The sequence below is a fragment of the Callorhinchus milii genome, unplaced genomic scaffold (genome assembly GCF_018977255.1).
Source record: "Callorhinchus milii isolate IMCB2004 unplaced genomic scaffold, IMCB_Cmil_1.0 Scaffold2, whole genome shotgun sequence".
In the NCBI taxonomy this organism is placed as follows: domain Eukaryota; kingdom Metazoa; phylum Chordata; class Chondrichthyes; order Chimaeriformes; family Callorhinchidae; genus Callorhinchus; species Callorhinchus milii.
In genome coordinates this window covers 110,754,250-110,859,311 of record NW_024704743.1, presented here as the reverse complement: position 1 = coordinate 110,859,311, position 105,062 = coordinate 110,754,250, and the positions used below count along the sequence as shown (strand labels likewise).

At 42.3% G+C, this 105,062-nt stretch overlaps 1 protein-coding gene across 1 annotated transcript; it reads right to left on the bottom strand.

Annotated features, from left to right (window-relative positions):
• Window positions 1-29,774: 29,774 nt before the first annotated feature.
• znf704 (zinc finger protein 704) lies at window positions 29,775-96,986 on the bottom strand. The gene is made up of 10 exons (XM_042331686.1): window positions 96,749-96,986; window positions 96,664-96,718; window positions 83,002-83,249; window positions 51,583-51,692; window positions 50,129-50,364; window positions 48,965-49,065; window positions 46,090-46,351; window positions 42,459-42,560; window positions 32,841-32,941; window positions 29,775-30,920 (listed from the first exon to the last, which is right to left on the bottom strand). The coding sequence occupies exons 1-10, from the start codon at window positions 96,946-96,948 to the stop codon at window positions 30,809-30,811; spliced, it is 1,527 nt and encodes a 508-aa protein (XP_042187620.1). The 5' UTR covers window positions 96,949-96,986; the 3' UTR covers window positions 29,775-30,808.
• Window positions 96,987-105,062: the final 8,076 nt, after the last annotated feature.

Sequence of the window (105,062 nt, the reverse complement as noted above, 5' to 3'; positions counted from 1 at the left end):
TGACATCAGCAGACTGTATCCACCCTTAAGGACTATGATAGTCCTAGTCACAACACCATAATGGCAGGATCAAGCATATGAACGTTTGGTTGGAGAAATGGTCCAGAAAAGGGGGCTTCAGGTTTCTGGATCATTGGGACCAGTTCTGGGGCAGGTGGGACCTGTACCATATGGGTGGGTTACATCTAAACAGGGCTGGGGCAAATATCCTTGCAGTCAGGCTAAGTAATGCTGTAGGGGAGGGTTTAAACTAGTTTTGAGGGGGGAAGGGAATGCAAAAAACAATGGGCAAGAACATAGAGAAATAAAACGGGGGGTAAGTGCAGAACAGGTCAAGTCGGTCTTGGAGTGCATGTGCCTAAATGCACGGAGTTTAGCAAACAAGATTGGTGAGCTGCAGGCTCAAGTGGTCATAGGGGGATACAATGTAGTAGCAGTAACAGAGACTTGGCTCAAACAAGGACAGGAACGGGAGCTGAATATTCCTGGCTATAATGTATTCAGGAGGGATAGGGAAGGAAAAAAAGGAGGGGGTGTAGCAATATTAATCAAGGATATGGTTATAGCCGTGGAAAGGGTCGAGGTGCTGGAGGGCCCCAAAACAGAATCTATCTGGTTAGAATTAAGGAACAAAAAAGGAGCTGTTACACTGGTAGGGGTATACTATAGATTACCAAATAGTGGGAAGGAAATAGATGAGCAGATCTGCAAGCAGCTCTCAGACAGATGCAAGGACAATAGAGTCGTGATAATGGGGGACTTTAATTATCCCAACATAGATTGGCAAAACAACAGTGCAAAGGACAAGGAGGGGTAAAGATTCCTAAAATGCGTACAGGACAACTTTCTTCATCGGTACGTTTCCAGCCCAACGAGGAAAGAAGCAGTGCTGGATCTAGTTCTGGGGAATGAAGTAGGGCAAGTGGAGCAGGTTTCAGTGGGAGAGCATTTGGGCAATAGTGATCACAGCATCATTAGATTCAGAGTGCATATGGAAAGGGACAAGGAACAATCAAAGGTGAAGATACTCAACTAGAAGAGGGCTAATTTCAGTGAGTTAAAAAGGGACCTGGCCAATAATAATAATAATAATAATCCTTGCATTTGATATAGCGCTTTTCACGTCGGGAGGACGTCCCAAAGCGCTTCACAGAACACACTGTAAAGTGAATTGACTGTATATTTGTGGGCGAACGCGGCAGCCAATTGCGCCCAGCAATGTCCCACAAACAGTCGTAGATTGAAAATAACCAATTTATTTTTTTTTTGGTTTTGGAGGGATTATTATTAGGCTCTGTGTGGAGTAAGGAAACTTGCCCAAGGTTTCGCCCTCTGCCTGGAATTGAACTCAGGTTTCTCACTTGCAAAGCGAGTGCTCTAACCACTGAGCTACAGGACTCCACAAGGTGGACTGGAAAGAAAGATTGGCAGGTAAAACAACTAAAGAGCAGTGGGAAGTCTTCAAGGATGAAATAGCTCGGGGACAGAACAAATACATTCCCACAAAAGGGAAAAGTAGGGCATCCAAACCTCCCTGGATGACGAAGGTAATTGTGTCTAGAATGAAGCAAAAAAAGGAGGCATATGACAAATGTCAAACCCAAGATACAGAAGACAACCAAATAGAATATAGGAAGTACAGAAGAGAACTGAAAAAGGAAATAAGAGGGGCAAAAAGATTATACGAAAAAAGGTTAGCGGGTAACATTAAAGGGAATCCTAAAATATTTTACAAACATATCAAGAAAAAAAGCTTAGTCAAAGGTAGGGTGGGGCCAATTAAGGACCAAGGCGGAAATCTTATTGTGGAGGCAGAGGGCATGGTTGATGTACTGAATGAATACTTTGCATCTGTCTTCACAAAAGAAGTGAATGCACCAAATGCCGCAGTATTGGAGGAGAGGGTAGAGGAAATGGATAGGATAAGCATAAACAGAGAGGAAGTACTGAAAAGGTTGACTGGGCTAAAGGTAGATAAGTCGCCCAGTCTGGATGGGATGCATGGGTACAAATAGCGAAGGCTTTGGCTACAATTTTTCAATCTTCGTTGGACACAGGGGTGGTAATGTTACTCCCCTGTACAAAAAGGAGCAGAAGGACAAACCTGGGGACTACAGGCCAGTCAGTCTAACATCATAAGTGGGGAAACTCCTGGAGACTATAATCCGGGACAGAATCAATCTTCACTTAGAAGAATATGGGTTAATTAGGGACAGCCAATATGGATTTGTTAAAGGCAAATCTTGTCTAACAAATCTAATAGAATTTTTCGATGAGGTAACGGAGAGGGTGGATGAAGGTAGTGCAGTTGATGTAGTTTATATGGACTTTCAAAAGTCATTTGACAAAGTGCCACATAAAAGATTTGTAAGAAAAATAGAAGCCCATGGTATAAAAGGGACAGTGGCAGCACGGATCCAGAACTGGCTGGAAGATAGAAAGCAGAGAGTTGTGGTGAACAGCTGCTTTTCTGACTGGAGGGAAGTGTACAGTGGGGTCCCCCAGGGATCGGTATTAGGACCACTGCTCTTCTTAATATATATAAATGATCTGGACTTGGGTATAGTAAGTACCATTTCCAAGTTTGCGGATGACACAAAGTTAGGTGGGATGGTAAACAGTGAGAAGGATAGTAGCCAACTGCAGGAAGACATAGACAGAATGGTAAAATGGGCAGACACATGGCTGATGAATTTCAATGTGGAGAAAGGCAAGGTAATGCATTTTGGTAGAAAGAATGAGGGGAGGCAATATAGGCTGGTAATACAATCTTAAGGGGGACAAAAGAACAGAGAGACCTGGGGGTTCAGGTAAATGAATCCTTGGAGGTGGCAGGACAGGTAGATAAAGCTGTAAAAAAAAGCATATGGGATACTAGGCTTTATAAATAGGGGCATAGAGTTCAAGAGTCAGGAGGTTATGATTAATCTATATAAAACACTGGTTAGGCCTCAGTTAGAATACTGCGCCCAGTTCTGGGCACCACACTATAGGAAGGATGTTAAGGATTGGAAAGGGTGCAGAGGAGATTTACAAGGATGATACCAGGAATGAGGGACCTTGATTATGAGGAAAGCTAGAGAGGCTGGGATTATTCTCATTGGAGCAGAGAAGGTTACGAGGAGACCTAATAGAGGTTTTCAAAATCTTAAGGGGATTTGATAGGTTAGAAAGGGAAAAATTGTTTCCACTGGTGGGTGTGTCGGTGACTCGAGGTCACAGATTTAAAATAGTTTCTAAAAGAAGCAGAGGGGAGGCGAGAAGAAATTTTTTCACACAGTGAGTTGTTCGAATCTGGAATGTATTGCCTGAAAGGGTGGTGGAGGCCGATTCAATAACTACTTTTAAAAACGCGGTGGATGGGTATTTGAGGACGACGGGTTTGCAGGATTATGGGGAAAGGGCTGGGGAGTGGGATTGACATTACATTGCTCTTTTCAAAATTGACATTACATTGCTCTCTTGTTCGGTATGATTCTATGATTCTATGAAAATGAATCAAACCTGAATTTACATAGAAAGACATAGACTGATCATAGAGTTACATAGAGTGACCAGCAAAGAAACAGGCCTTTTGGTTCAACAAGTCTTGAATGAGGTTTATATTCCTCACCCCCCCACCCCCACCCCCCCATACCCTCATTTACACCCTCTATTCTCTTCTTTTCTCATGTATGCATCCTCTTAAATACATTAATGTTGGATGTGAATCTATGATCTACTTATCAGACTTGACTACAGAGATGCAGAATGCTGGGTTTGCAGCAGTTTCTGTTCTAATCACATGGTCAGTAATACCTGAAAATTAACAAATGCTGCTGAGGTTAATATTGCTGCAGGTCATAATTTCTTATTGTATCATTTAAAAAGTATATTTGTGAGGAAGGAGGAAAGCGAGAAGCCACTTACTGGTGCCCCATTGTTCTATCTCTATTTCCATCAGGATGCATTAAATGTTCCATTTATCATATCCACGTAATTTCAAGCACTTTGGTATGAAAGGTGCTATCTAACTGTAAATTGTATTGTACATGGCAGAATTTGTTATTAATAATAATAATCCTTTTATTTGATGTAGCACTTTTCATGTCGGAAAGAAGTTTCAAAGCGCTTCACAGGATACACTGTGAAATGTAGAGTGTTTTTTGTAGACGAACGCACATACAGAGAAAGTGTGCAGTGAAGAAACTCACCACGCACTGCAGAGAAGTCTCTACACCATTGTGGTGTCTCTGTCGTGCAACTACGGAAAAGAATTTCACAGGTTCGGTTCTGAACAATCAGCTAACAATTACTGGGCTCACACATGAAGAACAGTCAAGCTTCTGGAGGACTGCTGGCACATATAGAAACTCTTAACTCACTCTTAGCATCTTCAGGAGAAAAGAACATTGGTGTTGTGCTGGTTAGTGATCAGAACCAGGAACCTACTAATCCTCCCACCCCACGTCCAAAGACCTGGCTCCATTGGTAGGACTCTCACCTCTGAGAAGGTTGTGGGATCAAGCCTCATGTTGGGAATTTGAACTCGCATAATGTAGGCTGAGACTCCAGTGCAGTGCTGGGAGTGTGCCGCATTGTTGGAGGTGCCGACTTTTGGATGAGACATTAAACTAAAGTCCCGTCAGCCTGTTCAGGTGGATGTTAAAGATCTCATGACATGATTCAAAAAGTGAAGGAAATTTCTCTCATTGTGCTGACCAACAATCCCCCGGATAAAATTGGTCATTCACTTCTTAGCTGTTTGTGGGGCATTGCTGTGCACAAATTGTCAGCCATATTTGGCTACAAAATACACAGTCACTACGAATCTTATGATATATCCTCTGAAGCACGATTTGAGATTTCCTCCCAACATGAAAGGCACTATATAAAATGTAAGGATAATTGTAGAATTATAGGGCTCCCTCTGCCTTGCTTCGCTCCCCCATCTTTGTCTCATCCCCCATTTTGGGGATGCTTGTTAGCGCCTACATTGACTGCACTTCAGGTCCCCCCCCTTCCCCAACTTTGTTGGCCAGCCATCTATCTGTGTGAAGCCCTTTGAAACATCCTCTTGACGTGAAAGGCGCAATATAAATGTAAATTGTTGTTGATTGCAATACCAGCATCAGCCTTAAAGCCGTATGCCCTGAAGGGATTATACCTTTTAGTTAATCTCTAAAATACAATGACTGAAACACTAATGTGTCTTTCCTCTGTTCTGCTTTCTAGCTTCATCAAAAGAAATGTGTGCAGATACTCAGCTTGAAAAGGGAGTCTGAAGAGGTAGAAAAGCTTTTGATATTCTAAAGGGTTACAATGAATTAAAATTAATTTAGATCTCAATTTCAACCCAGGGCATGAGTTCTGTGTATAATACTGCACTCAAAACAGCATTAACAGCACTAACAGCACTATTTCAGCATTCATGCTTTGAAAGACAACAAGGTTGGGCAGTCTGCCAAAGTAGAAAGGTTACACCTAAAGCTTGCTTGTTCAATTTGCTTTGATTTTTAGGCACGTTGGTCATTTCGTGTATTGAGAGCTCCACATTTCTTGTAGGTCAATAACCTTTTTTTAGGTGATGCAGTCATAGAGTTCCCAATCCTTCTCCAATTGTTATAGAGTGAATAAGCATTGGGATCATGTTCCAAGTTACTGTTAAAGAATACCTTATTTGTTTTAAACAAAACAGGAGGCTTGCCTGATGGCTTATCTGGGATAGTTAATGTCCAGTGTGCATCCGATGCATGCAGACTACAGTAAACCTCACGTGAGTATCGTCAGTTGGGACGATACATTTAATATGACTTATGCAAATATGAATTATGTCAAACTTGCATAGAATGTCAACTCAACGTCAGCAAGACTGAGGCCGTCCTGATTGGCTCACGCCAGCGCCTCCGCACCTCTGGCGCTGGCAGCATCAGCCTCCATGGCTGCACACTCAACCTCGCTAACCCAGTCAAGAACCTGGGTATCTTGTTTGACCCTGAACTGTCTTTTCTCCCCTACATCCGCGCCATAACTGGTACTGCCTACCACCACCTCTGCAACATTGCGAGACTCAGCCACTGTTTCACCCCTCAGGCTACCAAAACCCTCTCCCACGCATTTGTCACATCAAGGCTCAATTACGGGAACTCCCTCCTCATCGACCTTCCCAACTCTTTCCTTCACAAGCTGCAGATCATCCAAAACTCTGCAGTTCGTGTACTCTCACGCACCAGGCTCCGCAACCCCATCACTCCCACTCTCGCCCGACTCCATTGGCTCCCCATCCCCCAGAGGATCGAGTTCAAGATCCTCGTCCTCACCTTTAAGGCTATCCATGGCCTTTCCCCCTCCTACGTCTCTGACCTGCTGACTCCCTACCAACCTGCCCGCTTACTCTGTTCAGCAGACTCCGGCCTGCTCCATGTCTCCCGCCCAACCCGCCCTACCATCGATGGCCGAGCTTTCAGCCACTCTACCCCCAAACTCTGGAACGCCATCCCACAGTCCCTTTGCATCGCTTCCTCTCTTGCCTCCTTCAAGGCCGGACTCAAGATCCTTCTCTTCAACCGTGCCTTTGGTCTCCCTCTCACCTCTCCACCTTCCCTCATCCCTACACCACCCCTCCCCCATGCTCGGGCCCCGACACCTGACTGTATGTAAATGTAATTTTGTTGTTGTTGTTGTTTAGAATATAAATTCTTGAACGGGACTTAGGCAGATATAGGACTTAGGTGATTATATGATTTATACAGATCAGTTTTGAGTGAGCTTTACTGTAGAAAGATTTTTTTTCTAAAAAAAAATGCATGCAGAAGCCCATCATGGTGCTGAAGTGTATCCAAACCAGACTGAGAGTTCCATACATGCCGCCTACACATGGAAAATCCCATGTTTGGAATGGAATGCGCACTGTCTCCCCAGAGGGATGCAGCATATTTAGCTAATTCTGGAGAGTTTTAAGAGCAGGTTAACAAGAGCCAAGGCTTGGGGACCCAGAGTGTGTGTTGTGGTACTGCTGGAGTTTAAACACTGCTTGTCCATCAAGGACCACCCTAGGTTTTAGGCTTGCAGGGTTATCAATTGCAGGGTTGCAATTGGCTGCCGCGTTCGCCCACAAATATACAGTCAATTCACTTTACAGTGTGTTCTGTGAAGCGCTTTGGGATGTCCTCCCGACGTGAAAAGCGCTATATCAAATGCAAGGATTATTATTATTATTATTATCAAGGGATGAGTAGGAAGAATCCCTACCCTCAGTTACCAGTCTGCTTCTCCAAGTCCTCTCGATGAGCCAGGGTGTCTGTGCTGTCATCAGCAGTTCCCTGAAATACTGTGGACCAGCCTGTTGCTAAGCACGCCATTCTTCTTTTAAAAAAAAGCCTGAGAATTAATGTGTATTAATTACAACATCATATGATATGAATGGAAAACGTAAATCAAAACACCACGCTAAATGGGGCAATTGTCCTGCTGACAGGAAATTTACCAGCCTTGATATGTGAGCATGTCTTCATCTCTGCTGGACGTTGACATTTCCATTACATGGTTAAACTTCGCGGGTGGTATAACTATTGTTGCACTAGATCCAAACATTTTCCCTTTCATCGAGTTGTGGGTGACAATGTAACCTATTGAATCCTCCTGGAGTCAGCCAAGTTCTTGTTCTGGGATCTCAAGATAAAGTAACACCAATAAACATGCCCAATGTTCAATAATAATAATAATAATAATCCCTACATTTGCTATAGCGCCTTATCACGTTGTTGAGACTTCTCAAAGCGCGTCACAGAACACACTGTAAAGTGAATTGACTATATTTTGTGGGCGAAACGCAGCAGCCAATTGTGCACAGCAGTGTCCCACAAACAGTTGTGCATTCAGTAACCCAATCTTGTTCTGAGGAATTATTATCCTCGAAAATGATCTGCCCGTCAACTAACAATCAGGTTCCTACTTACTGCCAGGTAAACAGAGGCGAGTGGAATCCGTGCTGGGGAATCAAACCCTAATGTCACTCTGTCCCACTTAATCACAGGTGATTATATGTCGATATTGAAGCCCACATCCTATGAGGATATCATGAATGTTTAATGCTATTGAAATGATCTGTATCAATTTATTATGCTGCTTTGTTGTCTTATGAAAATAAAATAAACACTTTCAAATGTACGTAAGGTATGCAGAGAAGGCTGAATGACTTATTTAACCATCATTTTGCCCCTCAACATTAAATTGTAAATCCTGGATGCTGGACTGAAGGCATCACAAAGCAGGAATGGTTTAACCTGCTGGGGTGAACTCTGATGAGACCGAGATAAACACTAAGCTGGTTGTGAGCACTGCAGGAATATAAGTGCCGCTAAAGCTTAGCATCCAAAGCCATTTTGCACTGATTGTCACTGTTACGAACATAACAAAGGCAGACTTGACTTTGTTTGTAATGGGCTGCTTTAGTTATTTTTTATTAAGTACACTTTAGCGATGCATTTAGATTATGAATTTTTCTAAAACATCAAAAAATACACTTAAAGTGAGAGACAATCAGACAAAAATCCCGGGCAATTAGCAGCTAATATTCATTAATTGTATATGAATAATTATACAGAAGGGTTTATCATATAAAACATCAATCACAATAATAACAGTAAAAATAATAATCCCTGAATTTGATATCGTGCCTCAGCACATCTTCGAGACGTCTCAAAGTTCTTCACAGAATATACTGCAGAATGAACTGACTGTACATTCTGTGGGTGAAACATGGCAGCCAACTACACAGCAGTGTCCCAAAACGGCAGTGGATTTTTTTTTAAGGGATTATTTCTCACGGAAAGCTATCCACCAATAGTCTAACATCCGGGTTCCTACTTATTGCTAGGTAAACAGGCGTGTGGAGTAAAGAAATTTGCTTAAGGTTTCACCCCAACCAGCCCGGGAATCAGAGTCCTCTCGCTTGCAAGGTGAGTGATTAACCACTGCGCTACTGGACCCTACGTATGACACACACAGAATATAACACACACAGATTGAATTTTTGAATGAAAATTAATTAAACTAATTTGAGAGATTGGTGGGAAGAAGCACGTTGTAGTAGCGGGGGTGGGAGGCTGGTGTGGGAAAAATTACCTTAATGTAATGATTGATAGAGTAGAAGGTAGAGAAGGTGAGCAGAATTTAAATACTCCAGGAAGAGATGCGAGTAAAAATCAAAAGCAGGAGCGATTAGTGAAAAATGGTAAGTGGACAGGGAAATAAAATTGTCTGATGCCTGTACTGCAATACACAGAGCACTGGCAACAGATGACAACAAACAAATGTATACAGCATTTGTATAGTGCTTTTCATGTCGGGAGGACATCCCAAGGTGCTGGACAGTCAAAGATTTGCACCCGAGTTGGGATCAGGAGGGGTGAAGGGCAGGGAGGGTGGGCGTGGGTGGGTGGGTGACTGAATGCGCAGTCAAAGAGGAGAGTGAACTGGAGGCAGTAATCTAAATTGAGGAATTGGATGTACTGTAATTGCATTAGCAGAAAAGTGGTTACAACCTGGATATGACTGGCCATATTGCAGGATATACTTAGAAAGGATGGAGAGGGAAAAGGGGAGGTGGGTAACAGTTTCGGTCAGAGGCCCATTATCATGCTGAAAAGGAAAGTTGTGAATAATGGGACAGAATCCATCTGGTTAGAGATATAGGATAATAAAGGACTAGCCAAAATATTGAGGTGTGCTACAGGCCACCTAGTGGAAAAGAAATAGAAGAAGAAATAGACAGGCAGTTAAGGAAGCTGAACAAACCAAATAAAGTAATAATTATGGGGGATTTCAATTATCACAAGACAGACTGGCAGAGAAAACGAGCGAGTAGGAGGTGAGAAGGGGATGCAGCTTTTGTAGTGGGTGCAGGACTCTTTCCTGTCTCAATACGTAGAAACTCCAACAAGAGGAGAAGAGCGGCTTGACCTATTTATGGGCAATGAGCCAGAGCAGGTCAGGGATTTAAATGTGGAGGAGGAACCTCGGGGGTAGTGACCATAATATAATAAGGTTCAAAATGATGACGGGAAGGAGACAGACAAGACAAGGACCAAGTAACTCGACTGTGAGAAAAGCTAATTACAATAGCATAAGGAGCAAACCAGCCGAGGTAGATGGAGGGAGAAATTGGCAAACAAAGATGTTGAGTAAAAATGGAAGATTTTTTATGCAGGAGAAACACATTCCATTAAGAAAATAGCGAAAGTACAATCAAAAAGAATGGTCTTAAGGCAGGCAGTAAAAGTGGTGAGGGAGGAGGTGAGGAGGAGTGACTTTGCCATGGAGTTCTGGAGAGTGGGAGCAGAGCAGCTGAAGGCTCGCCTAAAAATGGTTGCCTTTTTTTTAAAAAAAAGATTTTTTCCCGACAATCATTAACCATAATATATTTTCAAGCTGCCAAGAGGACTATGAACCCTGAAGCATTTCTGTTTGGTTACTCGCTCACTGTCCCTTCAAGGTTGATCCTTTTCAAGTCTTTTTCCATATTTTTTTTCACATTTCCTAGATTTCAGTTTCCAAATTAATAATCAATTAATCCTAATAACACCAGCACATTAACATTGTCACTTTTCAAATTGTTTTAACTGGTCACAGAGTTACATCAAGCCTAACCAGTCTGTGCAGTGTTTGTACTCCACATGAGCTCCCACCTATCTTGTAGCCCTACAGCCATCTGCTACAACAAGTGTAATAATAAAAATCCTTACATTTGATACAGCACTTTATCACATCCTCTAGAAGTCTCAAAACGCTTTCCAGAATATACTGTAAAGTGAATTGACTGTATGTTTTGTGGGAGAAACGCTGAAGTTTCCCACAAACTGTCTTGGATTAAATGACAAATTATTATTTTTTTGAGAAGGGATTATTACCCATGGAAAAGTGATCCCCCAATTGACTAACAATCGGGTTTCTACTTACTACTTACTAAAGTAAACGGAGGCCTATGGAGTTAGGAATTTTGCCCCATGTTTCAACCTGCCGGGAATCAAACCCAGGTCCTCTTGTTTGCGAGGCACGTGCTCTAACCAGTACAGGACTCCACTAAATGTAACAACAACGACGACTTGCACTTATATAGCGCCCTCCACGCCGGGCGGTGGCTCAGAGTGCTTAATAATGGTGGAGCCCAATGCCGAGCCAGGGGAGGGGGAAGGTGACCTCGCAGTCGAAGAGGAAGGTCTTCAGGCGCGACCTGAAGATGGGGAAGGAGGGGGAGAGGCAAAGGGATTGAGGGAGCGAGTTCTAAAGTTTCGGAGCGTAGTGGCTGAAGGCACGGCCACCTATTGTGGGGCGGATGATTTGAGGGACAAGGAGGAGGCTGGACACAGTAAAGCGAAGGTCGCGGGTACTGCTGTGGGGAGAGAGGAGGTTAAGAGATAGGGCGGTGCCAAGGAATGGAGGGATTTAAACACTAGAGTGAGGATCTGAAGTTGATCGCTCTGTGACAGGGAGCCAGCGGAGTTTGGCAAGGACTGGAGTAATCGGGGTACGCAGTTTGGTGCCGGTGAGAATGCAGATGGCGGAGTTTTGAATGAGCTGAATTTTGTGAATAGTGGAGGAGCGGAGACTGGCGAGGAGGGCGTTAGAGTAGTCCAGCCGAGAGGTGACAAAGGCATGGACGAGAGTTTCGGCAGCTTTTGGGGTGAGATATTGTCGGACACGGACAATGTGGCGGAGATGGAAGAAAGCGGTGTTGGTCAGGGACTGGATGTGGGGAAGGAAGGATAACTGGGGATCAAACCTGATGCCTAAGTTATGCATGGGTTCAGAGAGTTTTAAGGACAGGTCGGGTAGGGTGAGGAGATCGGAACCGTGGGACAGAAGATTTTGGCGGGAACCAAAGCGTATGGCTTCCGTCTTGTTGACGTTTCGCTGCAGGAAATTTGCACTCATCCAGCTCCTGATGTCTGACTGACAAGCTGACAGACCATCAGGAGATTGGGGGTCGCAGCTGGAGATGGAAAAGTAGAATTGAGCGTCATCCACATACGAGTGGAAGTTAACCCCGTATCTGTGGATGACATCCCGGAGAGGGAGCATATAGATGAGGAGAAGAGGGACAAAGATGGATCCTTGGGGTACCCCGCGGGTGGAAGTGAGAAGAAAAGCCATTTGCAGAAATGTAGTGCTGGCGGTTTGTAAGGTAGGACTCGAACCAAGCGAGTGTGGTCCCACTTAGATTGATGATAGAGGACAGGCAGTGGAGGAGGATGGCGTGATCGACTGTGTCGTACGCAGCGGAGAGGTCCAGGAGGACGAAGAGGCAGAGGGAGCCCTGGTCACAGATAGAGATGATATCGTTTGTGACCTTCACAGGTGCTGTCTAATGTAAGGATTATCATTATTATTATTTTCTCATGCCTATCTCCTACATAGCCTACGCATATGATATATAAATATTATTAATGCATTGTTTGACATAAAGTACAAATCTCAATGTTTACACAACAAATAAATTATTTGCACACGTGCGCACTTGAACTTTCCGATGATGAAGTCAAAGCACTATCCTCACACCAGTATTTCTGATTTCCATACTGCTGCTGCTTATCAGACTTTTTGCACTGATTTCCTCCTGTCATTGGGAGGTTAAAGAGTTCCTGAGGGTTTGCACAAGATGGATAGTCAGAGGCACTAAGAGCCACACTGGAGCTCAGCTGGTAGTTTCTATAGTAACAATTCCTTAGTCCTCACTGCCTCCAGATTGGATCTCACCCACAAAACGCCTCCACAGCAGTGTCACCTGGGAGAAGGGGTGAAAGTGCAAGAGCTCAGACTGGACTCAGAGCCAAGCCAGCCTGAGGTAACAGTTTCTATTCCATCTGCATGCGTTTATGTTTCACACTTGTTAAACGTTCATCCTTCCGAACCAATCCACTTTTCAATTTTTTATAAAATCTCTTCCCCGCAACAAAAATCTTAGTTTCAAGGGAATTCTTGTCTAATCCTATAAATTCTCACTCAATGGAAGGCATTTGCATTTGATTAGGGCGTAAAAATGTGATCTGTTTTGATATATGTAACTCTTAAACAGAACTCTATGCACTAAATAGGTTTGTAGGTTAACCTTTAACTCTGACTGGAAACTTTTCACTGATGTCATTGATGTCAATGGACCTGAGTGCAGCTGTGTGTGATGGAGCTAGAGCAGCAGTTGGGGTGCAACAATGTGTGAATACATTTATGAATGTGTGACTGAGCGTATGAGTTATTTCATGCATAAGTGAATTTGTGCACCCTTGAGTGAGTATATGAATGTATGCATTAGTGTGAGTAAATACATGAATGAGTGAATCTGTATGGGTGCATTTCTGCCTCAGTGAACGAGTGAGTGAGCTGTGTGCAGGAGTATTTGAGTGAGTGCCTGTGAGTGATGAAATGCCTGAATGTGCGTTTGTGTGAGTATGTGCGTGATTATCTGCATGAATGAGTGCATGTGACTGAGAGTGCATAAGAGTGTATACATTCATGAGTATGTGCATGAATATGCATGAATGATTGCATGCATGAGTGATTGTGTAAATGAGCTATTGTTTGTATCATTGAGTGTGATCATGAACGTGAGTTAGCGTTTGGATGAATGAGTGAGTTAATTAGTGTGTGAATGAATGAGTGAGTCAGTCAGTTTGGATTCTAAAAAGTTTGTCCTTAGAGAGGAGGATCCCACAGAGCAATGACACTGTTATTTTGGTCTAGCTTCTAATGGATTGCTGACATTTCCACTGTGCAATAAATCGCCTGTAATCCTTAGTTTACTACTATCCTTCACCAGCTTACAGACCAGGCAATAGCTGAAGCCTTAACACAATAGAGGATGTGAAGAACTCTGAAATCATACAATGTACTTTTAAAAATATCATGAAGCATTTGATATTTCTGCACTTCGCTGAATTCAGAGTCAATGTATTTTAGAACCATTGAAACTTACAGCATAAAAAAAGGCCATTTGTCCCATCGTGCCCTGCCTCAACCGTTGCACACAGGAGGACATTCCACATCCTAACATAAAATAGTCCTCCTATTTCATGATCTAAAATTAACCCTTCAAGTCATTGACTCACTGATCAGTGTACCTAATTTCTCCCTTTCCACGCTATGAACCCTCAGAATTTTAATGACCTTGATTAAGTCTCCCCTGTGTTACATTTAAAATAGGCCCAGTTTCTCTAATCTCTCATAGGTCAAACTAACTCCTGGAGTTTAACCTTACAAAATCACAGTTTGCCATTAAAAGCACTGTCTGGCAAGCTCTTCTGCTGCTTTTTAAGCTAGGACCACCCTATACTTTAGGGCTTTGTCTTGCAGGATTAGTCTGCCCCTCTAAGTCTTACTGATGAGCCATCCTAACTGGGTTGTCATCTGTGATGCCCTGGAGTACTGCGAACCTGCCTGGCTCAGGAACTGGACTATCGAAACCGCCACAGAGAGGTAACTTGATTGTGGCATTCTGTTGCCAAACCTGTCACCTTGGAAGCAGTTCAATTCCTGCTTACACCCCTCCACCAAGGAGGTTTGTATTTGACATATTGCTTTATCACTTTGAAACATTGACACATGTTAAATGCAGTGCATTTGAGGGCAAACGTGGCAGCCAATTTGCAAGGCAATGTTCTACAAAGAGCCAGGAGATGAATGATCCAATGTAACTGGAAAATTTTTGGCCAGGTTACCAGGAGAAGCTCCCTTCTCTTTTTCAAAAGAGTCATGGGCTCTTTAATGTCCATCTGAACAAGATGATGGGACCTCGGTTTAACGTTTCAGCTGAAAGACGGCACCTCCAATAAGGCAGCAGCCTCCACCGCAGCACTGCACAGGAGCGTTAGACGGGACTGGAAACTCGATAGCAGAATTGAACCCACAATCTGCTGAGAGCTTTACCAGCTGAACCAGGATGACATCCTCTCTAATATAGTGAACTGTACCTTGCTTACTGCAGTGGAGGATTTATTTTACTTATAGCCAGACAGATGGCAGAAAGTAAATTGGTCTCGACAGGTTCGGTATGTTCCTATGGAAATATGAAGGCCTTAGAGTCCTTTGATCTAATTCACGTGCTACATACATTTTTTTTGATTGGAATACTGCCATGTAATTCACTGAGGCACTTATTATCTTCCATGTAATCAGCAAAAGAAGGTATGGTTTTGAGAAACTAATGAAGGTTAGAATTAAGGCTGTGAGTCGGTGTAGATGGTGCCAGGACAGGCAGAGAGGACTCCTGGTTACAGAACATTGGAAATGTGCACAGACAGCCACTGTCAGCACAGAACAAATGGGAAAAACATTGGAGACAGCGGAAAAGGTGGAGGTCAAAGATAGAGCAAGAGATAAGGACCCGTGAGAGGTAATCAAAGAGAGAAAGAGACATAGAGGTTGGAGGCAGATTAGATTTAGAGAGAAGGGCCAAGGGCCGCGAGAAAAAACAAGCATGTTCATAAGGGAATTATGCAGTTTTAAAGTAGAATAATGATGAATTTTGATTCCAGGAGCTATCATAATTCCCTTATACCCACTTGTAAATTACATATCAGTACATTCTGCATTAATAATATAACAATCTTTCTTAGTGCTCAGCTTTACTTTTAACTGTCATTAACACAGTTTTCAATTTATTAAGATCAGAGTTCATTATTTTAAAAAATCTATATATGGAAGAAATAAGTGTATGTCTGTAATTTAATGCTGGAGTTAGGATCATGATGTCAATAAATCTCTTAGGCTTTACTGTGTGGTTTATGGCATATTTTAAAACTCCTGATTTAATTGCAGCCTTGGTGCACTCTTTACTATCCATAATTCTGTACATTAACACCTGCTAATAATCCCTCAAGAAAAAAAACAACAATAATAATTTGGTCACTCAATCCACGACTGTTTGAGGGACACTGCTGTGTGCAATTGGCTGCTGTTTCGCCCACAAAATAGACAGTCAATTCACTTTACAGTATATTCTGTGAAGTGCTTTGAGACATCTCGAAGACGTGAAAAGCACTATATCAAATACAAGGGTTATTATTATTATGATTACATAATCAGCCAGGTCTGCTAGGTACATGTATATGAATGCGTGTTCACCTCTAACCTGAGATGATTTCATGTCAAAGTTGATAAGATTAGATGTCTTTTTATATGTGCAACGGATTAAGTTACCAAATCATTTATTACCTTCTGAGACAAAGTGCAGCACAACATATTGTGTCCAATTTTGGTCTCCACACTAGGAAGGATGCAGCAGCAATGGAAAAAATACAGAGTAGATTTATAATAATAATAATAATAATCCTTGCATTTGATATAGCGCTTTTCACGTCGGGAGGACGTCCCAAAGCGCTTCACAGAACACACTGTAAAGTGAATTGACTGTATATTTGTGGGCGAACGCGGCAGCCAATTGCACACAGCAATGTCCCACAAACAGTCGTAGATTGAAAATGACCAATTTATTATTGTTTTAATATGTTTTATTAAGGTCCCATCTGCCTGTCCAGGTAGATGTTGATGATCCAACCATCTATTCAAAAAANGAAGGGAATTTTTCCCAGTGTCCCGCAAATAAATTTGGCCATTCACTTCATGGCTGTGTAAATTGGCTGCTGCGATTGTGATCAAAATACACATACACTACACATTAGAGTATATCCTGTAAAGTGCTTTGAGGGGTCCTCCTGACAGGGCAGGTGCTATACCAAAGTTACAGATTATTATTTATCTCTTTATACAAATCATTTCTTATTGAGATGCTGGATCATTCACTCTCATCACAGAGTGTGTTGGAAGATATTATCACCTTGTCTGATCAGGAGTGACTGGCATTGCTTTGTTTAAAACACAGATTAATCCCTATTGAGAACTGAACATATCAACACAGGTCTAGCCATTTCTTAAACAAAACTGGGTTACTCCTATCAGGTTTACACTGTCCTATGGAAGAAATTATCTTGTTTTGTTGGAACCAATGATGAATGTATATTGTAAATATGGTCTCTACTGCCACCCACAGTTGATGCTTAATACTTAAGTTGTAAGTTATTAGCAAGAAGTTAGATGACCAATTCACTTGCTGCCTAATTATTGGATATCAGAAGAGAAATGTTATTGTGTGCCTCAGCTGGACTTTAACGAAATGGATGGTTTTATTTATCTTGATGGGGGTCAGGTCATTGTAGAGTTACTGCTGAAAGCTGTATCTTACCATGTAGCATATTGATTAGCGCATTCGCCTCGCAAGCGAGAGGACCCGGGTTCGATTCCCAGTCGGGTCAGGGTGAAACGTTAGGCAAGTTTCCTAACTCCACAAATGCCTCTGTTTACCTAGCAGTAAGTAGGAACATGGTTGTTAGTTGATAATAATCCATTCAAAAAAAGGAATAAATAATAATAATAATTTGGTCACTCAATCCACAGCTGTTTGTAGGGCACTTGGCTAATGCATTTCGCCTACAAAATATACAGTCAATTCACTTTCCAGTATATTCTGTGAAATACCTTGAGATGTCTCAACGATGGGATAAGGAGCTGTATCAAATGCAAAGATTATTATTAAAGTGCACGTTTACTCTGCATTCTGCACCTTATCTTTATAAAATGCTATACTGGAACTTCGCATGTTGTCTGAATCAGAAGTCAAAGCAATTACTAAAGGTGACGCAAACCAAGGCAGATAATCAGCACTCAATCCCGATGTGCCGTTCAATACAAATCTAATAAAGTGAGTGAAATGCCAAATCATTGAAAGCTGTAACTACATTCACCTTTATGAAGTGATCCACTATCTTAAATTACAGTCCTGACTACCAGGTAATATAGAAATTATCTTTTCTAACACAATCCCGTTGCAATCTGTATTATGGATTCCTGTTTAGGATTGAGGAATTGAATCTGGATTGATGTCACAGTGCAGTTTCGGGGAGTGCAGTGAATACGCTTGACATCGTGGAGTCCTGTAGCTCAGTGGTTAGAACACTCGCCTTGCAAGTGAGAGACCTGGGTTTGATTCCCACCAGGGTGAAATGTTGGGCAAGTCTCCTTACTCTACATGCCTGTTTACCTAGCAGTAAGTAGAAACGCGGTTCTTAGTCAATTGGCGGATCGTTTTTCCGGGGATAATAATTCCTCAAAAACAAATAATAAATTGGTCATTTCAATCCATGACTGTTTGTGGGACACTGCTGTGCGCAATTGGCTGCCGCGTTTCGCCCACAAAATATATATTCAATTCACTTTACAGTATATTCTGTGAAGCGCTTTGAGATGTTTCAAAGACGTGATCAGGTGATATATCAAATGCAAGGATTATTATTATTAATTATTGGTGAAACCTTTTGACCTGACAGTGATTAGAATTATTATATTTATATTATTAAATTGGTAACTTTGCCTTTTGTGACAATTATACTGTGGATTGTGTTTGCAGTGATCATGGTGTTAGTGGGGGATTCTCAGGATGTGTAAACACAATGCTGGGAGGCAATGTTGGGGGAGCCCTGCATTGTTATAGGTTCTGTCCTTCGGATGAGACGTTAAAATGAGGTCCCGTCTATCTGTTCAGGTGGATGAGAAAGATCCCATAGCATGATTTGAAAAGTTTCCCCCAGTGTCCTGGCCAACAACTCCACAGATAAAATTGATCACTCACTTCATGGCTGCTTGTGGGATGTTGCAATGTACAAATTGGCTGCCATGTTCATCTACAAATACACAGTAACTACACTATGCAAATAAAATCCTGTAAAGTTCTTTCGGATGATTTGACAACCTGATAAGGTGCTATGTCAAATCCAGGGAGTTTTTTTTTAAACAGACACTGGAAACTAGCATAAGGACATATTAGCGGAGAATTAAAATTTTTGTATGAAACGTCTGTACAAAGCACCAAAATTCTTGTACGTATAGTATTAAATATATTTTGAAACTAATTTCATCTTGGACATTGCATTTTAAGCACTCCAAGACCCTGTCCCATGTGAAGGGCACTATATAAATGCAAGTTGTTGTTGTTTACATGCTATGAATTAGGTAACCAAGTTCGGTGAATTGTTCAGTTAAAAACAAACTCAAAGAGTCAATTAGCAGTTACAGTAAAGGTTTCTCCCATGCCATGGTTTTGAGTTCCCTCCACACGTCAAACAGAAAAGAACACAGTCTCTTCTGGCAACTGTCCCACTTTGAGGGTGAATAGTTCTTTCTGTGGCAGTGTGAGCTTACCCATTGCTTTCTTAGCTTTTTTTTACCTCATTCTGACATTTGTCTTAAGTTCTTTTTGACTCTATGTTAAACTACTGAGTAATTTTATTGCATGCATCTTCCAATGTGCATGGAGAGGATGGGCCCTGGGGAGAGCGTGTGAATGTGTGTGAGGGGAGGTGAGGGAATTGACACTGGTGCCAAATATGCTTGTCCTCTTCTGTGCACAGTAAGATCCACCTTGGCTACTCCAGCTTTCCTCTGTTTTTTCTTAGCAATGCCATGCATTTGTGGCCATGCTAAAGTATAAAAGTGAAGGGCTTGATTTTGTCATTGTTATCTTAATGTGGATGGTATTATAGTAACAGCTCATTGACAAACATTGGCTGGTCACCTATTTATCTCCTGAAGTTTCCTAATTCTCCCATACCGATACTTTTGTTTTCTGCTTCTAATTGTCTCCCTTTGTTCCTTTTCTTTGGACACATGTGGAAACTCATCAAATCAGAAGGAGTTTCAAGCATGTCAGCTACATATGGACATTTCTGTGTCTGCTCATTCTCGCCCTAGAAGGACGCACCCTGCTTGCCTAAATCTTGAGGGCATTAGGCACAGGTTGGACAAAGTCAAGGTTTGGGGACCCCGAGTGTGAGGTGAGGTACTGCTACTTATCTTCCCCATGACTTCTGAAGGATGTTACTGTCTGGGCTTACTGTACCAGTAATCACCAGACACCCTCTGTACCAGGCTCTGGAACTCCATCCCCCAGTGCCTTCGCCTTGCTTCCTCCCTTTCCTCCTTCAAGGCCGGTCTCAAAACCTTTCTCTTTGACCGTGCCTTCAGCTCCCCTCTCGACTCTCTTCCCCTCCTCGCTCCCTCCCTTCCCTCCCCTCACCCTGACCATTTCCCCCCTCCTTGCTCCCTCCCTTCCCTCACCCTGACCATTTCCCCCCTGCTCGGGTCATGACCCAACTGTGCAGCGCCTTGGGACGTCCTCCTGACGTGAAAGGCGCTTTATAAATGAAATCTTGTTGTTGTTGTTCTTGTTGTACATACCGGGGATTGAACCTGGGGGTGTATGGCTCTGGGTATGTAAGCTCAGTTGCACTCCAGTCATTCGACTTACCAACTAGAGTGAAGCACCAGCCTGATTCTTTAATAATGTTGGGAGTAAGTGTTAGAGCTGTAGTCTTTAAAGATATTGGACTAAATTTTCAATACAATTTCCTATGTGCATGTGATGCAGTTGTGATGCTAGTTTTCATGCCTGCTCATTTACAATTGTGGTGGTAGATACAGGGTCTGAGCTCAATAAAGCAGCCAGACATATACCTCATGCAAATGATGGATGTGATACGAACCGAGAAATCTGCCTGTGATTCATACCAAGCTCCAGCTCTGAATTAATTAATTTTAATTAATCCTTGCATTTGATATAGTACTTTTCACGTCTTCTAGATGTCTCAAAGCACATCACAGAATATATTGAAAAGTGAATTCACTGTATAGTTGTGGGCGAAATGTGGCAACCAATTGCACACAGCAGTGTCCCACAAACAGTCGTGGATTGAAGTGAACAATTTATTATTGTTTTTTTTCTTGAAGGATTATTATCAGGCGTGTGGAGTAAGGAAACTTTACCAAGGTTTCGTCCTGCTGGGAATCGAACTCAGGTCTCTCGCTTGCGAGGCAAGTGCTCTAACCACTGAGCTACAGGACTTCACAATTAGTGAATCAGTGAATCTCTGAATGAGATTGTTTTGGTTATCAGAAGCCAGGAATAACTGTGGAGACAGGCGTGAAGAATTAAAACGGCTCTAATTTGGCACCTCCACTTAAGAGACTTGGAGAGGATAAATTGTTGTATGTTAAACCTACGTTGCCAGGTACCAGAGGGGACTGCATTCTGCGTAATCAACTCCAGCAAAACAGGCAGACTTCATTTTATGCATATTTTCTTTTCCTCTTCAATAACAATTGCTGTAGCTATTTACAGTGATTGCTTTACTTCACTTCAGGATGATTTCTAAGCCTTGTTATAACTACCTATTGTGCCATCTTTACAGTGAGTTCCTGTGACAAAATCCCCCTCTCTATTCCTAAGAGGGCAGAGGAGAGCTGTTCACTGAGCAGCTGAAGACCACCTGGTAAGAATCTGCTTTCTAAACCCTGGTCCAGGATGAGGTAAGATGAATGTATTCCTCTGTGGAGAGTGCCCACTCCATACCAAGCAAATGGAAACCATACACATGTGGAACTCTGAGTAGTTGTGATTTGGAGACTCTCAAACAAGATGATAGGTTTCTGTGTGTGTCAGACCAAAATATAATGGACTAGAACCACAAAAATGCATGCTTGATGCCGTTTCTGTAACAGTATCCCTTATAAAAAAGTGTAGTGGCTGTGGCTGAAGGCTCAGCCACTGTTGATGGTCTGGAAGAGGCCAACCTTTAATACCTTTATTGTTAGTTTTTACTATAGGTATTATGTGGAAATGATGGGATGATACATTATTTTAAATATTAACAACACTATAATTATTATTTATGATATGCAGAAAAAGGTTGCCAATTGCAGTAGTTTATCAACTAATGAAGGCAGAAGACCCTTTAAGATTACCAGTGTATATCAAAGAGGTACAACGAATAATACACAAACTTTGTATATCAAAAACTTATTTAGACTCATGTGGAGTCTAAACATCAGCATGAACTGGTTGGGCTGATTGGCCTGTTTCTGAGCTGGACATTCTTTGTAAATAAGAGATACATGTGACCTTAGATGCATATGAAGAATTTTTTTTATTACTTGTACATATTTACAATCAGGTCATACTTTTGTTTAACCAAAGTGTTAAACTGTGTTCTTCCCTCAGCACTGTACTTGTTAGGCTCCTTGAAACTAATGAGCTGTACTGTTATAAATCCTGCCTAATGCATGTGCCAGAGAACATAGGTAAGTGGTGCTGAAGGGAACAATCAAAGGATAGCAAATGTAAAGAATCCACTAAACAAATTCCAGGAATCAGATTAAATGAATAACGTTATTTGGCAGAAATCACATTTTAAAAAAAAGGTTGAAATATTTAAATTAGTCAGAAAATCCAGAGCCTGACTTGTCATTAATTTTCCAGGTAACTTTCAGTTATCTGGGGCTTATTTCACCTGCACTGTATCTAGAGGTTTGTTACTTGCTGTGGTCTGCTTAGCTCGTAAGAGTGTTAAAATGCACAAAGCAGATGAAGAAATGCCCTGACAGCTTACACCTCCAGAAACAGTGCCTGAGATAGAAGGATGGCAGATCAAAAACAATTTGAAATCGAAATGATTTCATTTTCCACCTGCAAGAATGCCAGGTCAGTTTGTTTCCACTGCTGACTGTGGAAACTAACATTGGGTCTATATTGAAAGATTTGTTACTGGAATCATCGATGACGACTCCTTTTGGTAACTGTAAGTACACCACATGGACTGTTCGTGACTAGATTGTCAGCGTGACATAATCCAGTTATCGCAAAACGCTGCCGTCTGTGACCTCGGAGCTAATCATGGTTTAGACCATAGAAGAGTACGACATCAAACAATATCCTACAGTATATACAGTTCATAATAAGCAGTAGAAAAATTTCCCTCCATCGTTTAACAGTTAACAAGAATCGTTACGTAGAACATTGTTAATTTCAAAGTAAAATCTGTGAAAAACAGGAAGTGCTGTTTACTCTCAGAGTGCCATTGTTCAGGCGAAACTTCCACCAGTTGTGCTTTCTCTTTAACGGTACAGTTTTCCTGATAATGTCAATACATGGCACACTGCACACAAGTTATATTTTGGACTGTACTTTTAATTCTCATCATGGTGGGGTTTCTCAGTCACAGTGAATAGTTTTGTTTTGACAACGGTCTATTTTCTTCTCCCCTTCCAACCCTATCCAAAAAATTACTTACGAAAAAAAGGGAATCACTCCACTGATATCAAGGGTAAACAACAGTATTCAGTTCATTGTACAAGCAAGACGTGAGTGATTTAGGTTTGGCCCTAAGGCAGGAGGGAGATGAAATGTGTCCCAGTGGTTCATGGGTACCAGCAGTACAGAATAAACGATTCATTGGATTGAACGGCCTCTTCCATTATTAAAAGGCTTCTTAATCAATATGATACTGTATTTCATTCTTCTACAATTTATATTACAGGTTGACTTTGGCTTTACAATACCTCTTAGCAGCAATGCCCACAACAGTAAGGCTAAAATTACTTTGTGACAAAATGCTGCTGCTACTGTTGTGTGCAATTGGCTGCTGCGTTTCACCCACAAAATACAATTCACTTTACAGTATGTTCTGTGAAGCGCTTTGAGACGTCTCGAAGACGTGATAAAGCGCTATATCAAATGCAAGGTTTATTATTGATATATGATTATAAAATAAACCGTGGCATACTTTCATCTCTCATTAATGGGGATATAGGATTGCAATCCATGCTCCTAAGAAGTGGACAGGCCACCAATTAAGATGGTGTAGTAAGTAAAGTTCTAATGGGCTGTTAACATATTGTCCACAGCACCATGGCTTTCACTGTGGCAGAAAATCAATCATCTCTGAAGAGCTTTGTAGATTCTAAGTGTCCAGATTGTCTCCTTCAGCATTTGCTTATTTGGATGGTCTACGATAGGTAAAATACAGACAACAAGTCATATCAGATTTTTTTCCTCTGATTTTGGCACCACCCTTGTGTTTATACCTATTTTTGCAAAGTGGGAAACTCATGCTCTAGAGGCTGGAAGATTCACTCAGTACCACGCACATCTCAAATATCACTTCTAGAATTTTTCAAGGAGAAAAATTATAATAATCCTTGCATTTGATATAGCGCCTTATCACATCATTCAGACGTCTTAAAGCGCTTTGCAGAATATATTTTAAAGTAAATGGGTCCATTATACTACATTGTTTATTTAGTCTGCTCAGTTCATGGCTTTTGCTAAACACTGCATTTTAAAGTAGTCTGGAGGATATGTTACAATGATTAATCCAGTTCCCTGTGATTTCTTGTTTTTGTGCCAATCTATTCACAAATGGTGGCTCTACACAAAGGTGCCTAACCCTGTGCGACCATCAAATTTCTAAAATAAAACTTTTTTTGTTTTTGAAGCAATAAACAAATTTTGGCTGTTAAAGGTTATCTGGCATCATATTAGGTAACTACTGTAGAAGGGTGAGAGGGCAGTCTGTACTGCATTAACAGCAGATGAAAGAATTCAGAGATGCAAAATTAAGAAAGTATAGGATGCACATGTAAGCTACACGGGTATTGGGGGAAAGGCAAATAAATGGGACTGAAATAATTGCTATTTCAGAGATCCAGCACAGACACGATGGGCTGAATGGCCCTCTCCTGTGGTGTAAATTTCTATGGTTCTACGAGATGCTTTAGACTGCTGTATATATAACACTGCATATTGGTAGAATACAATAAAAAGGAAGATGAATGTTAATTCAGATAGAAAACAACCAACTAAAAAGAAAGATGAATGTCTGAGAACAGCTGAAATGAGCTGTAGTCAGTTTATCTCTGAAACTTTTATTATCACTGTAAATTAGCAGAGTTCTTACATCAGTAGCTTCTAACTCTAATATGTATCAAGGAAGATATCTGTTGTTTGGAAAGAACAAGTCTTGAGGACCCTTCAACAAGTGTTAGAAGTTTGTACCAATCGATTATTTTTCAGCATGGGGTCAGTGGTTGAAAACATTTGCAAATCATCTCACTGGTGCCTGATTTATAATAATAATAATCCTTGCGTTTGATATAGTGCCTTATCACATCCTAGAGACATCTCAAAGTGCTTCACAGAATGTACTGTAAAGTGAATTGGCTGCATATTTTGTGGGCGATTTATATAACAATAGACAGACAGACTCTGAATCCCATGGAACACGTTTCACCTTTTCTTCAGGATGTGTCTGTAAACTGCCAGCTCAGAATGCGCAGCCAAATACGTTGAGGCTATAAGTTCCGTTTATTGAAGTGAGTCCAGCCACACTGACTGACTGGTCATAAACAGCACATTGTTTTGCAATGACGCTCTTCTTTGCCATTCATTTCCTGAAATCGACAACATTGTAAAAAACTGATAAAAGTTTGCACCTTAAGCAGATATCATAGTTACAAATATGTTTGGCAAAGTGTAATCAGGCAGATTTGTACAGAGGAATGTTGCACTCACTGTTTGTATAATCAAGACTGCAGTGTCACAGACAAAATTACAAAATGCATAGCTTTTAGTTGTTTTTACATTCAGTCGACCTTCTCATCAAAAGGGGTCTCTGCACGTGCTACAAACACACTTTCCTAATTCCACCTTTGGCTTGTACCAGGTGCAAACTGAAACCACAAAGGTCAGTCACAAACCATCACTTTATAGATTTCAGTTTGTGAATGGGACTATTCACTGCAAAATATAGTGCACAGTTGCATGTGTTCAAATCTCCCCAAGTAACAGACAGCGATGCCGATTCTGTTCCCCTGAGATAAGTCTTATTATTCCAAACATAAGGACATTGAGTATGGCTTGAAAACATTTCTTTCCAACATTCTCTGCCATAATATCAAACCTGTGGAAATAGTAATCCTGAGGTTCTTGTTTAATGCTTCATCTTTCTGGCGAATAAAGTCGGTTAACATATTGGCAAAGAATTTTCAATGTCCTTTGGTACAAAATCAAACCCATTAGCTTTGAAAACACTTATACAAAAAATTATCAATAACATTTTTGCACAGTTCACTGTTTCTTCAAACACTTTTGAGGCTGTGGTGCCCACTGTACTGTACAGTGTAACAAAGATGTTTTTCTGCAGTGTGTGCCTGTCAGCACCAGGGAATCACCTAATAATATTTGCAGGTACCTTGTGTCTTCAAATTATATTTGTTGTTCTCACTTTTCAGCCAGATTGTTATAGCTCCAGTCTAACAGAAACAAAGCAATTTTACGGTCAAGTCAAATCTCCTCCCATGCCAACACCACCCAGATATGTAGTTTAATTGCTTTACTATTTATAAAGATTACAAATATTCCTTTAACTAAAAATCACAAGATTGGTTTGGATTGGTTCGGCTCATCTGATTTCACCCTCCAGAACACCCACCCTACCAGCTTCCCATTACAGGATCAAACTGTTTTTTCATTGAGTCCCAGCATCCTGATCTCTATGAACTTTTCCTGACAATCTGTTAAATCGTTAACTTCTGGGTAAAAAAATATTTCCTGGTGTCTTCCTGAAATTGTCCTTTGCAACTCTGAACCTAGTCTTCTTGTTTTACTGTCTCAGTGCATCTGGAAATATTGTTCTGGGTTTATTTTTGCAATCCCATTTAAAATCTTATACCCCTTCAGCAATTGTAAGGCTACGGGGAAAGAGTGGGGGAGTGTAAGTAATTGGTAGCTCTTTCAAAGAGCCAACACAGGCATGATGGGCCGAATGGCCTCCTTCTGTGCTGTAAGATTTTATGAGGTGACCTCTGAGGCATTTCCTTTCAAGACTGAAGACTAGGATGTCTAACTGCTGCTCATAAATCATTACTCTATCAGATATGGCCAAGAAGGGTAGGAAGGTTGCTGATTCTTATAATCCTAATAATTTATAATGAAACTGACCTAAGTTTATGGAAAATAGTATCAAACTCCACCAGCCAACACATGACGTTAGCTCATATTGGTCAACTTGGAGATGTACAGTTAACAAGCGTCATTGAGATTTACTGTTCCTCAATTACTTTTTTGAGCACTTTGGGAGTGTGAGCTGCTCTTGTTGAGTGATGATGAATTTTTAAGTGCAAATTCTTTAGTTAAAAGCATCCCAAATCTGGCTCAAAGGTAGACTTCTGCCTAGACAAGAGAAATAAAAGTCTGGCCTTGTTGACTTGGCACCTTGAGAACCCAGCACCTTGCATTCCAGACGGTCTCGTGCTAACAACACAACGAGAGTGAAAACAGTGAAATGTAAGTGGTACTACTGACTCAGTGGAGAAGATAAGCATTCCTGTAATTCAGAGAGAGAGAAAAATCCCTGGGGCAATCACAAGGGAATACAAGAAACATGTTCACAATACATTCACAAGAGGCATTTATGTACATATGTATAAGGAACAAGTAGGGATGTGCAAACATCCTGAAGCCTGGACTAAAAAAAGGTTCACCAAACCTCAGAAGATTTTCATGAACTTATGTACCACCTACTTCCTTATGTCCTTAACTGCATCATTCACTAATAATGTCACACTCACAAACACTGTCATAATCATATACACTGTTATATTCACAAACACTGTCACACTCATACAGCCAGTCACTCATACACAGCGTTACACTCATAGTCACACTCATATACACTGCCGCACTCATACACACTGTTCCACTCATAAACACAGTCAACTTATTAACACTGTCAAATTCATACATATGGTCACATTTGGTCCAGCAGTGCAAACTAGCCTGCAGGAACTGTACTGATGCTATCAATCAGGAACCCATGAGTCTTTCACATAAAGTACAAAGAGAATGTCACAATTATCGGCCGATAATTTAAGGGGCTCTAAACCCCAAGTCCAGATGTTGTTATATATAATATATATATTATATATTCCCCCTTTTTCTTTTTTACAAAATATACTTTTGAAGACAACTTTTAAAAATTATTCCAATTCCGCCCACCCCAACCCCACCCCTGACAAATAAAAACAATCACTGTGCTTGACAGAAACGTAGTGGTTTCAGGGCAAAACGAAAAGCTGAATAACAGTGCCTGGTGCAAAGCGACTTCACGTGTGTGTTTGTGTTCTGCTGGATAATGCTGCCAGAATGGGAAGCCTGCAGGTATCCACACCCTTTTAAACACACACAGGCCATAAGCATTGCCTCACTGACTTGACAAGTTTAGTCCATGAATACAGAAGGCAGGTGACAAAATGATTGCTGGCTTCTACAGGAAGTGCATGGGACAGGAGCTGGCTTACATCACCATCCCTCAAGGCAGAAGAATCAAGTGAAATTTAGTGGAACTCCCTGGCTGAAGCAGTGGTTGAAACAGATAGTATAGATGCATTTAAGAGGAAGACATGACAGAGAAGGGAATAGAAGGGTATGAGAGGGAGTAAGGAGGGGTGGAGACTCATGTGTAGTAATAAACACCGGCATAGACCACTTGGGGGTAAATGGACTGTTTGTGCTGTACGATCTCTGTAAATCTATGTAAAAATAATAAAAGGCCATGGAAACCATTTAACTTCCACAAGGTAGACCACTTGTGTATAAACATAAATATAAACAATATTTTAGTTAGTATAATAATAGTGCATTCCTGGTAATGTTCTTCATGGTTGCAGTTAAACACGTTCAATTATGTTTGCTTTAGGAATTGCTAGTTCCCACTATGCAGAGGGTAACCAGCTGCTATTTGCAAATACTTTTTGCGGCTTCATTTCAGAAAGTCTTTTCCTTTTCGAAGTACAGCAGTGCATTTCATATTTTTAGGACTAATGCACATTACATTAAGGTGATTAATATTGAATGGCACTTGAAAGTCATTTGGCTAAGTGCTAAATCTACCTCCCGTCTCCAAATCTCTGCTCCTGTGGTCTCCCACACAATTTAATGAGATCTTCAATCATCTTAACTCTGCTTGTTGTGGTGTTCCAGGTTAAGAAACAAGTTGAGATGTTTCCTGGACTAGCAGCATTACTCAGCTTAACACAGTGAAAAACAGATGGCAATAGTTAGTAATCTTTCAGCTTCCCCACAGTGAGAATTTGATAATACAATGGCTGTTCTTTGAGTGCCACATATCATATTCCATTTGTGTGAGGAGAGCACAGCTACCATATTAGTGATGGTACATTGGTTCTCTGGTCAGAGCCTCCTATGTCAGGATAATACTTGCATTTTAGGAGCCACTGTCTGCAATTTAAATGATTTTTTCCCAGGGAGCGCATTTCTATGCACTGCCTCTTAGTACAAGAACCGTCCATTAGTAACACACACCATTCCCATTATAAACTGCTAACACAGTTACTATGTTGACAGGTAAGAAGTTAATTACATCCTGCAGCTTGCACAGTGTGAAGAGTATCTCATGTCACTGAACAATAAAACACAATTAACACCAATAGATGAATAATGTGTTTGAATCAGGGTTTGAGTAGGAAGAACTGCAGTGTAAATGGCACGAGCACAGGAGAAGGTGCTGTGGGTTCACAAGAACTCCACTCCGACCTGAGATCACCTCTGACCAGAGTTTCCTGTGGGTCGTGAGTATCATGACATACACGAGAAGCACTTGACACCCTCAAGCACTCCTCTGGTGCTAGGGTTATTTAGCCTGCGAATTTCCTGTTCAACCATTCTCTCAACCCTACTAATGGTGAGGACTTGCACCAGGCTCTACATTTACTTAACTTGCATAGCATTTCAGAGCATCCAGAATGTGGCAAATTCATAAACACAGCATTAATTTTCAGGCCTTTTTTTTGTAAGTTCTTTTAAGAAACTATATGAAACAGACTTTGAGGTTAAGACAAAGTTGAACAATTTGCCAAATTCTGGAAGCACTGAATGAATACCTAGAGAGGATATCTGGAGCCAGGTGGGATTTCTCCCCATGAGCTTTCAGTTAATTGGTCGGTCATTTCACATGTTGGAGAAAGTTTACAAATGGTTAGGGAATTGGAGACAAAATGGAAAGAAATCTGCTTGTCTCAATGTACTGCAATGTTAAGCAAGGCTGGTATTAATTCACTTGCACTGTCCTTGTTTACTGTTCCAGTTCAATGCACATCCCTAAAGGGTCCACTAGCTTGTAATACAAAGCAATAAAGCTGATAATTTCTTTAATTCTTTTAAGCAGAAGTTCCTATTGATCTTGGCTGGTGTTCTGTGGTGTCTTCTTAAAGATGTAGCTCAACCGATTCAGTTTTAGAAGTGGACGTCATGGCCTAGCTCTCCCTCTCTTCAACTCCATCTTGTTCTTCCATATTTTCGTCGTCCAGAGAAGTTAAGACACATATTGTTGTAATGTTTCTATATCAGTGTTCCTCTTAGCACGTGTGCTGTAGTTGGGATTAGTAAAAAATAGCTTATATTGCCTACCAGAAAAGTAACGTCACATCAAAAGATAAATTGCGCAAGTGTTTCACTTGGGAGGTGCCTTTCACAGGCAACGGAAGAAGTTCTGACCTGATCAGAGCTTCCCCGGGTGTCTTGGTAAATCTTCAAATTAAGATATAAAACATAGCAAATTACTTAATTTCTTAGCCAGACAGATGTTCCAGTGCAGGAACAGACACTTCAGAAACTCCTAATCACATTAGTCCAGCTGCTCGCAGAAGATTTCCAATCAGAATACAATCTTTTGTGCCTGATATCTGAACAATCTGTGGTTGCTACCCACTCCCACACAGCTTTCCTTTAAGTGCACCTTGTTGGATACGAGTGTTGCTAAAGTTTACAAAATCAACCCCCCACCCTCCCCACAAAAAAAAGAGTTAAGTGCTTCAAAAACCTACACGTTACATAGCTGCACCAGGAATCTTCTGAAAGACCCTCCAGGGAAATCCTCTAATCAATAAACCTCTGGCAAGCTTTCTTCCAGCGACAGGCAGTACACCACATGTCTCGGTTTTCCATTCCATACACTTTGCGGCATTTCTTTCCTTCCCCGCGAATTTTTCTGGCAGCAGAAAACAAGAAAAGGTCAATTGATCCCAGGGCTGCCAGTGGTGGGATTGCTCAAAAAGAAATGTGAATAATTAGCAAATTTCTATAACATTGTGCACGCTGAAAAATACATTCGGATTAAGAAACCTGTTAAGACCCATTTATATTAGGCCAGTTTCAACTGCATTTACTCACAAAAATCTATTTATTTTAACAAAAACTGGATCTGCTATTAAAACCGCTGCAAACATTTAACATTTTAGAACATATCTTATTTCTTTTGCCAGTTTTATGTTCCATCTGTGCTGTTCCACTGATGTGGTCATACTTTTTGAATCTCAGCCAAAATTAAAGTGCAATTTTGAACCTTGAATGACTGGATTTGAAAGCGGTTAGTTAATGGTGCACTTTCAGCTAAGGGATTTACTTTTGACCATAAAGAGGGTCATGTGATAAGGACAGCTTTCTACTGAGAGTGATTCTACAGAAACTAATTTTTTTGCATTTTGGCCCAAATGCACTTTGCAACAACGCACCTCTTCAGAAACCTAAAATTTCACTTCATGCGGCAGGACTGTTTCCATCTTAAAATTTAAGATGCTGAGGAATGTGGAAAAATTTTAAATTCAGTCTTAATTTAGAAGCCAGACCTTTTCAAGAGCTGTGGAAAAACAGCTTAATACTGAACTTGAGAAATTTTGACAAATCTGTACAATCTTAAATCTAAGACAAAATGCTTGTAAAGTTCAGAATTTTGAGTTTCCATGTACTCATGAGTTGTGACATCGTGCAGCACCTTGGGATGTCCTTCCGACATGAAAAGCATTATATAAATGTAATTTTGTTGTTGTTATAAAGGAAGGACAAGATGAGCATATTAATGCAGCTCCAACAGTGTTGTATTGATTATAGGACAACATGGCAATAGTGATGCAGAAAAGTGATGGTGTATTGGTAGCATAACATGTACGTGATAATATTGGAAAGTTAACACCAATGGACGACATATTCAAAAATGTTGTGATGATTCATTTCCATTTCTTTCCTTTGCTAGTCAAGGTGGAAGTGATCGCAGGATTCGAGTAGTGGCTGTGTGGGGACAACAATTTGTCAAATTCTTCTTGCTCTAAAATGCTCCATACAAACAGAGTAAATCTAGATCCAGGTGGAAATTGTCTCCAATTGTGAAACCAAAACAAGGTCATATTTGTCTGTGTTATTCTGATCCATTACTGCATTTTAAAAGTTAAAGAATTAGTGTTGTTTTTAAGTAAACGCTATGAACTTTCAGATTCACAATTACACTTTCACTTTCAGCCATTAATAAATGCATATTTAACTTTTGCTAATTTCAGAGAATGGAGTTGAACAGTCCAGGGGATAATCGGTGAGTTTGGAACCTTTAGGGGAAGGAACACAATAACCATTAAATGATTTTAAAAAGGCTACATCTTAAAGATGACTAGAACAAGCCAACTTGCTGAGAAATGTGGGCTTGCTAGGTTCTACATAATGAGATAATAACTGAAGAGAAAAAACGTTGTTGAACCTTTGGATATGATACAGAAATGCTATCAGTGTTTCAAGGTTTCTGCCTGGGAAGCAGATGGAAGCTATTTTAGAAACGCCAGTAACATATCTTGTAACTGGATGTTTTCCCAGCTTTGTGGCCTGTTTCTTTTTCATTCTATCCTTTCACAGGAATCCTACACTGAGCATAAAAGGCCATTTGGACCTGACCCAACAAGTAATCTGCTCAGAGTTGAAACATGATTTTGTTGTTAGAATTACTTTGCTGAAGTGCAAATTCTGACTATGGTATGCTACAGATGTTGTTTAAAAAACAAGCACTTTTCTTTCCCTCTCCACTCCCCTCCCTCTGGCTGTACATGCACACACACACACACACTCTACAGAGAAACAGCTACCACACCTTGCTGCACTGAGTGCAGGTCTGGGTGGAGAGGAGAGTGCAGAGAGAGGCAGCTGGCGATGGTCCTTGATTCCCATGGCAAGGCTGTGGTTTGGGGAGATCTAACACATAGAAACAACAAGGTTAACAGCAGTTTTATACAGACTCTTTGTAAGATCTATGCTGCTTTATCTAATTCCACAGTTTTTCTCTCTCCTGCCCCCTCCATCAGTGCCTCGGGACGTCCTCCCAACGTGGAAGGCGTTATACAAATGTAATTTTGTTGTTGTTGTTGAATTTTGTTGTTGCTGTTCCCGACCATGGAGTTATCCGTAATTGTCCCACCATGGACCCAAGAGTCAACCTATACAATACCTTCCCTTATTTCCTCATGACAATCCTCTGCTTCCTTGCCCTCAACCAGTTGCTGATCCTCATCCATGGTTTACTGTTGATTAGCCATTGACATTAGTTTTTAAAGAAATTTCTCATGTGGTGCGTTGATGCATGCCTTTTAGATATGTAGGAAAACTATCGACTTCCTCATGTCAACACCTCAAAAACATCAAAGAAGATTGATCTGGCAAGATCTACCTTTTTGAAGTTGCGTTGGCTTCCATTTTCTTTGGTTAGTTTTAACCAGATAATATTCTATTTACTACTGGACATCAATCCCATTAATGGTTTTGAGGCTAATGGGTTTGTCATCGTAAGGCATGGTCTGTCACGCTTCTTGAACTTGGGACCGCATTTTCCTGTTTGATCCTCCCCTGTGCTAATTGACCCTAACAAATGGCCCATTTTAACTCTGTGAAGTGAAGAGATCTGGAAGGAACAACGTGCTGTTTCTGTGGAGCTTGCAGCTTCACATTTCATCTCACGAGCAAGTACGAAACTCTTTCTTCTCCGTGGCCTAGTGGGTAACAGTGCCAACTCGTGCAACAATAAAGCCACAAAGATCAGAGGTTTGAAGTGTGAATGTGAGGTGATCTCAAGCAAGTTAGTGGTTACCGGTATTACTATTGCCCTCAATGTTGTAGGAATGTGATCCAATTCACTGCACATTTTCTGCTCACTTCCCACCCACCTTTTGTGCTAAAATTGCCCAGTTTCCAGATCATTAGGTGATCGCAACATCACTTCCCATTTGCTGCGCACACAAAGCAAGAAGTGACATTGACAGTGAGCTGGAGTTGGGCCATTGTAACTTCCCACACTAAAATGTTGCTAACTTCTGGGTCACCAGGTTGGTACTGTAGCAATGTCACTGGCTGCCTGATAACCTGGAAGTTGTTTTTTTTTAAAAAAAAGCATGGGAACCGATCGGCTGGCTGTGGTGAAACCAGTTATTGGCCTCGTTATAATGGGGCCTGGGATTTTATGGATCTCAACCACTGCATTATTATAGGGCTCCACTGTGTTGCCTAGATTTACTGTAGCCTGGTGTAATTTGCGATATTCACAAACTGAAATTGTTGTGTTAATTACAACTGCAGGTTTCCACACATCAATTTGTGAGATTCCTTAAAGACATCAAAGGCCCTCCCAAAAAATCCCAGTGAACAAAGTGTCTGCACTCTGGTCTTTTCAGGAATTTTGTGACTGTGAGTTTTCGGCTATCCACTGGTTCAAACTCAAAGTTTTGAATAGTATGACCACATCACATGTGGCAATTTTCACCCTGATGTCTCAACCTTGGTCACTATTAAATACTATGACTTAATTTTCATGTTGTTTCAAATATTGGGAGAATGTGTCAGCCTGATTTAGTTTTTAGCGCTCTGTCCTCCGAGTCAGAAGGCTGTGGGTTCAAGCCCCACAGCCAGTGCACTGCAGTCCAATGTCAGAGATGCTATCATTTGGATGGGATGTTAAACTGCCTGTTCACGTGGATATCAAAGATCCCATGACACAAATGGAAAAGAGGAGTGAATTTCTCCTGGTGTCCTAGCCAACAGTCTCCCAGATAAAATTAGTTATTCACTTCATCTGCCGTTTTTGCATGCCCTCAAATAAACAGTTACTACACTTCATATTAACCTCAGTGAAATGTTTTGACATGATAAGGCATTGTATCAAACTCAAGAATTATTATACATTATATTGGATAGGCTGGTGAACAAATCTCTCAAATAAAGATATGATTAATAGAACACTTATTCCACATAAATATTACACAATACCTAAAGTTTAACCCTCTGTTCCACTTACTACTTTAATAATACTAATAATTCTTACATTTGACATAGCGCCTTTCACATTAGCAGGATGTCCCAAAGCGCTTCACAGGATATATTGTGAAGTGAAGAGACTGGGTGTTTGTGGGTGAATGCGGCAACCAATTTGCACATAGCAATGTCACACAAACAGTCATGAACTGAATGATCAATTTTATTTGGGGGATTGTTGGCCAGTACACCGGAAAAAAGAAACTCCTTTTTTTTTACAAATAGTGACAAGATCTTTAGTCAGCAATCTGTTGTGAGCTGGAAATAAAAAAAATGCCTCCAATATCAGTAGACTTCATTTTGCAGTGTTACTATGGAGCTGTTTATAGCTTTGAATGAACTGCAATGAAATACAAATTGCAGGTTACTCCACTAAGGGCACTTTACTGAGGAGTGGTTTCCTCTGAAATGCAATCCTCTGTGCACTTTTTGGATTGAAACAGAAGAGTAAAGGCCCATCAGAGTGGTGGGGCTTTTTAATCTATATATTCAGTGATACATATCATCTTGAAAAGAAAAGGGAGTTTCCCTGGCTAACCATCTCCCAAAATAAAATTGGTCATTCACTTCATGGCTGTTTGTAGGACATTGCTGTGTGTACATTGGCTACTGCGTTTGCCTTCAAATTACACAGACACTACACTTTACAGTATATCCTGTGAAGCACTTTTGAGACGTCCTCCCGGTATGAAAGGGGCTTTATCGAATGTGAGGATTATTATTATGGCTCATTGCATCTCCGCTCCTTCCACAAACCAGAAACACTATGTTCCATCATCAGAAGGCATTTGATAAGGTTCCACACAAAAGATTATTAGCGAAAATGGAAGCGCATGGAGTTGGAGGTAACCTTGTGACGTGGCTTGGTAATTGATTGGGAGGCACAAAACAGAGAGTAGGGATAAAGTGAACGTTCTCTGATTGGTGGGACGTGACAAGTGTTCGCCATACATATGAATGACTTGGATGAAGGAATAGAAAGTTTTATATCCAAGTTTGCAGACGACACTAAGGTAGGAGGCTCAGTAAACTGCATAGATGGGAATAGAAAGTTACAAAGGGATTAAGTGAGTGGGCAAAACTGTGGCAGATGGAGTTCAATATAGGGAAGTGCAGGGTCATCCACTATGGATGAAAAAAACCTTTATCTCAAGGGGCATGGAATACAAAGGGCAAGAAATAATGCTTCAGCTGTATGGAGTGTTAGTCAGACCCCATCTGGAGTACTGCATTCAGTTTTGGGCACAACACCTCAGTAAAGATATATTGGTCCTGGAGGAATGCAGCGTAAGTTCACCAGAATATTACCAGGCCTAAAAGGGTTAAGATACGAGCAAGGCTGAGTAAAATTGGATTGCATTCCTTTGAGTTTAGATGGTTGAGGGGTGATTTGTGGGTTATTTAAGATGATAAAGGGATTCAATAGGGTAGATACAGAGAAGCTATTTCCTCTGGTGGGGGAATCCAAAACATGGGGCATAGTCTCAAAATTAGAACCAGGCCATTTAATAATAATAATAATCCTTGCATTTGATATAGCACTTTTCATGTCTTCTAGACGTCTCAAAGCTCTTCACAGAATAGACTGTAAAGTGAATTGACTGTATATTTGTGGGCGAAAGGCTGCAGCCAATTGCACACAGCAGTGTCCCACAAACAGTCGCGGATTGAAGTGACCAATTTTCTTGTTTTTTTTCTTGAGGGATTAATATCAGGGGTGTGGAGTAAGGAAACTTGCCCAAGGTTTCACCCTGCTGGGAATCGAACCCAGGTCTCTCATTTAAGAGTGAAATCAGAAAGCTTTTTTTTCACTCAGAGGTAGTAGAAATATGGAATTCTCTCCCCCAAAAGGCCATGGATGCTGGATTACTTAATCCACACCTTCAAGAGTGAGGTTGATAGATTTTTTGATAGGTCAGGGTATTAAGGGATATTGGGAGCAAGCAGGAAATTGGAATTGAAAGGATTAGTTGAGGTACAGATCAGCCATGATCTAATTAAATGGTGGAACAGGCTCGAAGGACTGAATGGCCTACTCCTGTTCCTATAACTTTCTCCAATTATTTATAACAATAATAACTTGCACTGAAATACCACTGGAGTAGACCTGTAGCTCAGTGGTTAGAGCACTCGCCTCGCAAACGAGAGACTTGGGTTTGATTCCCAGTAGGGCGAAACGTTGGGGAAGTTTGCTTACTCCACATGCCTCTGTTTCCCTATCAGTAGGTAAAAACCCAGTCATTAGTCGATTGGCGAATCGCATTTCTGGGGGTAATAGTTCCTTCAAAATAAATAAATAATTGGTCACTCAATCCACAAGTGTTTGTGGGGCGCTGCTGTGCACAATTGGCTGCCACGTTTCGCCCACAAAATATTACAGTCAATTCATTTTACAGTATATTCTGTGAAGCGCTTTGAATCATCTCAAAGGCATGATAAGGCATTATATCAAATGCAAGGATTATTATCATTATTACTAATTATTAGGCTAGTGTCTGAAAGTACTTTACAGAGACAAAATAGATCACTGAACAAAGTGAGAGGAGGGAGCAGGTTGAGGAAATCAAACCAAGCCAAGGTGAAAGGATTTAGGAAGGTTTTGAGGGAGGGATTTTGGGAGAGTTGGAGAGAACAGGGGCTTGCTTATTGGGCAGCTCCAATTGTGGGGGGCGGGTGTGGAGGGGGTGGTGGGAGAGAGAACAAACTGAACTCCCATATTCTGTTACAAATGTTTTCCTTGATTCCCCAAAGATAATAGATCGAAACTCTGAATATCTGTCTACCCTGACATCCCTATTATTCAGCTCTGGCCAGTTGCTTTCCACAGATGGTCTCAGCAGCATGACCATGATCCACAGTGTATTTGATCATCTCTATTTATACCTATCCCTATAACCTTGAATGTCATCTCTAACCATGTAAATGCCGACTGTATCTATCTACTTTTTTTTAAAAAAGGAGTTAATGACACAGAAATAAAATAATCGCTATTATGAAAAAGACACTCTCTCAATTTTTAGCTTTTCTTTGAGGTTTATTAATTTCATAGAATCAAATAGAAAATTTATTGTACGCTGGAAATTTGAAATAAAAACAACAAATGTTGGAAACCTACAACAGATCAGTCTGGAAGAGAGCTGACAATAGTTTGGGTTTTGGTCATTGTCAACAGCTTTCCTCCCAATCAGTCACATGATGTTAACGTGAACTATAGTAAGCTTCAGTAATATATCTGCACAGATTTTCCTGACAATTGTAAACAGTTAGATAAAACCAGTCACTCACTTCATGGCTGTTTGTTGCTGTGCGCAAATTGGCTGTCGCATCTGCCAACAAAACACTACACTTCACAATGGAATCCTGTGAAGCGCTTTGGGACATCTTGAAGATGTGATAAGGCGCTACATCAAATGCAATAATTATTCTTTATTATTATTATTATATTTACTCTCCAGAACCCTGACCCTTATTTCAGAAACAGCTTGATGCTGTAATGGTAAGACAATAGGGTGGGAATTCTGTAAGAGATCAAGTGACCCAAAGAGCCTTCTTCATTTTGTAGTGTGACAGCTTCTTTTCTGAGTCAATTACAAGGTTAAGGGAGGGAGGTGCACACAGTATAAACAAAAACTACAACAAATTACACTTGTATAGCCCCCTTCACATTGGCTGGATTCCTACATTGGCCAGGTATGGCAATATGCTCATAAAACATGTCCTACTGGGACACCCTGAGCAGTTGGAAAGACTTTGCACCAGCTCCAAATACTCCTGAATTCTTGGAAATCCTGAAGGTACCTGAAATCAAATCATTCGTATGTATTTTTTTCTGAGCAAATATTAATTGTCGTAAGGGTGGCTGGAAGTCATCTGAATCAACCAAACTAATCCTTTGTAAAAAGGAAGCTAATGGTTACCATAAAACCATATTAACTAACAAGAAAGTCATCTGAGAGGCAGTAAAGCAAGCAGAGCTGAGCACTGTGTTCCACTATGTGATGTCACTCTCATTAGGCTCCAGCATCCGGAGAATAGGTAATGAGTTTTAGATCTGATTTCTTTTGCCAGGAGTGGTTGGGGAGCAGACAGATTGAAATACAATACAAACGAGTGAAGTGCAGAGCTGTCACACAGACATTAAATGTACACATATGAATTCTCAAGAGCTGACATACATTCCCATCAGTCTCCGCTAATGGGGAAAATATGGTAATTTACTAAGAGGCATCTAGCATAATTATTGTAAATCACAATGTCTGCGCTGAATAACTTAATATTATTATTGCTTTAGGCATTCTGCAGTAATCAGGGCGGACATCTGCACTATATCATAAGCATCAGTATAAAAGTACTGAATGTACTGAGCATCATTGTTTAAAACAACTGATCAGATCGACAGAGAAATTGCTACAAGGGCTGAATATGTTCATCTCTAGCACCTTGTGCACAATGATAGTAAATCATCATGAACAGCTTTTTGAGAGCAGTGATCCACAGGCATAGAGCATGTCCAGCAGATATTTTATGGAAGGGTTATGTCCTGAATTACTGTAGATCATTCACACTGCTGCTGATACTTTCTAGATAGCAAATTACATTGGAGGGGTCTGTGTTCTTCAGAAGCACACTGATTAATGTCTACAGCAGAGGCTACACCCATCATTACCAGCAGATATGCCTGAGCAGTACAGCATCGGATTTCTGGCACTGCTTCTGCCTGTGCCCGTGTCACTCTCTCCAGGAATCAAGCTAACTCATGTCACCCCCGATACAGAAGCTTCACAGCATGAAGGAGATACAAGCCTGGCCCATAATTACAAATGGCTCAAACTAATGTCCAGCATCCTTTTGAAATCTGCAAATCTGTTTTAGTTCAATTCTCCCCGCCCCTTTAAACTTTCAGTAACTGCTCTGTGGATACGGCTGTAAATAATCCTTGCATTTGATATAGCGCCTTATCACGTCAGCGAGACGTCTCAGAGCGATTCACAGGATATACTGTAAAGTGGTGTGACTGTGTGTATTTTGTGGGTCAAACCCCTCAAAGCTGTTGTAGACAGGTGGCCAGGAATGCTGTGTGTGCGTGGGCATTGCTGGTCCGCAAGTGTCTGGCAAGTAGCAGCTTGTAAAACGTTTACAGCACAGTGGGAGGCTATCATGTCTGTACTGGAGCCAGCTCCCCCACTGGTACCATCTACTCTTATCCATTCCCTTGCACTCTTCAATATTATTTCTTTCTCAAGTATTTACCCAATTAGATGCGGTTATGGATTTAGCTTCAACAGCCCTTTCTGGTAACGCATTCCATACTCCAAAAGCCTCTGTACAAAACAAATTGTTCTAATGTCCCTTTCGGCAGGTGATACTTCACATTTCTCCACTGATTTCATTTCCATTTATCTGCCGACTCTGCTAACCTAGCTAAGCCCTTCTGTTGTCTTCTGCACTTCTTCTGATAAGAAAACTTCTACACTCTTGCTACGGACTTTGTAGCATATTTTATTCAGAGCTTAGAGGAAAGAGGAGGAAAGTGAAAATGTAAATTATTAATAATATTCTTTACATTTGGTACAGCACCTTTCATGTCAGGATATCTCAAAGCATTTCACAGGATTTATTGTGAAGTGACTGTATTTGTAGGCAAACACAATTTGCACACAGTAATATCCCACAAACAGCTATGAAACAAATGACCAGTTTTATTTAGGGATATTGTTGACCAAGACACAGTGAGACATTTCATTCTCTTTTCGAATAGTGCAATGGGATCTTGAACATCCACCTGAACAGTCTAACATCTTGTCCGAAGGAAGGCACTTCCACCAATGCAACAATCCCCAAGGATTGTATCGAAGTGTCAGCATAGACTATACGAGTTCAAAGTCCTGACGTGGGGCTTGAACCTATAACCTTTTGACTGAGAGACAAGAGTGCTATCGACTGGGCCAAGCTGACATACCCAGTATGAGATACTCAACTGTTTACATCTGTTTTCTTGAAGAGTGCATTTGAATCTCCCACCTTCTATATCAGCCTGGGTTGTCATTGGTTAAAACAAAACTGCTGTAATAAAACAATGATTTTTTTTCAAACAAAAAAAACATACAATTAATTTTGCTGTAAAAAAAAAGTGATCAAGGCTTCTCCTAGTTCAGATATCTGCAGACGCTGTGATTTCCTGTGCACTCTGACCTACTCTCTTTAACACGCGAGGTGCAGTGTTTGCTGAGACAGGCTCCTGTGCAACTGATATTGGAGTTGACCCAAATAACCTTGGACGAGTGCAGGAGGGGCAGAGCTTAGGGCCCCCAGCGCAAATCACATCCATCCTTACAACTAAACCAGATTCAAGTCAATGGAAAACTGGAAATGTTGCCAGGAGTCCGTTTTGAACCCTAGTGTTCCCACTTTTAGCAGCATAACAAAACTAAAGCGAATCAAACCGTACCCTCCCCCAAACAAAAATATCACAGAATAAAACAAGGAGAGTCCTTCCCCCTACCCAATCAGTGCACAGCCCAATCTTATCCTCAGCCATGGAGTGAAATTCCACCGACTGTTAAAGATACCAGCCTTGGTGGTCCGTTGTTATAAATAAAATGCTGCCCCTTTTTTATAAGCCCCAAAAAGCAAACGCGATTGGTAAGTTGAAGATCAGCGAAATTTCACCCTGTGATGTCCATGTCCACCATACGGCAGCTGTCACTCAAAGCAATCCATAGCGAGTGACCTTGGCTGACCTTCCTCACCCCCAAGTCCAAGTGCATTAAGGAGAAATTGTACCAATGTTACAGGCAAAACAGCTGATATCAACTAATCTAACCTGGACCAGGACAGAACCTAAGATCAGTTATCACATTGGCCAGTAGCTTTACCCACATAGTCATTGGAGGGGCTGAATATTGGTGAAGTTTACACATACTGTATATTTATGTTACGTTCTCTGGAAAAAAATAGATCAGTACCTTTTGGCAATGCTATTAAAACTCTTTGAAAAATTGCAGTACTGTTTTCAAACATGATCATCGCAGAATTCACAAGAGGTTGGGAGGAAGAAAGCCCCTTCAGCCCATTTGATCTGATCTTTCTCTTTCCATCATACCCACCTTACTGTCCATGCACCCTGTGGTCATCATAAATGAGCTCCGTATCCTGCCCTCAACCACCCTTCCTGGCAACCTGTTCCAATCATTAATTACCCTCTGGGTAAATAAATATTTCCTGGTATTTGTCCTGAAAATTGCCTTTTGCAACTCGTGCCCTAAACTTGTGCTCTCTTATTCTACTGTCTTTGCGTGTCTGAAAGTATTGTTCTCAGTTCACTTAATTCCTCCCACAGCCCACCCATTAAAGCTCCAGCAACTGTAGAGAGCTGTGGCCCTTTGCAGATCTTTAAGCCCCTCGTACTTACTGGAATGCCCGTGAAGGTGACTGGTGGAGATTGCCAGGAAATGCTGAACCCATTGCTGCTGGGTGTGAACTTGGATGCTGGAATGTTGACTGGTGCTGTGGCCTGTGAGGGAGAAAACTGTTACAGTAAATGTTACATGCATGCTCTTAAGAGAATACCAACGACAACAATTTACATTTTTATGGCAATTTTCACATCGAGGGGATGCCTCAAACCGCTTCACATAGATATCTGGGTGCCTGAGAACATCAGGTCTCTCACCATCCTTCTTGACCAAAGAAAGGCCATGATCGATGGCTGGAATAAACTCTGTGAGGCATAAAAACTGAGGGAGGAGGGAAAAAGAGGGTACTTTGATCTCATTGAAGGATTATTTCTGTCAATTATCACAGAAAAGGAAACATTTGTTTGTATTTGGAAGCAAATAGACTTGTGGCAAATTCTGGTGCCTTCGCTCATTTCTCCTCACCATCCCCCACCCGTCCCAAATCTAACCCCTACCTCTGGTGCAAACCCTCGGTTGTCCAATGCCTTGGGAAATCCTCTGGACATGAAAGACAATTTACTGTTGTTGTAGTTAGAAGAAGGCCATTAGGCACATTGCTTCTGGACCGGCTCCTTTAAAAGCAATCCTTTCAGTCCCATTTACCTGCCCTTTCCCCATGCCCCCTCTGTGGTTGACAATGCAACTGGCTGCTGAGAAGCACAAGATACACGGTATCAATGCTGGGAAGTAAACACAGTATTTTTTTTGTTGCTGCAAAACTGCCCACAAAATATACACAGTTGCATCACTTTACAATAAATTCTGCAAGGTGCTTGAGACCTCACGACAACTTGATAAGGTGCTATAGCAAATGTAAGGTTTATTATTATTATTATTATCATCATCATCACCTTGTGTCAGGATTAGGCTCTGCCAGCTCAGGCACAGCACTGTGTCTGAGGCAGAGTGAAATTTCCTCTTCCAGATTCTCTTCTAATGTTCTGAAGAGGAATTCTTTCACTTCAGGCCAATATGAGATTTCCATTTCACATGCCTGCCATCCCCATGGTCTCTCCAAATAAAGCTGCCAATTTAGTACCCAAATAATGGAAAGCTTTGTTCTGTGGATTCACTCTCACCAGAAAGTGGAGTGAACTGTCCAAACTCAGTTAACTTTTCAATAGCCGAGAGAGAGAGAGATTCTAAATGCTCATGACGCCTGGCTGGATTCAATTCAGGGGTAAATGGGAACCGATGCAATCCGCTGTGTTGTCCAGACTCCATTGATTTATTTTAATTGAAGAGAAATCCAGATTCAGAAACCAACATTAAAGAATAAATGTAAAAAATGATGAGTTCAAACCTGGGAGTATGACAGCGCTTTGTTATACTGTCACAGGGAGGTGAAGTGGTAAATATATCAAGTGTGACGTGTTTAGTTAGACTCAATTCATGGATTCCTGTAGTGTATTGATTAGAGCATTCGCCTTGCAAGGGAGAGGACCTGGGTTTGATTCTCGGAGAGGGCGAAATGTTGAGCAAGTTTCCTTACTCCACACGTCTCTGTTTTTACCTAGCAGTAAACAGGAACCCATTTGTTAGTCGATTGACGGGTTGTTTTTCCACGGGTGATAATCCCTTCCAAAAAAATAATATAAAAAGAAGTTGTCACTCAATCCATGCCTGTTTGTGGGAAACTGCTGTGCGCAATTGGCTGCTGTGTTCAAATGCAAGGATTATATTATAATTTTGATGATCTCAACTAATGAGATTTCCCATCATGAGCAGCATTGTCATTGTGCACTAAACGTACTGTCACAGTGAGAGCATCTATCTCTTTGCACTCCACTTCCAAAATCCTAAGGGCAACCAGTTTGTAAGCCAACATGTCAAATGTTCACCAGCAACACATGCGGAATACTCATTACTCTGTGATTGTTAAACATAACACTCAAAGCTGTGAGGAGCATCAGCCCTCACCGTGATATCCAGACTGGAGGCCAGAACTATCTCAACCTGGGGCTCTCTCCAGGTTTCACTTCCCTTTGTTTTAATATTTTTTTCTTGGTAAACAGATCAAAGAGCATTTCTTAGTCAAGACTGATTTGAATTCCATTAGAGCTGGCAATGTAAAAGCACAGCCAGTGCCCAATGTGAACATAAGAACTTAAGAATTGCTAGATGAAACAAGACCAAGGTCCATCCAGTTTACCTTCCACATGCTGGCATCCGCATTCACATATCATGTCACAAACTATATACTGTAGCCCAAGGATATTATGTGCTATGAAGAAATTCGTAAATGCTGAAAATCCACCGCCCGTGATCACAGTTCATGATTTCATTTAGTTGGGACTTCGTAGTTTTGCTTATTTCAGGCAGTGGGTGAGTCCAATCAATTAATCTACCATCTGGGGTTTGAATGAAAGGTTAGAATTAAACGTGTTCGCCCACAAAATACACCAAGTCAGAACCACTTTACAATATATCGTGTGAAGTGCTTTGAGACAGCTCGATGACGTGATAAGGCGTTATATAAAATGCAAGGATTACTGTTATAATAATAATAAACAAGTGAAAATCTCTCCCCTTCCTCAGCTGGAGTAAAAACCACATCTTTTCTTTAATGACAGCTAAATCCTGGAATCAGCTCATCCTACTACTTCCATTACAGCAAAACTCTTTTCACCTAAAAACACCGGCCTCCAAAAGGTTCCATGATACACGCAAAACACTCTTCTGAACGATGACGTTAAATTTACACAGAGCTTCATGTGAGGGAAACATGGTCGCTGTTTAGGAAAACAGAGCCAACCCTTCACCACATTCAACAATTCCCTGTGTGACTATTCTAGTCTATTCAAAGGATCACTTGAACCATATTATTAGGGCTGTCATGAAAGTGATTGTAACCATGGCCAGTAATTGATTTCCCGGCCTGTTATTTATGCTTTCAAGCTGTGTGTGCTCTGTGAGCTTTAGTCAGGTTTCCCCTCCCTCTCTCCCTCCTTCCCTCCACCTCCCCAGTGAAGTAAACCAGTCTGATCATCAGCATGTTACATTATGAAAAGGTGGTCTTGTATTATGCAAACCCTCAGCGATGTCCTACTTTTCGAGCTGCGTCATTTGGATTTAAAACCTGAGGTGACATTGACATGGTGTGGTCAATTCTCAGCCATTGGAAAATTGTTGTTTTCATTTTATTGTACTATAAAGTGTAGTGACTGTTTATTTTGTGAGTGAAACGCAGTTCCGTTCCTGTAGCTCCGTTCACATTTTGCAAAGTGCTTCACAATGGTGATGTGAGTCGAGCAGGAAGGAGAGGAAGTTTGAAAGCACAGCCGAAGAGCTCAGAAAATTAACTTGTGGAAAAGGGGATGAAACCATTGTGGTTGGGCTGCAAGGGGGCAAAACAACCTCACTGAGGGGGAAAGGAAGGGCTCAGCAAACAAGACTGGGGGAATGAAAGCAGCAATGGCTAAAGAGGTAGCAATCCTGCCTCTGGACCTATCCATTTACAATCATTCCCTATCATTACAGAAGAAGCAATGTTGTTGGACGTTCTTCTCACACGTTAAACTATAGTACTGTATATACTGAAACCTCAACACTTCACAAAACCTGTCTCCACGCATGGCTCAGTACCTGGTAAGCATGGTCAGTGTGGACGAGGTAGAGGCAGGTTGGTGCTGAGCGACTGAGCGGAGTTGTAGACTTGGTCTCTGTGTTTACCGTGCTGATGTCCAATGCCCCTGAATCCAGGCTGGTGAGCGTAGGCGGAGAGGCCACAGATGGCGATACCGGAGAAAGGCTTCCCAGGCCCTCAGCTACAGAATCCGTGTTCAGTTTAATCTCCTGGTAGTAAAAATCTTCTTCCCCGTCACTGTAGTCGGATTCTCCATTGCGTCTGAGAGGGGGCGATGGAAAAAAGTACAATTTTCATTCAGCATCAGTGAAAAGCACAATTATAACAGGAGCTGTTAGCAAAACAGAGACCCCGTTATTGCACTTAACCTGAATAATAATAATCCTTAGAATCCTTGCATTTGATATGACACTTTATTACATCTCTGAGACGTCTCAAAGCTCTTCACGGGCTTTACTCTAAAGTGTAGTGACTGTATTTTGTAGGCAAACCTGGCAGCCAATTTACTCACAGATTGACCACACCACGTTAATGTCACCTCAAGTTTTAAGTGCATAATTCGCAGCCTGAAAAGCGGGACATGAAGTGAACAACCTATTTTATTTGGGGGAATCAATGACCAGGAGACATACCCACTGGTCTCGCCTAGCGTCGTACGGGGCCACAAATATGAGACGTGTAAAGAGTTAATAAGAGGCCTAGTTGTGTTGCTAATCTGCCTGCACATGTGTGCTCATCAAATAGATGGCAATGATCTGGCACCTGTGTGTGAACAGATGGCTAGAAGTCGGCAGTGATCCCAGGAGTTAATCACACAGATCCCGAGAAGTGGTTTAAAGAATCCAATATCCCTGCGACAAAGGGAAATCTACTTTGCTCAGAAGAAATCAGGTTTATAACTTACAGTTTAAAGGACTCAAATCCCATGCTTCTCAGGCTATTTGAAGCTTTTGGACAAAAAGCAAGTGGTCTGTGAATGTCAGTCAAAGCTGCACCACGCAACTACATCAGGCCCACAAGTGAATTCAGTCAGTCACCTTCAAGAAAGTCTACCTTTTAAAATGATTAAAGCTAAAATTATAATTATAAAATTCTTCCCTCCTGTCAATTAACTGATTGTGCTTTGACGGGATTGAGCTTGTGGCATCTTTTAATAACTTCGGTCTTCTGAAAGATACTGAGAGCGACCAGACGTCTACGCTGAATCCAAGTACTGTAGCAGATTAGCTATATTTTTAGGCCCTAAAAGAGGTGCTACTCAAAAGGCAAGGGGTTGGAAAGGCATTTTTCTAGATTATAGCAGATGAGCGTCAGCTGACCTGAATTGTGTACGTCTCATCATATGAGGGGTGTTCTTTAAAGAGTTTATATTGTTGGCTTGTGTTCATGGTGATTACTAAGCCAACACTAATTAATATTTATTGATTTTTGGGGGAGGGGGTCAGCCAACTACAAATTGCACTTATATAGTGCCCTCCACGCTGGGTAACATTTCAAAGCGCTTAAATTCCAGCCGGGTATCTGACACATGTGGATCCCAATCACCTTGCTTAAGAGTATCCAAACCAGATTGAGAGATCCACATGTATACGCCACTGGCACGTGCAAATTTCCCCATTGTCTGTAACCCTATACGGGTACTCTTTTCCCGGAGGGATGCCCCCTGCTTAATGGCAAAATGGCAGAGCAGGCTTACCTCACACTGGAAGGAACAGTGTGCATTGAGGTACTGCTGGAGTTTAATGGGTTAAAAACACATAGCTTGTCATATCAAACACTGAGTTAAAAGGCATGTTGAAAAGGGAAATACACTGTAGATAGATACTTATAATGGTGGGAAGTGGAGGAAAGGTGGGGTACTGGGAACAGTAAGATAATAAGCTACTGTGAACTAGCAAAATGGCAGAGAAATGGGGTTAATTTCTTATAAAGGGTTAGAAATGAAAAGCAGGGAAGTTATGCTAAACTTGTTTATGCACATTAACAAATTTGTTGAAAGGGCATTTAATTGGCAAATTAATTTCAACATCAAGTGTGAAGTGGTACATTTTGGTAGGAGGAATAAGGAGCTCACATGCTGCCTGAAAAATAAGAATCTAAATGTGGTAGAGGAGCAAAGGGATCCAGGGCTACAAATAAGCAAATCGCTAAAAGTAGCGACGCAGATTAATAAGGCTATAAAAAAAGCAAACCAAGTGTTGAGGTTAATTTCTAGAGGGATAGATATAAAAAGCAAGGAAGTTATGCTAAACTTATATCAATCCCTGATTAGACCACACTTGGGAGTATTGTGTACAGTTCTAGTCCACATATTACAGAAAGGATATAGAGGCAACTGGAGAAGGCGCAAAGCAGATTCATAAGGATGATACCGGAACTGCGAGGTTATACCTATCAGGAAAGGCTGAACAATCTTGGACTCATTACTCTTGAAAAGGGAAGGGTGAGGGGTAACCTAATAGAGGTCTTTAAAATTGTGAAAGGTTTTGATAGGATAGACATAGGGAAAATGTTTCCACTTGTGGGGGTGACCAAAACCAGGGGCCATAAATATAAAATCGTCACCAATAAATCAAATAGGGAAGTCTTTACCCAGAGAGCGGTGGGAATGTGGAACTTGCTACCACAAGGAGTACTTGAGGCGAATAGCATAGATGCATTTAAGGAGAAGCTAGATATATATATAGTACATGAGGGAGAAAGGAATAGAAGGTTATGCTGATAGGCTTAGTTGAGGAAGGCCAGGAGGAGGCTCATGTGGAGCATAAACTCCGGTATAGACCAGTTGGGCCGAATGGGCTGTTTCTGTGCTGTGTATTCTAGGTTAGCGCTTTAACCTTCAGTGAAGTAAACATCCTGTCAGAAGTGACTTACGCCAAGTGAATGGTGCGAATATGTTTCTGGATCCCTGTGGAAGTGCTGAGTACTTTCCCACAATTTTTCCACAAGCATTTGAACATAACCTTCATGGAATTCTGCAAGATAAAGGCAAAGAGCAAATTAACAGACTGATGTGCTCTCGGGAATCTGCTCTAGCCCTGGAGGAGAGTGCAGCTTCCATATCTTTGGGATTAATCCACTTTAGGGAATGCCAATCCAGCTGGAATCTAGCTAGGAACCAGTCCACATTAGCACGAAAACACTCAACAGTTACAATATAACATAATTTCTCTTTGTATATTTCCGTTACACTGTCCAATGCCCTGTCCTCCTGACATGAAACATGCTATATAAATATAAATTGGTATTATAATAATAAGCCTTGCATTTGATATAGCGCCTTACAACATCAAAGAGGTGTGTTAATGCGCTTCACAGTATATACTGTAAAGTGGATTGACCATGTGTATTTGTAGGGATATTATGTGGCAGCCACTTTTGCACACAACAATGTCCCACAAACAGCCGTGGAGTAAGTGACCAATTTTATTATGGTGGATTCCTGGCCAGGACACTGGGAGAAACTCCTTTCTCATTTCGAATGGCGCCATGGGATCTTTAACATCAACAACAACAATAACAACAAATTACGTCCGTATAGAGACTTTCAGATCGGAAGGACATTCAGCTGAACAGTTTAACGTTTTATCCGCAGGATGACACATCCAACATTGCAATAAACTGTATTGGAGTGTCAGCTTAGCCAATGTGATTACAAGCCCTGATATGGGGCTTGAACCACGAACCTCTGACTCAGAGAGTACCACTGAGCCAGGTAGACATTGTAATTGTCTACAGTAGTATTCCAAAGTACTTTAAATAGCTGGCTGGACCCTCGAGCTGGTGGTGATGGGAGGGAGGAGGGGGGGAGGGGTGGGGAAGAAGACGACAGAAAACACGGTCAAAGAGGTAAGCCTTGAGGCATGTTTTAAAAGTGGAGAGGAAGAGAGAAAGAGAGTGAGAGTCAGAGGGACTCCCCTGGCAGTGACAAAGACGTGAATGAGGAAACAGAGCTGGCCGCAGTGGACTGAGCGTTCCAGGACACTACCCCACCCGCAGGTTGCTATATAAATGCAAGTTGTTGTTGTTGACACCCACCTTTCTTTTCCTGGGTATGGGTTCATCAAACAGCAGGTGGCTGGAGTCGGCTTCATCGATGCTGTCGTCCGGCTGGAAGGAAGGACGGAATGGCTTGAAGCTGTCTGCAGAGAGGGGCGGTGATGGGGTGGACGGGTTTGACTGGTCGCTCGGGGCCCCCCAGCTCCAGTTCCCGCTGCTGCTGTAGCTCGATGACATATTGGGGACATCTTTCCAAGAGCTGCTCAGGCCACCATCTGTTACACAAGATGATGCTAGTAAAATTGCAAATCACAATCTAAACCCAGCTTGAATAATTATCGACAGGTTTGGGAATAATAATAATCCTTGCATTGGATATAGCGCCTTATCATTGAGACAACAACAACAAAGAGCTTCACAGAATATACTGTAAAGTGAATTGACTGTATATCTTGTGGGAGAAACGTCGCAGCAATGTCCAACAAACAGTCTGGGATCGAGTGCCCAATTTTTTTTAAAAGGGATTATGACCCTTATTTGGAATCACATAGTAGGAAAGAGATCCAGGAAGAATGAACGTCCCCAACTCAACAGTAAAAATACTAACAATCTCCCCACTTGATACAACTCCCCTCTTCTACTCTTACACTCCCAACGCTAACCCTTCCCCTCCAGCAGATTGAGTGAGGTGTCGGTATTGAATGGTATTCTGTTCCAAGTGGCTGTTCAGCAGTAAACCGCCAAACCTCACCACGAGTTCCAGCTGAATACAGAGCTGCCGACTACAACACTTCACCACAGGGTGGGTCCTACAAAAAACAGCTTTCCTGTGAAGCAAGTTGAGACGTCTTGACAACGTGATAAGGCGTTATATTGAATGGAGAGATTATTATTTATTTTGATTTATTTTTAAACGTATTTATTTTATTCTACCCCCACACACCCCACCACACCCATTCTTCACACCACTGAAATGGACTGGAGTCAAGGTCGGGACTCACTTAAGAGAAAACTGTTTTCAGACTTCACTCAGTGCTCTTTCACTTACAGTAATGTTATTACTGTGGAAATTTAATTGTAGAAATCAGCTTTCCTTGCATTTCCCTTCTTGATCAAATGCTTTCCCGTATTTTTCTTACACATACACACAAACACACATATTGTATACATACATATATATAAGAATGAGAAAATCACAAGGCTATGGGTAAAGGACAGGCAAATGGGACTGAAAAGGATATTTTTTAAAAGAGACAACACAGACACAATGGGAATAATGGACTTCTTCTGTGTAATAAATTGCTATGGTTCTACGCTAAGTGAAAGAGAAATAAATGAAGTCTGGGACAATCGATGGTGGATAAGGATTATCTGATCAGGAATGTCATGGTATCTCCTAAGTATTTGTAACCCCAGAGCTGAAAGAGGTAAGTAAAAACCAAGTGATTATGTGACTGTAGCATGAGACAATGTTATGGGACTGAATAACATACCTGTGACACGCACCGCGGAAGGAGGGCTGCGGACCAGTGGACTGGTGGACAGACTAGTCAGGACCATCGCTGCTGTGACTTTGTCCATCTCGCCTTCCTCAGACAACTTCCTGCATCAGAACAACAACAAAAAGACATGTCCATAGTTACTGCCATGGCACTGCATGGTACTGGAGCTATGAAGTGCTGAGAGATGCAGTCAGCACCAACAACAATGATAACTTGTATTTGTATAACAACAACTTGGATTTATATAGTGCCCTCCACGCCGGACAGCATCTCAGAGCACTTTACAGTAATGGATCCCGGGGCCGAGCTAGGGGCAGGGGGGCGGAAGGTGACCAAAAGCGCGGTCGAAAAGATCTTCATCAGAGACCTGAAAATGGGAAGGGAGGGAGCGAGACGAAGGGAGTGAGAAAAGCAGTTCCAGAGCCTCGGGGCATAGTGGCTGAAGGCACGGCCGCCGAGGGTGGAGCGGAGGACTCGGGGGACGAGGAGGAGATCAGACCCGGAGGAATGAAGCCAACGGGTACTTTTTTGAGGAGGAGTGCAGGGACTTGAATACAAGGGTGAGGATCTTGAAATCGATCCTCTCTGGGATAGGCAGCCAGTGCAGTCTGGCAAGGACTGGGGTGATCGGGGAGCGGAGTTTCGTGTGGGTGAGAATGCGGGCGGCAGAGTTTTGAATGATTTGGATTTTATGGATGGTAGTGGATGGGAAACCGGCGAGGAGAGCGTTAGAGTAGTCCAGTCGAGAGGAGCACCAAGAACACCATTCTTGCAGAGCACCAAGAGCACCGTTCTTGTGGAATAGCGTCTTGGAGTACTTGTTGTTTGGAAACGAGTTTAGAAGGTTTATAAGACTGGTGTGCACGATAGTGCTTCCAAACATGAAAAAACAGACAATACTGCCCTCAACTATGGTATGAAATGTATCAATCACACTGTGATATCTGGAGTATCACACAACGTGATATGAAGTGTGATATAATAATAATCCTTGCATTTGATATAGCGCTTTTCACGTCGGGAGGACGTCCCAAAGCGCTTCACAGAACACACTATAAAGTGAATTGACTGTATATTTGTGGGCGAACGCGGCAGCCAATTGCGCACAGCAATGTCCCACAAACAGTCGTAGATTGAAAATGACCAATTTATTATTGTTTTGGGTTTTGGAGGGATTATTATTAGGCGTGTGGAGTAAGGAAACTTGCCCAAGGTTTGGCCCTGTGCCTGGAATTGAACCCAGGTCTCTCGCTTGCAAAGCGAGTGCTCTAACCACTGAGCTACAGGACTCCACTGATATCACTGTGTTATATGTTGTGAAGGGAGGGCAGGAAAGATAGGAATGAAGCAAAAGGAAAAAGGAAAGAAAACAAAAAAATAGGGTGGAAGGAAGAATAGATGGAAAGAAGGATAGGAAGTAGAAGAAGATGATAAGAGAGTTGGAAAATAGAGAGTAAAGTGAAACCCACAGGTGACCTTAGCCCAGGACAGGTTTTCAGTTACAGTTACAGGAATGTGGCGCTACAATATTAATACGCCAGGAAACAGTATCTCCTTCTTGAGAATAACCTCGTCTCTGAGTGATTGTTTCACACCAGGTCAGTTTGCCCTGGAATCTACATTGGAGAGTCAGGAAAACCAGTAGTCTTGTGGATTCTGATCACTGCATGGGTTGCACCCTCTAGATAGATACATAACGGAGGGTATGTCATACAGTTGCATGTGGAACTTTTAATAAGCTGTGTTTGAGATACAGTCATCTAAAGGAGTGAAGTGATAAATCATCACAATGGGGAGATAGTAAAAAAAAAACAATTTCTATATGTGTAGGTGCCTCAACTAGAAATAAATGGAAGGAGTAATGAACAGAACATTTCTTCTTCCAACGGCCTATTGTGCACAACACTCGTGGTGAAAACAGAATGAATAATAAACCCCTGGATTTGGGAATTTATCTCACTCGTACACACAGCCCACAGAGCTCAGAGAATCCTGTAAGATTCCTATATTACACACTGCCCTTCACACAACACTCAGTGACATCCAGTACAATACAAATTTACATTTATGTAGTGCCTTTCCCAAGGAGCTGGAGTTTTCACCTGAATTGGGAGGGGGGGGGGGGGGGGGGTGCGACAGGGTGGAGGGAGCGAAGGGGTGTTAAAAGATTCCTCCAATAGCCACCCCTCTCCCCCAACATACTATAAAAATGGATTCAACTGGACAACTAGCTGAATATTTGTTTAAGAATGGGATTGAATGTTTCTAAGCACAAGCACAATCAGGTGCAATCGTACACTTTATGGAGCAAAATGAGTCCTGCGTTACAAAGAGCTGGACACGTATGCGGAATGCAGATGGGTAAAGCCAAACAATAAGGATTGTAGTATCAAGCTGATGTCCAGAGTTTACCTGGATTACCTTTAGAGAGAAGAGAAGCCAGAACACTTATGAGAGATTTATCCACTCGGGAGTTGGTCAGTTCCTCCAGGAGGTGAAACAAGTTGAGTAATGTCTACAAATTACACACAAGTCACTAGAAAGAATGGACCAAATGCTCTTTTTTGGTCTCATACATTATGCTTTGACCTTCACTTGGTAAAAAATACTGCTGAAAGTATTTGAGGTTGTTGCAATGGTTAAAAATGACAGCAGTCACTCACTGAACCTTGCTGTCTGTGTGGTTATTTAACTTTGGCTATGAATATTTTTCACCCATGACTAAATTTGCTAAAGCCTGACTGGCAACCTACAAATTGTAAATTGTACCTTGGTACTTAGGTAGCTTTACAACAATCTAGTGAAGCTGTAGTTGAATCAAATAGCATCAGTGTACTTTAAGAGAAAACTTGATTCCTGCATGAGGAAGAAGGGAATAGTGGAGTATAGGTTTGGGGAGTAGGAGGAGTGGGGAGCTTGTGTGAAGTATACACACTGGCATGAACTAGCTAGTCTGAATGGCCTTTTTCGATGCCGTATCACACAATGTAACTTGTCATTATTTTAGGACCAGCCTCGTGGACCCTAATGGTATTTTCAGCTCTGTACAATCCTATTCTACAATCAATCCAGACTACAATCTTTCTGATCCGAGTACATCCTTCATGCCTATTCTCTAGCGATCGGCATAAGATAACCCCTAAAGTATACTTACTGGACAAGCAGCGGGAAAGCTTGCCAGACAGTGATATCAATGGCAAGCTATGTGGTTTTAGGTAGTTAGACTCCAGCAGGACACCAACTCACATTCTGGGATCTCCAAGCCTTGGCTCTTGATAACCTGTGCCTAATACTTTCCGGAATTAGGTAAACAGAATATAACCCTCCAGGGAGAGAATGCACATTCCATTCCAACAAATATCTCTGGGATTTCCATATGTAGGTGGGATTCATGGGAATATGTAGGTGGCAATTCTCAGTTTGATTTGGATACTCTTTAAGCATGGTGATGGGTTTCCGCATATGTCAGACACTCAGCTGATCAAAAAACACAAGGCTGCACAGTTTCCACTGTCGTCAAACAGCAGCTCAGCTCAGCTCAAACCATTCACCGCACGCTGTGTGTAGCCACTTCACTTCTATCCTTTAAAACACAAACTGGAAATCAGCACAACTTGTACACAGGGTGCCTTTTATGTAGGATGAACATCTCAAGGTGCTTCAATACAATCATCCAGCAGGGAAGAAAGCAGGGTGAGTTTGAGGGTGTTGACCAAAGTACAAGATATATAATAATAGATGGTGCCTCTATTGAAGCCAGATCTGTAAGAAACCAAAACAAAATGTTAAATTTAAGTCCTTTCCTCAAATCCAGTAACAAAATGAAATGGCTTCTCAGCTCCAAACTTTTGTTTTTGCTGTTGGAATTTTTGGCTTTGTTGTTGGAATTTTTTTTGTAAAGGAATCCCGGAGTGAAAATTGTAATGTGTGATGTGTTAATTAACACCTAGAGTCCTGCCAATCGACTAACAACCGGGTTCTTACTTACTGCTAGGTAAACAGAGGCGTGTGGAGTAAGGAAAACGGCCCAACATTTGCCTTGCCAGGAATCAAACCCAGGTCTCTCGCTTGCGAGGCGAGTGCTCTAACCACTGAGCTACAGAACGCCACAAAGCGCTTCACAGAATTTTACTGTGAAGTGGAGTGACTGTATTTATAATAATCCTTGCATTTTATATGTAAAAGTGAATTGACTGTATATCAGTGAGCACAGCATGGGGTGGGGGTTAGTGTCGCACCTCTAGCAGATCTTCAATTATCGACTGGTTCCACTAGAACTTTGGAGGACTTGATAATTTCACACCACACAGCGTAATATTCTCTCCTTCCAAGAAGAAATTCCAGAGACCCACCAGAACTCTGCTCTGTGGACTTAGCTTCTACCGCAAGTCGCTGTGACTTACGTCTGGTTACTGGAAGGAACTCAGACTTACGAAAGCAATCCCAACAGAAATCCTGCATTTTAGCCCTTAGTATTTCCACATTCTCCCCCCTCAATTGTGTGACCATTGGAGGCATGAGGCACATGCAATTGCATGGGGAGCATGTGCTAACTCCGTCAGTGATCACACAATTGTGTACAGGGAGAAACTATTTCAGAGGGAGAGGCTACTGAGAGCTGTTCTGCATTTCCTCGTGACCAGATGAAATGTAGACAAGCCTGAGAGCAGATCTGGCTGACTTCCCACCCAGCAAGAGGCCATAGCATAAAACACCTTCGAAAACAGAGAAAGACAGTGCGTCTATTTATTGCTGATCTGTTTACCACGAGCAGCACCTCATCAAAAAGACATTACAACATAGAGTTCTGGTGTTCGTTCTCAGACTCTGTCAAAGCCCAGAGGGGAAGTGGCTACCCACACCAGCCCCCCTCCCATCCCCCCACCCCACTGACTGTCAATCAGTACAAACTGGTTCTGACCATTAGGGCTGTGGTTAAGACCTTTCCAACCACATTACTACAGATGCCGACTGTTCAGTCAGTGTGCAGTTAAACTCATCGGCACTGAATTAGTGAACCTATTGCTACGATTCTTCCATCTCCTTTGTCTCCTTAGGAACGCACACACACAGAGGAATAAAAGAGGCTGTAAGTACGAAGCCCATTGATATGATATGAAAAAGCACCCAAAGCACCTTCATCTGAAAGAAGAGAAAATTGGAAAAGAAGGATTGGATGAAAAGATGACTTGGACTGACATGTCCCTCCTTTCTCCCCCCCCCCCACGCTCTCTCCCTTTCCCTCCTTGCTATAACTCACTTTGACTCAGCCCCTTGATGTAAAATTGAGAGGAAAACTCTTTTGAATGGTTGGCTGCATCAGCAACATATATCCACCCTCCTTCCCCCACAACACACACACACACACACAGACACACACTCACTTCAACAAATAAACACAGACTGATCCATCTGGCAAGCATCCAGAGAAAATCCAGGCTCAGACAGGCCTTTGCTTAATGTGACACTAACTCCCAAGATTGGTGGATAAAGCTGAAATCTGTCTGCTGCTGGTGAAAAAAGAGGCAACATTGAATAATGTCAAAGAGAGCAATAAAAATGTGTCCTCTGCACCAGTGCAGGGAATTATTAGATTATTAAGACTTATTAAGAGATGGCAAGACTATCTCCTGTTCTTTTTGTGCATCACACAAGGGCAGCCTCATTAATATGTACGTAGTTTAGTGTTCTCTTATAGCTCAGTGGTGCTGTGGACCCACGCTGTACCAGAATCGTAGCACACCCAGTAACCAACAATGATTCGTCCACTTTCCGTGGAAAAAAAAGCATATCCATCTGCCTGGGATTCTTTACTCGGTGAATTATAATCCTCAGTCATGTCACTGGCCTGTCTCGACTCCAACGGTTCCATGACCCGATTCGAAAAGAGGAAGGGGTTTCTTTCAGTATTGTGACTGGCGAGGCCAGGACACTGAGAGAAATCTCCTCCTCTTCTTGAATCAGGACCTGCTGCATGGTGCAAATTGGCTGTCATGTTTGTCTACAAATACACAGTTACTACACTTTACAAATTTGTTTACAGCAATTTCCTCTGAAGCACTGAGAGACATTTTGTCATTATAAGTTTCATTGTATTGAATGCACAGTTTATTATCAGATCATTAAGACTTGTCTTCTGAGGAGTGTATGGCAAAGAGAAAGAGAGACAGCGAGAGAGAGGGAACCCACGTGCATCATTATAAAAGAGGCATCTGAGTCCCTATTTTACTCTCACGTGCCCCCTAATGGCTGTTTTTATAGTAATGTTGTGAAGATACAGTATTATGAATAGAGAATCGGAATCTTTACACTGGTGAGTGACCCAGTTATAATATACCTTACCATTTTAATTCCTTCTCTCTCCCAGGGAAGTGACATTAGCAATGCTATATTGGGGCTGTCCTGTAAAGACATATTCAAAACTTCTCAAAGACACTAAAAATTGCAGGCTCTTTCTGCTTTACATGTGTGTTTCTTTGCACAATTCAATTTCCCACACATCACACTATACAACAGCATAAACAGAGGCTTTGCTGCTAGGCTACTGTCAGCACCTTCTCACCTCAATGTTGACCACAATCTGCACAGATATTCACTCCATCTTACAAGGTGTGGAACCTCGGTGTCCAGTTTAACCTGCAATTGTCTAACAAACCCTAGATTTGGGCTCTCTCTTACTTGGATTACCCACGTTTCCAACACTGCCAGCCCCACCAAAACCACCTCTCTCCTCACCTGCCGAGATGCTTCCTCAGACCCAGTCTCAACCATACAAGTGCTTTGTCATTGGACTCCCCAGCTCCTCCCTACGCAGCTACAGACATCTAGAACTCTGCAATCCGTGTCTTTTCTCCGTCTTTCAAACACTACATCTGGGCTCTCACTCACTCAAATTTCCCTCACCTCAGTAACATCGCCTGTCTCCATAATCATCTTTCTCGCTGGCTGCCAAGACCTTCATTAATACCACTAATCTATCTTACCCATCCTCGCTCACTTCACTGGCTCTCACTGACATGAAAGGTGCTGTATCAAAAGTAAATTGCTGTTGTTCTATATGTAGCAGTGATGTATTTCCTGTTCTATATTAGCAGTGATGCATTTTCTGATCTATATGCAGCTGTTATTTTCAGACAAACTTTCTTGAATTATAAAGTGAAATTGTGGGTGTTACAGTAGCATAAAATAGGCACATTTCTCTCATCTACTGTACAATATTTGATAGCTGCTGTGTGGATTGTTAATCTTAAATGCCCTAATTTTCAAAGGCAAAGTTTGAAAGGTAGCATTTTTGCTGAAGTTCTTTCTGATTATGATTGTGAAAGGCTTATACTATTGATCAGCAATCCAATAGCACAGTTGATACACTAGAGGTCAGTTGCATAACACAGATGCGGGTTTCTTTGTTACTGGACTCTCTATCCCCCAGCAGATAGAATTCAAGATCCTCATCCTCGCATTCCCTCCCTCCTTCTGGAACTTGCTGCCTCAATTTCTCTGCCTCACCCCTTCTTTATCTGCTTTCAAATGCCTCCTGGAAACCTACCCCTTCAACTGTCCCAATCCCTTCCTCCCTTTCCACCACCACCACTTGCTCCCTGGCATATATATGGGGGTGGGAAGGGGGCAGAGAAAGAGAAGAAATTATGGATATAATTACACCGAGCAGTGTTGCTGTGAGCCACTTGTCAGACAAATGTAAACTTGTGGCTTGTATGGATACATACACAACTTGTATGTGACCTCTTAGTGTTGGGAAAGGGAGAGCAAATATAGACCAGATGTTGTCAATCACCACACTGACTCCATTTATTCCGTCACACCTCATAAAAACACTCAGACTCATTAGAATCCCTGCTCCTCGCTTCACCCCAAATGGAAGCCTTTGTTTAGAATTTTAAAAAAATCTTTACATCTTTTAAATTATAAATAAAATACAAATTATCTGGATTGAATTTAATTAAACTGCTGTAACTGTTCCATCCCTACTGGCTGAGTAAAATATAAACCAGGTTATTAGCCTGGCTCATTGGTAGCACTCTCACCTCTGAGTCAGAAGGTTGTGGGTTGGTTCCTCACTTTGGGAGTTGAACTCATGTTGTCTAGGTTGACAATCTATCGCAGTGCTACTGTTGTGCAATAATGTTGGAGGTACTAGCTTTTGGATGAGACATTAAACCAAGGTCCCATCTCCCTGTTCAGGTGGACATGAAAAGACTCCATGGCACCATTCGAAAAGAGAAGGGAAAGTTCCCCCAGATAAAATTGGTCAATTCATGGCTATTGCTGTGTGAAAATTGTCTGCCACATTCGCCTAGAAAATACACACTTCATAGCTTCGATGTGGTTAAGATACTCAAAAAAAATGCAGGTTCTTTCTGCTTTCTATGTGTGTTTATTTGCACAATTCAATTTGCCTCGCATCACGCAATACAACAGCATAAACAGCCCCTGCCAGAGTTTGACACTGATGCTGTGTCGCAGATGTACAGCTCAGTAATCCCGATGAGCTCATCTTCCTTGCTGTCCAAAGGATGATGACACAATAATATTCACTCCTGGCTATTTTAATCCCTTCCCACAGACCACAGCAATGGATGAATCTGATGCAAATATTCTCAAACAGCTTTATGTTGTGAAGCTGTCTGAAACAGAAATGAGAGTGTGGTGCTAACTCCCCCAGCCTCCGTGCCTGTAGTGATATTGTTCACTGGAAACCTGTTTATTCAGACACTGCACAATGCAGAGGGAGGGGTGGGGGGAAGTCTGGGCGTACACAGAAATATTATTCATTCTAATTAATCAAATAATTCTATTAAAAATTAGAAATTATTTTTAAACAATGCTATGAAAACAGAAATCCGTGCAAAATGCAACTACATTAATGGTTAAAGTTTCCCCAGGTGTATGAAATAATGGCACAAGTTCCACTTTACATAGCTGCTTTATAACCTGGGGTGAACATTTTGCCCAGTAAATACATAATGTATTAATGTATTTACTGGGCAAGTTTCCTTCCTCCACACACACACACCTCTGTTTACCTAGCAGTAAGTAGGAACCTGGTTGTTAGTCAATTTTCCGGCAATAATAATTCCTTCAAAAATATAAATGAATAAATAAAAAAATAAAAATTATTTGGTCACTCAATCCACGACTGCGCGTTTCGTCCAGAAAATAAACGATCAATTCACTTTACAGTATATTCTGTGAAGCTCTTTGAGACGTTTCAATGCAAGGATTATTATTATCACTGCAGCCTGAGATGACGAGTTTAGATCTAATGCATTGGCAGATTTGTAAAGAGTTGAGGGGGAAATAATTTGACTGCAGTTCCAAGACAGTATTGATCCTAAGGCACACTGTTTTTTTAAAGTATTTTTAATGCAACCTCTCCCACATTTGATGGATTGATTGGAACAAATAGGAAACTGGATATGAAAGAGCTCTTTACACACAATAAGAAACATTCATATAACTCCGTTGGAGCAGTTCAGAAACAGGGCCAGATACGGAGTAGGGGAGAATGAATTAATTTTGAGTTAAAGAATTTTCCTTCCAAAATTCTGCCTGCTCTGCCTTGCTATTTACGGCTATGGTCTTAAGGCTAAGACGAGAGAGATTTTCACGTCTCTGATCCAAGTGTACTGATGCAGGTAGTATTAATTCATACAGCAGTTACTGACAAATGGAAGTGGATGAACATTGCCGTTAATAATTGGTACCTTTCTACATTGAACCATCATCTATAATGGGCTGCGTTGGCAGAGCAACGTCAATTTTTATAATCATAATAAGTCAAAAATTAAGGTTGACAAAAGTTGTTTAAAAGGAAGCTCAGGAGAAATATTTCCAAATGTTGCATTGTCCACGAACCGGTATTGTCTCACCGTTTCTTTCAATATGATTCAATCTACAAATAAACAGGACCAGCGTGACAAAGGAGAGGAGGTTAAGAAGGAAACACTAGGAGTCTCCTTAAGAATAAGATGTCAAGACTGCAGCCCCGAATGGCCTTTCCTCCAGTCACTGGTGTACCCGAGGCCACCTTCTTATACTGCACCTCAGGTCTTCTGAATGAGGTAGCATCAGAGCACGTCAACCCTACTGCAGCTGAAAAGGTTCTCAGACGTTAAAACTGCAGTAACAACAAGAACAACAACTTGCATTTATGTAGCACCCTTCAGCCTGGATGGCATTTCGGAGCGCTTAAATATAACAGTATTACTATTACAATATAAATTATAAAAGTGATTTATGAAAGATAATACTGTATTGATGATAATCTTTACATTTGAAGACATTGGAAGGGCATCTCACACCTTTGCAAGATATACTATATTTTGTAAGCAAACACAGCAGCAAATCTGCACACCACAATGCACCACAAACTGCCAAAAAAATTATTTTAGGTCTCAACTATCAATGTTCTCAACGGTAAACATCAGTCTGCCACAATGCTAGTAGTGTGAATTATTTTTGTGCACAAGTCAAACTGCAGAATTTTATGCTTCATCAGTGAAAGCAATGCTAACACAATAATATTTTCAGTTACACCACTCGAGCTGTGAAAAACACCCAGCCATCCAACTGTTAACAATTGGCCTTTCAAACCAGTGTTGTATTCAGAGAATATTCAAGGTATTCCTCTTTGACTGCGCTTTCTGTCATTTTCCCCTCCTCACCTACCTTAGCTTCCACTTCCCAGCTCGTGTGCCCAGCCAGCAGTAATAATAACAATAATCTTGCATTTGATATAGCATCTTATCTTGGACACTTCAATCCACGACTGTTTGTGGGGCATTGCTGTGTGCAATTGGCTGCCGCATTTCGCCCACAAAATATACAGTCAATTCACTTACAGTGTATCCTATGAAGCGCTTTGAGATGCCTAAGAGTGACCAATTTTTTGTTTCTTTTGGAAGGGATTATTACCAATAAGTGTAATTTTTGAGCGGTTCCAATAGAGCGGGGGGAACAGACTCTTGAGAGACAGGAGAGAAGGGCACCCTATAACTAAGCAGAGGATGAAGAAAGCCCCAGTAAGAGGTTACGTCAGGGTTATTTCTGCCCGAATGCCTGAGGGGAAGCCTGATCCTAAACGTATCCAGGCAGGTGATAACATTTCCCAAAAATAATAAAATAAAAACTCCAGAAAAATGACTCAAGGCAGTCGTTGCCCTGAGATGAATTGCAGTGAAGCGGGGTGAGATGACGGGTCCAGGCGACACAATGAAGGCTTGTTCTGTCTGTCGGCTGTTCCGTGTCCTGCAGCACAAGCTCTCACTCTGCAACGGGGCGCGGGCTCAATGAGGGCATTGTTCTTGTGAAACGGGTCCTATGATGGAACGCCTTTATATTTTATTAAAGGCCACAAATATAATCATTTCTACTAATTTGACAAATGACGCGGACCCTCAAACCCGTCCGCCTGATCCCATGGAAACGCGGGCAGGAATCGGCGTAGTGCAAAAACACCTCCTCTTTTTATGGGGGGGGGCGGGCGCAGTGTAATGTTTAGCTTTTGCTATAGGTTTCTTTTTCCCCCTTTCGGCAGAAACCTTGTCTTTTTTTTGATTTTTTTTTAATTGTGCAGTTCATCTTGAATGCAATTCAAGTTGCCCACAAAACACACAATCAATCCACTCTATGTATATCCTGTGAAGCGCTATGGGACATCCTCCCAACGTGGAAGGGGCTATACCAGATGCAAGCATTATTATTAGAACCGCAAAGGTCATTCTTTTTGAACAGTGGTCTGAAAAAAAGTTCTGCTGCTTTCTCAGCCTCCCGGACGTTCAATGATATGCCTGAGAAGGGAATGTTTTTTCTCTGTCATCCACCGTTTGAACGAGCAAGAAATAAATAACTTTTTGGAACTTGCACACCGGGATACATTAGTCATTGATACATTGTGAATTACCCCATATGTGTCAGCCTGGCTCAGTTGGTAGCAGTCTCGTCTCTGAGTCGGAAGGTTGTGGGTTCGAGCCCCTTGTCGGGACTTAAAACTCATCTAGTCCAGGCTGACATTCCAATGCAGGGCTGCGGAGTCCACTATGTTCCCTGAGATGCCATTCTTCAAATGAAATGTCAACCTACGTCAATCTGTTCAGGCGGACATTAAAGTGCTATGCGAAAAAAGAAGTATGTTTGTCCCAGTGTCCTGCTCAATGTTCGCCTCCCCCCATAAATAAGATTGGTCATTTGCTTTATGGCTATTTGGGGGACATTGCTGTGCCATTTTTACCCACAAAACAATCACTCACTGCACTTTGCAGTATATGCGTGAAGCTCTCTGGGTTTCCAGGGAAGGGTGTTACATCAAATGTAAGTTTTAATATTACTATGATACGCAGGTGATTGCATCCGAGCTGCTTTGTCAGAGTACAGTACATACAATAGCGAGACCAGTAACTGAAATGGCTGTGAGTAGTGAGTTGGAAAATGAGTCTGAACAGCTACAGGTTTTATTGTATTACTTCCCATCATCGTTAGTGGAGCTGCCAAAGGTCTCAGACTGCGCCTCACACCAGGGGGGGGNAAGAGGGGTCAGGCCTGAGGGAAAAATATCCCAAGCAGATTCAGAAATAACTTGTCTGCAAGACAAGAACAATGTTGCTCAGCAAGACTCGATGGTGGTGCCTTAATACTGGCTCGCAAGGTGGTCGTGGAGCTCTGCAACCTGCCCGGCTCAGGGCGGAGATGTGAATACGTGAAATACACTAGTCGGGCAGACTGAGGGAGCACATTGTGTTAGGGAATTCCGGAGAGAATTAGATAGCTGTTTAGGGGAAGAAATCGATTGAGGGGTATGAGATAAGAACACTTTTTTTCTTACTTGGCGGCTGCACAATAATAATAATAATCCTTGCATTTGACGTAACGCCTTATCACATCTTCGAAACGTCCAAAAGCGCTTCACAGAATATACTGTGAAGTGGATTGACTGTATATATTTTGCAGGGGAAACATGGCAACCAATTGCCCACAGCAGTGTCCCACAAACAGTCGTGCATTGAGTGACCAAATTATTATCATTATTTATTGGGATGATTACTCCCGGAAAAGTGATCTGCCTTATCACATCTTCGAAACGTCCAAAAGCGCTTCACAGAATATACTGTGCAGTGGATTGACTGTATATTTTGTGGACGAAACGGGGCAGGCAATTGAGCATAGCAGTGTCCCACAAACAGTCGTGGATTGAGTGGCCGAATTATAAATGACCAAACAAGCCTCAACTGTTTATAAGTTGCTCTGATACTAAGTTCCTAATGGAGTTTTCCTGTCCTGAACATTGCTAAGCTCTGATGGGTGAAGATTTACTAGTGATTATTGGTCAGTCAGTGCCACTGGGGGCACAGACTGTTTCACACACAGGAAATACCACTTTAACCTCTATCCTCCATACCTAATTTTCTTAAACCATTTCCTTGGGAGTTTATGCCTCAATTTGTTTTCATCAAGGCCAAAAACGACCACCCACTTCACAGCTCCTGTTGACTTTTCTGTACTTTGTTCAACCCAAAAGTCAAAGTGCAACGAGTATGGAAACCATTAAATGGTTACAATGGTTTGCTAAAGGGTAAAGCAATACAGTAATTACAATTTTTTTGATAATGACAATTATCCTTAACCACAAAGGCTAGAGAGAGGGATGGGGAGGGAGGGAGAGAGGGAGAGGAAGAGAGTGGCAGAGAGAGGGAGACGGAGGGGGAAGAGAGAGGAGGGAGGGAGGAGGGAGAAGGGAGAGAGTGTATGTGTGTGAGAGGTAAGAAAGGGGGGGGTGAAAGAGAGAGGTAAGAAAGGGAGGGTGAACGAGAGAGATAAGAAAGGGGGAGTGAGAGAGAGACACACTGTGAGAGAGTGATTGAGAGAGGGAGAGGAGAGATTGAGAAAGTGTGAGGGGGAGAGTGTAAGAGTCCGAGAGAAAGTGTGAGACGTGGGAGGGAGTGAATGTGAGAGGGGGAGGGGGAGAGAAAGAAATAAAGAGGTTGAGAGAGGGTGATTAAGAGTTTGAGAGGGGATATAGAGTTTGTGTGGGCGAGAGTGTGTGTGAGAGAGAGGGAAGAAGGTGGGGGTGAGAGAAGGAGAGAGGAGAGTGATTGAGAGGGGTGAGGTGGAGTGTGAGAGGGAAGAGAGAATGTGAGAAGGGGAGTGAGGGAGAGTAATTGAGAGAGAGAGTGTGTGTGTGAGAGAAGGAGAGAGTGCCTGAGGAAGGGGAAGGAGCCCCCTCCTGCTCTCCCCCTCTGCCCTTCTCTTTCCCCTTCTTCGTCCTCCATACCCTCTCTTTCTCTCCCCCAAGCTCTCCCCTCCTCCTCTCCCCCACCCTCGTTTGCCCCTCTATCTCTCCCCCTTTACCCCTTCCTCTCTTACCCCTCTATCTCTGCCCCTCTCTCTTCTCCCCTCTTTCTCCCATCTCCCTTTCTCTCCCCCTCTCTCCCCACCACACACTCTCTCTCTCCCCCAACTCTCTCTCTCTCTCTCCCCGCATCCCCCTTCTCTTTATCCCTCCACTCTTTCCCACTCTCTCTCCCAAGCTCTGCGCTGCATCCTCCCAACTGCCGGCTCCTGCCACTGCCCTGGGAGGATGTTCACCAGGGAGCGTTGGAATGTTGGAAATGGTCTCGGGCCAGATGCGGCCCGCGGGCCGCCCTTTGGCCCAGGCTGGATGTGGCCCGCTGACTTTCTCAAATAGGGAACCTGGCCCATGGCAGCCAAAAAGGTTGGACGTTGTAAGTCAAAGTGTCTCTCAATCACACTGCTGCTCAATCCTGACCTCTGAAACAGCCCCCAGTCCTGTATCATTTATACTGTACACAATTTAAAAAGAGCCTTAGTTGATCTCACAGGGGAATTCCGAGAACATCCTGTTACTGCGCCAACATTCAGACCCAGGTGGACCTTACATCCCCTGAAGCACAAGCTTTCAAGATCTAGCTTAATATTTTTTCCCCTCATTTTATCTTCCAGGCAACAACCAGCTGTTGTTGCTGTTGTTGTTGTGGTATGCCACCCAAACCCACAGGAAGGTCTTCATGATAACAATGCTTCATTAAAGGGTTAACTAGCCCCGAGGATGCACATAGCAAAGGCTCTGAGATCACTCCACCCACCCTTTCTCCACATTAAAAGATCCTTACAGCTACAGTGCAGGAGCTGACACCAGAATAGCCTCACAGACCAAATAAACTCCTGTGGAACGTATTTGGAACAGGCACATATAATGCAGGCCAGGCATTAAAGAGTGGACTCTAATCTCACTGACCTTTACCCTGTGTTTTCACAGCACCGCCCTCTCTTGGCAGGGACTTCCATACCTTCTGGAGCAAAGCCATTTCTAAGCACTTGGTACAAGGCCAGGGTACTCCCACATGGAGACCGATAAGAGCTCCAAGACAACAGTCTGCGAAGACGAGGCTTTGGCGAATACAATATCGTCCTTGTGCGGGGCCATAGATTTATAGCATTTTCTCCCATTAAAAGACTGCACAAGCATGTGGGCGTAAGCTGGCCTTGTACAGAACTTACACCTTAGTAACCTATAAGGGCACAATAATTTGAAACCTTGAAGTAACTCTTCTTGTAACCCACTGGTGACAAAGTCTATGACCGAGGTATTGCCAAATTATTATTATTATTTATTTATTTTTTGAAGGGATGATTATCCCCGGGAAAGCAATCCACCAATCGACTAACAACTAGGTTCCTATTTCCTGCTAGATAAACAGAGGCATGTGGAGTCAGGAAACTTGCCTAACATTTCGCCCCGTCGGGAATCGAAACTGGGACCTCTCACTTGCGAGGCGAGTCCTCCAGCTTCTTATTCAGCGGCCAGAATGCGTAAGGAGTAGGCTGCCACTAGGTGGAAGAGGGAGTTTAGAAAGGCTTGTGTGAATCTGGAACGTGAACTCACACAACGAGCTGAACTTAATGGGTGGGCAGGGGTTTCTTAGCACTTCCCATTAAAGCTATCCCAAGAAAGAAACATAACTAAAAAGATCAAAACACAAAATACTGCAGAGGCTGGAATCTGAAACAAAAACAGAGAGAGAGCTGGGAACACTCAGCAGGTCAGGTAGCATCTATGGAGAAAGGAAAGTGAGTCAATGTTTTGGGTCCACAACCCTTCGTCAGAAGTTGAGTTCTGACGATGGGTCATGGACCTGAAACATTGACTCACTTTCCTTTCTCCATAGATGCTGTCTGACCTGCTGAGTTTTCTCAGCTCTCTGTGTTTTTGTTATAACTAAAAAGATGCCTGTTATTACGATCGAGATCGGATGGTATTAAGGACCTCATGTTATGGTTTCATTTTTATAATCTGCTGTTCAGACAGTTACGAATTGGAGTCTAATTTATGGTAGTTCTTAACAGAATTCCTTAATAAGAAAACTCAAAGAGGGGGGTGGCAGGGAAACAACAGCAATGCCAACCTAAAATAGAGCTAGATTTTTCAGAAGTGATGTCAGCAAATCTTTGTTGACACACAAGGCAACAACAACCACCACCACCACAAAATTACATTTGTATAGCATCTTTCACGTCAGGAGGATGACCCAAGGAGCTGGAAGACAGTTCTCGAGCCAAGCTGGGGGTCGGGATCGGGGACGGTGGAGGGCAGGGGGGAAGCAGGGTGAGCGAAAGCACGGTCGAAGAGGAGTGTCTTGCGATGGGTCTGGAAGGGGGCAAGGGAGGGAGCAAGGCGGAGGGACTGTGGGATGGAGTTCGAGAGGGTGGGGGAAAAATATGGAATGCCTATGTACTGCCCTAGAAGGTCGTAGAGAGAAAAAACAACTGGAATGTTTAAAATAGATAGATACTTAGGAAGTGATTAAGGAGTATTAAGAACAGGGTGAGGAAATGGGATTAAAAAGTCGAATAAACTGGCAGGGCAGGCTTGGCAGGCTGAATGATTTCCCCTCATTCCTATGCACCTAAACAGCGCAAATTAGAACCAATTGGTTTAGGATGTAAATTCTACTGACAACCAGACTCCTCAGGCACCACTTTAGGAAGGAAATCATTCAGTTCTACGCCCCCCCAACCACTATTTTTTAAAAAAAATTTGTACTCTCAAAATCAACTGAGTTAATCTATTGCCTGCATTATATTAATCTTATGCTCCTGAACAAGTGGGTTGAGTTTGTCTCTCAATTTGAGTCTAGTTAAATCTAACCTCCTCTCAATCTACTGGTAAGACTAACAGAATTCCGTAAAGGCCAATGGGCAGAGAAACCACAAACATTCAGAGAGAAAAAGTGTGTTAAACAATGTGGGCTGCAAAATGCAATGTTATAGTTATCGCTGGTGATAATCAGCACGTTGATGAGAATTGCACTGTAAACCTGTTTAACAACAATAACAACAACTTGCGTTTACATAGCACTCTTCACCCAGGGTAGCGTCCCGGAGCACTTGACAGTGGCAGAGTCTGACCCTGAGCCAGGGGGAGAGGGAAGGTGACCTTAAGTACAATCAAAAAGGTCTTTAGGCAGAATTTGAAAGTGGGGAGGGAGAAGGCAAGGGAGAGGGATTGAGGGAGAGAGTTCCAGAGTTTCAGGGCATAGTAGCTGAAGACATGGACACCAATGGTGGTGGAGACGAGGGACGAACAGGAGGCTGGTGTGATGAGGGTGCGGAGTTTTGCGCGGGTGAGAATAAGGGAGGCGGAATTCTGAATTAGTCACATTTTGTGTATTGTGGAGCTGGGGAGACTAGCGAGGAGGGATTCGGAATAGTCCAGTCGGGAACTGACCAAGGCCTGGATGAATTTAACTACTGACCAGTTTGGAGAGACAGCAAAGAGGCTGATGTTTGCTTCTCATCTTTCAATTGCTGCTACTGTGGGGTTGAGATGCGCTTTGAACTTGTGTAACTAAACACAAACTCAGAGCTTTGTTTGCTAACTGCAATTAAGTGTACTCTTCTTTCCCCCAAACAATTTTCCTTTTCCGATACAATACAAATTTACATTCATACGGCGCTTTTCACGTCAGAAAGACATCCCAAAATAATCCTAGCTTGGCACCTGTACTGGGGGTGGGAGCTGAGGGGAGCAGGAGGGGAAAACTGACCGACAGCAAAGTCAAAGAGGTAGGTCTTGAGATGGACCTTGAACGAGGTGAGGAAGGGAGCGAATCTGATGTTAGAAAAGATATTAAACAACTTTAAAACTATCTCAACTGATCTTGAGCAGTCGAATGCTTCTATTTTTGAGTGCAGGCAAAATTACCCTGTATTTATTTACAATATTTAATAATAATCCTTGCATTTGATATAGCGCTTTTCACGTCTTCTAGACGTCCCAAAGCGCTTCACAGAATATACTGTAAAGTGAATTGACTGTATATTTGTGGGCGAACGCGGCAGCCAATTGCGCACAGCAGTGTCCCACCAACAATCTTAGATTGAAAATGACCAATTTATTATTGTTTTGTTTTGGAGGGATTATTATACTGGGTTTCTCGCTGAAATTCTGTGTAAACTGGGCATTAGAATTATACCAATCCTCGAAACAGCAAACAATGGAACGGGTGTACTTTCTCAGCTAAAATGAAGAGCTGTAGCACTTGTTAAATAAGATTAACGTTACATTGTTGGACTTATTCCCTTAAACCACTGATTGCAATCTGTTGTGCAAAAACTGTCTGAAGTTCTGTTAGTTCTGTAGCGTAACGGACAAGCTAGGGTGATGGATCTTAAACCAACTAAACAACCTTAGCCAATTGGGAAAGTTCCTTCCTCTTCCAAATGGTATTTTGGTGCCTAAGGGTGTACATATCCAATCTCTGCGCACTAATTTTGAAAGGAGAATTTACTTAGAGAAAATCATGTTTGAAGTGTAGAAAATAGTAAAGGTCACAGAGGTGAGAACCTCAACGTTTAACGACAGCAGCAAAACAGGCAGGAGGTAGGTAAAAGCAAATTCCTAAAAACCCGGAGAAAGCTATTTACAGTACGCAGGGCAATGAACTCTTGATATAAACCTATCCCTCAGGCCTGGCTTTACTTGGGATTGGTATTAAGCCAATCAAGATCGGAGGACTCTCATACTCTCAAATACAGCAATTAAATAGATGGGACTTTTAAGGAAGTAACCATGTGGCCGTTTTTAATCGGAACATACAAACCAGTATTGTCATCCAATGTTTCTTCTGCAGCTGCAAATGTGGTTAGGCTGGGAGCCAGAAAGAGCTGAGGACTCTCCATTACATAACACATAGTGTTTTTCACAATACATGGTTTGAAGTCGCTTTCTCCGCACAAAGATTGGACTGATCACATGCATTTCAGCTTCAACCCATGATTGCTTGTCCTCTTCAGAGGATTTGTTGCACTTTCTTCCCTGTGCAACAAAGAGGGATTCACTGCTTAGATTTAAGCCTTCCACCGATCTATCTGGGAGCGGGGGTGGGAAGAAAAGTACCTTAATAGCAGTTAGAAAACACAGCTCTCAGCTTGTGTGTAGGTACCCATGTTCAAGCTACCCTCAGTGGGGGTGCAGTCACAGCTGCTGATATGGCTGCAACACTTTTGCTTCTATGGAAGATTGCTGGGCTGGCAGTGGGTAGAGAAGGGGGCTGGCAGCGAGGATGGAAGGGGTTGGCACAGAGGCACCAATAGCAGCCAAGAGGGTGACAGTGTCTCAGGATGATCTGCCTTAGCAGCTGAAGGAGGCTGGGAAGACCACAGACACAAATGTATAGAAGAACAGATGTTACCACAGCAGTTAGTGCTCAAACTTTAAGAGTTTCTGCATCGTCAATCAATGAAGTAAGCAATCAGTCAAAGATATAATCGATCAATTCAGCGTAAACACTGTGCAAATGGTCAGCTAAACAACCCTAACCTGAAAAAAAATCTTCTTTATCAGACCCTCACAAAGACACAGTAGATTTAGGTCTTACACAAGAAAAAGAAACATGATGGTAGGGTATATTTTGTGATATATTTCGCAACTGATTTCTCAATACAAAATGTGTAATAAACAAATTTCTAAACTGTCAAACGTCCAGAAGATAGAATGTGGGAGTGATTACACAGGAGTAACCTCACTGATGGTGTCCAAGTATGAAACCAATGCTTTATAACAGGGTTAGAGGTGTGAGGGAGGGGGTGTTATAGCAGAGCCTGTATGATGAAGAATTTTATAACAGAAAGCTTTAGAGCTGAGGATTTTATAATGTGCAGTTTTACAATGGAGTCATCTATAACAGCTATTTGAGCTCCAAGATAAAATCATGGGCTTGACATGACTCCAAACGCTGTTTTTTTAATATATTACATACAGTAAGCTTTGGAGGAGTTTTAGTTTGTTCTGTCGGCAGATGCCAATGAGGATCCCGAGAACAAATGTGTCTGTGTTGTTAATGAAGGATTTTTTTTTGATCAACTTGCATTGCTGTGCGTTCACACTGGAGAACGCACAGCAACGCAAGTTGATCAAAAAAGAAACACTTTGAATTTCAACAGCAATACTGAGGAGCTCAACATAGTGGAATTTCAATAAGCCTACGATTTTTCCAGGAATTGTTAATTTTCTCCTGCTAAAAGATCTTTACTTCAACCTTTTATGGGAACAATCGTAAAAAGCACATCAATAGCAGCACAAGTGCAGCTGTGCAATAGACTTGTGGAATAGATTTCTGAAGCAAAGGAAGAGGCAGCTCGATATATTTCTAGACTGATTTGTTTGGGGATAATGGTGAGGAGGTGGAGTATATTGTCTTCACATTCACAGAAAGAGATGGTTTTATTGAGTTCTTTGGGCTTTTTAATGAGCTTTATCTAGTCTGGATAATTCTTATGTTCTTCTAATTCTTCCAATCGATAGAGGATGGTGTTGCATTAGTCACAGAGCCCAGCAGGTTCCTCAAACTCTTACTACACCCTAGTGGGAAACTGGGCCTCAACAAGTCTAAAGAGATAATTTGAAAACTGTGAAGTCCTATAGCGCAGTGGTTAGAACAGTTGCTTCGCAAGTGAGAGACCTGGGTTCCCAACAGGGCAAAACGTTGGGCAAGTTTCTTTACTCCACTTGTCTCAGTTCACCAAGTAGTAACCTGATTGTTAGTCGATTGGCGGATCGCTTTTCTGGGGTTAATAATGCCGTGATAAAAAAATAATAAATTAATTATTTTACTTTACAGTGTATTCTCTGAAGCGCTTTGGGATGTCTCAAAGATGTGATCAGGCGCTATATCAAATGCAAGGATTATGATTATTATTATCATAAACCAGGCCATCCCACAAACATAATCTTAGTTATGTGGTTCCAAATGTTACTTGTATTTTTCACCATCCATTTAATGGTTTGAGTAACTGTGGTGGCAATTATTGCTTCCGAGCAGTAATTATTAATGTGGTGCCTGAGGTGCCACGAATGGAGCTTCAAGCAACACATCTGTTTCGACCACCTGGAAGTAAAATACATGCGAGTATGTGTGAGCCACAGCCAATCCTTACACACAATGGGGAGCAATTTCACCTGGGCCTACATTAGCTCTATTTATGTAGCATTTCGGAGCGTCTAAAATTTCACAAATTCTTAAATACAGCCTTACCTTAATTTTGTGGCCAGTTTTCTCTAAGTTCTTTTAAGAACCATAAAAGAGACTTCCAAAATTAAGCTGTATTTAAGAATCTGCCCAATTCTAGACACTAAATTGCTACGTAAAATCTTGACCCAAGGGAACATCTTCTTCTCCACTCCTTCCCATACACACACACACACAAAATAAAAGCCCTATATTTCTCATTTAGCCTGTAAACGCAACCACATAAAAAATCATAAATTACTCCTGGGTGGGGGGGGGAAAACTTTGAGGCATTAGCTTGTCAGAGACAGGCTAGCTGGTAACGAAATGACACTGAATAAAATAGGCAAATTAGTTTTCTGATGTGCTGATAAACAACACAATTCATCCTTTTCTGACAGAAAATAACACGCATCGAGTTGGGAGAATTGAAAGGATTAGCCCCTTACTCAGACACAATTTGAATCGAAATGGTGGATTATCTTTTTACACTCCGTGTTAAAAAAAAATCTCTCCATAATCCAGCTCTCCCTAAATCCTGGGACACTGAGCCAGACTGCATTTGTGTATCTTTATTGCAAAAAAAGGAATTGGTTCCGGACAAACTAATTCAGGGCATCTTCTTAAATGGGTTCTGAAAAAGAACAACAACACAACGATGTATCCACCCCTCCACAAAGCACTGGTGTTGGCAAAGCTTGGTGAAAGCAGAAATCCTTTCATTTCTCTGCTCATGTACTTTCAATTCAATTTGGTTTGTGCCACCCTCGCCTTGCCCCCTCCTTTCCAATCATCAGATCGCACCTGAAAGACCTTCTTCTTCAACCGTGTCTACAGTCACCTCCCCAGCTCATCATCTTGCTCTGCCACTATCAAGTACTCTGGGACTCTACCCTGAGTGAGAGCTGCTATATAAATGCAAGTTGTTGTTGATGTAGCAATTAAAGGGAAAGATAACTGATGGAAATAAATATTCTGAATGAAGGATACTTGCCTCCAGATCTGGGCCATATTTTTTAGTTAAAAATATTGCCCCCTTTATTTATTCCCCTTGTCTCATGAAGCAGCTGACTACCCTCTGGTATACTATTTCTCTGGTGTTAAATGCCCTCTGAATGGCTCACTCTTAAGTGCGAGTCTATTGATCGATTGTCTACTACAGAATAATTCTGTCAACATCCCTATGCAGTGATTAGGCCCCTGCAGGCTTTCAGTCATTCTGCCTTGGAGGAAGCCTTCAGAAGAACCAATGACATCTACAAAATCGTCCAGGAAAATGAGAAGACTAGGCTGAGTTCAGGTTTATGGAGCTGCTGCAAAGTTTATTCTCGTGGCTAATGTGTCCCTTGAGAAAAAATGTCATAACCATAATTTCTTGTTTCATGGTGATATATTGCTGTAGAACACAGGAAACCAGTAATCAAAAAATCTGAGAAACCTTGAGAAACACTAGTAAATCTTGGAACCACATAAACCTGGGCTTGACTTGTTCTTCAGCCAGCTTCTCTCTGCACTTCAAACTGATTGAATCTTAAGAGATTCACATCCTGACACAAGCCTATTACAGAGTTTGGATAATAAATCTTGTTCTGATTGTCCTGTGACCAATGCAGCATCAGATACATCACAAAGAGATTGGGATACTGTATAATCAGAACCATAAATGACAAGAGTTCCTATTGCAACATCAAGAGAATCATCCATTTCTGGTCCATGATACTGAAAGCACCACAAGCCAATTTATTGACTCAAAGCCAACGGGCAATAATACAGCAGTGCTCTGTCTGTGTGATACATCAACAGGTTATCATTCATCATGGTTTTCTTGAGCTTTGACATTGTTTGTAAAAGGGGTATTAATTTATACTCATCAGAGTTGGGCTGTTACAATAGTTAGGTACACTGTTTAGTGCTTTGCACTGGTTTGAGACACCAACAATTGGGAGAGCATCATTTGAAACAGAGAAGCTGAAAGAGAGCTGCAATATTTCTTCAGAGACTATAACACCAGCACTACAGTACATCAATTGTACGAATAAAATAATAAAAACATTTAATGTTCAAAGCACTTTACCTGAGAACCATAATTTTCTTTAAGACTGTGACTCGGCTGATTTTCACAAGAACATGACAACATAAGAATTGCTAGACAAAAGAATATCAAGGTCCATCCAGTTTGTCTTCCACCATCCTGGCAGTTGCCTATGCATGTCATGTCTCAAACTATATACTGTACCCCAAAATATTATTTCCTGACAGAAATCTATCTAATTTGTTCTTGAAAGATTCAACACTTTCTGCTTCCACCGTCTCCCTAGGGAGCCTGTTCCATACATTTACTACTCACTCACTGAAGTCGTGTTTCATGGCAATCATACTCTTTGTTTGATAGGTATAAATCATTAAGTATTAGACAAGTCCTAGACAACCTTCTTTTAATGTGTAACATTTCAAAATCATTCAACGGATTAGATTAGGAAATGACAAAAGTAAAGAAGTCTATTTCAGCACAGGACTTGTTGGCGTTTGAAACTATTTGTTAAAAGCAGAGATAAATCATTGACATAATGAGCACTGATTCTATTAAAAGAGTTGCTGGAATATGATTTTAATAAGTTTAATAAAAGTATTAAGTGCCCAAAGACCACAGCTAGGTATTGATGATTTGTAGAACAAGTAATAAATGGTGGGAGTTTGGCTAATTCTGTTATTGATGCTCCATTTTGGAGCAGTTTATTACTCACTTCAGTTTCTGATGGTAAATTAAACACTCCTGATGCTAGGTGGTAAGATCATAGCTCTAAACAAACAGACACATAGAAACAATCAATCCTGGTTGATGGTGCGTTAGCTGATCTCAGCCATGGTAGCAGTAAGAACATTACAGTAGACCTAACACCTCTGGGCAGAGGAAGGGTAAAATAATCAACCAGAGGTTTCTGTTCTTCTGTATTGTGACCTTGCCCACCCCCACTCCGGGTGGCCGGGGAGCATGAGGCAGGCCAGTGCCTGCTGAGCGGGGAAGTGGCCTGGTTGGTACGCTTTGAGGACATTGCAGAGGTAGGGTGGGGCAAGACCATAGAGACATTTAAAGGTGAGGACAGACCTAGAATGAAAGCCAGAAAGGAAGAAAACATTGGCATAGCAGGGTTTGAGCAAACCGAAGAGCACTGAAGGGAAATTCAAAGTCACAAGAAGAGTGCGGAAAACATAAAGTCACGGTCCTGCAACTTCTCGCTGGTATCATTGCAAAGGTAGCCGTGTGGAACATAGAAAATGTACATTGGCTCAGTGGGAGTCCCTCTAAAGTTGGGGTAAAATGCAGAAAATGTTGCAGTAAAATGTATTGCTGTGGCAAAGTGCACTGTTGCAGTAGAGTAAAAGGTGCTTTGTTCTGCCTCTAATCTGGTCATGCAAAGCAAAATAAATATCCACACCAGGTTGCATTGCAATTGACGAGGTTCCATGCAGCTGATATGCAGATGGTTGGCACAACAGTGAGCGATGGCGCTGGTTGTATAAGTGGTTGGCTATCAGTGCTGAAGGGGAACTGCTGTCCCTTTCATTCGCAGCCCTCAGTGTAGATACTGGCAAGAGCCTGCGGCAAAGGAATGCAGCGATTTTGCAAAAGCAAAAAAATCCAAGATTATTATCAGGTTTGAAACATCGGAGAGTTTCAGTAACTACCATGAAGCATTCCGTATGCTCTCCCCACGTCACTCCACTGCAGTGTTTAAACAGCGACTGCATTCCTGATGTTCACCAAAAGGTCAGGAGGTGGACGGTTCAGGACCCATCGCCACTCACCTGAACTTGCTCTCCCAAGTGCAGTGAGGCCTGTCTCTAATGTAGCATCGCAGCCAATAAAACACTGCCTGGAGGAGAGACTTTCTGATCGGGGAAAGAGACGGCTGGAGAGGAAAGGTCACATTAAACAGTTTGTTCCCATTCAACCGTATTTCCTTTTGACTGATCGCGGAATACTTCTGGCAAGGCTCACAGTGAAATCTGGGACCCAGTCCATCCTCCTAGTCCTCTCTCCCTGGATATTAAGGGCAGCACAAAAAGAAGAGCGATGGTCAAATAAATCTGTGTTATGGCATCTTACCCAGAAATTCTCAAGGGCTTCAATAGCAAAGCTCTGGACTGCTTCCACTCACATGTGGTCAAGCTCTGAGTAAGTATCTTCAGAGCTGTATTCTTTTTGTTGGACAATGTCAACAAGAATACAGTACTCTATCTCAGAGATCAGAAGAGCTAAACAGAACCAGGCTGGAACTTCACAGAGACTTCTAAGATTATCAAAGCTTCTAAACAACAACAACAAAATTACATTTGTAAAGCGCCTTTCACGTCGGGAGGACATCCCAAGGCGCAGAAAACAACAATGCTTCTGAAGAGGAACAGCCTCCTCGTTTATTTACTCGATCAATCACTCTTCCTTTCTTAAATTGAAAGGGAAGGCTGTGGAATTAAATGTTCAACACAGGAAAGAATGGAGTTGGAAACAGAACCATTGCTTACCAACTGGAAAGTATCTATGCTAGCACATGAGGAAGATAGGAGTAAATGGAAAAAACACCATCTGCCTAATTCATTCCTCACTGCCACTAAAGAAACAGCCGCCAAAAAAAACATGACACAATGGAAACATCTCAGAAATCAGTATGAATAATAATAATCCTTGTATTTGGAACAGCGCCTTATCACATCTTCGAGACGTCTCAAAGCGCTTCACCGAATATATTGTAAAATGAATTGACTGTATATTTTATGGGCAAAACGTGGCAGCCAATTTCGCACAGCAGTGTTCCACAAACAGTTGTGGATTGAGTGACCAAATTATTTTTAAAAATTTGTTTTGAAGGAATTATTACCCCCGGAAAAGCCATACGCCAATTGACTAACAAATGGGTTCCTACTTACTGCTAGGTAAACAGTGGCTTGTGGATTAAGGAAACTTGCACACGTTTCGCCCTGTTGGGAATCGAACCCAGACGAGTGCTCTAACAACTAAGCTACAGGAATCCACTCACAAAAATAAGCTTCTGCCATATCCTTGTGTTTTCCAAGCTCCTTGCTTCTACCATAAAGCAAATCCCATCCTAGTGTCCTATTCTATTGGATAAGATGTCCACAAAATGAAAGGATCAACAATTAAAGTAATACAATTGCTGCCACTCGAAGCTTCGAAAGAGATGTAAGGAAATCTAGAAATTGAGGCTATTTGGCCCATTGCCCTGTGCTATTGCAACCTGTATGTCAAAGTCACCCTTCATTGTTAAGATCGTTTTCCAGCTCCCTCCCCACCCCATCTCTGTGTCCCTTAATGTGATTCAGCAGCTGCCACTTCATCACAAATACGAACGCAAGTAATTTCACATCATCCACCCAGCTTCATCTGGTCAACACATAAAAGCCTGAGGTGGAAGGCTAGAAGTGGAAGGCAAAATGAACTGCAAATTAGTAGCTGTTGGGAAGCAGAGCTACTGTATTTGTGCTCCTTGGTGCTATTTTTAGCTTCTTTTGCTCGCATTGTTTATGTGGAATAAGTGCCTGTCAATCGGGCTAGACCTGACTTGCTGGTTTAAATTTCAACATTGAAAGCTCTGTACTTCACTGATTGCTTAACAGTAGCCTGCTGGGTCTTTGATAATAAATCGATTTCACACTGTGTCCAAAGTACAAAGACTTTGGGTATTTTGCAGATATCAGAAAATAGAGATTTTTAAAAAAAAAATTGCAATATTTATGAGAATCTCAAAACACTCCAAGTTAATTGCTGGCTCAGTACAGGGTCTGTTTTTTTCTAAGCAAACACATCAGCAATATTCCACAAACAGCCATGAAGTGAACGACCAATTTTATCTGGGTGATTGTCTGCCTGGAAACTGGGGGAGAAACTCCTGTTCTCATTTTAAATAATAATAATAATTAAAGCTACCCCTCGTGAAGGGCGCTATATAAATGCAAGTTGTTGTTCTAATAATCCTTGCATTTGATATAGCACCCTATCACGTCGTTGAAATTTCTGTATATTCTGTGAGTGAAACACGGCAGCCAATTCCGCACAGCAGTGTCCCACAAACAGTCATGCAGCCATACCCCAACATACACTCTGGGGTCTCCAAGCTTTGGCTCTTGCCAACCTGCGCCTAATACTTTCTGGAATTAGGTAAGCAACAACAACTTGCATTTATATAGCGCCCTTCACACCAGGTCGTGTCCCGGAGCGCTTCACAGTGGTGAAATCTGTCATCTAAGCGGAATGTGCATTCCATTTTAATAAAATCATCTCGTGTGTAGGTGGGATGCATGGAATATTCAGCTTGGTTTGGATACTCTTAAGTATGGTGATGGCTTTCCACACGTGCGCTTAAGCTCCGCACCTCCAACTGGTAGAATCAATGCTCAATGGGAAGGGATGTGTGTGTCCGAGGTGGGATGCATGGAATTCTGAGCTTGGAAAACCAAGCAAAAAAAACACATGTGAGGGACTCGTAAATGTTAAGTGTATTCCATTCCTCAATTATTGTCAGAGATAATTAAGGAACACTTTACTCCTGCTCGATGTCCATCTATTTTATCCCTTCTCGTCATCCAGCCTCACCATAGCACAGTGCTCCATAAACTTATTTGTGAGGAATAGATATAAATGTTAAGTTGTTGTTTATTCACTGGATACTGTCCTTAGTGACAAATTTGAAACTAAACCCAGGCCACACTCACTCTATGCGTGAAAGTCTTTAAATCATGGGAGCAAAAGCTTGACGAACCAGGGTTACCTCTTCAGCAAATGTAACATTTTGGGACAACAATAAATATAACTTGCAAATGCTGAAATCTCATTCATAGATTTCTCCCTTCTTTGCTAGATGCTGATTTGAAAATCAATGTTACAAGTAGCATTTTAGAGTGAGAAAGTTGTCCTAAAGCTGTCGAAGAATCAAAATCTCCGTCCTCACCTAAGATGCAAAAAATAAAAATTTTCAGCCATCCAATTAACTGTGGCAGATATCATTCTCCCGAAGCCAAGGAAACATTCGGTCCCAAACTCGACACTAAGGATAGGTCATAAAAACACATTTCAACTGAAATTTCTGTCCATCCCTTAACTCTATTGTCAATGATAATTAAGGCATGGAGGAAATTTAAAATTTAAGAATACCATAATTTTGACTCCACCTGGCAATGTGTTGAGGTTTCAATACAGTTTTATTACAAGAGGGGGTAAAAAAAACATTTACAGCGTGGCAGGAAGCAAATAGATTAGGCCATCTCTGCCAGTGTTAATTGGGAAAGACAATAATTCTAAATAACAGGTGGTGAATAAAGTAGGAACTTCACACCCTGGACAGATTGAGCGATGTTTTTCACACTTCTAAGGGTTAATGTTTATTTTGTAATGAAGATCCTGTTCAGCTTCAGGATGTAGAATTTTATCAGTTTCTGGCAACCAAAGAAATTTCAAAACCTCACATGCAGGTTATTGGTTAACCCTTTCACTTGTTGAACGGAAACACCAACAGAACACACATGAGCAGAGATTTACCATGGATTGTATCATAATATTGTAACTCACTACTCCTCGCCTGCAGCATCTACAACAGATTACATCTATTTCCTCTTTACGCGATCAGTAAATAACTGTTTGTGGTGAGGTATTATTGATGGGTAACCTTGGTGTTGACTTGCAATGTGGACTTACTTACCTTGACCTCAGTCCTCTGGCTGGTGTTGTTTAGGTTGTCTTTAATAAAACCTCATTTAAAGGCTCTGTTCTGTGGACATTCATTTATAATAAAATAATAATCCTTGCATTTGGTATAGCACCTTATTATGTCGGAAGGACATCTTAAACCGTTTCACAGGATTGTCTGTGAAATGGAATGACTATTTATTTGTAGGCAAACACTGCAGTATAATTGCACACAGCAATGTCCCACAAATAGCCATGAAACTAATCCCCTTTTTTCTTATTTGGGGTGTGTGTGGGAGGATTGTTGGCCAGGACACCGGGAGAAACTCTCTTCTCTTTCTAATAGTGTCATCTGATCAGTCAGACAGGACTTCAGTTTAACGTTTCATCTGAAGGATAAATCGCTTCACTGCAGTGCAAGTGCTGAGGGCAGGGGATCAAGTGCACAGGGGTGAGGGTTGCTGGGGCCTGAGCATTATTGTTGCAGTAATGAAGCTGGGAGCACTGGGAGCCAGGGATAATGTGATTTATGTGGATAAGAAATATGGTTCTCTGACACTGAGCTAAAAGCTTCTTGCATTTCTGTACCAAGTCCACTCAGTCTCCTTATCCCCTTAACACTCTATTAAGCCATTACTGAATGAGCAACAGTGTTTAATGGTGTTGAACAAGTATTAATGTAATAATAATCTTTGCATTTGATACAGCCCCTTTTCATGTCTTCGAGACGTCTTAAAGCGCTTCACAGGATACAGTGTAAACTGCAGTGACTGTGTGTTTTGTGGGCAAAACACGCCTGGTGGCTGTCAGCTTTAAATGTACTGTTTAAACAGTAAACATCTCAAGATGTAATTCACTGACCGCACCTTCAGTCATCTTTCCCCTTCCCCCGCAGCTCATGACCCCAGCTCGGGTGCCCAGCCAGCATTGTCCATTGATCTCCGGAACCAAAAAAGATGATATGAATGTAAATTGTATTGTACTGTAACACACAATGGTGATACAATGCAAGATGTAATAGCGTCACCAATGATAATTGTAATAATAATAATCCTTGCAATTAATATAGCGCCTTATCATGTTTGCGAGTCGTCTCAAAGCCCTTCGCAGAATATATTGTAAAGTGAATTAACTGTATATTTTGTGGACGAAACTACTGACTGCATCTTTGATCAGTATGAAAATGATCATAGGTGTCCTCTGGCAACACATTGGATAAGGTGATAAGGTCACATGCTGAGTTTCCCCTGCCCCAGTACAGACAATCCGAGAGTACAACAACAGCAAAATTACATTTCCATAGCGCCTTTCACGTCGGGAGGACGTCCCAAGACGCTGAAAGTATGGTAGAAACCCTGTTATATCATGCCTCTTTATAACGTGATTGGGTGGTGCACCCCCACCATATTCTTCACTACAAATCCAAAATCCTGACATTGTCACATTCAAATCCGTCACCGCCTTTCAAATCGCCCTTGAAAACCTGTCATCGCAGGATGTGTTGTGACTGGCAACAACAGGATTTCATGTGCGATGGAGCCGGAAAGCTTTCTGTAAGTATGAGCAGCGACGTCCTGATGCCAAGTGACCAGCGGTCACACTGGATTGCTTCTAGTTATAAGACAGGTTGATTATTATTGATCCTCGGTTGGAATTTTAAAGATCCTCAGCGGGAATGTTCTGGGTTCTTTTCCCCCCCTCCCACCCCCCCGCCACCTACTAAACAACAACAACTTGCCCTTATATAGCGCCCTCCACGCAGGGTAGCGTCTCAGAGCAACAGTAGCGGAGCCTGACTACGAGCCGGAGGCCGATGCCAGTCGAGAGGAGGCGGTGGATGGTGGATTGGGGAGTGAGGAGGTCGGAGAGGTAGGGAGGTGCCACGGAGTGAATGGATTTGAACACGAGTGAAGTCGAAACTACCATGTTACAATAGGATTCTTGTTAGTTGCAAAGTTGGCACAAAACCACTAAGTAATTATTGGATTCACTGTTATCTGCGCGTCTAGCTCTTTAAAAGGTGTCCCCTCTTGCTCTGGATATTGTAAAATGTTTGCAACACTACTTTACAACGACCGGTTCCCCAGTGTATTGCAAGAACGAAGGCTCCTAGCCTGATATAAATATGCAGTCCAGTGTGATGATGATTTTTGTAGCCAATTCTCTTACCTTACACGGGGGACGTCAATGTTTGAAGAGACAACTTTTCGCTTTTGATCTGAGATGACAGCCACCGGGCGCATGTGATCCTTCTCGTGCTCCTGAAGGCGGCTGACCTTTTTGGTTTCCAGTATTTTCATGGCCTCGATCTTCCTCACCAGGTGCAGTTGCTGTTCCAATAGCTTCTGGTGGCTCTCGTTGTGGGTGTGATCATGCAGGGATGCAAGGGAAGGAATATCCCGGCCATTGCAATTCAGCTGCAGGAAAAATAACAAAACGCTATTTATTTAAATATTTTGATCCATCCATCAGCAGCAGTAAAGACTCCAAAATATCTTTATAATAATAATACTTGCGTTTGATACAGCGCCTTATCAAGTTCTTGAACCGTCTCGCAGTGTTTCACAGGATATATTGTAAAGTCAATTGACTGTATATTTTGTGGGCGAAATAATACATAATAATAATAATCCTTCCATTTTATATAATTCCTTATCAAGTCGTCAGGATGTCTCAAAGGGCTTCAAAGGTTTTTACTGTAGGCAAATGTGGCAGCCAATTTGTGCATAGCAATGTCCCGCAAGCAAGCATGAAGTGATTGACATGTTTATCTCCTGATGGCTCTCGTTGTGGGTTAGATCTTGCAGGGTTGCAAGGGAGAGAATGTCCTGGCCATTGCGTTTAACTCCCAAATATAGGATGGAAATTTGCAACACTTCAGAACTGATTCAGGGCCCGCAATTTTTGTCTCAACATTTGTAGTTGTAGCTGGAAGTGTTCCGGTATGCTACCCTGCATGAAGGGCACGATATAAATGCAAGTTGTTTTTGTTATTAATGGAGAAATTTGGAGAGTAAAAATAATGCAAAATAATACAAAATCCTAACAAACGTCTTATTGTTTTTTTTTGTTGTGTCCAAATTCCTGCGTTACCACTGTAAAAACCTTAATTTGTCCTCATTACAACAACAAAATTACATTTGTATAGCACCTTTCACGTTGGGAGGACATCTCAAGGCACTGGACAATCAGTGTTTCGGACCCGAGCTGGGGGTCAGGATCGGGGAGGGTGGAGGGTGGGGTGGAAGGAAGTTGATCGAAGGCACGGTCGAAGAGGAGGGTCTTGAGATGGGTCTTGAAGGAGACAAAGGAGGGGGCGAAGTGGAGGGATTGCGGGATGGAGTTCCGGAGGGTGGGGGCAACAACAACCACAACAAGATTACATTTGTATAGCGCCTTTCACGTCGGGAGGATGTCCCAAGGCACTGGACAGAATATACTGTAAAGTGAATTGACTGCATTTTTGTGGGTGAAACGCAGCAGTCAATTGCGCACGGCAGTGCCCCACAAACAGTTGTGGATTGAATTGACCAAATTATTATTGTTTTTTTTCTTGAGGGATTATTATCAGGCGTGTGGACTAAGGAAACTAACCAAGGTTTTGCCCTGACGGGAATCGAACCCAGCTCTCTCACTAGACCAAGGAATTCAAAATATTAATATAAAATCTAAAGAGAAAGAGCCCATTAATTGACTGGTGAGATGTGCAGCTTATTTGAATTGGACTGCGTGGAGTCCTGCAGCTCAGTGGTTAGAGCACTCGCTTTGCAAGCGAGAGACCTGAGTTCAATTCCAGGCAGAGGGCGAAACCTTGGGCAAGTTTCCTTACTCCACACGCCTAATAATAATCCCTCCAAAACCAAAAACAATAATAAAATTGGCATTTTCAATCTACGACTGTTTGTGGGACATTGCTGTGCGCAATTGGCTGCCGCGTTCGCCCACAAATTTACAGTCAATTCACTTTACAGTGTGTTCTGTGAAGCGCTTTGGGACGTCCTTCCGACGTGAAAAGCGCTATATCAAATGCAAGGATTATTATTATTATTATTATTAAGGCATAAACCAGTGAGTTTGCGTCAACACTGGAGGTTGAGGGATGAACATGAGGGAAGCGGGGAGGGGGCTGGGTTTGATGGAAATGGGAGGTCGATGAGAGTGAGATGATGGAGGGAGAGAGAGAGACATGACAGGGGGGAAGAAAAGAGATTTTAGAAAGAGGCAGGGAGATTATGGGGGGAGAGGGAGATGTGTGCATTTTGCCCACTGGCCGGTCATAGCCACCCATTGTTGGTGAAGGCCGACCGCAGTTCTGTTCTCTCGGCAGAGTGGCTGAAGGACCGCCTGCCAATGATGGGCCAGGCAGGCGGGGGACATGAAATATGCCAGTCAATGTACTTGTCACAAATACTGTCTGAGAAACTGTGTACTAGAGTTACTGAGTGGCACCATTCTGGGAGTTAATCCGTCTGCTCTAGAGATCACAATGCCTTGATATTTATGAGCACCTATGTGAACCAAGTGGTTACCCCGATATAAATAACTTCATTCAAATTATCAATGCAAGGATGAGAGGTGACATAACGCACATTAGAATGGTATCGCTATCTTGAACTTCATCTGGCACGTACAAAAAGAGCAATAAAGCCTTTTCAGATGCAATGCACTTCCAGTTGCTGTATACTGTCGCTCAATAACAAAGGTTCTTTTAAAATTTAAATGAAGATAATCCTGACATTCGTCAATTTAATAATAATAATATTCCTTGCATTTGACATAGTGTCTCATCGTGTCATTGAGATATTACAAAGTGCTTCATAGGATGTATTCTAAAATGGATTTACTGTGTATTTTGTAAAACATTTTGGCAAAAAATAGTTTACTGGTTTGTGTTGGGGTGGGTGGGTGAACACAAATACTGTAGCTCACGAGGTTTGTGAGCTAGTATTCTATAATGCAGCAGACGGCAACACTATAATACCACCTCTCCATCACCACAACAAGCCGAGGTGTGAATCAGATCTATGATCTTCAGAATTATAATCAACTCAGATTTTGAATTTTTCAGTTTGAAGGTTTATCCATGTTTCTTTTTAATTTTTCCTAGCACTTGTGCTTAGCGTATTACTTCTGTCATTTAAAAAAAATGTTAATACAGGCAACTCTATTCTGCAATTAGTTATTTTAGTTCAATTGAATACAAAATCCTTTATAAATAAAAGATGGAATCCTTCCATCTTCTGAAAGAGATGTAGAGCACGGCTGGCTATGTGGATACATACTGCTGTAATTGCAAAGGATGACTTGCTAAAGACACTCCAGTTAAAAAGGTCGCTCAAACTACCAAGGTTCAGAACTAGTTCATAGAAGTCAAAAATTATAGCAATCAAATTGTGTGTAAGCCTTGAAACAAAGAAAGAGCAGGAAGACCCTTTGGCTTGTGACAATCTCACATCTTACTTTTCCTCCCTAAACCCTCTTGATATTGAAATCCAAATTCATTGCCACCATCTCGTACTTGCTCTCGTTCATTCCCCTGAACTCCTCATCTCCCTGCCTTCAGGGTTTCTTTTTGAAAAACACCTTAATATTATTTAGTCACTAAATCTTATTTTTTCTCATCTTCTCTCTCCATTTAAACCCTGGTAATGTCCTGCACTATGAGCTTGCATTGACCTAAAATATCTTCATTTAAAAAAGTAACGCAAACAATTTATATATCCCAGCTTCCTTCTACTGTATAATGTAGAGCTCTATTGCAATGAGTTCCAGGCTGTCGCACTGTTGTGGTTCTGATAATGATAATAATCCCTGCATTATTTGTAGCTCCTTATCCATGTTGCTCAGCTCTGAAAGTGCTTCACAGAGTTTGCTGTAAAGTGTAGTGACTGTGTATTTGTATATATCGCTTGACCTGCCCTATCATCGGTGGCCGGGTGTTCAGCCTCTCTGCCCCCACACTCTGGAACTCCATCCCACGCTCCCTTCACATCGCTTCCTCTCTTGACTCCTTCAAGGCCGGTCTCAAGACCTTTCTCTTCGACCGTGCCTTTGGTCTCCCTCCCATCTCTCTGCCTTCCCTCACCCCTACACCACCCCCATGCTCGGGCCCCGACACCTGACTGTTCAGCGTTTTGGGACATCCTCCCGACGTGAAAGGCGCTCTATAAATGTAATTTTGTTGTTGTTGTTGACCTGCAGCCCTGGTGACGAAACAGCTGAGATTGTTAACATGATCCTTCGATTGCATTGGAAACTGGTAACATAGCGCAGCTCGACAGTTATATAACATTTACTGAAAGTATCTCCCATTTGGATTACTCAAATGCGCTCCTCGCCGGTCTCCTCAGCTCCACTATTCAAAAAATCCAGCTCATTTAGACCTCTGTGGCCCGCATACTGGTCCGGACCAAACTCTGTACCCACATCTCACCAGTTCTGTCCAGGCTCCACTGGCTCCCCATCACTGAACAGATCGACTTCAAAATCCTCACACTCGTGTTTAAATCCCTTCACTCTCTGGCACCTCCCTACCTCTCCGACTTCCTCACTCCCCAATTCACCACACAGCGCCTCCGCTCGAATGGCAACGGCCTCCTGCTCGTCCCTCCCACTCTCCGCTCCACCATTGGAGGTCACGCTCTCCGCCACTACGCCTCAAAACTCTGGAACACTCTCCCTTAATCCCTCTGCGCTCTGAGACACTACCCTGCGTGGAGGGCGCCATATAAGTACAAGCTGTTGTTGTTTCAAGGTTTATCACTACACAACAAATCTATTTAATGAAACTGAGCATGTACCACTCCCCTGTTTGTAGCTCTCTCTCTCTCTCAGCTCCTGTTGCCACAAAATCCTAACTTCCCTGTTTCAGATGGAGTGTGTGTGAACCGGGTGGGGTGGGTGGTGGGAAAACTGGTTAACCACACCTGACCCCTGCTGAAAGCATCTTGCGCTATTTCACTGTCCCAATGGGGTTCAAACCATTACAATTCTTATTTTAGTAGTTCCTAAAATGAAAGAAAAAGGCATTTTTTCAATAAATGTTTAAAAAAAAAGCTTTTTATGAGATGATTGATCTCCTTTCCTCACCCCTCTTTGGTCTCTGATTGACAAGCTACAGATATACCATTAGGTGTTAATCTATACTAAAAGATGAAACCTCTGTCAGTCTGACAAGAACGCAATAACCGATTGATGTAGAGACTGGATTTATACCTCATCGGAATGGTCTTACATAGGGTAGTGTCATGGGCATATTTTTTGGAGGGATGTCTATCGTTGATGAGTTATATTAAAAAATATATTTAAAACAATGCTTTAATTAAGCCCCCAAACAGGTATGCATGGTACTCTGCAACAAAGTAGAAACAGGTCACACACCCGTCCAGAGAGATACATCTGTACTAATAAAGATGAAATGTCTGTCTGTGTATCAGGAGTCCTCCCAACAGGAGTCCTCCCCAAAGATATGTGTGCAAATATGTGAACAACAACAACAAGATTACATTTGTATAGTGCCTTTCACATCGGGAGGACGTCCCAAGGTGCTGGACAGAGTACAGCGTTTCAGACCCGAGCCTGGGTCAGGAGGGAGAAGGGAGGGGAAGGGGGATGATTAATGGCATAGTCGAAGAGGAGGGTTTTGAGGCGGGACTTGAAGGAGGCTAAAGAGGGGGTGAGGTGGAGTGATTGGGGGATGGAGTTCCAGAGGTTGAAAAAGGGATGCTAATGAGTTCAATAGCACATTTTCTTAATCTTAAGGAGAAAAGATGCCTAAGAAGTGAAGATCAAGCCTCTCAAGGACAAATATAAATGTCAGGCGAAAGAGAGAAGGACGATTAAATTAAACTGGTTGCAAGCATAGCTGCAATAGGTACAGATAGTTTCTCCAGTTTCCGCCAGCTCCTTGAAGTAAGATTTTTTTTTCAGTCGGACACTAAAATTGAATATTGTAATTGTAGGTGCCAAACACTTCAGGCAGAAGTAAATACATTTTAGGCCTGCGGCTGACTTGCGCTTTTGCAAACCTGCCAAATTGTTAACGTTTTTTGTTGTTATTATCGCAGCCTTAAATGCAATGAGCAAGGTTCACATAACTAGTTTGAAACATTCCCAGCAAAATGTTTATCATTAACTTAAACAATCACAGGCACCGCCTAGAAAACTACAGCTATAACCCATGGGCCCCAATCTTTCCCCCACCCACACCTAACTTCAATGAGCACTTACACTTAATGAATTTGTCTCTCAAACTTGTAACAACACCGCACACTGCCCCAACCACACAAAGCTTAAATGCTCCCGAATCTTAAATTGAAGCCGAATAAGACAAGCGCTTGACAGGGGAGAGATCAAACATTTGGCACTGGTGCAAGCCTTTCACCAGGGACAACATCTCAAAGTGCTTCACAATGTTGGAGCTGAAGGTGAGACTGGAGGGGTAGGGAGAGAGGTCTCTGAAGCACCTTGGCAGGTGAAAGCACCAGAATATTAATGGCCCGCCTCTTGTTGTCGTTGGCAAAGAGCAAATAGATTCCTACAGTCATGCCCAGTAATTTGAAAGCTCAGTGGAATTGTGTTGCATGCAAACCGATATGCTGTCTCTTCATCCCCCACTCCCCAGGTAAATTAAGCAAAACTACTACCTACCCTTTCACCTTTCATTGCATGTCCGAGTGCTTTACCTGATGTGACCTTTCCATGGTTCCAGAAGCTCAGCAAATACTAGTTTCACCCACAAAATACAGTCAATTTACTTTACAGAATATCCTGTGAAACGCTTTGAGACATCTCAACAGCATGATGAGGCGCTGTATCAAACGCAAGGATTATTATTATAGTACACACATGATTTGACTACATTTATCTGTAATAATAATAATGATCCTTGCATTTGATATAGAGCTTTATCACATTGAAATGTCTGAAAACGCTTGATGGAGTTTTCACATTTAGCTGTCCACAAGCTAAATAACCTGTCTGCATGCACGTTATCAATTCATTGCCATGACTTTAGAAACCTGGATCATGTCTGCGACAATTTCTAGGCGATTCTTTTATAAGGATTCCGAGTGGGGAATCCCTTTTTTGTGAGAGGAAACATGTGCACTGCCTTGCAGAACCCCACTCTGAAAACAGGTTGTGTCGGAGCAAAGTTTCACGTATCAGCATTACACACTTACTGCTTCCTTAGTAAAGAATTCATTAGAAACTACCAAATATTGGGCCTCAACGTCTATTTGAATTTACAATGTCAAAACCTTGCACACAGAATTCATACCCAATTCTAAGGAACGGGGGAGAACTTCACACACTATTACAGTAGGTGGTTTCTCACTCACTGGGTACAATAACTTGTGGCGCGTGGAGCTGATAGTATGCTGGAGGCAACATGACCAGCTTCCAGTTGACTTCACCTCCGTTGCTGGTAGAAAGATGGTGGAAATGTATAGTGGATGAGGCGGTGGATTAAAATCAATTTAAATTAGATAACTCATTATAAAGCTTGGATCCTTTTGAAATCAAAGAGGCAGAAACTGAAACATTATGGCTGTACACCGCCCTAGTCAGAATGCCAAAGCTTATTTTATTTATCACTGCGCCATCTAGACTAGGGGGATGTCTGAAACCTCAATTAATGGTGATGAAACAAAGCCAGAACCTAACCTCTGCTGCAAACACATCATTGAAATTGTTTTCCCACATTTTACATGGCCACAGAATCAGCCATGGGATATTTGTACGCATAGCTACCTGGGACGTGGGGGATAAACAACCTGATAGTAACCTGGCCCAATCTCAAAGAACAATTATACTGCAGTTACACCTCCGAATTCATGCCAGCAAGACCCATCTTTGGAGGTGAGTGTTTCTTGTGCCAATATGACAGTGTGTCACTTACAAGGTTTATCCAAGCAGAAACCTGTTAGTGTAAAAAGGAAATTAGAATTCAATGCCTGTCAAGCCCCCGCTGTGTCTAATAAAGCTGCAAGACCCTTCTTGTTTTACTATCCTTTAATAGTAACAAAGAAAGGTATTAACTGAAATTGGTAGCTGACATTTAGAATAAACACCAAAAATAACATATGCACTCAGTTACAATAAAAAGTAATAAAGTAATAATAATATTTGAATTCATAGCGCCTTATCATGTCTTCAAGATGTATCAAAATTGTAAATAGTAATTGTTGTGCGCAATTGGCTGCCGGGTTTCGCCCACAAAACACAATCAATTCACTTTATAATATATTCTGTGAAGCATTTTCAGACGTCTCAACGCATGACGCTATATCAAATGCAAGGATTATTATTATTATTATTATTAATAGCACCTTGTTTACTTCCTCTGAGCATTTACGTACTTCAATGCTTCATTGGAAATCAAAGCTGAAATATAAAAAGTTCAATCTACATTCAGTTTATTTAACAAAACAATAGCTTCTGGCAAATACATGTTACCAAAAATATATCATTTTGCCCTTACCAAAGGTAAGGATTCTTATTGCTATTTTAAGGATCAAAATGTTTTATTTATCATTTTTAAAAAAGCGTATGCAAGGTAAGTTTGCATGGCATGGTCAAAAAATGTCTGGAGCTAGCCTATGACGAATGGGAAGGTTAAAACTAGACTCATTGTAAACACCCCAGCAACCTCTGGAGAATGCAGCTCACAATAATCATTACTGGTAGCAATAGCAGCATCTAACAATTTGGCAAATTTTGCGTAGGCTGTAGTCACTGATGATTTTAAAGTATTTAAAGTGGCAACCTTCACATGCTATGGAAGCTGTTTTTAAGAGTGCATTGTTCAATCTCCTCAAAGGGCTGCCTTAGAAAAAGACTGCAGCAGTCTTGCATTCAACCGCTAGGCTGGAAACTGCTAAGTGGGTGGACTGTTTACAAGCAAACAAACAACGACAGTACTGTACCATAGAAAATACACAGCTTTAAGATCCTTTGATTGTTTTCCAAAGATGTGTGGTCATAACAGTCTGTAAAAAGTATCGGATACATCTCTCACTTAAAGATTAAACATTTTCCCCAAAATAAATCAGACTTTTTTTTGTCCCTCAACAATTCCTCTTTTCCCAAAGCATTTGACTCCTTTTCACTTGCACTGGGAAAGGGTTCAACAGGCACCAGCTGCCCTTTGGTACCATGCCCAAGTGTCTAATATTCAGGTGTGCCCATAACCAGCGATTGCTGGCAAGCTATTCACTATGGGAGGGCATTACAGCAGAACCCAAACCTGTGCTTCACTCAAGTCCATCTACATATAAGCATCTCCAGCAGGGGTCACGTCACAGTGATCAGAGGCAAACAACACTATCTGATATTAATACTATAATCTTGAGGGGGTGGGGGTTAGGTGTATATGACACCTTGAATGAGATTATCTGAGAGTTCAGCAGAGATCAATGATTAATCCTGGGAACTTCAAACCTTGCCGAGACTTGATAAACATGACAAGCCACGAGGAGGAAAAATCCCAAACTGTAACGTTTGGTAATTTATTTCCTTATTACAGTAATATTTTTTTTCTTCTGCTACATAATTCCGGCAAGAGGCATTCAGAGGCATTAACCCTTGGAGGCATCTCCATTGGTCCAAGCCAGCCAGGGTTTTAGTGTTGTGCCAGGGGATCTTTAACATCCATCTGAAGTGGCAGACAGGACCTCAGTTTAACGTCTAATCCGAAAGATTGTACCTCTGATAATGTAGCTCTACCCTCCAGCCCCAACCCCACCCCACTCCCTAGCACTGTACTTGGAGTGTTAGCCGTGGGTTCAAAGTTCCTACGTGGGGCTTGAACCCACAACCTTCTGAATGAGAAGCGAAAGTTTGACAAATTAAGCCATGTTTTCACCTGTGCACCAGGCTGACATACGCACATAAAAACATTCCAGTCATACAACAACAACAACAACAAGATTCCATTTATTGAGCGCCTTTCACGTCGGGAGGACGTCCCAAGGCGCTGATGTTCGTGTACAATGTATGTAAGCAGAGTGTAAGCCAAAACAATCTGGGATATGGCACAGGTACACATGAGCTATACTGAATGATTTATAATGTTCCGATCCCAAAAAATAAGCAAAACACACTGAACCTTTCAATAATAAAGTAACGACGAAGGCATCAAAGAAACAAATACACATGCATCAGCAATGCACAAACTCTTTCATTGCTCCTGTATTCACAGCAAACACCATGGTCACATGTGTGAGCTAAATTGTTGTGGTTGCCTCCAGCTACATGCTCTTACACTCCCGAAACAGTATTTATCAATAACAATTGTATTGCAGTGGAAATACTATTGCACTAATGTTTCGATTAAAAACTCACTCTTTAAACTGCACTGTTCTCTTTTTGCATTTCTTCCATTGCTGGTTATATTTCCCATTGGATTATGTTAGTGTTTAGACAAGCTTATTGTTACAGTAGGTACTATTTCAGCCTAAATCATGTAAAGCGCAACTCAATGGATAGACAACAAACCTGGGAGGAGGGGTAGGGGGGAGAGGCAGAGACGATGTAATGCTTTCTGCTTGTTCCGAGACTAATGCACCACTTTTAAGTCCAGAAATACTAGACACAGCATATTATGCTGGTTTATTATCCCATTTGAAATTAGAATTCCCCTGAGCTTTTCATTCCTTTTCTACCAATTCTGGCTTGGGTGGGAGCAGTACCACGGGCTTGCCCCTCCCTACCTCTGTGACCTGCTGACCCATATCAACTTGTCCACTCCCTCCGCTCAGCAGGCTCTGTCCTGCTCCACGTCCCCCGCCCAGCCTGCCCCACCATCAGCGGTCGAGGCTTCAGCCTTTCTTCCCCACCATATGGAACTCCATCCCACATTCCCTTCCCTCACTCCCTTCCTTCCTTCTTCAAGGCACGCCTCAAAACCATCCTCTTCGACCGAGCCTCCGGCCAGCCTCCTACCCTCCACGATCCCGACCCCCAGCTTGGGTCCAAATCACTAACTGTTCAACGCCATGGGACGTCCTCCCGACGTGAAAGGCTGTAAACAAATGTAATTTTGTATTGTATTGTACCAGACCCACCCACACATCAAAGTTACTTGCTCTTTGAGTCAATTAGAGGTTGATTGATTTATAGCGGGTTACTGTACAGCACTGGTAAACAAAACATGTGCAGCGTGAAGTACAATAATAACCTTTCAGTGTCAGATTCTCTTACAAGCCCTTTTGAAATAAGGGCAGCGAAATCCAATAGAGAGTGGTTAGGATCTTGGCTCAGCACAGCCAAGTAACACTGTAAGATCAGTGAGGGGTTAAGGTCCAACCATCTCAAATAGCCTTTAGGAAGAAGCGAGGAAGGGAAAAGTAAATGTCGTTCGCTCTTAAATAACACTGAGAGGTCAGTGAGAGGTTAGAGTGAAACCCGCCCAAATAACAGCGAGAGGGCAGCTGGAGGGTCCAAATGCTTCAAATGATCTGAGGTTAAAGTTGAACAGAATCCAATCACCACCAAATAACATTGTAAAATCACTGAGAGTTCAGTGTGGGGTTCAGGTTCAGCCCTCCAAATAACACTGAGGTCATCGAGGAGCTGCGTGTCATCCGAATTACGGGAGAGGTGAGGAGTGAATAGACTGGAGTCACTGAGTGTGTGCTGCAATCATGTAACGGTACACACACACACACACACACACACACACACAGAAATGTGCACACTGGGCAACAGCCACAACCCTCTCGCCCACCACACACAGTGGGCAGCCTCACACATGCAATGAGTAGCTACACACACACACACACACACACACACAAACAAAAACATGCACAAATCAGGCAGTAGCCACCACCCACACAAAGCATCCACACGCACACACACACACACACACTTGGCAGCTACACACAAGCACACACACGTTTGGCAGCCACACACACACACACACACACATATACACACACCGGGCAGCCATGCGCGCACGCGCACACACACAGGTCAGCTACACACAAATACACACACACCGGGCAGCCACACACACAAACCGGGCAGCCACACACACACACACACACACACACACACAGGGCAACAACACACAACAACGACAAGATTACATTATAGCACCTTTCATGTCGGGAGGACGGCCCAAGGCGTTGGACAGAGTACAGCATTTCAGACCCGAGCTGGGACACACACACACACACACCATGCAGCCTCACACCCACATTGGGCAACCACATACACAAACCGGGCAACCACACACACAGTCACGTGCATTCACTGGGCAGCCACACATATACACACACACTGAGTAGCCCCACACATACACACACATTGGGCAGCCACGCATATACACACACACACAGGGTAGCCCCACACATACAAACACACTGGGTAGCCACACACACACACTGGGTAGCCACACACACAGGGTAGCCACACACACAGGGTAGCCACACACACACACACACACACACACACACACAGACACTGGGTAGCCACACACACACACACACAGACACTGGGTAGCCACACACACAGGGTAGCCACACACACAGGGTAGCCACGCACACAGGGTAGCCACACACACAGGGTAGCCACACACACAGACACTGGGTAGCCACACACACACACAGACACTGGGTAGCCACACACACAGGGTAGCCACACACACAGGGGAGCCACACACACAGGGGAGCCACACACACAGGGGAGCCACACACACACACACACACTGGGTAGCCACACACACAGGGTAGCCACACACACACACACAGTGTAGCCCCCTACACACACAGGGTAGCCACACACACACACACACAGTGTAGCCACACACACACACACAGTGTAGCCACACACACACACACACACACTGTGTAGCCACACACACATACACACACTGTGTAGCCACACACACACACACACACAGGGTAGCCACACACACACACACAGGATAGCCACACACACACACTGGGTAGCCACACACACAAACAGGGTAGCCACACACATACACAGGGTAGCCACACACACATACACAGGGTAGCCACACACACATACACAGTGTAGCCACACACACATACACACACTGTGTAGCCACACACACACACACACACACAGGGTAGCCACACACACACACAGGATAGCCACACACACACACACTGGGTAGCCACACACACAAACAGGGTAGCCACACACATACACAGGGTAGCCACACACACACACAGTGTAGCCACACACACATACACACACTGTGTAGCCACACACACACACACTGTGTAGCCACACACACATACACACACTGTGTAGCCACACACACACACACAGACACTGGGTAGCTACACACACACACACACAGGATAGCCAAACACATACACAGGGTAGCCACACACACACACAGTGTAGCCACACACACACACTGTGTAGCCACACACACACACTGTGTAGCCACACACACACACACTGTGTAGCCACACACACACACACACACACTGTGTAGCCACACACACACACACAGACACTGGGTAGCTACACACACACACACACAGGATAGCCACACACACACACTGGGTAGCCACACACATACACAGGATAGCCACACACATACACAGGGTAGCCACACACACACACAGTGTAGCCACACACACACACTGTGTAGCCACACACACACACTGTGTAGCCACACACACACACACTGTGTAGCCACACACACTGTGTAGCCACACACACACACATACACTGTGTAGCCACACACACACACACAGTGTAGCCTCTCACACGCACACACACACTGTGTAGCCTCTCACACACACACAGACCGCACAGCCACATATACAGACAGACGCTCTGGTTACCCACCTTCTCCCTGCATTTGAGTTGCCCTTTGCCGGCGGCGCTGTGGCTGAGGCTGTGGCTGAGGCAGTGGCTGTGGAGGCAGTGGCAGTGGCTGCCCGGCCCCGGCAGCACCACCTCCTCCTCGGGATACTCCCTCAGGCTGCCGTCCTCCAGCCTCACGGTGTAGACGCTGCTGTCGGGCAGCAGAGCCTGGATGACCCCGGGGACCAGCTGCCCATCCCCGGCGGGACTCGGGGCGCAAACCCGGCAGCCGAGCAGCGACCTCTTAGCGGAGCGGCGCGACTGCATAGCGAACAACACACACACACACACACAGACAGACACTCACACACACACACACAGACACTCACACACTCACACACTCACACACACACACACACACACACTCACACACAGACACTCACACACTCACTCACACACTCACACACAGACACTCACACACTCACACACTCACACACACACACTCACACACACACACACTCACACACAGACACACACACACAGACACACACACACACTCACACACAGACAGACACTCACACACACACAGACACACACACACAGACAGACACTCACACACACACTCACACAGACACTCACACACAGACACACACACTCACACACAGACACTCACACACAGACACACACAGACACACACACACACCAGAGACACACAGACACACACACACACAGACACTCAAACACACACAGAGACACACACACAGAGACACAGACACACACACACAGACACACACACACACACACACAGATTTATGTTATTAATATTTCTCTCTCAATACAAATCAATGCAATGCCCCCCCTGTCCCCCCCTCACCACCACCACCACCACCAAAAAAAAAGGTGCAATTGCTAAAACAGAAAGAAAGAGCAACTGGTTCCGTTGGGATGGACAGAAACCCAGAGAGAGACATGAAGCAACGCTGCGAGTTGTTGTTAATGATAATATATATTAATGTGCAATAAAAGCACAGCTCTCTGTCCGGGGCTCAGAACTGACTTGTTTGTTTTCGAAGCCTTCTCCAGTCTGACATTGCAACGTGCAAAACCAGAGCTGGAGTTTACTCACCAACACAGGAATCAGGTCAATCCGAGCCTGGACCAGTTCCAATTCGTTCCTCGTTGGTTTAAACCCCACCATCCCATCCCATCCTATCCCACAGCCCCTTTTTTTTGGTGGTGGGGGGGGTGGGGGGGTTGAAAAAAAACGTTTGCAACCATACACTAATAAAAATCATCATCAATATAATAATGCTATCCTGGCATTTGTTCGTTTTCGCCCGCAAATGTACCGTCACTTGACTTCACAGCTTATCCTGCGAAGCGCTTTGAGTAGTCGAGAGGACGTGGGAAAGCGCTACATCAAATTGCCAGGATTATTATTATTATTATTATTATTGATATCGCCCGCAAAATGCAGTCAGTTCACTCGGCGGTCTATCCTGTGAAGCGCTTTGAGGCGTCTCGCGGATGCGATGAGGCGCCACTTCAAACGCCTTGTCGAGGATTGTTATTCTTATCGCATCTTCGAGACGTCTCACGGGGCTTCGCGGAATACCCCGTAAAGTGAGTGGACTGTGTATTCTGTGGGGCGAAACGCGGTAGCCAATTGCGCACATTGTCACATATATGCGCAAGGAATATTATATATAATAGAGCACGGGGCACACAGCCATTACACTTCACAGTGAATCCTGCGCAGTACTTTGGGACGTCCTTCCGACGCAAAAGGCGCTGTGTCAAGTGTAACAAATATAAGGATTATTATTATTTATAAACGGACACATTGGGGGGGAAAAAATAAACCAAAAACTAACTCAAGAGGAATGAAAGTGACAACCGGTGATAATTTCACCTACAAAATACAGAGTCACTACACTTTACAACATATACCGTGAATCGCTTTGAGATATCGTCCTGTCGTGAAAGGCGCTGTCTCAAATGTTAGGATTGTTATATTTTGAAGGTATATGGAAGTTGTAAAAAAAGAATCACTGCCTTTAAAGGTTGTTTTTTTTTTAATTATATTTTATTTCCCAAAGTTCAAGCCCTATGTATTTTCTTTTCGAGTCAATGTTTTGCAACACGGGTAAATTTGCCTTGTCTCAACTGTTCTTAAAATCCACCTGGTGTTTGTTGATGATAAAATCTGTTGCTTCGAGGCCATTATCACAATGCTAACAATGATGCAAATACATTACAGTCTGTGTAAAACTGGTCGGTTTTGTTCGTGAGCTAATAACAATGTAAATCCTATTTAGCTATAATAATAAATAATAATCTTTGCATCTGATATAGCGCTTTACCACATTGTTGAGACATCTCATAGCGCTTCACAGGAATTTATTGTATAATGACTGTACTTTGTGGGCAGATGCAACAGCTAATTTGTGCACAACCATGTCCCATGAACATCTACGAAGTGAATGACCGATTTTTATCGGGGCCGGACTGTCAGCCAGGACAACGGGATGAAAGTCCCTTCTCTTTTCGAGGAATGCCGTGGGATCATTTATCGTCCAGCTGAACAGGCAGAGTAGGGGACCTCGGGTTAGAGTCTCAGCAGCGGAGCTTGTGTGGCACAGGCTGTCTGCTCTCCCAGTGTTTTGTTGACCGGATGGAAGTCTGCTCCTCACTCCGTGTGTAAATGGTCCGTGTTTTCTCGGAGATTCCGCTCTGCACCGGCGGAATGCTCCCGCCCGCCCGCCCGGCAGTGTAAACATGTGCTGCTCCAGGTGGTGGTCGAGCCCATTGGCTGAGTCAGTGCACGCCTTCACTAAGTCACTCACTGTAGCTGTCAGCAGAGCCCTGGGCGGTAACACTCAGCATCATTCACTGCATACATAAAGCACGCACTACACGCCATCATTCCTTTAAGGCATGCTGCTCAGCAAGAAAGGGAAGCAAACAGACTATCGTTCATATTCCCCTGGGAAAAAAAACCAACCTCATCTCACACACACACACTCTGTGCAATTTACCCTATCACGGATTGCGCTCCAGTCTATTCAGGACAAAGGTTTACATCAACACTGCTCCATTTTCAAAGGTTTATCGTTTGCAGAATTCAACACCGGGGCTGTGCATGTGCTCGTCAGTAAAACAGTGGTGTTCAACGGCTCCTGAACGTCAGGTGAAGCCACAACATTACATTCAGTCACACACACTGCTTATAGTATATCCTGCGCAGGGCAGAAGTGATAAGGAGCTATATCAAATGCAAGGACTGTTTAATATACTGTATTATTATATAAAGCACCTTAGGGAGTAAAGTGCGTTTACAGTTGGCAACCAAACCTTTGTGGGTCATACCGACACCGACCAGTGAGGTATGGCCTTCGAAGCAATCCTAGGTCGGACGTAAGGTTATGTGGTCAGGGGGACATAACATGGGGTTCCCCAGGAGGAGACACGCTAGATCCCAAGGGGGTTTATCCGGTGTTGAGATGTCATTTATGCTACTGATACTTCACTGTGTGTTGTTATACCCCCCCCACCCCCACCCCGCTCAAAAGCATAACATGGAGCATTCAGGACAAGTAGGGCATTGAAAGAAAAAAAAATTTAATTGGGGATAAACAGGAAAAACTGAAAGGGAGATTAAGAAACAAAGGGAAGATTTATGAAGCTTGTAGGGAGATGGGAGAGAGGACAACCATTGGTCCGAGTACAAGATTATACAGAAGCAGGTCAGAAAAGAGATTAGGGGGGCCCAGAGAGAAGTATTAGCAGCAGATGCAAAACATGACACCAAAAATTCTTTCGATAATACAAAGAGGATAGTTAGGGAGGCTGTTTACATCCTAAGGGACGCAAAGGGAACTGCAAATGAAGACAAATAAGAGATAGTAAGCATATTGATTAACTTGAGCTTTTTTAAACAGGAACAATATGCTGGTCAACATTCCCCGCAGGTTGTGTGCACCAGTATTCTTACTTTACAGACAAAGGCATTTTCAGCCCAGAACGAGGCATTTTGGCCATCGTCTCTGTGGCATCGTTACCTGTTTGTTTATTACTCCCCACCTTCCAGCTTTTTTTCTCCTGCCCATAAAAGTTTGGGGTTTATGAATTAAATAAAGTTTGATACTACATGGGAAGGGGGTATGGTTGAAATTAATAATAATAATCCTTGCATTTGATACAGTGCCTTATCATGTCTTCGAGACAGCTCAAAGCGCTTCACAGAATATACTGTAATGTGAATTGACTATATTTTGTGGGCAAAATGTTGCAGCCAATTGCGCACAGGAGTGTCCCACATTATTACCCCGGAAAAGCGATCCGCCAATCGATTAATAACCAGGTTCCCACTTACTGCTAGGTGTTTGTAATAAAGAAACATACCCAATGTTTCGCCCTGCTGGAAATCAAACCCAAGTCTCTTACTTGTGAGGTGAGTGGTCTAACCACTGAGCTACAGGACTCCACACATTATAATAATAATTATAATTATAATAATCCTTGCATTTGATACAGAGCCTTATCACTGCATCGAGACGTCTCAAAGAGCTTCACAGAATATACTGTAAAGTGTAGTGACTGTGTTTTGTGGGAGAAACAAGGCAGCCAATTGCGCACAGCAGTGTCCCACAAACAGTCATGGATTGAGTGACCAAATTATTATTAGTATTATTATTTTTTTAAGGAATTATGTCCCAAACCTCACTTCAATTCTATTCTAAAAGGAGATCAGATGGGTTTGATGAACTCTTCATACCCGAGCTCTCTCGTGATCTTGCGAGTTAATTGACACAGCAATAACCTCTCTTCTTAGAAATCTGTTTCACATAACAGTTAGTCACGTTGTCAGAGGTGGCGTCCTTTGGATGACAATTTGAACCGAGGCATCCGTAAAAGGGAAGAGTTTCTCCCTGGTCCCACTAAACAAAATTGGTCATTCATGCCATTGCTGTGTGTGGGCCACTGCTGTGCAAACATTGCTTGCCTCGTGAATACACAGTCATTGCACTTCACAATAAATCCTGTGAAGCGCTTTAAGACATCCTCTTGATGTAAAAGAAATTTTCCCAAATGTAAGGGTTATTATTATGATCCCAGTGTTCAGTAGGAAAAACATTTCTTCTAATCTTTGAAAATACGTTTAAATGGCTACTGCAATGTTTTGTGTTCTAATTATTGAAGAGTTTTGAGCTTTGTGTTCATTTTGAAGTGAAGTTACATTTTAGCAGAGGAGGTTTGGTCTGTATTGGTGAAGAATGGGGAGGGGTCAAGGGAAGTGGGAGTGCAGTGGGAGGCTTCTGTCATATAACCAAACACAATGAGATAGGATCACAGAAACATTCTCAATGGCTCAGTGCGTAAATGCATTATATTTGGTCCCTTAGGTGAAACTGATTCTGAGGAGACAGGCCTGGCACCTCTATATTTATCTACATGATCAACGCATTTGATATAGCACCTTATGATGTTGTCTCAAAGCGCTTCACAGAATATATTGTAAAGTGGATTGACTCTGTATTTGGTGGGCAAAATACAACAGCCAATTGCGCATAGCAATGTCCTGTTGTGGATTGAGTGACCAAATCTTTTTTGGTCTGCAAAAGTCTGCCAGAGATAATGGGTGGGCATCTTATTTATCTGTAGCTTTTGTAAGCAAGTTATGAAAGGACCTGCTGCTAAACTGTCCCTGTTCCATCTGTCCACAGCCATGGGATTGTGCTACTGTAGTTCCGTGTAATTTATACCTCAAGGAAAGAATTTGCTCGAAAACAACCTCAGGGAAGATATTAGGAAAGAGAAGTAAAATGTTAGCGTTCCTTCTGGCACTTCAAGACACAAATAACATAATCAAAATAGAGAGAATAAAAGTTTAAAGTCCATGGGAAGCAGTCACACAAAGGGATGCAATGGAGTCCTGTAGCTCAGTGGTTAGAGCACTCGCTTTACAAGCGAGAGACCTGAGTTCAATTCCAGGCAGTTCAGGGCGAAACCTTGGGCAAGTTTCCTTACTCCACACAGAGCCTAATAATAATCCCTCCAAAACCAAAAACAATAATAAATTGGTCATCTTCAATCTACGACTGTTTGTGGGACATTGCTGTGCGCAATTGGCTGCCGCGTTCGCCCACAAATATACAGTCAATTCACTTTACAGTGTGTTCTGTGAAGCGCTTTGGGACGTCCTCCCGACGTGAAAAGCGCTATATCAAATGCAAGGATTATTATTATTATTATTATTATGGGAATAGCGGAAACAGCCAGTGTTGTTGGGATGTCACAATAGAGATCAGCTCAAGTTGGTGGTAGTCAATGACTGATCCATCAGCAGAGGCATGTAGATCATGCAGATAGATACAGCTAAGGTTGGAGCTCGGGCAGAAAATGATAAAAGGTGTGAAATATAAAGGACCCCATAAAATATAGACAGGTCAGTATAATCTGGTGAACTGCATTACACAATCACATTGTATTCTAAGCACTCCAGGATGCTACCCCACGTGAAGGGCGCTATATAAATGCAAATTGTTGTTGTTATATTATATGGTTTGTAACATACAAACCACACAACAAAATATCAAAAAGCCAACAGCTCTAGTCTGGTAAATATAAGTGAACCACAGTAAAATTATAGACAAACAACTGTGCAAAAGAGGTAAAGTATGGTGTAAACATAACCACACACAGAACTTTATTCCAGCAGTAATAAATCACACTGTTCATGTTCTAACCATGCAGAGCACAAAGACTGTAATTCTGTTTTGGTTTTAGTTTCTTTTGTTAATGTGCAAAAAAAACTATCAACCTCACCGAGCGCGCTTTACCTTGAAAACTCAAAGTAATAAACGCTGTAGGTTCTTCCAGGAGTAAAATCAATCTCTTTCCACATGATTACTCAACGAATGTTGCCTTTATTGTCTTCATAAACACACCATTAATTATTTAAGGCATGCTTTAAAAAAAGGAACTATTGAAAGATAAAGCTTGAACAGTCTCTGACACTGACTGGAGCAGTTTCTATGTTTTAATTGTAGGGCAACTCTAGGACAGAAGGCAATAAGCATTGAATTCAGAAACACATTGACCACAGGGTCTAAAATGTAATGTTTGCTAATGGGATTCCTACAATTCCCACAGATATGCAGGATCTCAGCTCCACAGGTTGATCATGCCAAGATGCAGTTCCAGTGGCATGAGGTGACTTAGCTTTGGCTGTCAGAAGTTGTCCCATTTGAGCAACAGACATTCCTTACTAAGAAATATAATGCATTACACATTTACATTTATATAGCACCTTTCTCATCAGGAGGATGTTCCTTAGGAATTACTTAATGTGTCCTAAAATGCAGCACAGAGACACGTTATTATATTATTTGTGTCTGAAAATGTTTGTTTGGATGAAAAAGGCCCTTTTTTATCATGTCTCTTCAGAAAAAGGCCTGTAGCTCAGTGGTTAGAGCACTCGCCTTGCAAGCGAGACACCTGGGTTCAATTCTAGGCAGGACAAAACCTTGGGCAAGTTTCCTTACTCCACACACCTAATAATAATCCCTCCAAAACAAAACAATAATGAATTGGTCATTTTCAATCCACGACTGTTTGTGGGACCCTGTGGTGCGCAATTGGCTGCCGTGTTTCTCCCACAAATATACAGTCAATTCACTTTGCAGGATATTCTGTGAAGCTCTTTGAGACTTCTAGAAGACGTGGAAAGCGCTATTTCAAATGCAAGGATTATTATTATTATTAAAAACCAAACACATTCTCAGTGGTGATTAGCATTAAATGTTCTAAACATGCTGTAAAGTAGGGAGTTAGCAGCATCTAGTTTCTCTAAAAATTAGTAGAATCGTTTAGTGCTAAACAAAGATCATGGAGTTATTCTAGTATTTTAGTGATGAACAGTCCAGTATTCCTACATAGAATTTGTACCTAATCTGAAGAATGATTTTAAAATGGTCTTTAAAATCTTACCATCATCTAAACATTTAGAATGCCCAAACCTAGCTGAAAAGGACCTGGACATCAGTATGTTCTTGGTCACTGAAGAAGCCATATGTGACCTTGATAAGTGTCAGAGAGAGCCACACATACAGTGAAAGAGAGGCACAGTGAGAGAAGCAGTGAGAGAGAGGCTCAGTGAGAAGGATATGTGTGCTACATTGTTGGAGGTGCCATCGTTTAAATGAGATGTTAAACAGACATTACCCATTAAAAGGAATAGCCAGTAATGATACTGGTACCCTGACTTGTTCAGTTCATCCTGAGAGGTTTATGCCAGCCTTTATACAAGACTAAAGAAGCTTGTTCCAACACAAATTGCTCAAAAATTATATACGATATCAGGCAGGAAAAAGGTTATGTTAGTGAAACATTCTAGGTCATCACCAGGGCTTTCTTTCATACCTTGTGACACCAACATG

Bases quoted from the DNA above. Each gene is read 5' to 3' on its own strand.
- znf704 (XM_042331686.1), bottom strand. From the start codon at position 96,948: ATGCAGTCGCGCCGCTCCGCTAAGAGGTCGCTGCTCGGCTGCCGGGTT. The intron at 49,066-50,128 runs GTGGGTGTCAAC...TTTATCTTGCAG, and splicing joins CCATACCCAGGAAAAGAAAG to AATTCCATGAAGGTTATGTT. The intron at 32,942-42,458 runs GTAAGTACGAGG...TCTATGTGTTAG, and splicing joins TCACCTTCACGGGCATTCCA to ATCTCCCCAAACCACAGCCT.